The following is a 132,578-nucleotide window of genomic DNA, read 5'->3' as shown; positions in this document are numbered from 1 at the left end:
TATGTCTATCTATCTATGCATGATATATGCTTGATATATATAATTTATAACATGAAAAAGGTGGTTAAAATTTTTGCATTCTAGACCATGTTTTGGGGTAACCTGCCATTCTATTATGGGAGTCAAAATAATTTTAATTCTTTTTTTTTTAATACCAAATATATGGAAAAATAAGAGTACATTCTGAATTCATACAAGTATAAAAAGATTTTTTCATCATATAGACAAATTCTGATTAATTCTTTATGCGTTATTCATAGAACTGTCATTGATTTTAACAGTATGTAACAAATTTGATTTTGATCACTTTAGGGTAGGATAAGCATCCTTCAAGTAGGATGAGTTTTCTTAAGAAAAATTTTCTTTCCAAGTTAAAGAGTTTTATGAGCAAAGTAGGCGTGAGGAAAATACATGCTGCAAAGAAGCTTATTAAGTCCATTAGTGCAGCATGCAAATACCATAATGTAAAGCACTAAAAATTGTGGAAGGTGATTGTATCAGGTGTGAGTATTAAGGAATGTTCAGCTTACATACGGACTGTTTAATAAAATGTTAGGACCAAAATGAGACTGTTTGTAGATAGGTACAGCTCACTGCAGTCAACAGAATTATATCTACCTGAATTTCTTCTTTAGAGTTCTGGAATTTGCAAATTGTGACAGTTATGCTTAGGGTGATGGTACATGAATTGGGAGGACTACTCACTCAACAACTGCAACTAAGCTAGTGAAGAGGAAATGCGAAGATCCAAGCATTGACAAAGCAAAGGTTAAAAGGAAGGGTGGCTTGAATGACATGGAAGGATTTGTGTTTCATTAGAGCATTTGGAAGAATCAGACTTCTGGACAAAGCAAATTTAAAATTATGTTTAGAATAAAAGATAAGATGCAAGCAGAAGTTTTTAAGTAGACCTGGTAAAGAAAGAAAAAAATTCTAGTTCTCTGTTTTAATAGATCTATCTATTGAGAAAAAGTGGAGCATTGTTTAGTAATGATAACAGAAAAATTTGAAGATAAAACATTACTCACCTTGATTTATTGCTGCTATTAGGTAATCTGTTCCGCATCTGAATATAATTATTTCAGACTGGATAAATACACTTTATATGTGTATTTGTGAGTGTATTTATATTTCTTGATATAAAACACAAGGACATATGCATGTACATACTTAGTGTGTATCAGAAAAAATGAAGTCTTGCATGATGTTGACTGTTTTGTGTAGGAGTTTTCAGTATATGTGCAAAGATTCTTGAATTATAACATTAAACAAGTATATCATGAAGTAAATAGTAAATTATTTTCCCTTACCTTTGAAAGTATGTGTGTGTGTCGTGTATATATATGAATGACTAAATCTCTGTCATGTGAAATTCTTAAATTATGTACCTTTTAACAGGATACCAGTCTAGTTCATTTGAGAACAGTTGGTTTGAGGCAGAAATTACTGTGTGAAGATTTTTGGCCTTGTTTCATGTGTAAAGGTGTTGTGCCATGACAGTGTGAGCAAAAATATGTGAGATCATTGCAGGTGATAGGAAATGGAGAAAAATTAAGTTTGATGTTTCAAGAAAGCCTAGAAAAATGTCACCGCAAGAAAAATCAACAAATGTAAGTACAATTACTTTAACTTAGATTTACAGAAGCCTAACATCTGTGACCACAATGTAAACTGATTTGAAGCCTTATCTGCTTGGTGTGACATCAGCACAAGTTTGGGTAATGCCAGTGTATAAAGCAAGTATATTGGCCTTCAAAAAAATAAAAATTTGAAAACTGGACAGGTAAAAATGTCTCTAAAAAGCAAAGTGAGAAAGACATAAGACATTTTTCACTGATTGTCTTGTTGGTCAGTGCTTTTTATGTCTTTAAAGATTGCACGTATTATAAATTATGTTCATTGTTCAATGTATTGCCTTATTAATTAGGACTTTCCATGAGCCGCAACAAAAAAGGCCATTAATCGCAATTAAGCTTTTTTCTTTGCTTTCAGGAAGGCTGCCTGCAAGTTAAGACTGACATTTGTGCTTGTGGGCATAGGGCCAGACTGACCACTAGATTGTACGTGATGAACTCTTTATTTCCATTACTTTGAGTTTTTTATGGTTCCTTGTTGCATTGTCTGGCTATGAGCATCCTTGGAAGAAAGGGCCCTTACTGATGGTCTCTTTCAGCTAATCCACTCTTCTGCCACACGTGCAGCACTGGCAATCACTAAATGCACTAGCACGGCTCTTGATTATCTCAAGGAGTACGGCTTCACTGGGCAATGGGGTGAGATCTCCACATGCTGGGTTTGACAGTAGTGAACCAAAGAACCATAGCTGTTTTGATTACAGCAGGATTTCCTGTTTGTGGAAAAAACTCTTACTAATTCATTGTGACTATGACTTTAATAATTTGTTGGTTTAATTTGCTGATAGGTATGCTGCTGCAATAATTTGGTGCGTTCACTTATCTCAGTCACACTTTTAAAAAGTATATTACTTGTACCTGATTATGTTATGTTTCATGGCTGTTATATTACTTTATGCTGTTTTGTATCATCATGGCCCTTCAATTATTCTACATATTTTTCAAGAAGAGGAGTTTTTTTTCCCACTACAAAAGTACCAATCTTAGCTTCCCTGCTGTACATACCCCATATTAGTGAGTAATTTTTACTGTTTTCACTCAGTCCTAGTGAAATGTAATTGTTCTGTAGGTATAAATTAATTACCAGCTCTACCTTACAGTATAATGCAATGCATACTCTTTTGTCTTCCCAAGGATATGAGGCCTGTCTTTTTGCAAGATATGATGAGAAGTCACAAATTACTAATTTGTGACCGGGCTCCCTAGCAGTGAGAATTGTAATTGCCATCAGACAGCTCCCTCTGCTTACTTGAGTACACGCAGACCAATTGCAGCATTAGAGCTAGCGTTGCAGTTGAAAGAAAACCCAACAAAATTTCTTCCTTTTGAGTCAACATTACTTTAAAAAGAGCTACTAAGCCAGTAATTGCTACAATTTGCCTTTCCCAAAAGCCTAATCTTAGGTGTTGGGGTTTTTTTTTCTTCCAGAAATTCTGTGACTGTAATGTAAATAATTATGCTTAGCTATTGTTGAACAACTTCAGAACTCATGTTGATTTTCTACACATAATGCTGCTGTAATTGTACAATTACTAGTGTGCTGGAAGCGGTCCAGAGGTGGAATGGAGGTTCTCAGGGGAATTTGAAGACTCTTTCATTTACTCTGTAGCTGAGTCCAGAGCTGTTTCCATTAAACTGACAAAGTGGTCAAAAGGCGTTGGAATGGGCTGCCCAGGGAGGCGGTGGAGTCCCCATCCCTGGAGGTGTTTAAGAGTAGGGTCGACTTAGCGCTGAGGGATATGGTGTAGTTGGGAACTGTTAATATTGGGTTGATGGTTGGACTGGATGATCTTCAAGGTCTTTTCCAACCTAGACAATTCTGTGATTCTGTGAAGGAATTGAAATCACTGGATTATACCATAGACACTTGGTTGGATACCCAGAAAAATGTACATGACTTGAATTTACAACAAGAACGCCTCTTCCCCTCTCACCTTTTAGCAAAACCAATTAATTAAAAGAGCTTCAACACACAAATGACCCTTACTTGGGAGCATGTCCTCAGTTAGGGGTTTATGTAGTGAACTACTAATTCATCAGTCTACCTACCTAGTTTCTAAATGAGCATAATTCATATACAAGTGTACATCTCTAGGCTTACAAAAACAAATTATTCTTCACTTACAGGACATCCATAGAATTTTAGAAGTAAATAATGCTTTGTACATCCATCTTCCCAGCATTGTATATTGCTCATCCTTCCAATGAATGGATCAACAGATCCTTTCAAATATGTGTGTATAAGAGAGAGTGTAGAGGAAAAGCTTCTCTGCTAGGCTACCAAACCAGTCTTTCACACTTATCTTTGAATGGAAGAGTAGATTGGGAGTTTGTCCTAAAACAAGAAAACAAAACTAAATCAGACACCCTGACTTTGGTGGTGTTCTCAGGTGCAAATGAAAGGGGGAAGAGAGATAAAATGATCCGTGGTGGTACACCAGAGAGTCACACAGGGCCAATTTCAAAACAGTAAAACTGCCTAGCAGGCAAAAAGCAAATATATAACACAGTTCAAGCTGAATAATTTACAAAGTAGTAAAACATCAGAAGAAGCCAAGAAATAATTTGATAACAGAATCGACACTGAGTGACACTCATTGCATATAGTTTGAAATAGATACCAGTTTACAGTATGTTGTTTTGTAGGAATACTTTTATATTGAAATGTATATGTGAATATCTACCTGTCACTGACTGCTTATTTATATCATTTTAAATGAACAAGATTTTTCTAGTGGTAATATTTTTTCATTACATCCATAGGCACAAGAAGAACTTTATACCGTCTACATCACTCAGCAAAGGGTGTAAAAAGGAATTGTGTAGAGAGGGAAACCTTCCTTCTACCCACTTTGTTTACTTATGTTTAGCTATCTTAAATCAAGTTAATTTTTCTAATGGTGTGAATGGCTATCAAATTATGTGTTGGTTTCCTAGGCTAAAGAATGCAGGTTTCATTACTAAAATCATTTGAAATGGAAAGGGCAAAGCAAAACATTGGAAAATATACTGTGTAGAAAACTGTTGCAATGACTTGTAGAACCAAGTAATGTGAGATAACAGATTATTCTATCTCTACTTGCTTTGAGTCTGATGTGCTCTCTGAAATGTAGATGCAACAATCTGGGCAGCTGTTCAGCAGTTATGCAAGGAATACCAAGGATTTAGAAAAATGGAGGCCCATTTCCCTATTATACTATAAAATCAGGCTTTTATGCCTAGTTGTGAATGGGAGATGAGATCTGGGAGGTTCTTGTCTACCAAAAGCAAACCACACTCACACTTTCACTTTTTTTTTTTTTTTAAATAAATCAACTGCTATTTGAAAACCTTTTATATAGCAAGTTATACAGAATCTTCTCATGGAGGACTCTGTGTGTGTATATACATATATGTCTCTGTGTCAGACCTCATATCTTGATTAGTTATTCTGTAAGAAGTAAAGAAAACAATATAAAATAATAGATCTAAAACATACACATATAAAAATATATAAAGTGTTAGAAAGATTTTAGCCATCATTTGGTTTTGCTTTCTTTTGTTATACACTACACACCACAAATAATTTTTAAACTATCTTATAAATTAAAGATCTTTATCATGTAACTCATAGTTATCCATGCTCTATAAGCCACATAGTAATTGTACTAGAATTATGAGTCTGTATTATTTGTAGGTCTCTGGACTCAGTAACATTTTAGAAGGTGCAGCTGTTGAATTGCTTTTAACTGGTTGAGTAATGGTTGCAATTGTTTTGCAGTTGACTGTAATTCCTGGGATTTAGTGGGATTTCTATTTAAAAAAACCCACCACCAAAACAGGAAACCATCAACAAATTGCATTCTTAATTTATGCAGTCAGGTTGTAATCTGTTGATGGCTCTCTGACAGATGAACACCTAACAGCATAAATAAGGAGGTAGTTTAGAACCTAACATTAAAAAAACCCCAAAGTAGTGACTTCACCCTGATGTAATTCTATTGAATTTTAGTGAAATTACACAAAGGAAAATTAGGGCCACATTTAATGGGCTAGAACCAGGTGTACTGCTCTAGTTCCACAAGGAAGGTGGCTATAGTAGAATAAATAGACTGGTTCAGGGAAGAATGAGGCCGGGGTGACCACAGGAGATGCTCTGCATCCCTTTTGTCAGTTTGCATCTGGGTTTCCAGCTACCACTGCAGGTTCATATTTCATGGGTGAACATCCAACAACTTTAACCTGCCAAACTTTGCTGCTGTGGTACGGCTGCACATAATGGTATAAGGATGGTGGGCACTGTACTTCCTCTGTGAATGAACTGGGTATCTTGTCCAAACCCCCTACTCAAACGGGGCCAGGCAGAGCAGGTTGCCCAGGACCATGTCCAGATTGCTTTTGAATATCTCCAAGGATGATGAATGAGAACGAACCTGATCTCTGGTGTCTCCTATTTTCCTTTTGTACGTGATGGAGAAGCCTTAGCACATAGGTGGAAGTGGGAGTAGATTATTTCACTTGGGGTTGGGAAGGACAGCTGGTTAGTAAAGTCTTAAATAGAAATCTACAAAAACCTAAAACAACTACAACAAAAAACCCAGGCAAACAAGCAGAGACACAGTAGAAAGGGAGGGGCCAAAATTAAATATTTCCATCCCCTTACCAGAAATCAGAAGAGTCAAACTTCAAGATTTAGCTCTATTAATGATTTATATTTATTTGACCTGAACAAGTATAATATTAAACATGCTGGAAATATCTCACAGGTGACAAAGTATTGGCAATTTACAATGGAGAAATAAAACTATTCCCTGCAATTATCTTGACATTTTTGATGGGTGTTAACCATTAGAAAACTTTTATACTGAGTCAGGAGTTTCTCTAAGAACAGAGAAAATAATAAAGGGCTAGGGAGATGGGGTCCTCTGTGGCTGATGTGCTTGGACTACTTCATGAATGACGGGTATTGACTAAGGCAGTCCTTTAAAACTGTGTTGCTGTTTTTAAAGTTGTTGGGTTTTTGTTGTGTTTCAACAGCTTTGCTAACACTTTGCACTAAACACTTCACAAATCATAACTTTTTAAGGGAACTAGAAACTAACCTGTATTTTTTTGAACTGAGTGGGATTTTTCTAAACTGCCACCCACATTACAGTAATTATTTAAAAGCTCTGATATTGCTGTTTCTCATTATGATAGAATTAGGTTAATGAGTTGTGTATTAAAAAAAAAAAAAACAACAAAAAACCAAACAACTGTAACAAATCAGAACCACTTTTCCAAGATGTCTGTGTAACTTTGCATTCTGGCTGCATTTTGCATTGATTAGATTTGGAAACTGTTGCTTTCCAGTTCTGATATTCCCAGCTAAGTCTCTGCATGAGGGACATTGTAAAGCCTGAGCAAAAGGGGTAGCCAGTTTTACCAGGGAGGATGCAAGGAGAAAAAACAGAGTAAACCTGAAATGAGCTAGAAAACCTCTACAAATCTTACATTGTATATTTTAACAGAAAAAGATGGCTAATACAAAATGGAGATTTGTAATGGAAACAGTCCCACTGCCTTTGATATTTTAATATGAAAAAATGCAACTCCCAAGTTTGCGTACAGCCCCCAGTCAGTAGATTTTGTGTCTCCTACTGGGCTTTCAGTAGTCATTGAAGAGAAGCAGTAGATGGAGAGAGGGCAATTGGAGAGAAGGCCAGGGGAGAAAATGGTGCACACGGGCGTCTGGGTGAGGACAGAGCTCATATCAAGACCTGGATCTGAGAATTGCTCCCAGGTAGGCCTGTGACTGTAAGCCTGTGACTCCTTCAGCTCCTGCTGGATCAGGGCCTTAGCCTGCAATTTATGACTCTTGCAGCACTCTTTGTTCCTTTTCTAAGCAGTCCTGTGACTTCCATCAAAACCAGTGGGTAAACTGCCTTTCCTCTGCTCGTTTCCTGGCTGCAGCAATTTCCTCTGTGCTTCTGTTTGTTAGACTCTTTATGGTGACTGCATTTTTTTCCCCTTCATGCTGACTTAAGTAGGAAAAAAATCCCAAATGATCATCTGTACTCAATTTTCTTTAGCCATTTAACTCTTTCTATCCTTGATGTTGCTTTGCAACATCTTTCTTAGCAGCTTCTCAGCCCAAATCCCTGTTCCAGCAGGGCTTGGGCTTAGGACAACATTCAAGTTTGTGATGGGATTTAAAAGCCATGTGGAACATCCCATAGTTCACTGGGTCTGACACCATATCAAGACAAGATGCTCAAAGAAATACACTTGGTAGGTGGTGTCTGTCATCCTGAAAACAGCTAAAACATCTTCCAGAAACATCTTTGAAAGTTCTAGTTAATGCTTTGTTCATCCAGTTCTCTCTAACACATGGCAAAATGCTGCCCCTTGTAAAGTGGGAAGGAAGAATCCCTCTAATGGTTAAGATTCAATGATTGTTATGAATGGTGCCACATTCTTCACAGTGTGTTATAACATAAAAGCTAGTCCCTGCATTGAGAGGTACTCTGGTCCCCGCAGGACTCAAGCCCCCTGGCTCTGATCTGCCCAGCACAGCAAGAGAGCCAGTGGCAGTGGGAATAAAGGGGCAGCTCCAGAAACTGTCTGGGTTTTCCCAGCTGGTACATTACACTAAATCACCAGTCCTGTCGATTTTATTGACACCTGCAAGTCTCATCTCAAAATAAATAAAACATATTTCAGCACATCCCAGTGGGACCCACCTGGGCCCACCAGATCCTATTTCCCAAACTTTGTGCTTGCTGGGAAAAGCATTTGAACAGGTGGCATTAGCGAAGACCATTGAATCATTCTTGTCAGCAGCACAGAAAAGCATTATTGTTCTGTGTCAATTGGCTTTCAGTGCGGTGATTTCAGATGACAAACTGCTCATTTGATTCTGAAGTTCAACACATGGGTGACATCCTCTGCTGCTGCCTTCGGGACGCTGCAGAACGCAGAGAGAGCTCCATCTGCCTGCAGTGAAATGGAAAACCGCATAAAATAGATGCCTATCCAGGGACGGTGCATCTTGCCATGAGCTATACTTCAGTTTAACATACCTAGGTAGCTGTGGAAGTAACTTCTGACACGTTTTCTCTTTCTAAAACTCGTTGGTTTTGCTACTTCACCCTGAAAGTCCTGTAGCATTTCCTCTTTGGAAATGGTGCCCAGAGCACTCAGACAGCAAAGGAAGGATTAACCTCAGCTCCAGCATCTAGCTGCTCTCATTAGTAGCTCATGTGAGAGGACACAAGGTCAGATTTTGGGGGAGAAAGGTAGGATACTGCATTGGGATGACACTACTTTATGGCTAGGTTCTTATGATCTGATTATATCCCAAGCTTTCACTCTCTCTTCTTAACCAATTTTGTTTGTTCCCTCCAGTGACAACTCATTAAGAGAAAGGTCCTCACTAGCTACAGCATAATGCCATTAAGTAGCATTCTTACTAGAGTTTTAAGGTGGTTATTTGAGGAATTGCCAGAACACAGGATTGCCACTGCGAGGGCATATACGTTACCGGTTTGATTGTATTCAAACTTCCAAATCTAATCTCAAAATAAAGTATGTTCACAAGGTCCTAGCAGAGGCATCCTGCTGTCTCCATGATGTAATAAATAACAGCAAAAGCCTAGATCCTTCTTTTCCTCAAAAAATATATTTCCTTGTTGTGAAAGATAAAAGAATCCTTCTCCCTGAGGCTTGAAGGAAAAGAAGTTATCAGCTCTTGAGGCAGAAGAAAATAAATCACAAAAGACTTCTCAGGGCAAGAAAAGATAAAGGCAAGGGAGTTGAATGTTCGTTGTTTGTTTTTTGTTTTTTTTTTTTTTCTGAAGGGGGGATTAAAAATAGCTTAAGAAATACACAGTTGTGGAAGGTTTCATAGAACGTCAGGGATGAAAGCAACTCAGAATATAACAAAGACTAAAAAGATCCTTTCCTTAGGCTAAAGGAGATTGCTTTGTCTGAGCTAGCAATGTATTGTTTCAAGCATGGCAGGAAAAAGGCTAATGGTGTTTAGTTTGTAGCTGTCCAGAAGATGGAGGAATGTGCCCTTCTGTGACTAATGAATGCTCGTAGGAGAGCTGTGAGCCATCAGAGAGCTGGAGCTCTGTGAGCAGGGAAGAGGAGTATTGTCAACAACATGTGTAGCCTATGGGGTCAGATCATCCCTGTGTCAGAGTCTGAGTGCAGTATTTGTCCTGTTTATCTCAAATTCCCCATGACAACATTTGTTTTATTCCTTCTTTGTGTAAAGAGGGACCTTCTAGGACCTTTGTATTTCTTCTTCTCTCACAGTATTTACCTGTCACAGGCAAAACAAAGTGGCAGAAGCCCAGTAATAGCACATCTGTAACACACGACAGCATTTATAGACTGACTGGTTTCAGAAGGTCGCTGTTCTTTCTGTATTTAGGGATATGGAAGAAAATGCCAGGGCTTCTGGGACAGGCAACTCTCTGGTAATTGTGCCTTGGTACATAGGCAGTTCCTGTTTCTTATGGCTTTTAGAACTGCTCCTGTACTCTGACAGCCAAATCTATGAAGGCCAAAGCTATGAAATGAAATATTGGGGATGAAACCATCATAGGGATTTCTTTTATTCCTGATACTCAAGAATTATATTTGGCATTTCTGCCTGATCAAGTCTGACAAGCCAAGTGTAATTTCTTTTCTTAATGTTCAGCGTATTTGCAATAACTCTGTAAGGCCTATAGAAAAGGTCTGAACTTTCTGCCAAGAAGGGCCATGTTTTCAACCTTTGTGGCAGGTACAATAAATGCAGCACTATTCAGGATGGGACACTAAAGGATTTAATATATGATCCATTTTTAAGTACAGGTCTTTTTAGCATAAGCCTTTCTCTAGTACTGCTTTCTTCCAGGAGAGTCTTCATCAACAGCTGTTCTAAACACCCCTCAGCAGAACCTGGCAGTTTGATAATACAGTCAAGCTGTACATTTGCTTTTCTGTCTTACTGCTGTTTTATCTTAAAGCATAAAATCTGAGTTGGGAAACTCAGAAGTAGGCTTTTTTTTTGGTTATGTATACCGATGTCTGTCATTTATGTTTCATTCTGAACTCTAGATAAGGGCTCTAGAAGCAAAATGTAGCTGACTTCTTAATTTAAGATAAAATATTTTAAAGTGCTTTATAGACCTATAGCTGAAATAGTACATATCACTGTACAAAGTACTGGACACCCAAGATAGTGCAGAAGGGATTCTGTGAGCAAAAACATTTATCTTGTTTGATTTATTATGTTTAAGAAAACAGGATTTAACACATCCTTGGTAAATAAAAAGGGTTGCAGCAGCAAATCCTTGACTATCACCCAAGTCTCTTACTGTAAGCAATTTCTAAAACTCCAGATTTTAGGCTAACCACTTGGGTCAAAAATGACTGACAATGCATGTAAGTATCATGTAATGAAGTGGTTGGAAATTACTTAATTTATCCTCCATTATGAAGCCTTTTTCTGCAGCATCCCTAACTACAGTACTCCCAAAGCCAGCTGCTATCTACAGCTGAATAGTAGCAGGCCTATTAAGCCTCTTAAATACTTGCATTCTAATTCCTAAATTGGGTGGCCAGAACCTTAGTCTGTGCAACTGCTTCTATAATTAAGATTCTATCAGTGTTTCTATTATGAATCCTGTTTTCAGCCCAATATAATTTAAAGAGGCTTCTTTTCTTTTTTAACAGTGAAGGAAACCTATTGTCTGTGATTTCATGTACATTGTGTTATTTCCCAGTTAATAATCAAGCGAATCTCTGGAACATTCTAACATTTGTCACTAACTCTGTGCCCTCTCTTAAGAATTCACCAATGCACCTTTTATTATGAATACATGTATTTAGAGGTTATTCCCCGCTGTGGTGCCTGCTCTTAATCATAAAATCTGTAAAAATGCTTAACACTATCCTTCAGGCCAGAAATCAGGGTCTGATGGCGATATGAAATGGGACAACAAGCCAGAGGAAGGACTGCTTACCAGTGTGTAACTGAATCAGAGCTACTGGGAAGCTTTGGGAAGACAGGCAGAGTTAACCCGTATTACAGCCAAGTCAATCACTTCTATGGGTTAAAGCAATGAAAGCTTAATTTCCCGTGTTCTATTAATAGCATCTCCACAAATTAGTTTTGCTGTTTCTGGTTTCTGAAACAAAAGCCTTGATTCTGGTCTCAACTCACTTGGGGAAGAGGGCTGTAGATTACCTTCACAATCCCTCTCCCTCTGATCTGTTGATGGCATCTGCAGTCCTCAGTGCAAATTGCAGCAACCAAAGGAGCTGTTCCTGATAATAACCAGAGCATGACAACATTTCTAATCCATGCCCATGCTAGGAGCTCTGGGGGAGGAGCAGAGAGCAATTCTGACAGCTATCTGCCACCTGAGCATTCCCCTCACAGAGGTGCAGTGTGCTAGGTCTGATCCTGCTGACACTGTGGCCCTTCTCTCCCACTGACATAAGGAAGCTTCTGCATGTCGCAATATTATCAAGTTAGAGTTTTCAGTTGAAGGCTTATTAGCTCCAGCTCATTCTCTGCTGGATACAAGTCACTCCTAATTATCTCACTGAAACTGCTTCCCCTCCCTTGTGCATTAGTGTAAATCAGTGATAATGCAATGAAAATTGGTAGATTTTTATAGTGGTAAAAAATGTCAAGTGGTCGAGACAAGGCTTTCTGAATTTCCCGTGGTCTTTTTGTGCCTTGTGGAGCACAAGGGGAGAACCAGCCCCACAGCATTTTCCCTGGGAAGACTAGCCTGAGAGCAACCTGCCCAGCTAGTGACTTCCTCCCTTGCATTTCGTCCCCTTTTCAGCTGCATAGCAACTAATGGCCATAAAAACAGCTTTACAAAAGCCCCACTTTACTCCTGTATTTAATTAACTTTTAGAGCATCAGACCATAGTATTTAATCACAGACTGCTGAGTTTCCGGGGTTATTTGGTCTGAGGCTCACTAATGTTTGGCTTCCATTCAAAGTGCTTCACTGTTAACTTCTCTTCACATTTCAGACATGGTCTGGTCTTTTCACAGCTGTTCCCAACAGCAGGTCAAGAACAGGTTCAGTCTCACACCTCTCACATTTGCACACATGCTGACCATTGCTACCTTACTTTTATTTATTAGATAACCTCAGCTCCAAAACACCTACTGCTCCTAAACTGAGACAGTGGCAAGCGTATGTGAGTACTCCTGCAGCCTAATGGATGGGTGTAAGGCGTCCATGTGTCAGCAGGCTTTTACCAGCCATTTGTGCAAGCTAGAGCTACTTTTTCTGTAGAGCTGAAGGATCTGTGCTTTATGCCTTCTTCTAATGCGAAGTTCTAAGTACTGAGGGTGCACAGCCACGTGCATGCCTTCCAAATAGCCATGGTTTGTTCCCTGCAGGCTTGCAAAGGAGATAAAATCTCCTTGGGCCCTGCTAACAGCAAAGTTGTTTTAGACACACATCAGACTCTTTATAGCTCCTTCCAACCCCAGTCCTGCTCTGCTGGGACTGGACTCAACAGTAGATATTCTGACCTGCAATTCCTCATCTTGGGCAATGCATTAAGATCAGGAATGAATGAGGTCATACATTGATTGGGGGATAAAAGATGTTACAACCAAGACCTATCTTATGACCTATCCTCTTCTCAGTCACTGGACACTGCTGCTCTATTTCTGCCTAAAACTATCTCCTTCAGTGTTTGGTTACTGGTACAATTCCTTTTTACTTTATCCACTGGAGAGGCAGGCCTTCCCACAACTCTGGCAGTATTCACTTAATTTAATTTTAAAGGCATCCATTAATTAAAATAATTCTGTTTCCTGATTCTTAATAATGCCTCAGAAGCTTTTGTTCTGGTGTATTTGTCTATGTTTGCGCTTAAGGCCATTTCTGCAATAAATCATCATTTTCTGCCTGTCTTAGCTGTTAAGTGATTTGGGTCAAACAGACTGATTTGTACACTGTATTTCAGTAGCTCCCCTCCTGCTACACATGCCTGGGTTTCTCTGTCCATCTTTATTCCTGTTTGCCCATCACTGACCATACAGAAGGGTTTAGGGAGGGGGGAAAAAAAAAAAAAAGCAGCTGCTTTTCTTCAGTAGTTGTATATCCTGCTCTGTGGAGGGATGCTGGCCCCCACTGAAAGCGTTTGCGACATGTTCTCTGCAAAGGGCAGAGTGACTGTTTCATCTATTGCAAACTGGATTTTAGCCAACAGCCGTAGCTGACAGTTTCAAGAAGGCCACTTCCCCATCCATCTTACTCAGGCAATTGCATGCAGGTCCAAACTAATAACTCATCATTTGCACATATATGCCTTCTACTTCATTATTTTATTAACATATTAGAAAGGCCTCGATTTATTTATTAAATTTATTATTATTCTTATCAAATGATGACATGTTGTTATCCAGGAAGATGCACTTTCTATCTCACAACTAATTATGCCAATTAAGTTTTCATGATTCTACCACAAAGCACAGCTCATTAACTTTAATTACATTTGAAATGCAGCTGCTGAGACACACACAGAAAGGAACAGGTAGGCTATATTTGTTAGTTAATATCTGCAAATTGAGTTTGTTGTCATTAGGTCTTAAGTGATACTTTCAGGCAATCTTGTTCCCCATTTCCCAGGTAAGTTTTGTGTCTTTTTCACCTAAGAGGGTTCTAAATGTTTCTTTTTCTTTACAGACTAGCCTTTTGCCATAGAACATTGAACCAAGTTCAAAGATATTTCCTCAGATAAATCTGGTGGTTTAGTTCAGCCCTTAATGGGAATCAATGGATGTCTGCAGAGAACATCTTTCTTCACTGAAGTGGAACCAGCCCAAAAAGAGTGACAGCATTTTGATGGAAAGCTGAGATACTGTGGTAAGGCAAATGTTCCTAAAAAAAGCATCTCAGGTCTTGCAGCAATGGATGTAGTTTATGTCTCCATAGAAGGGCTGGGTTCATATTTCTCTGAAAGGATTGACTTGAGTGATTAAGAAGAACAAAATATGGCTGCCCATTTCTGGGTTCACCACATGCAGGCATGAAACTTTTACAGATCTCCTGAGGAAGAGGGAAGTAGAATTTCTTTGGTTCTGTGAGAGTAAGATAAACTGACTACTGATGCAACGGTACTGACAGGCTCTCAGAGGGTGTAATGTCTGAGCAGGCTCATGGAGTTGCAAAATCTCTGTCACCTTGTTTCCCTACTAACACCTTTAGCAAACATGAAGAGCATTCCTCCTTTGATAACGTTTTACTCTTGCAACCACAGTCAGATGTAAGTTGTATTCTCTTTCACAAACAGCTGGATGCAATAGCTGCTACAAATTGTCAGGGTGCTTCTACCTCCTCTTTAGTCCCTCACACACCTCAAAGTGGTCACAGGAGCAGAATTCAGCCATAGAAGTGTTCCTGCCAGTGTCACGGGCTTTCTTCACCTTCTACTTTGTACATGGTGCTTTTGGCTTTGCCACTTACTGGGAACTGGATAATCAGAAGTTAAGCTCATAAAATCAGCACTGTACAATTTGGCCAGTCCCAGGTTTAATACTGTTTATGTGTTTAGAGGCCAGATAGGTGTGAAAGACTAGTATTCACTCAGGATTTTCGAGCACATATTCATCAAAATGTCAACTTTTCAATGGCAAAACAATGTTACTCTTTCTGGTGTTGGTGGACAGAAATATTGAGTTTGGGATAACAGGCACCTTTTTTCACAAAGAAATCAAAGTTCAGATCTTTTCTTTACAATCTTTAATGACATGGGAAAGGGCGTCTAAAGGGGTATTTTACAGTGTGTTTCACTGTGATGTAGGACTCACATTATAGTAAACTGCTGAGAGATAACTTTTTAAGGATGAGGTACGCAACATGCTGAAGTGAGGATTTAGTGTCTTCAATGAAGCACATGAACAATTATTACATCTGACCCAACATAAACTCTGAGTAGGAAATGCCTGCCATTAATGAAATGTTTATCAGCTCCAGAGCCACTCACCTCTTCATAATCTCTGGGGAAACAGGATTGTCACTGAAATTTACTGTGTGGTCTAAAAATGCTCTGGAATTTATGGGGCTTTGGCTAGGCAGAGAAGCAACCCATTGCAGTGTTGCTTGAGTTGTGGGTTTGGGTTTTTTTTTACACAGCAATAGTAATTCAAGGGTCTTCCAGTCCAAAGCAAGATAATGCAACTGAATATACCCTAGAGAAACCTTCATTAAATGAAGGTTTTCACCCATAGATTTGTTCTCAACAAAGGAGGGGCTGGCATCACAGAGCCTGTCAGCCAGGAGGACAACATCTGGCTAGCATCTGCCTCATGGGCACATAAAACCTACAAGCAATCCACAAAACTGATCACACCTACCTAGCAGCATAAGGAGAGGTGTCATACAGGAGCCAGTCTCCCAGAAGAGAGCAAAAGAATGACTGTGGATGGTAGTTTGCCACCAGCTATGGATCCTTTAGGAAGCTTTGGATAAAGAGTGGTGAACCACAGCTGCTCTCCCTGTATCACACTGTGTTATCCTGCGGTCTATCATGAACTTCTAATAACAAAAAAGAAATTAATATGGCTGGGATTTTCCTCCTGAATCTAAATGGCATGTGCCTGGAAGCATAAGATTTGCTTAAGCTGGTATAGTTTTTAGCCTTGTTTGTGTGACTTTATCAGCTCACTGTAACAAATGTTCTCTTACTGTATTAAGAGCACAGAAATTCTTGTAATAGTTTATTTATGTATTATTCAGTTTGCCTTCTTGCTTTGTATTGCTGCCTCTGGATATCCTAGAGTTGATTTCTTCTTGTAATGATGAGGAGAGACACTGTGTAGGGATGTAAGCACGCCAGAACTGGCCATGCCTGATGAGGGTGCCTGGAGAAACACTGGCTGTCTGGTCTGGTGGAAACACCTGGGCACAGCGAGGTGGCCAAGGGTGGGAAGGAGGTTGCCCATCTCTGCATGCAGCTCTGGGGTAAATCCCAAGCACAGTGCAGAGAGGCTTTTGATACTAATGAGTAAACAGCTATGATAATACAGAGCGAAATGAGTCCAAAAGAAGTGAGGTATGCTAATCTGAATTTCCTCTCTGTACTCAGCTGATCTTTAACACCGTGTTCCAGTTCACCAACAAATGCTGTTTCTGCATTACTGAAAATGACCGGTGAGGCAGCACTCCTTCAAGAGGTCACTTCTCTGGAGATCCGTAGTGCCAGAACCAGGAGGCACTGATTTGTGTGGGCAGGCTGTGCAAAAACTTCATCTGGCCTTCCAGGCACAAGGGACACTCTCAGAGAGAGATTGTCTAAACCTTATACTCATAACGCTCCCTGTTAAACCACCATCCACCTCCTCCAGCTATGCTGTGGCATCAGCTTGGCTCAGGGCTGGGTTTTGACGCTGGCCGTGGGGTGCATTTCACCGGCTGGCGGTTCTCACCGCAGAAACAAGCCGGAGAGCAGGTCTGTCTGCTGCATGTCACGACACACCACGCACCTGCAATGAGAATCCATCCCGTTATCTTGTCGATGTCTGCGAGGGGATGCATGCCCTGAAACAGGTTGATCCGAAGTGCTGCTCTTGGGCAGCATTTCCCGCCCAAGCTGTTCTGTACCGATCTCCTTTCACCTCAGCTCCAGCTAGAGGATTTCAATCCAGAGGATTTCAGAGATTTCCAATCCGGAGGATTTCAGGGGCGCCCGGCAATCCCGGCGCTGCTGCCTCACTTCGGAGCACCCGAGCAGCCCCGTCCCGGGGACAAGCGCAGCGTCCAGCGCCCGCCGGCATTTCAGTTTTGCCTTGAACTCCACAGAGCGCTGCAGGATCAGAGAAGCAGCAGAAGGTATGACCTGCCCCAGCTTGCCCTCTTTATGTCCTGTGCACCGTTTGCTATACATTGTGAATATAATTAACACTAACATACGTTAATTAACTCTTCCTGTCCAGCACTGCCGCCGTTTCCCGGCCCGGAAGCCCGGGCGGGCGGAGACGCGCCCCCTCCCCGCGTCTGGCGGCGCCGCTCTCAGCCGCCAGGGGGCGCCGCCGCGCCAGAGAAGAGCGGGAGGGCGGTGGTCCCTCGCGGCCACCGTACCACCCCGCCCCCCGGGAGCCGAGCCGGCGAGGTCTGGCCTAGGGCGGCCACCGTACGGCCTCCGCCTCCTCCCGGCGGCGCCCAGTAGGGGGCGCTGCGGTGCGGTCTCCCGGCATGCCCTGCGCGCGGCCTTCGCCCGCCCCTCCCGAGCCGGGCGGAAGCGGGGAGGGAGGGAGCGAGTGCCACGTCCCCGGCGCGCGGGGCTTTGTGCGGGGAACAGCGCCGCCGCCGCCCGCCCCCAGCTATGGGCGCCTCGCAGAGCGTCGAGATCCCCGGCGGGGGCACCGAGGGCTACCACGTCCTGCGGGTAAGGGCGGCGGGGAGGCGGGCGTGCGCCCCGGTGTCCGTTAGGCCGGCGGCGGCCCTTGGGCCCAGCGGCCTCTCCCTCCGTGGGTCCGCGCTCCGGCGGCCCGAGGGGCTCCCCAGGCCTCTCGGCGGGGAGGCGCTCGGGCAGCGGCGGCGGTTGGGACTCCCGGCGCCCGCGGCCGGGTCTCCGCCGCGGCTTGTGGCAGCGGTGAAGCTCGCGGCGGGGTGGGCGCTGCCGGCTCCCTTTGCCGGAGGAGCGGGGAGGCGGGCTGCCGCGCCGCGCGGGGCTCTCCGGGCGCCCCGCCAACAGGGCTTAGCTCCGCGCTGCCGCTGCCCGCGCCCTGTCCCGGCCCCGAGCCGCCTCTCCCCGGCTGGAGGGATCCCGGTGGCCCCGACTGTGCCGTCCGGTTGCACCGCCTGCGCTTCGGTTGTAAACAGGCCGGGAGGGACGGTGCGTGGGGGTGACGCTGCTTTCTGCGGAGGGTAAGGCTGCCTCTCCTCTAGAAATGCTGTTAGCACACCAGCTTGCACGCGTTCAAGCTGCTGCTTAACAGCTGCAGCCCTGACGGCTTTATCTTGATCATTGCACCGTGATCCAAACTGTAGCAGCTTCATTCCTCGACAGTAGTTTCAGGGGTGTTAGATCAAGGTATTTAAATGACAGGCGTCACACCTGCCTGAGCCGCATTCGCAGTGAGGGCAGTGTTGCTATTTTTCATAGTTACATAGGTTTTGTTCATGCTGTGGCCACAGAATTTTGGTTTTGTGTGCAACAAAATACTTTGGTAGACTGCATTAAAGGTCTTGTGAGCAGCCTTTTGGAAGTCCTTTCTGTAGCCTGTGTTTCCCGTTCGGTGAGCAGAACGGTGCCTGGGTTGTGTCCTTGAATCTGATGCAGTGGGTGATACAGTAACTTTGCCGGAGTTACTAATAGCCTCGCCCACGCCACCGCGCTTTGCCACCGTAGCCGGAGCGTGAGTACCCTTACTGTAGGCACCGAGCTGGGCTGTTTTTTTCTTGGCGTCGGACCTTCTCAGATCAGCTCTAGCTCAGATCAGCTAGCCCCATATTTTGCACATGTGAAAGAGCACAAGACCTCAGCTCATATGAATTAGTACTTCCTTACTTGGTCTAGCTTGCTAGCAGCAAGCTACAGCTACATGTAGAATACTGTGGTGAAAAAAGAACACAGATCGTTTGTCAGGTGTTAAAAAATGCTTGCTGTAATGCTTTTAAGAAGCAAATGTTGATGTTTTGATCAAATCTGAACATTCATGTGTTAAAATTTACATATAGGCTAAAGTCATAGGTGGTCTTTTGTTTCTCCCTTTTAATGTTACTAATATATAACAATCCAGTGTTTCTAATAAATGACAGCCCATTTCATCTTTCCCTTTCCTCCACAAAAAAACACTTTCGCAGTTTGGTAAAAGTGGCACACTTTTTTTTTTAGCATACTGTAGCGTAAATATCATGTGCTTTTTACATTTGAGGGTTGTAAAATCAGTAAGTACTCTGCAGTTAGAGTTTCAGTTGTGTCAGATTCATCAGTTCATACTGTTTGACTGACGCACGTTAGTAAACTGAGGTATATCTCTCTTATGAAGTATAATCTACTTATTTTTTCTTGTAATCTTGCTTGAATCTGGCACCTTTTGGTTGTAATGTTTTTGCTGTGACTTGAAGTGGCAGTGTTTGGTTGCCAGTCTTTGTAAATGTAGTTGGTAGGTGCACATTAAAAAAGTTGATTTCTGAGACTACAGCTGTATTGACATTAAATGCAGGAAAGGCCCTGCCTGTTGTCTTAAACAGACTGATGTCTCAATTTTTCACTGCCTTATCTTCATGCTGATATCTTTAGATGCCACAACAATGAGCAATTTTTTTTTCTGTGGACAGGCATCTTAAATGGCATCATGATCCCAGTCTAACAGGAATTAGGCTTATACTTATATGTAATTGGGAGTGTAGATTCAGAATAGAGAAAAATTCTGGTTTCACAGTTATAATTTGGAATGTTTACATTGATATGTGTGTGGCATAAAATTGACAAGAATTTTCTTTTACAGTTTTTCCAGTTTAATTTTCCAGTTGGTATTCTGTAGTAAATTTGTTACAGACAGGTGTCTTTGGCTCACACTGTTAGAGGAACTCTGCACAAACACTCTGTCTGCATGGACAGAGTCAGAACTCTGGTAGAACTCAGGGTCAAGCAATACTGCTGTTTTCTTCTGATTTATTCTCAAGTAGATTTTCTTTCTGAGCTCAGTATCTTAATCGGATAAATGAGAATGCTAAAAGGAAAACAGCAGTAGACTTTCAGTGTTACAGGTCTAATTCAGATAAGGTCAGATTTCTTTGGTAATGCCAAATTTCTGTCAATAGTATATAGTGGTCATTTTTAAGACTGCATTAGTTGTTGGAAAACTAGAGAAATGTCAGAAAATATTTTCAGTTATTGGAAGAATTTGTTTAGGTAGTGCAGATAAATGAAAAATATTTGTTAAAAGACCATGAAACAAATGAGTTAATGTTGTTCAGAATGACTGTAGGAGCCAAGTACAAGTTGCCAGAGGGATGAGCAAACTGAGACTGTTGCAAGTCACAGTGAGACTTTCAGACTGCATGTGCTGCCTCCCTACAAAACTGGTAGCAAGTCTCTTGCTCTGCTCACTTCAAACAGGAGCAGAAATATATACAGCAAGTGAACAATATCATCATTAATTTCTGACATAATTTTTGCTGCTCCTGCTAGTACTCAGTGCAAGATTGCTTTCATTGTGAGCTTTATGATCAGTACGCTTGTAACAGTGCACACTTGAGAGGAAAAGTTGCTGTGGGTTGCACTGTTGGGGTTTCTAGACATTGAAATGTAGCCTTTTTTAAGAGGGAGAGACAATTACAAACTGTTGCCCTAGTCTCTTAATAGATATACCTAATAATCAGTGATTTGTTTGAAACAATCCTTTGGAATACATTTTTATTCATTATATGTGCTTTTGCATGTAATGTGCTCGTAAATCATTCTTTTAACTAGTACCTCCCAGGCTGGTAGCATGCAATGCTCTTTAACCTCTAGAAATTTTCTCTGTTGTTTGTTTTTCTCCTCTATAAGTTTCCTTTAACATAAGTTGTGTGGCCGATTAGCGCAACTGTCTGACTCTGTGTATTGCTCAGTATGCATTTGTTTCTGCTCTTCAGAACAGAATGAAGGAAAAATTTGAATAACTTTCTTGTTCAGCAATGTGAAACTGCTATAGTTTGCCCAGGCTGATGTAATTGACAATTTCTTCAACTAATAGCTGATGTTACAACAACCCCATGCAACACTGCAGGCTTGGGGAAGAGTGGTTGGAAAGCCACCAGGCAGAAAATGACCTGGGGGTGTTGGTTGACAGCTGGCAGAATATGAGCCAGCAGTGTGCCCAGGTGGCCAAGAAGGCCAATGGCATCCTGGCTTGTATCAGAAATAGTGTGGCCAGCAGGACTAGGGAAGTGATCGACCCCCTGTACTTGGCACTGGTGAGGCCACACCTCAGATACAGTTTTGGGCCCCTCACTACAGGAAAGACATTGAGGTGCTGGAGCATGTCCAAAGAAGGGCAGTGAAGCTGGTGAAGGACAAGTGCTGTGAAGAGCAGCTGAGGGAAGTGGGGTTGTTTAGCCTGGAGAGAAGGAGGCTCAGGGGAGACCTTATTGCTCTCTGTAACGGCCTGAAAGGAGGTTACAGCAAGGTGGGTGTCACTGTCTTTTTCTCAAGTAACAAGTCATAGGATGAGAGGAAACAGCCTCAAGTTGTACCAGGGGAGGTTTGAATTGGATATTAGGAAAAATTTCTTCACTGAAAGGATTATCAAGTGTTGGAACAGGCTGCCCAGGGAAGTTGTCGGCGTGTAGATGTGGTGCTTAGGGACATGTAAACCATGGTGGATTTGGCAGTGCTAGGTTTGTGGTTGGACTTGATGATCCTAAAGGTCTTCTCCAACCTAAACTATTCTATGATTCTATGTAAGAATTTTTATTTGCAAGAGATTTGTATGCTACTGTGTTATGTGCTGTTCTCCCTAAAAGATACTGAACAGCAGTACCCAAAGTTTAGAATTATAATCTGAGTGCTTTGGTTCGTTGTAATAGAGATACAAACGTGTTGCCATAAAGAGATGACTTATTTTTTAAGGGAGGCTCACATTTTAAAAGCCTGGGTTAAATTCTCTGTGCTAAAATAAAATTTGATTCTACATATAGGGAATCTTATTTTCTTACAAAAAGCTTATAAAGCTTTTTCTCTTGAAAACTGGACGTTTAATAAGGAGATTCAGTATGGTTATACAGTGTAATGTGTTAGAATAACTGACAGAAATAAAATAGATTGTCAGACCTAACAGGAATTGCTTCTGCATGATACATAATAAAATTTTATCACCAATTACAGAACGGGTGGGAGAACTACAAACAAACTTCCAGCATTTTGTTGTTAATAAAGTAAATATTAGTAAGCATTTCTTATGTGGGGGGAAAAAAGCTTCAGAGCTTCTGCTCCTTGGAAGTTGTGTATTTAGTGCTTGAAGCTAAGCTTCTGAAAGTTTAAGTGGACACTAGTGTAAGTTATCTGATGTTTAGATGTCGTGAGAGCTGCCTTCTGCCTCTGAAAATCAGGGTTTCCATGCCTGATTCCATTTACTGTAGCACTGCTTACTTGGGGCTTAAATTTGTGACTGTTGTGTTGCTGAGCAGCCTTATTATAATGTGTAATGTACAAGATATACTGTGTAGGCATGGAGCGATAGTGTTGGGAAAGGTTTTCAGCAAAGAAAAATTTTATATATTTACCAAAAAATGTTTTAAGTAATACAGATTAAAATTAGAGTCTTGACCTTGAAACATTTTCCCTGTTTAATTCTTGACAGTGAATTAAAAGCAAAATAATTAATGTGTAGTCTATGTGCTCAGCATCCCTGCTGTTATCTTGGTGAGAAACTGAATTTCTGCAGCATTGTACAAGGCTGAAAAAGTCATACAGCCGTTTTCTGCCTTCTGACATTCAGCATTCTTGATAGAGGTTTTCTCTGCTTGCTCTTAAAAGCTGCAGTTCCACAGCTTCTCTGGGTAGTCTGTTCCACTGGTTTTCTCTGTTAGAAAGTCATGGCATTTACCCACAGGAGTCTATAACTTATATGTCTGAACTATCACCTGGTTTTGAGAGAATTAGGCTTCTCAAGCTGCCGTGACTGGTATCTTGCCTGCTGTGGCATCTGTTGTAAACGGTATTACTTGATTATTTCTCAGTCCTTATTCAATTACAAAGGCAAGTTACTGAATACCTTCTTGGGGCATACAGCAAAGCTGCATGAAGCCAGATTGCTCAGGAGGCCTAGAGTTTGTATATGTGGAATCTTTATTTCCATCATTAATAAGAAGATTTTTGTGCCCTTGTATTTTCTATGGTCCCTGCTTATCCTCTGTTGCTGTAGTTCCTGGGGGTGAACCATGGCCACAGAGCTTTGAGCAGAGAGCTGTGTTGTGCGTTTGGCACTGTGTGATGGTGATGAATTGTGCAGGTAGCTGGCTGAAAATGAGGTGGTGTGACACAAAAACTATATGGGGTCAGTGTGATTGTTGTTCAGGGCAGAGTATTTAGCTTCTTTAAGGAGGAGATGTTTCACGTGGAATGAACTCGGAACTTCTGTTTTGCATTTCTGGGACTGCCAGGCATAAAAATGCTTTTCTCTCAGTGATGTTGGGCCCAAACAAACTAGGGAAATAGGAAACTGTGACTGAACCTGTGCAGGGCAGCATGAGGAAATGTTATGACAGAAGGGATGCAGCTACGTGCTTCTGAGGTGTGTGTATGGTTGAAGCAACTGTAAGAGCTTGATTTCTTTTAGATACAGCTTCTGGATATTTTTTACATGCCCACTTAGAAACAAACCATGCAGAGATGTTCAGGATTGTGATGGATTTGGGGGAAGGTGTTCAACACCTGAAGATACTTTCTGCAGTTCCTTCATCAGCTTGGGGTAGACTATAAATAATTTACCTAGAATATCAAATCTATACATCCTAATGTCAGTGAGCTTGACATTGATGGATGCTGAACATATGTAATTTTCACTTATTGTAGGTGCCTCTTCTTATTTTAAAAGTTTACCTTGTTGAATACTGGTCACTGTTGGCTCACAGTGTTGAGGATATAATCTATCGGAGGTTGTGGGGAAGGGATATTGTGTCAGAGTGTATGGGTTTGGTTGTTTAGGTTTTTTAAGAAGTTAATTTGGAAATGGAGGAAAACCTGTGAATAAAGAGCGGACCATGTCAGGACTGCTTTTGCAGCTGTCCTACTGTGTGAATGAAGTCTGGCTTTTCATGGTTTCAAGGCCATGACATATATCCAGTCCTAACAATCTGATGTGCTATCTGAATAAATGTGTCAGTTTGCTGGATTTACTGATTTTTTTTTTAAATGATGAAGTTTAAAATTCTTGTTTTCCCAATAACTTCTGAAACCATCTCTTGATTTCATTTTGGTATAAAGCCTTTGTCAGGCTCATTAAAACCACAAAATTTAAGTTTTCGTACGTCACGTGCAATATGTGGTGGTAAGAGAGAGAGGCTATTAAAGTATTTTCACATCACCTCCCTAAACTAGAGGGAAGAACAACAAACAGCACAAGATCATCCTACATTTGCTACTAGAAAAACTGTATGTTTTGAATGACTTAATTACAGGAGAAACTTCAAGCCTGAGAACGCAATTATGGAACATGTTCATAGGAAACCAGAGTTCTTTAATTCTGCTTTCATGAAACTGGTCGTTTGGCCTTTCTTTGGCAGGAAGGTCTTGAGTACCCAACTTAGTAAGGAAATACTTTCTACATTTAAGAAAAATAATTCATATAGTGATTTTAGCCTCTCTGTGGCTCTTCTCATAAGCTAAAATTTCTGTTTGTGGAGGCTGTTCTGCGGTAGCTATCCGTTATTGAAAGTTTTAATATCTGAAGTTAAAAATGAGCTCTAGGGACAGTCCACTAATGTCAAGGCAACATTCACAATGTGCCTGAGAGTTTCTATGCAGAGGGTCTGCTACATGGAGCTTAGCTTGTACTTTTACCCTGTTACCTGGTGCCCAGCTTGCTATCTGATCTCTAGTTATTCTTGGTGAGAGGCATCTCGAACCAACAGATTAAGGAATATGGAGGCAGTAGTTTGGATCTAGTTAGCAGGACTGCAAGTTACTTTGGTGATTGAGAGCTGTGGTTCCATACAGTTAATATTTGGCAGAGAGGGAGAATATCTGTAACCCCTGTTGTAGGAAATTATTTCCAAGGAGCATGCAGGCATCTTGAAGACACACTTCTGCAGACACACTTCATGTTCTAGTTAGAAATTATAAATGTGGGGTTTGGGGATGTTATTGCTGCCTCAGTGATTTTTTTACTACTTTGGGATAATGCTGGTTTCATACTTTTTTGCTGCTTTTCAAATATTGGACAGCAATCGGTGTGTGTGATGTGACTCTGGAACTACTGATTCCAGAAGATTATTTTTTCTTTAATGAATGTTTAGGTTATGTGACACTGATGTTCTAAGCTTCTGGCATCTGTTACAGAAAGCTACCCACAAGTAATTTGAGTTTTTCCATGCTCTGATTTTGTGAATATGTTGGGCAGAGATAAATAGACTCTGAGGACTGGTTTAGTAGTAATCAAGCTTTTTTTTTTTCCATATTGGAATATTTTGTTCTAGATGAGTCATATTAAGAAAACTCAGTTCCTGCAGAATTAGACAGATTTGTACCGGTTCTGTCAGAATAACACATAATAAGAAACGACACTGTAAAGGGTAACACTTTTTAGATCTTTTTGAAAGATGAATGTAGCACATAAAACAAAAAGCCAGCGGGTAAAATGAATCAGCTTACAAATAAAGATAGTCTTTACTACAGAGGTTGTAGGAAAAATCTGATAACCATATTGGAATTACTTTTGTCTATCAGCAGTGCATGTAATAGTAAAAAACAACACTGGCAAAATGTCTTTCAGTTACTCCATTTGTAATTAAAAGCATACTTTAAGCTTCTGGGAGCAATGTGTATCTAATACTTACGCCATGTCCTAGTGGAGTGGTTGAATTATTTGAGCTGCCATGGCTGCAAAATTGCATGTGTCCTTTTTCTTCCAGCTTGTTGGCCCTCTATGTCTCAAGAGTGTCAACAGGTGATGTTTAATCATGAGATAACCCGTGCTTATGCAGATGTGACTCTCTTTTTCCTCTCGTAAGATAAAAAGCAACGTCCAACATTGGTACTTCTGTGGAAGGATACTGCTTTTTTAACCAACTTTTTCAGAATTCAGATTTTTTTTGTCCTTTGACCATAATCTCCTTTATTGAAATAAATATCAACAATTTATCTGCTGCAACTATTAAGCAGTGCTTGTCCCAGGGAGTGACTACTGTTGTGTCATTCCTCAATAATTTATAAATTACTGACTCTTTTTAACTGTTTTCTCTTTTTTTTTTTTAAAGGGAGGGATTTTTTTGTCAAAAAGATTGTATTTTAACATTTAAAAATCATACATACAAACAGCAGTTGCTTCTGGAACTGCAGTTTGCACGAGTAGAAATATAATTCCTACTCTATGAGTCAGCATTAGTACCCTTTTGGTGAATTCTTGTTTAACTTTGTTAGGTACAGGAAAACTCACCAGGATATAGAGCTGGATTGGAGCCATTCTTTGATTTCATTGTGTCCATCAATGGTTCAAGATTGGTAAGTGTATTCCTATTTTATAACTGAATGTAAACAATGTGTTGAGAATCTTATTTATATAGTGAGCCAACACATTTGTTTTATTCAAATATATATATAAAATATTTCTCCTTAGTTTAAAATGAGAAAGCCTAACTTCATCAGAAATTAATTTCCTTCACCCTGAGGTTACAATTCTATCAGAAATTTAGCTGGAGAATAAAGATGCAGACAGACATGCTCTCTGCAGAAATGAGTGCCAGCAGAAGATAGTACTACCTACTGATCCACCACTAGCTGCTTGTGTTACTGCCCCCCCAGTTCTGTCTGTAACTTGTGTGAGAACTTGCAAACTCATGTCAGTCAAAACAGGTTGATTGAAAGAACTGTTGTCAGAGATATTAGTGGGGCAGGAATCATGGGAGAAAATTTTCCAGCAGAGCTGTAGTGAGACAGCAAACCATCGTAACAGTGGAAAAGAACAGCTGTGGGTAAGGTCTTCCCACCAGTACCGCTGGATTCAAGAAAGCCTCTGAAAAGCTGCAAGGCTCACTGTATCACAGGTTTAATTAAAGTGCTTTCATGTATGGAAAGCATGACCTGTTACAGTGAAATCCCAGGTTTCGCTGGAGTTGTATTCTAGAATTGTGAAGGGACTGGGAGCTTGTTACAAAGTAGCTGTTGATACTATTCTGATAATGCACAGTGTTTATAGGACCTTTGAAATACAAAAGTGGTGCTATAGAACTGGATGCTTGCTGTTCTAAACACTAATCCAAGCTCTTGTTTGAACATTCACAGAATAAAGACAATGACACTCTCAAGGACCTGTTGAAAGCAAATGTTGAAAAACCTGTAAAAATGCTAGTGTACAGTAGCAAAACATTGGAACTGAGAGAAACATCAGTGACCCCCAGCAACATGTGGGGTGGACAGGGCCTGCTGGGTGTCAGCATTCGTTTCTGCAGCTTTGATGGGGCCAATGAAAATGTATGGCATGTTTTGGTACGTATGGACTTCCAAGTATTTCTCTTACTGTTGCTTACTATTAAACTTTTTATCTTTTTACTGAAAAGTAAGTATGGGGTACATAAACTATGAGATCAGATTGGTCTGTTTTCTCTTCACTGATTTTGGTTTTGGAAAGACTTTTGAACTAGACCTGTATGTCTATGAGTATGTTATCAAATCTTGTATTTAAATCCATGGTTTTATTACAAGGAGCTCTGAGTATTGTAAGGTATCAAAAGAGATTGTCATTTATCCACTGTTTCACTAGTTCAGTGGCTGTTCTACTAACTGTGTTGAAAACTTGACCTGTTTATCTGACTCAAAGCTTGTGTGCAGTGCATGTCTAACTTCTGTTACACCCTGACAGTTATATAGTGTTTTGTAACTTTCCATCTTAAAACTAGGAAGTGGAACCAAATTCTCCTGCTGCATTAGCTGGACTTAGACCTCATAGTGACTATATCATTGGAGCAGATACTGTCATGAATGAGGTAAGTATATAAAAATAAGATTTGGATTTTTTTTTAATTAAAAAAAAATTGTACCAGGGCAGTTTGAAACATCCTCAGTTCTGTTTGTTCAGTGCTAATGGAAGTAAGTTAATGCAAAGAGGAAGGAGCTCTGGCATGGTGCCTCTTCTTTGTGCTTGAATGCAATTCTGGAAATAAAAACTGCTCTTAAATATCTTCGTGAAGGTAGAAACTTTTTTGTACTCTAATATTAATATTTCAAATAGCAGATCTGAAATCTGGGTTTTACCACGTCTTCTAAGTTTCACTAGCAAAGCACACTTTAAAGTTGGCCTTGTGATAAAACAGCAGCACTGCAACAGCTGCAACATGTAGCAGTTACCAGGTTCTGTTACAGAAAGTTAGGACAAGGAAGATGATCATTCTAATGTCAAATGATAAAACAAGGACAAGAAAACCCTTATTTGTTTTTATCCTTTTGCAGTCTGAAGATCTCTTTTCTCTTATTGAAACTCATGAAGCAAAGCCATTAAAGCTTTATGTATACAACACAGATACAGATAATTGTCGGGAAGTGGTGATTACTCCAAATTCTGCCTGGGGTGGAGAAGGCAGGTAAGGAGACCATATGTTACAGGGGGATGGGGTGACTTTCTTATAGCACTAGCCTAAAGCTGCTTAAGCTTTCTACAAAGACAGAAGAACAACATCATTATATCAAAGGTGTTTCTGCTATAATAAATTATATATTTACTTGGCATTCAGATTTAGTTACTAATGGGGTGGGGGGGGTGTATTTACGCAATGAATTAGCTAGTGCAAAAATGGTTGCTTTCTGCATTAGGCTTCAAATAGTACTTAGGCTGTAGAATATTCTTAAAATAGTATGCAGTAGCCAGAACAGAGGACTGCAAGTAACAACTGTGAGTTGAATTCCAAGCTGTATACCTGATACAGCTGCTTGGTTTAAATAACAATGAAACTTATTTTGTGCTAAATGTTTATTGCTCATATTGATTATTTTGTCATAGAAAATGAGGCAACATTTTGATGGGGAGGGGAAAGTTGTACAGAATTGATGTTGAAACTTCTTGGTGTCTTGAGTCATTCATGCATTGCTTGCTATGGAGTCTGTAGTTGTAAAGTCACTTAACTGACTTCTAAATGTTCATATTTTAAAAGCCTAGGATGTGGCATTGGTTATGGATATTTGCATAGGATACCTACGCGCCCATTTGAAGAGGGAAAAAAAATTTCTCTCCCAGGACAGTTGCCTAGTGCATCTCTCAGTCCCCTCAAAGATGGCTTCACAGAGGTAAGTTGTAGTTGCTTCTTTGGCTTGGTAAAAATGAATTATGATGTTATATTGCTTTTCTGCTTCTATTGGTTCTTGTGGAAACAAACCGTAATGATACAACTTTCTTTTTTTCCTTTCCATAAGGTTCAGTTGTCATCAGTTAATCCCTCAGCCACATTACCCCCTGGGTCAGCTGGTCTCGAGCAGAGTCTTTCAGGACTTTCTATTAGTTCGCCCTCAACTACTGTCAGTAACGTTCTCAGCACAGGTTAGTATGGAAATAACTGATTTCTGAAATGCATGGGGTTTCTGACCTCTCTGCATTCACAGGTGTTCCTAGCAATTTAGTAGAAGGCAGAAGAGAATAACATTTTCCCCAAACTTTTCTCAACAACAAAGGCTAGAGTAGTGTAATTGTGCCCTACTTGCTCACAAAATAATTGCAAACAACTTCTATGAGAAATACAATGCGTATTTTTCTTCATCACTATTTTTCTTCATCAACATTTTATGTTTAAGGCCAATAGTAAAAAAATATTTATTTGTACTCCTTGAGGAAGGGAGCTGAAGTGTTGTATGCTTAAAATTAATGTTCTTTTCCTGTATACTGCACCAGGTGTTCCAACAGTTCCATTATTACCACCACAAGTCAGTCAGTCCCTTACCTCTGTGCCACCAGTTAACCCAGCAACTACATTACCAGGTGAGTAGGTTAAATTCCTTAAAACATATCTGAAACAAGAATTGTAAGGGAGCAAGGGAAGAGAGCTGTCTTTTCCACTGCTTTTTTGGGGGTGGGAGGGTATAATTTCATATAACATACACATTTCATGTTAAAGATCTCTGTACAACCTCTACAATGTTAAGAATCTTTTTTTTTTTTTTTTAGAGTATGTGCACAGCATGTCTGTAACACAGACAACTAAGTTGGTGTCCTGGTTTTGGCAGGGACAGAGTTAATTTTTCTTCTTAGTTGCTAGAACAGTGCTGTGCTTTGGATCCAGTATGGGATTTGGTATGAGAAGAATGTTGATAATACACTGATGGTCTTAGTTCTTGCCAAGAGATCCAGGACTTTCCAGCTCCCCATGTCCTGCCCATGTGCAGGTGTACAAGAAGCTGGGAGGGAGCACAGATGGAGCACTGGACACAAACTGACCAATGAATATTCCCTATCGTGTAATGTCGTGCTCAATATATAGACAGTCAGCAAGGAAGGGGGAGGTTTCTCTCTTGCTTCTGGGATTGTGGTTTTGGGATCTTGTGTTTTTCAGGATCATTAGCTGGGAACGGGCTGTGTATCAGTTGGTGGGTGGTGAGCAGTCATATTGTGCATTACCTGCTTGTACTTTTTATTACTGTTTTATATCAATTATTAAGCTGTTTTTATCTCAAACTATGGCAGTTGGCAACAATCTTTACAATCATTTACTTTTAGAGCCCCCTGCACAATAGATGCAGCATTCAGGATTTCTTATTAGCTTTCCTATTTGTAACATTTCCTGAGTTGATGTATAGTTACTGTCCATAGTTCATAAATTGTATGTTGCAAAATACTTTTGTAAATAACTTCACAGTTTCTGGTTTGTCCTTTGCATTCGGACATCATGACAGAAGAAAGATCTGAGAAGGCATGTCTTGCCTATTTTTTGCATTCCTTTTACATGTAAAACCTCCATTTTAGGAAACTCCTTTTTAATACTCAGCTTGATCATTCTTCCTAGTATAAATAGAGGGCTAACAATATAGAACTGTATGTTGCAGTTAATCTATCTGAATTTAGTGATTTAAACTGGTATAACAGAAGAGTCTGTCTACAAAGTGGTGTGCATTATTTCGTGATAATAATGAACATTTCAAGCAGTAGTGTTCCAGAATTATTCACAGTGGGTAAGGTGAGGATTGTGTAGGATATTGCCATGTAATTGGTGCACTGGTGCAGGACTCTACTGTGCATTCCAAAACACTGAAAGAGTTGTATTTCTAGTTGTATTTCTAATGTTATGTGACAAGTAGCTAAAGATGTGTCCAAAAGTTTTAAGTAATGCTTGGAGGTATGCTTTCTAACGTATTAAAAATACCTAGTAGAGCTAAGTGCATGCAAACCAGGGCACAGAACTTTAATCTTGTACTGCTTAGAGAAAATAGCAAACTACTAAGAAGTTCAGTTTCTGTTAATGTAGTCTTCTTCCCCTTTCCCAAAATCTGCACATACAAATTTTCCATTCACTTTGTTCTCTGAATAGTATTATTGATTTTTTGAAAGCTATTAGAATATTTCTTGCAATTTGCATGGTCATACTAGTGAAATGGTAAGTAATAAATATACAAGAGGTTTAAAATTTGAGTGAATTTGTGTGAAGTTCAGCTTTTTTCAGATTTTAAAAAGAGTTCAAACCCAAGTTGCTTGTAGCTGAGCTGAAAGCTCTTTGAGTCAGGTTATGTCAGCCTTTGTGGCTAATGAATTCACAGGTAGGTAAAGATGACTGGTTTTTAATCGAAATCTGTGTGCAGTGGCCTTGCTTTAAGACTTTTCTCCTCTCTGTCTTATTACTGTAGTATCAACAGTTTATTTCAGAAATAGCCTTCCCTGAGCTAAGCACAAAGTAGGAATAGAGCCCTTATCCCAGAAACGCAGCTCTTCTAAGACAGAAAATTCAGGAGTGGAAAGATGTTCCATAGCAAACACAGTGATGGAAGGGCATGTGTTGTGTTCATCATATGTTTCTCTTCTATTTTCAGTCCTTCCTGACTCTGAAAGTTACTTTGTCTTGCCTTTTCTATATATTTTTATGTTTAACTCTAGTTATGAACTAAGTAGAAAAGACTAATAATAGAGTAATCAATATTAGAGATCAGAAATACTATGTATTTTGTCCTATTATTATCTTCTGCCATTCAAATTAGGAATGAAGGGCTTCTGGTATAGTGCTGCGGTGAAATAACTACCTTTGTTAAAAGCTGAACTTGGAATGCAAACCTACTAATTTCCTTGAAATGAGATTCTGCTTTCCTCAAAAATCTGAAAGGTTGGGATCATGTATTTGCTAGTCCGGACTTCCTGCAATAGGTATCTATTTTCACTGTGCAACTCAAAAGCTGAAACTCGGGATGTGTTTGCATTCTTATATGTAAAGATTTATAATCAAGATGTAAAGCAATATAAAATAACTTTGTTATCAATAAGATCTCAGAAACAGTTAGGAAAAAACAATTTTAAGTTTTCAGCTGTAACTTTTCCACTCTTCTCTTAGGTCTGATGCCATTACCAGCAGGGCTTCCCAACCTGACTGATCTGTCCAAACTTAATTTACCTGCACCACACATTGTTCCAGAAATCATACAGCCTGGTATGTGCTTCTGCAAACTGAAACGCTCTAATAGTGGGTCTCTCCTTGACGATCCTTGACATTCTCATCTGGAAGAGGATAAATTGAATGCTTGTCTGAGATGGGAGTTGACGGTAGTACCCAGATTAGGTAGACAAGGAATATGTCTTTAGGTAAACTAATTCTAAACCTGTGTCTGTATTTAGTTGTTTGATCTCATATTACCTGATTTATGATCTCAAAAGTGATTGTGCCAAGAGTGAAAGTATATAGTTTTATGGGTAGAAGAAACTATGAGGTGTTTCCTTGTATGCTAGATGAGGAGATCGAAGCACCCTGACTGAATGCCAAAAGTACAAACTGATACTTGATTTATAGTTTTGAATAAAACAAAACTGCTGATGGTGGACATGGAGCAAGCAAAAAGAAACTGGAAGCTTATATAGAATAAGGTTCTTGTTAACTTCTTGTTTCTGGCAGTTTCAGTGAATGCCAGAAAAATCTAATCATCAGTATTAATGCATTAAATACCTAGTCCTCTGGGGAGGTAGAAACAAACTTGAGTTTATTCTGATTCTTCAATTCTGAAATCTGAAAAGTATCAGGCTTGAAACTAGCCTGCTGAGTCAGTGCTGCATGTATATCATGCTCATACTAAGTTCAAAAAGCTTCTTCCTCTCCAAGAGTAAATAGGAGATTAGAGAAGGTAAAAGCTTCAAGCAAAAGGAGAATCTCTCCAGATCTGTCTGTGGTATGCAGTAGCTCACTACCTTTTTTCTTTTCTTTCTTTTTTTGTTTTGTTTTCCAATTCTTAGGTTTGCCATCCCTTCCCTCCTTGCCGCCTCTGAATCTAATGGGAATAACACCTCTATCAATGCCACCCAAATGTGTTCCTTTGCTTCCTTTGGTCACAGAGGCATCTACAGTGCCTACAGATTTGCTTCCCTCCATTACTCAAGCCGGAAGCTTTTCCGTCAACCCTGGCACTACTGTAAATGTGGAACAGACCTCTACACTCACCTTGGATAGCGCTACCCCAACTTCTAAGGCAACTATTGTTGACAGATCAAGTGAATCCTCTATAGTTAATGAGAAAACATCTGGAGTCACAGATACACAAGCTTCTGAATCATAACTCCAGATCACTCTGTTGGATTGGCTTGGTATTTATTTAGCCATGGGATACATATTTGAAGAGCAAGCTGTCATTAATTTCATACTAGTTTGTACTTAATCTTTAGGAGTCCTGTAAATAATATGGAGGTATAATAAAAATAAAAGGGGATTTATAAAGTGTTTGTGGTGGGAGGGGAGGAAGAGTACTTGTATGTAACCAAAAAAAAGTCAAGATGGTAAATAGAATTCCACTGCCAAACTTGGAGGTATATGTTTTTAATATAGGCTGACAGCCTTAGCCTGCTAGGCCTGTCCTTGCTTATAATTAGCAATTTTTGCTTCTGATAGAAATGAAGCGGTTCTTGCGTGTGACATTTACGTACCATAGTTCTTGTTCTTTGCAAGTATCTTGTTACTACAGTGGGGATGAGAATGTTTAGTCTGAGTTGTAAATTTTAACACTGCAAAACTTCCACCTAAAAATATTTCTATTAAAGTTGCTGAGTGACCTTTAACTGACATCTCGTTATTCAGCTTGTACACAAATCTTTATTTTTAAGCTCTTGAGAGATGCTCAAGCCATGTTTTGTGACTGCTGCTGCGTTGTTTCATACGCCCACTGTAAAATGGCATTTGGAAGGGAATGCAGGAAATGTTAAATGTAGCACACAATTTGGGACTTCATGACTACTGTAAGACAAATTAATGGATTTAAGCATACATACAGCAATAAATTTCTGGAATTTTATCCTTTGTGTGACCAAATAGCACATTTATTTGTTTAATGCTTAAATTCTCATTTAACTGTTTTTAGCTCAGCTCTCTCTAGCACAGATCTGTGAAAGGGCTCCCCCCCAGAAGAATGGATCCAAGAGGGAATGCCAGACTTCTTAATGGCAGGCAGGATTAGCACTAGCGATTAGATCCGTTGCAGCAATGAGTCATGAAATCTGCCTGCATATGAGTCATACTTGACTTTTTAAATTGATGTTCAGGTTGAAAATTGTAGATTAACTGTAGATTATACACTTGTATAAACTGCTGTGTGTGCTGTACTCCAGGTGATAGCATTCACTCCTGGTATCAGGTACAATTGGTGTGGAAAACTCTTCTGTGCTACTTCAGTCCTTCTGTACTACTGGGATTTCATTTATATGTGTTTTCTACAAGCATGTGCAAACTTTAACCATATCATCAGCAGGCTGGAGCTAAAAGTCTGTCTCAACAGCTACTTAATCCCTTTTGGCAATGTAGTGTGCCTGATCACTGCTGGTCATAATGTCTCAAAGAATTAGCTCAAGTGGAAGCTTTATCCTAATACCTCTTGTCTGGGCTCCTCTTTATCACTTCAGTATTTGTTTTTCCTCTGCCCCACTACTGCACATTTCCTCATCATCTGTTGTGTCAAAAGCCTATGTCAAAGCCAGACTCCAAATATTTTTTTTTTTCACACTGTGAGCAGTTTCTTTTCTCAGCTGCTTGGAGTGTAAAATCCCTCTGCCTTGTTAAGTAGGGTGCCCACCGTTTCTCAGAATGTATTTTTATTGACCTCTGTAAATCTGGTGTCATATACCTCAGAACTAAACCTTGGCATGAGAAGAAGGATGTTCCCTCTTTTCTTTGCTATATACAGAGAAAGTATGTTAGTATTGAGCTTCATCAAACCTCACAGGTCTAAGTCTCTCCTGTAACTCCCTTACATGCTTCCACAGCTAGAATCCTCGTTATTATTGTTTTCCTTTTCTCACCCAAGAAGAGTAGAAATAGAAGTTTTGTTACATAGCAAATATAGAGCAATGGCTGATTGTAATCAGATGCCTTAAACTAGAATCCTCGGGTAGTTTTTTTTGTTCTTACAGTATGGCACAGTGTCCTTTGGAGTAACATCTGAAATTAGCTGTCATGTTTCTATGCTTTCCAACAGCAAGCTGCAAGCTTTTTTAGGTGTGCAGTTGTCTGTAGTAGCAGACAAAATAAGATGCTTACTCTGAAGTTGTACACTTCTGTTAGCTATTTCAAAGTCCCTTGTTGCTGACTTTATAGCTCCAGCTTTTTGATAGGTCTGAGTGTGGTGGAAGTAAGGCAGTGTTTAAGTGTAACCATCAGCAATTCTACTGAAAATAACATGACTTCAAATTTGGCAGTGATGCAGATTCTAAGCTGTAACCTCCCTGCTAAAAAGTCATAAACATTGAAAAGTCAAAAACTTAACACTTAAAATTGAAGCAAGGACCTTGAAGTCATACTGTTGTACTCTGTCCCTGTTTTTAATTCCCTCGACTAGATTTAATGAAACTGTACCTTAATCACTTCTGGCAAGGGTCTTTTAATTACTTATTTTTTCACAAAAAAGAAGAGAGTATAGAGGGATGCGGACTAAGACCTTGTTTCCCTGAGTTCATGTATTCAGCTGTTAATGAACAGTTACAAATAGGCATATTAAGTTTATTTAAAATACTGACACATGAAGTTCTTTAACAAGCACTGACAGCAGACAAGGAGACAGATGTACCATGAACATCCCCAGCCTTGCATCTAATTAAGAATGATTAACATGTATGTGACATACTGTAAAAGGAATAAGGTAATTTCCTGCTCCACCAAAGGCCACTCTGGGGGCAGTGGTGTTCAGTGGTACGTGTGTTTGTTGTGAGTGCAGGGCCGTCTCTACAGCTGAAGTGGCGCATTTTGCAGCTTGAGGTTCTGCTGCTGCTCCAGGAAGCAGCTGCCCAAGCTGCAAGGTTAAGGCAGGAGTGTGGACAAAGCGTTAACGGTGAACGTTTCATAGCTTTGGTGGGGTCATATAGTGGGCTGTTTCTGCGCCCCTGACAGCCATCTTTTAAATCAGTCCTGTCCAACGCTAGACCTCCCTCTCGCAATTGGAGCTCCAAGATTTGTTCTTGGGAAATAGCTGTTCAGGGCCACGAGATGGCGCTCAATAGTTTCTTGCTGCTGAATTTACAGGATTAGGCTCAGCAATGAGGGTGGTTGGTTCCCGCCCACCCCCCCCAGCAGCAACTGTAGTCAAATGGATGCCAGCTGGATGATGAATGATAATACTTTAAGGAATCGCAGATAACTAAAACCCACTGATTTGAAGGCAGAAATGGGCTGAGCTTAAGCTATTTCTAAATTCCAGAATTTTGCTGGCAGTTTGCTGACTTAAGCCATGCTAACCATGGGACAGGGTGAAAGTTTGTTTTGAAGAAAGCAGATCCTTACAGGCAGGGACTCGTTTGAGATACTGTAATGCTGACAAAGAGGCCTGGGTAATATTTCCAACCTCTCAGTGATGTAAGTGCTGATTATGGAATTAAGTTGAAGGGGGCAGGATAAGGATCAGTGATGTTTGATTGTGGCGCCCTGTCTTCCTCAGTTATACACAGGTTTTGTCTGTACTAGTCAAATAAATGTGTTCACAATTACTCCCTACCATGGAGGCCCCACTGGCACCAAGTTCAGATTCTTTGGTCCATCCCTTAGACTTAGACACCTAGAATCCATCTCATTTTAGATCTGAACCCTGTAATGGTAGGCGAGAATCAGTCTGCAAAAGCATCTATTCATTTGTGTTTGTAGTTTATAGCTAATGCATGCTTTGTAGTCCCACGCTGTCCATTCTTCATGGTAGTGCCAATGGTTTAATACATATTTGTGCAGCCCAGCACACAGTGTCTTGCACTATGCTGCACCTTCCTGTAGTAACTTTAGCTCAGAAAGTGAAAATCTTCAAACTGATTTGCCTGTAACTTCTGTGGTTGAAACTTTTTTTAGCTGTGCAATAATGGGGAGCCAGCGCCTACCATAGCACAGTTTTAAAGTGAAATACTTAAGGTGCAAGAACCAGTCTCAAAAAAACAAAACCAAACAACTCACTGCCCCAGACAAACAGAAAACTTCATTTAGCTCAGGTAAATCTTCAACAGTTCTGCCCTGCAGCCCTGGCAAAAGAGTTAAAGCATGGTAATCTGCCATTTTACAGAATACCTAAGAGATTTGCAGATGGGGGCTAGAGAGCTAGTAAGCTGAGCAAGGAACAAATACATCCTTTTCCAGAAGCCTCAATTCATGTCTATCCTTAGGCCTTGTGAATACGTTGCCAGGATGCAGCTAGCAAATCAGAATTTCACTTGGGTGAATGACTGGTGTTTCTGAGGAACAGACTTTGCACATAATTTCAGTTGCAAGTTAGTACCAAAGTGCTGGTTTTGTGTTATGACATACTTGGCATGTGAAATGGCATGAAGACTTAAAGTTCAAAGGCCGCAGACCTGGCATGTGGAGGAGACCTGCTCTGGCTGAGAAGGGTTAGGTGGGGTGCATGGTTTTGCTACCTTACAGCAGGAAAGTGCAGTCCCGTCTGTCCATGGGCCACATGCCTGCCTGTCTACAGCTCTTCCTTGCACCTGGAAAGGCAGAATTTTGCCCTAAGTGGAGACAGCAGAACTGCACTGACAAATAATTATGTTCTCAGCCTTGGAACTTCTACCCTATGGGATCAAAAGGTATGCTTCATCCTTAGTTGTGCAATGTAGTATTTTTATTCTCTCAGAAGTTTACTGTGTTAGGTTCACAGTTAATCTTTTAAAAGCTGCATTCCAGCATTGCTCAGCTCACCCAAAAGAGAGAGTTTCAGAGACCACAAAGGTCAGGCTCACCTTGGGCAACCCGTGGCAACAGTGAAAGCCACTTCTGGCAACAAAACAACCCAATTTAATAACAGTCCTCTTGTCTGAGAGCTGTTTACTTTGCCAGCAAGCAGTTGCTTATTCACGTGCTTTGTTCATGGCCCTTGGAGCTTAGGCGAGCTATGAAACCCCAACAGAAGCTAAAAAAAGAAACATGAGTGATGAACTCAAGCCACAAAACCTATAGTCAACACAGGCTTGCTAGTTATGTAAGAAAATCTTGCAATGGAAAATTATAATATTAGCAAAAGCAATGCAGAGCTATGAGCTTTACTTCTGACAAGGGGCGCTGGATGTAATGGCAATCACTGAGGGTTGACTTGCCTGGACCTTTTGATGTGCAGAAAGGACATGATAGTGCTGCCCAGATCCTGCTCCCTGAAGACATGTCTTCCCAGCCGTTGCAATTTATCAGCCAACATTGTCTGCTGGCAGCTTTCATGAACAAACGGCTCATTTCAGTGCCCTTACTCCTAAATGAACATTAGTCACAAATAACAAGTCTTCAGCCACCACCACTACATTCTCACCTGGTATAAGAGAAATAGCTTCCAGTTCTTTGCACTGGAAAGAAAGAGAGAGAGCATACAGTTCAGTAACTCAGACTTAGCAGCTACCATCTTGCCCTTATCCTTCAAGCTGATCTCCCCTGAAATTCTGGGTTTTGAGTCTTCAAAATAGCCTTCTTTAAAAGCAAACAAGATTTCAAACCTCCCATCCTGGCATTTCTAAGTACCCATTGTATGGAGTTGGAGCTGTGCACATACCACGTGCTTGGATTGGCACATACCATCATCAGACAGTGCTTAAACAATTTAAAGAAATAATCTGGAAACTAAAGCTAACACAGATAAGTAGTTCAATTTATTTAAGAAATGTTAAAACTTGGAAACAAAAGTTGAAGTTTTTATAAACAGCAGCTCAGTATTAACAGTTACTAGACATCAGTCAAGTTTTATCAGCTATGATGCTAAAAGCTAGAACTGTAAGAAAAGGTATGAGAAGCTATTTCTCAGCACTGTTTATGCCCTCAGGTGAGTTTGTTTTCACATGAAAGAGGCAACAGAACAAGCATGGTCCCAGGCACACTTAGTGGTGACACTATTAAGGCTCAGAAGTCTGACAATAGGAGATGGTTTTGTACATATAAACAGTACTTGGGTAAAATCCTCTTAGAGAGCAACTGCAACTGCTAAGAAAATAGAAACCAACTGGAAGTCTGTGTATTGCCAAATAACATGCTGGGCACTGGAAATGGCTGAATTTGTAAAACAATTACCTTTTGTTTCAAGGTTACATTTTTATTTGAAACATTTCTTACCCATCTTACCAGTGACACCTATTCAGAGAGAAGACAAAAACCACCCAAAACCCACACTTGCTCTCTGGGCACTAACTGTTTAATAATGAAAAGGAGCATACTGTTCCTAACCCTCTTCTTGACCATTTTCATTCCTAACTACAAAAAAAGTAACAAAAATAACATTCTTCTGGATTGCACTGTGCATCTGAATATTTTAACCTAAAAGTACACATCATAAAGGAGTAGGAAGACTTTGAGGAATTTGGGGTGAAATATCGAGAACTTTGAGGAACGGAACCAATTATTTTTCAAATGCTCCTTGGAAACAGCCATATGTCACTCATATGGAGGCATGCCGTGCACTGTTGGAATTCAGTATAAGCATAGTCTTCTCCAGAGTTGCAGAAGTACTTGCTTCAGCCTTGAATCCTGCCCTTGCAATGCCTACCTGTCAGCCCAACAACTCAACACCATCTCTCAATAAGGCCCCTTCTCTAAAGGACTTGCTGCCTCAGTGGCTGCTGCCATATCCCACACTATGGAGGTAATATTTCAGGATAAGGCCTGAAGGCATCTCAGATTCTTGTCCATTATATCACCTTCCTCCCCTTTTTCTCTCTTTGGCTTACTTCTCATGTCGTTTCTAGATGGGGTCTTGTAGTATCATTCAGAAAGGCTAGAAAGGGTTGCTAAAAACACAAGGAGATTTCTTGTGGTGTATAGGAAAGGTGATGCTGAAAGAGAGTTGTTAAAGGGCAGAAGCCAGATGGCTTTCTCCTTACTAATCACTGCATCTGACACTCTGCTTGGCTACTCCACAGAGCAGGGGGGTCCTACCGTCACCTCTTGCCTAGGATTCCTCATTTGCCATCCTCCCACGGGAAATGCCAATGCTTTTTGGACTACTTCTTGGCCCTTCCAAGAAAGGAGCAGAAGTCAGCACCCACATCCACTGCTGGTGAGCTCTGCACACCCTGGTGAACCAACCCCCTTCAGCCACAGCCTGTGCTCCACCTCAGAACATCTTTGTTTTTTCACCTCTGTGGCTTTGGTGGAAGACGCTCTCTGGCCTGAGGGGGGGCCTACTTTGCCTCAGTCTTTAGCAGTGAAACTGGCTGTTCCCTGGACACCCAGCCTCATGAGCTGGGAGATGGGGAGGGGAAGCAGATTGAGATCACCACAGTTGAAGAGGGGGTAGTCAGAGACCTGCTACACCACTTGGACGCACACAAGTCTGTGGGACCGGATGGGTTACACCCAAGGGTGCTGAAAGAGTTGGCAGATGTGCTCGCCAAGCCACTTTCCATGATTTACCTGAAGTCATGGCTATCTGGGGAGGTCCCATTGGACTGGAGGGTGGCAAATGTGACACCCATCTACAAGAAAGGCAGAAAGGAGGCTCCAGGAAACTATAGACCTGTCAGTCTGACCTCAGTGCCAGGGAAGGTCATGGAGCAGGTCATCTCGAGTGCCATTAAAAGTCATATAATGGACAACCAGGGGATCACGCCTAGTCAGCATGGGTTTATGAAAGGCAGGTCCTGCCTGACAAACCTGATCTCCTTCTATGACAAGATGACCCAACTATTGGATGAGGGAAAAGCTGTCGATATTATCTACCTGGATTTTCAAAAAGCATTTGACAGTTCCGCATAGGATTCTCATAGAAAAACTGGCTGCCCATGGCCTGGATGAGTGAACGGTCTGCTGGGTCAAGCACTGCCTGGCTGGATGGTCCCAGAGAGTGGTGGTCAATGGAGCTAAATCCAGCTGGTGGCCGGTCACAAGTGGTGTTCCTCAGGCCTCGGTGTTGGGACCATTTCTGTTCAACATCTTTATTGATGATCTTGATAAGGACATAGAGTGTATCATCAGTAAGTTCGCAGATGACACCAAGTTAAGCAGGAGTGTCGATCTGCATGAGGATAGGGAGGTTCTACAGAGAGACTTGGATAGATTGGATCAGTGGGCCAGCGTTAACGGGATGAGCTTCAACAAGGCCAAGTGCCAGGTCCTGCACTTGGGCCACAACAACCCCCTGCATCGCTACAGGCTTGGGGAGGTGTGGCTGGAGAGCTGTCTGGAAGAGAAGGATCTGGGGGTTCTAATTGACAAGCAGCTGAACATGAGCCAGCAGTGTGCCCAGGTGGCCAAGAAAGCCAACGGCATCCTGGCTTGTATTAGAAATAGTGTGACCAGCAGAAGCGGGGAGGTGATAGTCCCCCTGTACTCTGCACTGGTGAGGCCACACCTGGAGTATTGTGTCCAGTTTTGGGCACCTCAACACCAGAGAGATATCGAGGTGCTGGAGCGAGTGCAGAGGAGGGCAACGAAGCTGGTGAAGGGCCTGGAGAACAAATACTATGAGGAGAGATTGAAGGAGCTGGGACTGTTCAGTTTGAGGAGGAGAAGGCTGAGGGGAGACCTCATCACTCTCTACACCTACCTGAAAGGACATTGTAGAGAGGTTGGTGCTGGTCTCTTCTCACAGGTCATTAGCGATAGAACAAGAGGGAATGGCTTTAAACTGCAACAGGGGAGGTTTAGACTGGACACTAGGAAAAAATTTTTCACAGAAAGAGTGGTCAGACAGTGGAATAGGCTGCCCAGGGAGGTGGTGGAGTCACCATCCCTGGATGTGTTTAAGGGTCATTTAGATGAGATGTTGAGGGATATGATGTAGGGGAGAACTTGTAGAGTAGGGCTGATGGTTGGACTCGATGGTCCCAAGGGTCTTTTCCAACCTGAATGATTCTGTGATTCTATGGGTCAGCCAATAGGAGAGAGCGCCCGCAGACATTGCCCTGCGCCTGACACCTGAGACACCACATCCTGTCACTGTGAAGGCACAGCAGTAGTTTTCAAGAGGCAGGTTAGCCACAAGCAGCTTGCTTGCACTCACGTCTGTTGCCTGCTGGAGGAGAGGCACCGTTCTCTCTTCAAAAGGATTAAGAGTAATAGAAATCTGTTGTTATCGCATAGAGGACTGAACTTGAACAACCTCTATGACTGACTGTGATGCTGAGAATGGCTTATGAGCACAGTGCAGTTTCAAGTGAAAGGCCTTTCCTTCTAGCCCTATGTGCCATGCAAGGGAGGTATTGGCTGTTTAAACAGCAGGTGCACTTCACTAGAGGAGGGTGTTTGATGAGTCCTGTACATATCTCTTTATAAAGACTAGAAATGCGCTTTCTGAAAGAAAGACAGTATTTAAATTGATTAGGCAAATAATAAATAATGCCCTCAGCCTCTCGTCTGCAGCAGTCTCCAAGTGCTGGGCATATGGCACCTTTCCAGACCACATGACAGCCAATGAGGCAGAGCTGGTGACTATAATTTCACCCACCTTTGGCAGGAAATAAAACATCTGTTTAATCCTGACAGTGGGACTCCCCAGCAGTTAAGCTAAGATGGTTAAAAAGGAATATAATTAAAAATTATGTTTAAGGCAGCAGAAAGCAGTGATAGGCTTCAAATTTGATAAGACTTCAGTCACTGATACTTTGAGCACCGTGGGATGTATCATGGCCATAGCCAGTCAGGACCTCTGTTTCACAGCTCAACCAGAGAAAAATCCTGGTATTGAAAAAGGACATCTTTTCAGCTGGGCTCAAGGGACAAGTTGTTGTGGCTCTGGACTGCTCACAAGTAGAGCAGCTGTACTTGCTGCTGCTCTCAGTTCTTCTGGTTACCAATGGTGTTGCTCATTGCTATTCAACCGCAAGGCAGTGTGAAGTGCTTGAACACTTGGACTATTAATGTGAAAAAGCAGCATGAGCAGACTTGTCATTCTGTCAAATATATAAGCAGATGAAGATATTTTTTGGGGTGCAGAACAACTTCTAAAATGATCTGTTCCCCTGAAAAGTTAAAACCAGTATTATTGACTATGAATGAGGAGCCAGTGGGCTGACCGAATAGGCAGTGATGAAGGGGAAGGACAGCTGCAAGTCTCACCTCCTAGAACAGCATCAGAGCCCTCAGTGGTCAAAAGAGGCAGCCTCAAAAAGCAGGAGGGGTATTTACTGTGGGTGATATAGTCAGAACGGTCCAGTGAAACTGAGCAAAGGGAACTTTAGACCAAATGCTTGTAATAATTCCTATGTCTCAGATTAATCTGCATAACAGTCTTAGCAGGGAAATGTTCAAATCCCCTTCCAGAAATGGACAAAACAGTGTCTTGGGTTCAGCAACCCAAAGAATAAGCCTGTGCTGAATTACTGGAGCAAGATGAAAAACATATGCTGTTTTGTGGGATTCATCTCGCTCTACCCTCTTCACATCCAGCAGAGCCTGCTCACAGACACTGTAGTGCTCCTCTTTGAGCTGGTTTGGCTCAGTGGGTGGACAGGCATTTAGTTAGCGGTGGTCACTTTGGAGGGAGGAGGGTTTGGAGAATCTTTATTCTACAGGCAGTCACTGAGAACAGATTCCAGCTGGCTGCAAGCACTCCCACTAGGATGTGAAGCACAGTGAAGTCTTAAGTGAATGATGCTTCTGAGCACCCTTGTCAACCAGTAAGCACAAGAGCCCTGGCATCCATAGCAGCACTGAAAAGTAGAGTCATAGTCATTATTGTACCACGTCTTAGGAAACAGCTGATTTTGCTACAGTTTGCAGCAACAGATGTGGACTAAACCCTCCAAAAATTTGTAGCCATTTGAGGCAGTAGTACATAACAAAAAGGAGCCTGAGTCCAATCAAAGACACAACTGAAAAGCAAAATGCGACTTTGGTAAACTCAACTTTGCCTATTGCACCCACTTCTCTACTGGCTTTGACTAGGTCAAAAAAGATGTCCAGGCCCTGCTGCTGCAGGTAACTGTTGTCCTTTGCTTGGCAATAAAATCAGCTATTGGAGCAGAGCTGTGACAGAGTTTGCTGCTCTGGTTATGGGTTCAGAGCTACTAAGGCTGGGCAAGATCGTGACCATCTTCCACCCCGACCTGCCGCAGTATGCCCACCACAAAATATCACCAAGAGTTCCTGAGCAAGCCTCACGTTCCTGGATGAGTTGGAGCATATTTTGAGAAGGAATTCAAACCTCAGTTGATAGTGGTGGATTATATACCTACAACTATTAGAACTCTTACCGTGTTTTGTTTCCCTCACTGGAAGTAAGGGGTGAGCTTTTCTTCCCCATTATGGTCTTTCTAATACTGTGTGAAATGGCATTTTTTCAAGCATCACTGCAGAAAGAGTGCCTTGCTTGACTGTTGGCTACACATTCACAGGTGTCTTTGCTGTCAGTTATTGATGCTATCAAGAAAGCTACATCCCTTAAAAGGCTTCCAGCTGAATTTAAGCTCCAGGCCAGATACTTTCTCTCTGCAGGGTAACTTTTACCATCAAATCTCACTGGAACAAGAAGGCTTTAAAACTAGGAAAAAATGAATGAGGAAATCAGTGATACCAATTATACGCCAAATGAAGATAAGTCCCTCTGTCTCATTAGCACTGTTTAATTATGCTTGGATTTAAATTCTAAATATAGTTCGTAAGAATTCACAAGGGCAAGTGTTTGCTTCCACTGTTGTAATCCTCTCCATATCTAATACTTCTCTCTCCTATAAGAGCAACAGTTTTAAGGACCTGTCTGCTTGAGTCATAAATAAAGAAGATGCTGACACTTCATCCCTTAGAAGTGAAAAATGTTGCTTAAGCAACAGCTTATGTTTGGTATTTTCTTTGCTGTGAGAGTCCAGAGGTCTCAGGTGACTTCTCAGCTTCCTGTGCTGGGTCTGTGTGAACATGTGGAGAGAGGCCTTGATACAGGGTCCTATACTCTTAACAAGGCAGAAACAGTATATTTTCAATATGCATGGTGTATGTATTAATGTATGTATGTGTCTGTCTGTCTGTCTCTCTCCCTATAAATGCAAAACAGCAAAAGTTTACAAGATTTTGGTCTTATCTCCCCTGTCTCTGTCAAGCACTTGACTCAATCCATCCCTCGTTGGAATTCACTTTAACCTCTTTACCAGTTTATCACTATGAACCTGGTAACAAATATTATTTCTAACTACTTGACTCAGTCCAGTTAGTTACTAGTAGATTTCAGCAGGATTCTAGAAAGCCTCCCTATATCTGGGTCTTCTACCAAGAGGTTCAGCTGAGAAAGACAGGAGACCCACTCCCTGACTTCCTCGAGAAAATGCCCTCAGAGCTAGTTGTCTGTGCACCGAGAGGAAGCCTACTCTTAGATCAAGTACAATGTACCTGTCCAAAACATCAGTGGGGGAATCTTTCCAGTTTGAGAATGGTGGGATTTAAACAAGCATTTCTGTACCAGCCAGTGCTAAAAGGAGGGAATGAGGCAGTTTGACAGGGAGGAGAGAAGCAAATACCCTTTGTCCCTTCCAAGTCTGGTTAGAAATTCACAGTGTTAAGAAGCCCCATCTAAGAAGACAGAGATTTCCAAATCATCATCAGCATTTCTAACAGCACAGTGAGTGCAAACATGCTGCCTAGCATGGCACCAGTCTTTGTTAATCTTTTATCAGTGGTTTTGTTTGACTCAGAAAGACTATTAATTAATCTAACCACATATAAAAACTATTGATTGAGTGAGAATTTTACTGCCCTCAAAACTACAAGTTTATTGCACTTATGAACACATTTTACATTTGCATCCTGGATTAGTACGTATCTGCCAAGAACAGATGTAATTACTTAGTCACAGTGCGCAAAGGCATCTGATGCTCAGTGTAGGCTCAGCTTTGTGTGTCCAAAGGATAGTGAACATAGATGCAGTATCAGGTATGAACTTCAGATGCTTGAAGTCATGCATGACCTACAGGAATAATCACTTTCATGACTATGGGATATGGGATAATTAGAACATGAGGTTCTTCCTACATTAGTTTAGCCAGGGAACACTTAAAAAAGATGGTGGGTTTTTGTAACTCCTACTCTCTAGAGACAATTATGCACAAATGGCACTGAGTGATTAAGTGCTGGTAGCACCCAGATCACTGTAGTGGCTGCTGTGATTGTTGTTTCGTGGAAATTTTGATTCTTCTTAATCCCTCAGCAGACAGCACAGCCCAGTATGGGCTGTGTGCTACGTCTCTCCCATATGCTAAAAAAAAAAAAAAAGCATTGGCTTGCTTAAGTATTTGTGTGATGGCACAAAAGAAACACTAAACTAACCAGCTACCTGAAGGCCCCATGGGAAGTTGACTCGCAGGGGAACGTTTCCTACATCTCCTACTGGTGGCTTTGCCTGCTGCTGCAGAACATCTCCGTTGTTTGCTGTCTGGCAGGTGAGAGATAATCTCTCCTCACCCACCTTGCCCTCCTCTTAACACAACTGATTTTAGGCAGTGAATGCAGCTAGTATGCCACCCACAAGGGTAGGATTAATAGCTGTTGTGTGGAGGAATGCTCTTTGTTCCAAGCCCTGGCTGAAAAGTTTCCTCCCTGTCAAACCGAGCATAGACCCACAGACAGCACTGAAAGCAGACTCTAATCTCTGGCAGTTTAGAGGGGTGTAATGCAAACATGAAAGAACATAACTGCTGGATACAACTCATTGCTTTAATGAGAACATGCCCTTGGGGTTTATGACAAACAAATTCCAGTTGCTTTATTGCATTGTGTCTGAATTTCCCCCTGTCATTTCAGCTGGATACAGCACACTGTTGGATCATGCCTGGAGAGGAAGTTATTTGTGTAACTGTAGAGGGAAGGAGAAAATCTCTGGCAGGATGTCCACACAATGAAAATTTGAGAATACTGGTAGGGTAGACAGCCGATTGCCACCATTAAGAGAGGTGGTCCTCCTGAGGGAAAGCCAACGCACCAAAGCCCAGCTGTAAGGGTAAGCCTGCCTCTGGGGAAGCCCCTTTTCCTCCAGGGGCTCTAGAGTGAGCAGAGCCAGGCAGCAGGGCAGCCTGAGCTGAAAATGAAGACCTGTCCTGCACTAAACTAAGATGCTGACATTGAATGGTTTGGGTTGAAAGGGACCTTCAAGATCATAGACTTCCAACCCCCTGCCATGGGCAAGGACACCTTCCACTAGACCAGGTTGCTCAAAGCCCTGTTCAACCTGCACCCCCTGAGGGGGCAGCCACAGCTTCTCTGGGCAACCTGTGCCAGTGCCTCACCACCCTCACAGTAAAGAATTTATTCCTTATATCTAATCTAAATCTACCCTCTTTCAGTTTAAAACCATCACCTCTCATCCTATCCCTACACCCCCTGATAAAGTGTCCCTCCCCATCTTTTCTGTAGCCCCCTTTAAGTACTGGAAGGCCACTATAAGGTTTCCTTGGAGCCTTCTCTTCTCCAGGCTGAACACCCCCAACTCTCTCAGCCTGGCCTCACAGGGGAGGTGCTCCAGCCCCTGATACCTTTGTGGCCTCCTCTGGACCCACTCAAGCATGTCCGTGTCCTTCTTATGTTGGGGCCCCCAGAGCTGGACACAGTGCTCCAGGTGGGGTCTCACGAGAGTGGAGTGGAGGGAGAGAATTCCTTCCCTTGACCTGCTGGCCACACTTCTCTTGATGCAGCCCAGGATACGGTTGGCTTTCTGAGCTGCAAGTGCACATTGCTGGCTCATAGTCAGTTTTCCATCCACTACTACTCCCAAGTCCTTCTCCTCGGGGCTGCTCTCAACCCACTCATCGCGCAGCCTGTATTTGTGCATGGGAACGCCTTGACCCATGTGCAGAACCTTGCACTTGGCCTTGTTGAACTTCATGAGGTCTGCACTGTCCCACCTCTCCAGCCTGTCCAGGTCCCTCTGGATGGCATCTCCCTTCCCTCCAGCATGTCAACCTCACCACACAGCTTGGTGTCATCAGGTGTTTCCAGAAGTGTCTCTCCCCTGCTCCCCATGCTCACACCTGCTGCCCAATGCTGGTGCCTGCACCTGTGCAGCTGATCAGGGCCTTGGGTCAGCTCTCGGTCCTGGCTGAGAAGTAACCGAACCCAAAAGAGCACTGCATTTTCACCCAGGCCTGCCAGCTGATGAGAGCTAGCACACAGCTGCGTGCTCGTTGTTCTGGAGGCAAGGGAGGCTCTGGGTGCAAAGGGCTCAGGGGTGAGCCCTGGCTTAGCTTACACTGACAGCAAAAACCACATCTCTAGCTAGAAATGTAAAACCAAGTGGTATTAAATCCTGGGCCAAACCAAGAGCATCATAGCTCTCACATCTTTTGTGACTTTAGTCCAGTAGCTATAAAATAACATTTTTCTCTCCAGACACACAAATGAGCGCAAAACAATATTTTTAATTACTAAGACAGAAACTTCTAATGTACAACCACACCCTAATGGAATTAATTTATGTGAAACACTCAGATAATTTTCATATTAAATATTTGTCTTGGGTCAAAAATACAACAAAATCTTTAATAGTAAAAGGATATTTAATTGCCATAAAACACAACAGCCATCGTATTAGGATTAGTAACTACTACATTATACTTTTTAAGTGAAAAACTCTCTCGCAGATTATATATTGTAGTAACTATCACAATTTCTTTCACCATATTAGAAATTAGTTCAGAACTACCTCCTATCATTAATTCACCTTTATCAGCACAATGTCCTATGAATAATGCATTAGAAATTATAAGCAGTGACCATCACAAGTAAATGTGTGATGAAATTGATAAAATGATACTTTAAAAGACTTCTGAGTTGTGATTGTGTCATTTCAAATGACAAGAATGGCAGTAATAAGAGCAGAGAGAAGAGCTGAATTACAATATTTCCAGCCATTTTCAATTATAAATATATTCTGTGAATCTTGCTTCAAACTATTAAGTATCAATCAATGCATTTTATAGATTCAGCTTTGTAGTATTTGAGCACCTAAAAGTCAGAATTTCTTAATAACAGGGTAGAGCTTAACAAAAAATTGAGGAGACAAAATTCAGAATTGTTAGAGTTATGTTATTTTATAGATCCTTTTCTCAAACACTGCAACTCAATACTGCCGTGAACTCCAAACAGAAGTCAAGCTTCACTCCAGAAGCTTAGACTCTTATTTCAAGAATCTTGTTCCAAATCAGATGTATTGTATAAACCATTAAGTTTTCCTCCACCCTTTGTTACAAGCTATTCCTCCCTGTTTTACATAAGCTATAAGAGAAACAATTTTCTCTTAGTATTTGTTGAATCGATATCTAGCCAAGCACAGCCAAATGCTAGCAAATACTGATACTCCATGCCAATTTCTAGGAAAATTAATGTCATTAGTATTTAAATCCTCTGCCTGCAGGAGACGGAGAAGCCCTGGCTCAATATCCCAGAGGGATGAGCAGTCTTGACCACTCAGTCACAGCATCAGCTGCTCTGATACTGCCATGCCCAAACTCTGTGTCAAACTCTGCCAGTGTGAGGTGCAGGTAGGTATTTAGCAGTCTGAATACAGCACCTTGCTTTGCCATCTAGTGGGCGCTGGAAAACTGTCTGCTTCCTTCTTCCCTGGGCTGCTGGCAAGTATGTCTGATGCAGATCTCCAGCGGCAAGCAGAGTTTTGATGTACCTCCCTGATTTTGGTCTGAGGCCAATTTATGAGCAGCAAAGTGCTGCTTATCAAGTTGTGATGGTTCAGGTACCACTACTTTTCCCCTTGTGCCCTGGGCTTGCTTTCTGTATATCTGAATATGAAACACAATATAAAATTTTGCCACTTCCTATATAGCAGTTCACTTTATATCCACCCAGTGCATAGTGGCCGAGTCTGAAAGTGCTCTGGACATATAGCAACTTATCTAAGTGAGCACAGCTGAAGTATCATTTCAGTCAAACCATCCGTCTGGAGCCTCGTCTAGCTGACTCCTGCTTGCTTTTCCCCAATTTCAAATAGGCATGGCTCATATTGGTTTTTCTCCATGATCTCTGTGCCCCATCTGTGTTGCTCCTTAGCACAAAACTAGCAAAATCCTTTGCAACCTAAGTAATCCTTTGCAAAACCCGAAAGGAGAAAAACATGACCTAACTCACTGAATAAAAAAAGAGGCCTTCACATCACTGCCTGATGTTAACAGAGCACATCAAAGCATGCCCCAAAATAGAAGAGCTATCTCAATGTAATTCAGCTGAACTCCTCTCAGTGGTCTCTGAGATAAGGAGGAAAAAACCAGTCTTTACAGTTTTCACCATTATGACCATGTTTTATTTAATGTGTTACCTATATATTAAGGTTTTCATGTTACCAATATATTAAGGTATTAATATAAGTGGAAAAGGATGAGGTTCATTAAAAACACAGGAATTCTGACAGATGATAAAGGATGAGAGAGGAGTAATTCTTCTATTTTATCTGTACAGGTTTTGTTAATGACAGGGTGATAGGACAATAACCTTTATGATATGCTAATTTGTTAGATTGGAATGTGTTTGGGCTCAGTAATAAAACTGTCCTGACATCTGACAGCTCTAAGACAATTTATGAGATCAGGGTCAGCATCTGATACATCCTTATGTAACCCTACAAGCAACATGAGGATTTTGTGGTATCATAGAAATGTACGTGAATTGACATTTAACCAATGCAATAAGGTGCTCCAAATTCACTATGAGCAAGCGCTCATGTGTAGTTTGCCAACTAATCTGTAACTTACCTGGCTTTGCAATAGAAGGGCATGCAGGGAAGGTATTCCAGTGCTCAAATCAGTGATGAGAGCTCTGTCAGCTGCCAATGAGCCACAGCTGCAAGCCTGAAAAGAACCATTTGTACACTAGTTAGGGTGATTATTTTTGTCATGAAGAAAGTTTTCCATTATGCAAATGTACAAAGCTGTGCAACGACTCTTCATGTGGCTGTTTAGAAGGACAAAGCTAGGCGAATGAAAGAAGCTGCACCTTTTCACTGTCAGCCCCATGTATGTGACCATTTGGCAGGTCCTCTTTCTGTCATGCTTAGCCCAAGGTCAGATGAGGTAGAAGGTAGAAATCTGGGATCATGGGGGAACATGTTTTACGTCTCTGAATCCTTTAAGTCCTTGCTAGTCTCATCGGTTTTAGTGGAAACTGCTGTTCTACCAATGAAGGCAAGCAAAGATCTGTTGGACCTGCTCACACACACATACAGAGAAGCGCAGTTCTTGGTGCTCTGTCCTGCAGAGCTCTCACCAATGCTAATGGGGAGTCAGTTCCCTTTTTCAGCTTTCCTTCCAGGCCTGCTAAAGTCCTGAGTGTGTCCCAATGGGTTAAGACACAAGAAACCATCTCTCCTGTCTTTATCTTGCATTCACACCACTGAGAACTCTTTTCTGGAAGCATTAGTGGGATATGAATAGGAAGGATCTCATGTCGAAAAATACATCCCTGTGTATTCAAATAGTGTTTCTCAAGGCCCTGCACACATCACCCCACTATCACACTGATTCTTACAGGAATCTTTGCTACCCATCCAGTTGCTAACCATTGCATGTTTCAGGAATGCATCCTCTACACTTCATGGACTATGGCTGCATGGTCACACAGTGGAGCACTCCTGGACACAGCACCAGCCCAGCTATCCTAGAAGTTGCAAGACCAATGCCTGAGGGCTGGAAGATGCATATTTAAATCTCCTTCTGTACAGGTCCCAGTTCCAGTTATTCCATTGCAGTGAAAGTTGTGCAGACAATATATAAATTTAGGTTAAAAGGCATTTGGTCAATAAGAGAGACATATTGTCAGATCCTACCTAGGAGTACTACAATCTGAAATGATCATCTTTGCATATATAATATACAAGCCATAGACTTGTAGATGTGTGTGGCACTTTAGTGCCTTCAACTAGAATCATCAAGAAAATAAACCCTATGCTTGTATGTACAGCTAATGTATTTATCATAATATACTGTCTTTCATAAAGCTGCACACAACTGATTTTTTAATTATCATAGTTGTTTATTAGTGAACAACATTTAGAAGAAGCTGATTTGAGAGTGCATAAGACTACTTTCCTTCTGTCCTGAACCATTAATATTTCATAATTTCAACATCAAAAAACCCCTAGGATATTGATTCAGCAAGGTACTGACAGGCATTTCTAAGCACTGAAGCCGTGGATCATGCTTATGCCTCTTGAGCTATAGCTGCTCCCAGACCTTACTGAAGTCAATGACTCTGCTAAGGACCGTGCTACCAGTCTCGATGAAGGAAGCAATTACTCAACCCCTGTGTGTATCAATACTGAAAATAACAGGAAGCCAGAACCCCAGGCCACCTGCAAAAATGATCAAACCCTGTGTATGGGTAAACAGGTTTCCCAAGAGTAACAGCGAACACAGGGGTGATGTCCAGGGACTGCTTATGCTTTTTTTACACTGAAAGCATAATTGCCAAACTACAGAAACAGTACTGGGCTTGGGGCTCAGGGCTGAGGCTATGGCATTCTCTTCCCAGGAAGCACATTTGTTTCACTGAGCTGCAGAGTTGTGCTCTGCTGAATACCATGGCATTGCTTCCACACAAGAGCAAGAAAAGACCATATATTGCTTGGTGACCTGCTGGTAGCACATCCTCTGAGGATAGAGCAAATGTGATTTTGATCTCCAGAACTTTTTAAACAACGTCCCTGTGCATGTTTTAATGATGCACAGAAGAGGATACCCACAGATTTGCACAAGAGGATTCTGAAATTCAAACATCATGTAATTTCTTAATGATACCTGATTAGCTCTAGAGACACTAGATACAAAAGTAGATTTCTAGGGAAAGCATTTTTCCTTGATTTATGCAAAGAATTTCACTGGCTTGGAAAATATAGTGCAATGAAAAGATTGCAAGATGACTCAATTACTTAGAGCAAAATAGAAAAAAATAATTTCTTCGACAGCAAAAGTTTTCCTAACATTCTGTTAGGAGTTGAATATCTGAAATAAATAATGCAAGAACCTCACTTGTTCAGAGGGTAATAATCTTAACTCCAAAGGATACTCAAGAAGCATGCATGAAGTTAAAAATTAAATACACGGAGGCTGCACAGAAGGCAAGGCTCATGTACTACACATGGCAGGGAATTGTTCTTCATGCCATAGCACATAGGACTGGAAATAATAGGCTTAATAAGCAGCAAGAAAGAGAAGATGCTAGAAAAAACTGGAGTAGATTGCTAGGAAAAGCTGGGGTAGATTACTTGGATAAGTAACGCAGCCTCCACTGATGGGTATCTTTAAGATGATGTTGGACAAATTTGTCAGGATATAAGTTAACTTGAGCCAAACTTGGGTACTGGAAGAGACTAAAAAGTTTTTCAGGGACCCTTGCCTAGTAAGCATTGAGGATCAAGTAAAACCTGTTTTGTTTGTGGAAGGGGCACCTGGAAACACATTGGCCTCAGGTGGCAGGTATGTAATGCCAGGCCTGCAGGTTGGTGACTCAGGCAGAGCTCTGCTTATTAGACTCCTTTAAGCAATCTGTGGTCTCAGGGACATTAAATTGCTGGATTATTCATTATCTCTCTGAAAACCTTACTCAGTCCTCAACTCTACAATCCATGGCTGCCTGGAGCTGGTTATGCTCCAGGCCTCAGGAGAGGTATTTACACCCTGAAGCCCATGGCAGGATCGTGCTGGGACTGTGGAAATGATGGTGTCCTGGCGCCAGTGACATGGCAGCAGGCAGACATGGTGGGCTGGTGGGCACACAGTGAGACCATGACAGTGAAATACTGTCAGTCCATGCTGCCAGGCACCCCTCACCTGGGAAACTAGGGTCCTCCCTCTGACAGCAGTTGATAGGTAGAAAAAGAGTTTTAAAAAATACAACAGTCGTTGTGAGACTGAAGTGTTCTAGACACTGAAACTGGGAGCCTCTCTTACCACTCTGCCTCCAAATTTTGAGGCCGTCCCTGCCCTGACACCCTGCCCAGGCCTCCCACCAGGCTGGGCTCCCCTGTCCCCCTTCCCAACACAATGTTGCACTGCTGGGGAAGACCAGCAACTCCCAGTGGCTCTTTGAGAAGAAATAAACATCCTAGAGTCACCTCTCACCCTTCCTGGCAGCCCCCTTCTACCCAGCAGTATCCCTTGCCATTACAGCCCTCTAGAAAACATGGTGGCAGGTGAGGAGGGGACAGCTGCCACCACCTGCCCAGCCGGGGCCCCTCAGCTACTGCAGCTCCTCTGTGACATGACAGGAACAGCTTCAGCTCCAGCAGAGCTGAAATCCAGAGCAAGGCTGGAGAAGCAGCACTACTGAGGACCTGCACACCCTCTACAAACTGGATGTGCTGTGTCCTGCCTGGCCGGGAGAGCTATGGGATGGGTAGGACAGGCCTGGTCAGGCTGGTGGTCCTGCCTCAGACCTGTGGTTTCCTCACATTCAGGAAGACATCAAAGCTGGAGCAGGAGCACCCAGGATGCTTCAAACCCCAGGGTGTTTACCTTTCCAGGGCTTGCTCATTTTTAAGTCACCTGCTTAGGTTGTCATCGGCAGCCCCCAGCTCTCACACGGGGTCCCAGCAGCACAGAGCACCCCTCGGCAGCGGCTCGGCACCTCGTGCGCCCGTGACTCGCATATCGAGAGGGCTCCCGGCTTTGTGGGCTTTTGAAAGCCTCTCTTAATTATGCAGCGGTTTGCTCATAGCCATAGTGTGTGGGGTCAGTAGCACTTGGGCAGTCGGCCAGCGATGCAATGCCCTTCCAGTCTTCTTTCGAGTGTTAAAGGTCCTTTTTAGAAAATTAAAATATTAACTAGCCTACATGAAAACTGTATCTATCAACTAGCATAGACCAAGCTAAGGATGAATAATGTTCCACATTTAAATCTGATCAACTGCAGCACAAACATAAATAAAAGAAGTGCCAAAACATGATTTGTTTTCCAGAATCAAGCCAACCATCGTTAACAGTGACTGCAATGACCTGTAGCACTACAATCACAGTTAAAACTGCAGAACTTCTCTTACAGTCACCTCTGTTTCATACATAGTTTTTTTATTATACAGCAATGTAGTATTTTAGCATCTTCCAGTTAATGCAGAAATTTTAAAGTATTTATGAATTTAAAGGAAGCCTTTTATTTCCAAGGTTCATTAAAAACTGCCTGATGGAAGTTTAACTTCATTCCTTTTGTCTACCTGCTGCTAAAACAAGAGAGCTTAGAAAAATCCAGTGATGGAGGACATGTAATGTAATCAGTAAAATGTGCATGAAATACAGACTGAACAACTGATGCATGAATTACCTAGGAGTGGATCAGCATTCCTCCATGAGCAGCAGTAATTCAGACTTCTAGACTCAGCCTCAGGGGTACTTCTATCCCAAGCACAAACTGCTGGACCAAATACTAACTCAGATGTCATCTTGTGACCACAGAATGACTCCATGTGGAGTACAACGCTTTTATTAACAGCACTGTAAGGTGCTAGCACAAACACAACTGTGTATATTGGAGGTAAAAACCTTGCAACTTTGATTCAAAAGATGAGGTGGTGACTCTTCTTTCATGTATTTCTGTATGAAACTTTGTTTAAAGTGAGTATTTAGGTTTCAGAAATGTGTATTTGTAAAGCTGGAGTAAGTGCCATGTATTTAGCCACAGTAGCCTGTTCCCAGATGCTAACAACAGGAAAAACAAGTCTGTATGTAATCAGTGCAATGCATAAACCCCCTTATTATTAGGTAGCTGTAAAATTTCCAGCTACTTAAGTAGTTCTCTAATATATTGCCAAACTTCCCTTTACTAGGGGTAACCATAATACATTTGAGATAAATAAAAATACAGTTAACACAATCCTACATCTCTTCCTTAGGCAAAACATTCTTCGATTTAACTTCCGATATCAACACATGCAGAATAAGGAGGAATAAAATCTAATGTGAGCCTACAGCTATGGCACATTCTCCTTGAACCCTGTACTCGGTCTTGTGCTATAGAGGGTGAAAAGGATGCAGTCCCAGTACTCTGGTGCAGTATAAGGCAGAAAGACTCACTGTTTGAGTCTGTTTTTATTCTATGAGCTAATTTTATTCCACTGTTAAAGAATTCTAGAAGGACCCATTGGAATACTTAAAATTGTTTCGGTGAGGTCTATTCAGTGAAATGATGTTTTGGTTACTTCATTACAACAGATGTTTTAAGTTTCATGGAATTCTCCCCCTTCACCTCCAATGTTACTTAAATTTATTATTCTATTATTGGCCTTTTGTTTGTAATTAAAGAGAGTTTGCTTTAAATAGCTAAGTGTAGCTCAGTGATATGGTTAGCTGATTTGCTCTTTGTTGAAATGCAAAAACATGCAATGAAAACCTTGAAATTTCAACTGTCATTGTTTATTACTGTTTTGGCTACATTCTCTACAATTTCAGCAGCATCTTAAAGAGACAGTTAATGTTTCTTTATATACAATGAAAACAAAATGGCTTGCAACATCAGAAACAAGAGCAACAGTTTAACTGTACAATACTAAATGAAAACCTGTGGTAATACAGCCTCCTCCTTCTGCAACATGGACAAAATTACATATAGGTATTCAGCATCAAGAATGGGATAGTAAAAAGAATAGTGAATGGGAGAGAGATACACTGTTCTGAAAAGTAAGTTTCTACCATACAAGGCAGTTAGAAAATGTTTCATATTTTAAAATATCTGTACAAGCCACAAGAAACATTTCCTTGTTGATAGGAACTTCCAGAAATAGAGAATAACCATGAGCAACTTCTACATGTACTATCAATGCGCTCTGCAGGTTGAGAACGCAATAAACTGACTTAAAGAACTGTACTGTGTATTGCCAACACAGATCAGTTTTACATGCCTTGATTGTTAATGAATTACCTACTCTTAATCTCTCTATAACGTACAGTTGACTTGCACCTTAAGGAGGTCATTTGATTCTTTCGCAAAAGTAAAAGCAACATCGTTTAGCAGCAATTAAAAGCGCCTTGAGGGAGACTTAAAAAAAATACAATATCCAATTAGAAAAAGCCATACTTTAAACATTTGTACAGGAATAAGTTGCTGAAATTTAACTGAAAATGTGACATCTGTACAACAATTTACAATAGAGCTAGAAGGGAATTTATCATTATTCCTGCATAGAACATTATACATGACCTGTTTGCATTTGGTTTCATACTGTTGCTTGCTTTTATCAAAAGCCTGGCAAGTTTCACAAGTTTCAATACCACAGCAAGTATAGTATTTTTAGAAAACTGAGCAGATTTCAAAATTAGCAATCTATTTGAGAAGTAAGTACCAGGAATTCCATATCACCCTTCCAATCTAAATTCAGTGAAATACCACCACGTTTTTGGAGGTACAAGCCTGAGTTGCCAAATAAAATACTACAATTTTATCTGAGGAATCTGATACAGAACATATCTTTGACCATTTCACACTCTTTACTTTGGTTTCAAAAGATCAGTGTCTTGGGAAGATGGCAGTTTATTTAGTTTATAACCAGGCACGGAATTTTTCCTGTGTTTTCAAATTTGCTCACTACCCTTTTTTATTTAAATAATGAAAAACTACCCTTCATGTTAGAACTTTCCAGTATCAACCAAATGTACTTTAAGTATTAAAAAGATTATTTACAATGTTCCCCAGAAAAAACTAAAAACCTTTTCTTCAGTCTTAAACACAGTATACCTGTTAGTGTGTAACAGGCAGTGTCATCCTTCAACGTTTAAAGGTGTTTCTCAGAAGGGTACATTTATTCACAGTCCATGATCCATTCAAATCATACAAATGACACAATGTAGGAGGACTTCAGTCTGAAAACACAGTTATCAAACTTGTCTTGTGTAAAAACACTCATATGCTTTCAAGCTCAAGTCTGCATCTGGAAACTACACAAAGGTATCATGCCATTCCTCAGTTGGAGAAATTTCAGTATGAAATAATGCTTGAAGTAGGTGGTGTAGGGGATGCTGCTAGCCCAGTCATATGCAAGTTTCCTGAAGAATTTGATCTCCTCATATGAGGGAGAAGATAAGGATCATTAGCCAGCTGGTGGACATCAAATCTATCCTCTTTTCGGTATGCTAAACAGCGTCTGATAAAGGCCTAGAAAAGAAATGTAAAAAGTTACAATACCATTACAAATAATTACATCTGCTTACAAGTAAACATGCATGCCCTCCTGAATAAACTAGTTTCTAAACAAATTCTTCTTATTATGTAATTCAATTCAAATGACAGTGCAACATTTTACTACTGAGTCCAATGAAAAAATGTAATGTCACCACAGAAAAAAAAATTCATCAAAATAATTGGCTTCAAATAATCACACCTCAAATATGTATTTCTGTGCTTAGGAACTATACTTACAAGTAAAACATTAGCATCTCACACAATTAGAATTCTGCCTGTGTTATCCCTGAACAGCTTAGTAAAAACCAGGAGCAAATGTCAGAGGACTGAAAAAGTAGAAAAGAGTTCAACAGAGCTTCTAAAGCTGTTCAGCTGTGTGGTAGATGAAGAGTATATAGAAGATGCAGGGACAGAATTTTCAACGTTTTAGCTGACCTCTGAAACAGGCATTACCACATGTGCCATGACGGAATAGAGTAAAACGTGAAATCTGACAATATGTTCCAAAGGGATTAAATAACTAATAGACTATTTAAGAAACCACTACCTAGCTGGAACTCCTTTCCCAGAAAAAAATCAATCCCATCTACTTAAAAATATCTAATCAGTTGAAAAATTCTGTAGTTAGCTTCAGGACTGTTCTTGAGACACTATGTTATCCTATGTTTAGGTCCATATGACATATGCCAATCATTCTGTGCTCAAAGTTTCTGTCAAGTCTTATGTCTAGCATACACAGAACATTTGGTCTCCCGAGAGCTTGGGCTGCAACATTTAATGATAGAAAATCCTTATTATTGCTGCAGAACTGAGCAGCACATCATTACTTAATTTAGAACTTAATTTAAAAGAATTACATATCTTTTCTTTGATAAATCTGTTCAGCTGTTTGTTCTTTGCTCCAATTAAAAACTGGAGATTAAAGGAAAAAATCTGTGATACAAGTTCCAAAGAAACCTGCTAGAATTTACTTTTATCATTTACATATCCAGCATGAACAAGGTACAAAACAAAAATTGTGTACATCTGTTAATATATATTCACATGTTCTTGGACTTTATGGACTTTAATCAAATTCTTAACAATAAATCCTTCATAACAAATGAATTGTTAAGAGTTGCTTGCAAGATCCTCAGAGTAAGAGTTTGTGTGTAAAATGTTTGTAAAATACTTGATGCTTCTGTGGCACTGCAGACACATTACTGTGATGCAAAGGAGAACACTGCACAAAATCGGAAAAAGTGAAGAGGAGCAAAGGACAGTTACAGTCTGAAAACTAATTAACAATGCCATTTCAGGTTCCATATTTATTTCATCTCCATGCTTTCCAAATCAGAATTTCAGTTTACAAGCTGTTCTTTTCCAACTGCCAGGCCTATAAATCTGAAAGACAATTTGGATTCTACACAGTCATCATAAATGGTCTGAATTTACAAGTTAGTCTGAAATTGTTTTATAGCATTTCCACCAGAGAATAATTTCTCCCTCTCTCTTACAGCTATCGTGACAATGTTAATAAGAGTGGAGAACACTGAAAGTTTATTTCAGTCTTTCAAACAAACAAACAGAACGTGGAATGCACAGAGAATGTAAAATAAGTTGCCCATTCTCCATGCTGAACTGTCTACTCTTTCCCAACATCCTCTATGTAAAAACTACTAAAGACAAAGAAACACAAAGTTAAAAGACAGGGATATAAACTGTTAACATGTAATGACATCAGTTATATGATGCGTATTTGTCAACTGCATTCAAGGGACACAGTTTTCCCAAATGGGGGTGAAAAAATAAAACCAGCAAACAAAAACCTCAAACAAACAAAAGCCCGAGGACAAAATACAATTCTTCAACCGAATTTTAATAACCTTAACTGCAACTCGCTCACTAACACTACTTTTAGAAAGTATAACCAATGGAAATATACCATGAATCGTAACAGTAGGTTTATGTACTCAAAAGACTTATTATCTTGGGAAGTTACAGCCTCTAGAAATAGGTTTCCTTTCCCTTTAATCTTTAGAAGCTAAATTGCAATATTCCTAAATTTTTTGCAGCTTGTGTCACAAATCTAAGTATGTTTTGTTGAAACTTGAATGTATCACGTATCTACTATATCTTTCAAAAATTGGGACAATTTTACAAACAAGTAACACACATATTATATTTTCTTCCATATTCACAGAATTGGATTTGTGTTATGGACGATCACAGCAGCAATCGTTTGGGAAACCACCTTAATCTGTTTCTGAATAGCTAGTCTGTGGAGATGAGTTTGGTACTACAGATGTTTCAAAGTAAGAATTTTAAATACAGGAAACATTGCCATCCACACCTTTGTGGCTGATCAACTATTTTGGCAGTCTTATTTCCTGAATCAGCATCAACATATCTTACAGATTCTTAATCTTAAGAATTTATGTTTATAACTCAGCTTTGAGTTAATACACATCCTATGAACTTTCAAGGGGAAGACTGTTAGCAGGCATATCCTGCAGGTATTTGGTAATCAAATAGTTCTTCAAGCCAGTAAGGCTTCAGAGAATAACATTCACTATTTTCAGAAAGAGGTTGTTACTGTTAGCAGAAGTATTTCACAAGAACTTCTAGTGAGACAGCCTGAGTGAGACACATAAGGTCCTCTGGGAAAAAGTAAAACAGACAATTTTTGAGGCAGCCTACTTTAAAACTGCTTGCAAATTTCTGGAATACATATATATATATATATATAGTCTCACTTTGAAGTACATGATTTTGAGAAGTTCCAGAGTAACTTTGCTTAAATAAAATCATCAAAATGCTAGGTCTCCATTATGCTTTCCTATATGTTTAGTTACTACATTCCACAGCACTCTTAAATTAACAGAAATTTTACAGTTGCATCCTTTGTGATGAATGTTTTAACTGTTACTCAGAAATCATACAAAAAGTTACCTTGGCTTCATTGCTTACAACAGGTTTGACAGGGAACTGAACTTCTGTGGCTTTTAATATTGTATTTTCTTGTAAGATATCTTGCTGTGATTGATTGTGGCCAAATGGCTGAAAAATAAGCACATGATTTTCTTCATGAGAGTTATCCAAATACTTTGATTTCATAAATATTTATGCTATAGTAAGTTGTTGCAGTGTTAATACAAACTGCTAATCATTCTGTAAATAAAAAAGTTTCAGTCAAGATTTTCTACATTTCTTGCAATATCAATGCACACCACCAAAAAGCAGCACAAGTAATTTTCCACATGGATTCACATCTTTATAATTCACAGTCTACTGGAAACAGGCATGTACACTAAAACTCAGATTTTCAAACAACATTTTCCTTACCTTTCTACCATAAAGGCATTGGAAAAAGATTACTCCAACTGACCATACATCAACCTTATTAGAAATCTTTGGTGGCTCTTTGCCAACTACAAAACACTCTGGGGGCAAGTACCTGGAAAACAAAACATGCATCTCAGTGTCTGCAAGTAGATGTATGACATCACTAGAACCTGCTCAGATTATACAAACACTTCACATACACATCTCTGATCTTTTGACAACTGTACAGTTGCCTTACAATCCACATTCCAACACCTTGCACACCTGTCAAAACTGAGATTACAGTTTTTTTGTATAGTCAGTCAGTCAAAGAGACGGTCTATTTCATACAAGCACAAATACTAACATTCTTTACCTAAATCACTAATAATGACTTTTTTTTTTTTTTTTTTTCAGTTGGAGTCCTAGGTTAAATATGAACCTTCTCCATCTATCAGATAAAGAAAAGATGAAAGCCATAAAGGGCATTTTACAGCAAGGCCTGATTAGGAATCAAAGATAATGTACGTAAAGGGTCTTTATGTGATATCTAAGTTTTTAGTAAGAATGATGACATTAACCAGAGCGGTATATGGTAGACAAAGGTGATTGCTATTTCCATTCCTATAATCTGCAGGAAGCCATACTTAAAGAGCTGAAAGTTGAGGAAGTGTCTGTGCCATTCCTGAATTACAAAAGAACTGGTGAAATGGAACCTCCTTCAAAAACCAAACAAAACTTCCTAAACATATCAATATGTGGGAAAGTATTATTGACTGCAATATCTAAAATTGAAAACAGCATTAAGGGCTATTAGAGCAACTACAGACTATAGACATTCTTTTAAAAGAAATTTTGAAGAAATATTTGTGGAAATGGAAATAAGCAGAAAAATAAGATAAGAATGCAACACAAATGAATTTCATACAGAATCACAAATCTCTTCTGGAATACTCGTGTACAATTCTGATTACAACAATCAAGAAAAATGAGCTTTAAGTAATGCAAGTGCAAAGAAAGATACTAAAATGATCTGAAGAATGGAGAGCCTACAATTCAGGGAAAAAAAAAGCTATAAAAACACCAAGGAGCAAGTATTAGGAAGGGAAACAACCTACTTCAGGGAGGACAGTGTTGGCACAGGAACAAACAAGTATAAACTGGCCACAAATAAACACAGTCTGTAAATTAGAGGATTAGGTTTCTAATGATCAGAGAACTGAGGTTACGGAACATACTTCAAGTAAGATTACTGGGGACAAAACACTAACTAAATTTAATACAAACGTCTGTAAGTTTACAAAAGAGATTATGTGACCTAACTGCCGGGAAAGGCAGGTAACCAGACCCAGTGACTGAGGAAATCCCTTCCAGGACTATGCTGCTGACAGTTTGTGACATCTGCTCTGAACAGACTCGTGCCCCACCTCAAACTCACTCAAAGTTATTTCCCTCCTTAATGAAAATTCTGAGCTCTGAGAAAGTGTGAATTAGAAACACAGAGATTCATCGTGAACCTATAATGGTCACACAGACCTTTTTTGATCTCTTAGTTTACAGCACCACTAGTGCCTGCCACATTTTAGATGAAATTCAAAGGTCAATGTTTTTTGACATACATTCCTACAATAAAATATCTAAATTGGTGTTTAAATACATAAAGCATTAAGAAGAGTAGCAAAAGCCTACCACTTCTAAAATGCTTCAACTTGAATAATCATCTTTTCCCAGCATGTGCCTATTGGCATTTCTGCAAGAGTACGTGTGTTTTCTTTTCTAAAATATCTGAAGGAAAAGGCAAAAACTTTATTACGCACAACTTCTGAATATGGGAAAAGTTGCAGAGCAAATGGGAATGACACTGGCTTCTCTGTTTAGTTAAGTTTCAGCTCCTGACTCTGATCTTACTACAGGCAGAATAAGGAGAAAGCAAATAAATTCACAAGTGACAACCTGGCCAATATAGGCTTTCTATTCCACCCACCCTGACACAGCTACCATGCACCCAGGCTCAGAGAGCTACTGTGCCATGAAGAAGCTGCATCTTTAGAGAGCAAATTCTAGAAACAGCTCTTCTGTAAGCAATGAAATGCTTATTGTCATTCCTGTTCTGTAGGCAGCTCTGAAACTTCAGGTTTTTGGACAAGCATGAAAGTGCACACAGAAAACAAATCACAGCTGCTGAGCTGTCATTAACCTTTAGGATGGAAGAGTAAATACTCTTTTGTCCTAAGGACATTACCTGCTGGTAATCCCTGCTCTAAGATTTCCAAGGACTAAGCACCCACACTTAATCATCATAGCTCTGTCAAACGTCTTCAACCACCTGCAGCCAAAGATTAAACACCTGCTTCTTCAGGGAAACCAAGTTTCTAAATCATAGTGATCATCTCCACATTTTTAGATATATGTATAAAAATAAACAACACACACTCACACTCTCTGATCTTACTCGTTACATTACCATTCTAACATTTGGGAATATCAACATTCACAGTACTGCACAAAAATCTTTGTCATCCATGTTAGTATTTTTAATCCTAGCTTTCTCTCTCCAAATTGGCTTTATAAGAGAATATTTATGAAATCTGAACAACAACCCAGAGTCTAAACAGCAAAATCAAACCAGGCATTACCAGTAAGTTCCTGCTCCCTGTGAAGTTAAATCCATTCCATCCACACCGTAGCTATCATCATCCATTATTTTAGAGAGGCCAAAATCAGTAATTTTTATTTCTCCGCATGCTGTTCCATCTACAAGAAGGATATTACCTATCCAGGAAAAAAAAAAAATTACCTCAAAAAGCTAACAGAACACTTTATTTTCAAAACCAGGTTCATTTTTCAGGAACATCTAACTTCATGAGGGGTAAGTGACAACTTTACATCATCTTTATATCCCCAAGTCTAGAGTAACTTGACTATGACACATTTCAGTGCAGTCTCAGGACTCTCTCTCGAGATTATCATCATCGTCTGAAATGGCTCCCTCAACTGGGAGCTGGCTGGACAGTGAGGAAACACCAAAATGTAGTGAGGAAACACCAAAACACAGTAGTATCCCAATTACAATGAAGTTTCATGTTTTTCTGCCCAGAACAAATCCTACACTAGAGGTTTCAGGGCTTGTATATGCCACAAAATTATGCCAAGAAATTACTGCAATACTATGAATCTTATTCCCTGTGTTAAAGTTGTACAATAATTTCTTGATATAAAAGTTATTTGATGAAATTCCTCTGAGAACAAAAACTAATGAGACTAAGAATACATTCCATACAGTTCTGTAATGTGAGAGAAATCTATAAGAACAATTTATTACACAGCAGGAAGCAAACAGGCTGGCACCAAGAGTTACATTGTAAACCCCACACTTGGAAGTGTAGCAGAGTAAAATACATGAATACAAGCCTCATTCATGTAAGGTGGTAAAACAAAGGCCATGGAATCAGGACAGAATACATGGTTTATGACAACACTTATTAGTCATTGTAAAGAAAACTCCTGCAAAGTCCTGTTTTGAAGTGCTTATGCTGGGGTGCTCAAAGCAATTGGTTACTTATTTACATCCTTTATAGGCTAAGAAATAGATAAGGGAAAAATTATTTACACATTAGCATTCCACAATCAGACAGGATTGAGCCAACTAATGATCTTATCTGTTTTATATTGCTAAATGCCAAGGTATGTATCCATGTGCTATATGATTTTTTTTCTACAAATTCAAGTCAAAATAATACAAAGTAGAAGAGTTATGACTAATGTTTTTCCAAAGAAAAGACAGATGATTTTGGCAATGAAACTAGAAAAAGACACACTTTTTTCAGTTGTTTACAATAAGCCTGATATACAGAAGATAACTTCGGTATTTTCAGGCATGAATTACAAACAAAGTGAAGGATTAAAATAAAAAAAAGATGACATTTTTCAGTCATAACGTTCCTCATTTACCTGGTTTAAGATCATAGTGTATAATAGGGGGCTTGATCTCATTGAGATACCGTAGTGCATTTACTATTTGCATTACAATGGACCTAGCTTCCTTCTCTGACATCAATTTATGTTGCTTGAGATAGAAATCCAAGTCATTGCCTTCACAGTATTCTAACACCGTGCAAAACCTAGGGTAGAATTCAGAGAGACAAAATTAAATAACATATCAAACTGCACAATCAGAAATGGAGGTATGACAACCTAGTTTGATACTGGCAAGTTTAAGAACAGCTGCCTGAATATTAAACTATATGAATGAAATTGTTAATAGAACACATGGCATATCTATTAGCTTATGAAAACTGGCATCAGTAAGAACATTCATACTCACCAAAAGAGAAAATGCATCCATACTGACGAGGCATTAGGTTAAAAAAACCCCTTATTTATGTATGCATGTTTTTCAATAGAAAAATCTATTCACTATCCCTTAAGATGCGACACAATTTCATGCAAAGAGGTGCAGTCCAGTGACCATGGGTTACACTTATGCTAATGACTCCTAATGTCATTTAGTCTTGGAAACTTGCCTAAGCTACAACAGCCTTTCGGAGCTGCCCTGCAGCAGCCCTCACTCTGCCCAAAAACTTTTACAGCACTGCATATTCCTTTCACCTGCAGGACACCCTGTAGGGTTTGCTGGTCAGGTGTTGCAAAACACTGTTTTCATCACTTTATAGAAGGCCTGCAATCTTTAGCTGAGACAAAATTCTGCAACTAGTGTGTTTTGTTTTTAAGTTCCCTTAAGGAAACCCTAAACGCTTTGGCTGAAAGCAAGAACATACTATTTTTGTTCAAATACTCTTCATTCTGTTTATCTAATATACAGCACTAAAACCCTTGCCAAGTTCTAGAAAATGTATCATTTTATGTACTTACGTATCTGTATCCAGGGAGAAGTAGTCATATAGTTTAACTATCCGGGGGTGATCCAGTTCTTTGTGTATTCTATACTCTCTGCAGGCATGTCTAAAAGAAGATGGATACATTAACCTTCTACAATCAATAAAATGCTATTCAATTTAACATATGAAGCGTAAGTCATTAATATTTACTTGTGGTAGTTTTCTTTCTTTTCATCCCTCCAGCTTTTGTTAAGCTGGTGAATCTTCACAGCAGCATATCTTTGTTCATAAAGATCAAAAGCCTAAAAAAGAAACCCATAAATATGGGAAAGTTATAACTGAAGGTGATAAAAATAACACTCAAAAAAGAGAGGAAAAAAAAATTGGCATGTAATTCACAAGTCTACTGTAATGCTACCTCCCTCCATGGGTTAATGGAAGTTTGCTCAACCAGTGTTTAAAAAGTATACCACATTACAATCCTTCTGCCTATTCAGATGCCCTCCTTCCCACATGTACAAACGTACATAGATCAAACGTTAGTTTTAGCAGACCCAACACACTCTACCTTGTATACTTCACTGAAGCCACCTCGGCCAAGTAAATGGAGTAACAAATATCGTTCATTCAACGTGGGGTGATCTTTAAATCTCGAAAGAAAAAAAAAATTCATTTAATTCTATTTGAGGTAGACAAATAGTCTAAAATGTAAACCTCTTAATATTACTTCTCAAATGGAGCTTTCTTTCGACTAGCAATATATAATATGCTGAACAATATTACACCATGTGTAACCTTATGGCACAACTACACAACATGGCCAATTTCAGTACCTTTTGACTATTCAGTATACAAATGCTATCATAACACCATTGTCAAACTGCTCAATTTGGCAAACTTCCTGCTATTTTTCTCTATTTCTTTGAGGATAAGAAAAGCACCCTTAAATTTAAACATGTGATACAAGGGCTCTCTCTTCCTTGTGCCAAATTTTAGACAAGTCTCAAACTTCAGCTTTCTGGAACAGATGAGGAGGATATTCTTCCAATTTCGCATGAAACATGACCAGATTTGTTGTACATACCTGTCTCTTTTTAACAAAATGGATTTTATACAACACTAAGAAGTTAACAAATAACAAGCAGCAATATGGAGAAAACACTCAACACTATCTGCTCGTACTCTAATCAAAAGCAAGAAGAAAACACTCCTAAACACAAAATGATGCTGCAGGACAGAGAAAAGGACCACACTCTCTCCTGAAACATGCTTAAGACAAAATATATCCTTCCATCTAACCAGGGGGAAGGGAGGTGAATACTCATCACATTTTCTAGGGCAAAGATGAGACAACTATACCATGAATCTAGGGCCCACTGCCAATTTTACTCCACAGAAAACTTTAAGGAAGGGTTTAGGGCTAGTCTGCCAACAGGTCATCCCATCCTTCCATGTTCTCTACAGTTTTTGAGGTATGGTCATAGATAGTCATGCATTTGAGGGAAGATGCATATTCTTGCTTACTGTGCTCCTTTTAAACATAGAACTTTCCTTTTCCTATGAAAATACATATTTCAATGATAAAGACATTTTAAAAAATCATAAATAGTAAGTGATGCGCTCAGTGTGGAAGAAATAACAAATTTAGAGGTAGCATCATTAGGCGATTGATGTCATGTGACTAGCAGGCCAATTCTTTAAAAACACACTTGACAAATTTAGATTTCTTGGTCCTTCTATTACAAGTATTCTTATAGTAGGGCCAATCTTGTTAACCTTACAACCTTCTGTCTCCACTGCTGCTTTTGCTACTCCATGGGGATCTCTGTGGCTCAGAACCTGCACCTTGCAGGTAGCCCCAGCATCATGTGGGCTCTAAACTCAGACAGAGAAGCCCTAACCCACACTCTCACCTTGTCTTGTTATCCCAGTGCAGTTGTAAAGAACACATGCAGACATATAACTTCACCCATCTCTAAACTGGGCAATATTTCCTACTCTTCATTGTCAAGGCTGTAACCCCAAACAGGTGAGTTTGCTGTCTACTTTATGTGTGGGACACTTGAGGAGGACATACATGGGTAGAAGGGTGTAGAGGGCAATGTTGCTAGAAGAAGAAAGAGGGCTCAACTTTGCACCACAGCCGGAAGCTGAAAACCCAACAGGATTTGATTCAGGACCCAACAGCTGCTTCACTTCAGAATCCTCTCCCTTATCAAATGGCCAAGTGGCCAAGACAGCAGGGGTTACAGACCTAAACTACTTCTCAGTTGCTTCTGTCTTCTATATTATGAGTGTAAGCTGCAGCTTGGCCACTTGGTAAATACTCAAGTCTAAAGTCCCACAGAAACATGAACACACACACACACACACAGAGTTTAAAGCTTTTCCTTCTGTACCATAAAATGTGTCAACATTGACTGCAAAAAATGAGCAGTGAAGCTGCAGTATTCTGCTCGTCCATGTCCTGTAACTCCGTTTTCAATAGGGCCTGTAATTTGGACATTCTTTGCCCCACATACACAATATTTACACAGTCAAAGCCTCTCATTTTTCTGTGGCATTTATCCCTTCTTGTTGAAGGATCCTTTTTTTAAAAAAAAACTCCTTTAATGCAAACACTGAAGATTAAAAAAAGATTATAATTTAATCTACAAAGAACTGCTTGTTTATTTGTTGTAGGACATTTATTTTTAAAATAAAATATTCTGCCATTGAATTGTAAGCATCAACACTCATATCCAAAACACAACACCAGTTTAGCCATCAATTAGCATTATAGACACATGGTAACAAAAATTTTCTGTATTCCTGCAGAGTAGGTATGGGGACCATTAAAACAGTTAAGTACAATTTCACATCTTGTTGCTTTAATGTTTAAAAGTCTTAGTGTATATATAATTCTATTGTGTCTAAAAAATATAGAATAAAATAAAATCCTGAAGTCTTAAGCTACTGTTTCATAAACATTTACTAGTGCAAAAAGAAAGAAGCCTAGTCTCATCAACTCCTCCTTCCTGGCTGCTCATTCCACCCTTGCACTGCCCTCTCTCCTCATGGCAGCATAAGCATTTTTGCAACTGGGGCAAAGAACTAGACCAGGAAATAGATCTGGGGTTAGAATTAATCCAGAAAAAGAAACCACAGGAGCTGGTTTTAACTTGGATCAATTTCCAGCTTCTGTTCAGTAAAGAAAGGCCATTGCAAGCATATGAAAGTAAACAGGGCAAGGGCATAATGAAGCAGTCAGGGATAGGCAGAACCAGTTCAAGCTTAAAGTGCTGGTGAAACTGTAGTGTTAGTTTTTGTATTTGTCATCATGGAAAACAGACTATCTTTTTTAGTTATGTAATTATTACTTTCAAATCTACACAGTAATAGCTAATATTAAATAACAATTTAACATTATGATATTTTGTCATGCAAGCTGAAGTACAGGGTAACATTTAATATAATACAAAAGACTTTGCATTTGTCTTTTTCCTACTAGGTACCTAGTAGGAATGAAATGACAGTGCAATAAAACCAAAACTAATTGTAACTGCATCACAAAACTGCTGCTGTTGCTTCAAACCTCCCTGCCATTTTCTTGCATTATTGTTGGTTAAGTGAATTGCATTAGGCTCCCTTATAAGTATTTTTTTTTAGCCTAGTAATATGGTCTAGCAAGTTTTAGGTCACCTGCACTATAAACTGTGTATATATGTTATTTCTTGCATATTCAATAAAACCAGTAAGTTTACCAAATTATAAGTAATTCTATTTTTTCTGAAGTAAGCTGGTGTTTAAAGTAGATACATAAACAAAGAGAACCAAAGAAAAATTTATGAATAAGCCTCTCTGTAGGTAAAAAGTGATTTTAGAGCATTATTTTTAAAATAGACATGCAAAATTAAGACGGTAAGTCTCTTACTGTGAATTATCTTCATTATTTATTCTTTTCAGTTCTCTTATGTGAAGATTCCTAACTCTTTCCAAACGTTCAAGTTCTGCTTGTATTTCTGCTTCCTCCTGCAAATGAAAAGAATGGAATATAAAAGCTCATTTACTCCCCGTTTGAAAAGGATATTTTTACCCCTGCATCAATACTAGTGGTGATGGAGGAACATTACATTACAAAACCCTGCTGAACTAGAAGAAAGCACTGCTTTTCTCTTAAAGCCAGAAAAATTCAGAAAGATAAGGCAAAAGCCTGTTTCAAGGAACCTCTCTGTCCATGAACCCACAGGTAATGGGATGTTCACAGTTTTGTTCTGCACTGTAGGGATGCTATTTGAAATGAGAGGCAGCTGGGTTTTGTACCTCAGCCAAGGAGAGAAATTATCTGGGAAGCGGTCTGAAATTGATGTACAAAGAAGAAAACACTGAGATATGTGCAGTTATAGATTTTGTACAAACTGACAAATTAAGAAAAGACATTTAAAATATTTTGAGGCTGAAGTGCAAATCAAAAAAAGAATAAAAGAGTAAGTCATTACAGCAGAAATGTTCTTAAGTTGTTGATACAAGACACCAAAACAAGCTAATTTAAAAAGATTTTTCCATTTTATTTTATTAAAATTACAAACACAGAATGTGTATTGCCTAAGATTTTGAGTGCAATTTCAAAAGAAGCATGTCAGGTATGAGCACATTCTCTAAGTAATTTCAGCACTTAAAATTACCTCATCTTCAGGCTACATATTAGAGAACACTGAAATAGTTGTTTATTCAGATTCTCTAAAAAAGTAAAAAATTCATGATACCTAATTTGTGGAAATCTATGTATCTATACTTGAAGTGAAAAACGTACACTCATTGAAAGACACTGTAGAAAAGGTTATATCAGAGTTACTACCTCTAGAACTTGAAAGTATGGAATAAAGGGGAGAAAAAATTAGTCCATATCAGAAGCTCATAATTATGGAATTATTCCAGCTGAAAAGGAAAAAGAAGGCCTGGCATCTGGTATGTATTTTTTTAGTAGCATTGCCAGTGGAAGCAGTGCCCCACATCATCTCTTGTTATTTTGGCACAGCTTCTTGTACAGCCACATGGTGAACCAAACTGGAAAACTAATCAATCTTTTCTTTTTGAAAAAAAAACCAAAACAAAACACCCCTAAACAACAAAACAAACAAACAAAAAAACCCCGAAGAACAAACCTCACAAAAAGATACATACTTCACTTTTGAAATAAGCTAGATCAGCTCTCCAACCCAATTTATACTGTGACTGCACAACCTGGTGGTACTGGTAAAAGCAACAGGGCAACGAGTCATGGCACAAGGGAATGGAGGCAGAAGTCAGCAGAGGGAAGAGAAAATGCCATAAAGCTGGTGTTTCCAAACATTGTATATCATAAAACCACATCCTGAAACAACAACTGTATTTATATAATCTAAAACACACATTAAATGATCATATTTCCAATGAGTTGAGGAGTCCGGACCAGATGATTTCACTGGATATCCTGAATCCCTCCCCATAATCTAAGGAAAAACCTCATCCCAAAACAAGACACTAGATGAATGAACCTCCGTTCAGAAACCAAAAATCAAATTCTTAATTTAAAAGATGGACTAAATTAATACTAATCTGCTAGAAGATCTGGGTGGACCATTTGTTTTTCCTAACATGTATGTCAAGGGTTTTTTTTTTTCCTCCTGTTTATACAATGTTAAACTCTTTTTTACAAAAAATATTTAGATTCATCCTTGCAGTTCTCTGTTAAATACCCTGAAATGATATGCAGTTCCTCATAACCCAATAGTCCTTTATAAAAAATTCTAGCCCTTCTCCTCCACAAAAGGCCACACACTTATACACACACAATTGTTAGTGTTCTTCCCAAAGGCTGACACAAAAAAAAAAAAAAAAAAAAAAAAAATCCATCAGTTATGCTTCTTTTGGGCTTTTTTGTTCATATATTATGCAATTCAGTGGTTCTCAAAATGTGGTTCATAGGCCAGTGTTAGTCCAAAGAGAACTGGCTGGTTGCATTGTTTCCAGCTGTTATTTAGGACACTCAGGCTGTGAATACCTTTAAGCAAGAATGAACCAGCTTAGCTGCCTCAGGTCACTGCTATATAAAAGGAAGTGAGGAAACAAGAGCCTCTCTCCAGGACCAAAGCTGCTAGCTAGAAAAGAATTTCCTGGGGAGCAGAAGGAAAAGAAAACTGGTGGTGGCAGCATGTACAGGGCACCAAAAATAAGAGCACCAGGAAAGCATCTGGAGAGTGAAAAGGAAGAGGAGCAAAATAGCATATGCAGAAGGAAAGAAAAAAAACATAACGAGCAAAGAAGCACTAGGGAAGAAATATAGCCACGTAAAAAGATGATAACAACATTGTTTTTCTTAGTTAACGACAAAATCTGTATCACACATAAATATTAAAATGCAAGTATGTATTTTTATTTTTATTTTCAGATATATTCAAACATGATTTGCTAAGAAATAACATTTGTTTCTCCTCTGGCATTTAGTCAGGGAAGTCCCTTCTTATACAGAGTACCCCAGCATTGATGCTAGAGGTGAAAACAGAATTTGGGTATTAAACAACTTTAAAACAGCTTCCTTCATATGTCACTGGAAATTTCCATTAGACTTCAAAAAAGCTAAAGCATGGAAAAAACCTACAGAATTTCATGTGAAGCTGGTGCTACTTCTAAAGCATTAACAATGAAGAACTATGTGGGAACTCTACTTCACTAGTGCCAACAAGTTTATACACTGATTCCCTACCACAAGTACATTCTTGTCATATTCTTTAAAAACAGCATCAGTTTTCTCAAGGGGTCCAGTTCAGTTTATTATAGTAGGATTTATAACAGGTGACTTGTACATTTGAAGAGAACAGGCCTGAAACAGACTCTTAACAACATTTCAAGGAGAAAAACACTATGACCTGTTTTGACTGAGCATCTCAAGAACTACTGCTCAGCAGATAAAGGTACTTTCCTTCCAGAGTTGTGAGATATTTCTGCCTGCTTCAACTGTCATTCCTTTTCACTGGTTATTCCTCAAAAGCTTTTCTTGAATAAGCAATAGTTTGTTAATATCATAATTATCTCATTACACAGATTTATTAGAATGATGGGCTTCAAGAAAAAAGTACTGCTGTTTTTTTCAAAAGTCAAAACTGGAGTAAAATATCCAACTGCAAAAATATGTAAGATACAGAGAAAGATTTTACATAAAAGTAGGAAAATTATATTCTCTCTTGTGATAGGTAGCATGCTAACTGGTAACAACTGAAGTGGATACTGTAGATGATCAAAACATTATATTCTTCAGAAACGCAACGCTTTGTAAATTGGACCTTTATAAAAGTCAAAAACTAATGTAAAAAGCCCATATATCAAACTTGGCTGACTCCACTTCCTCAGCTCTGAAACACGAGCAGTATTGGTGGCATCATCACTGTTACCTCTGTTAGAAGGATTCAGGGAATCAGTACAGTGTTACATTACACTAGATGGACTCACTACTACTCCGCTGTACTCCCAGTGTTAATGTAAGTTGTACAAAAAGAAAAAAAAAAAGGAAAGCCACTATTAGGCATAAAATTGTACCGCACTTTTAGTATTACGTTTTCTAATCAGATAGCTCTCAACAAGACCTCTCCATACTTTGATAGTACTAGTTTTTATGGATTTGTGCATGGTAAAAAAAAAAAATTATCTTAGAAAAACAGACCATATACATACCTTTTTGAGATGTCCTAACCGAAGTTTGAAAATTTCTTCCTGTTCGTGATACTCTGCTAGAGTCAAACTGAAAAAACAGACCAAACATGTAATTATAGCTGTTATACAATGGTAAACAAAACAAGAACATTCTTACTTAAGCACTACAGAAAATACAGTATCTTATGTTAATTATTTACTAGGGCTACATTTTTGAACCATCTGAACATCTTGGTTTGTAATTTCAGGGTCAAAACATACTTACAAAATGCTTCTGTGTCTGGTATTCTGGAATACTACCTGCCTCTCCCACTGGACCATTTTTGTTCTCTCAGCCTGTTAAGATTATCTGGGTGCATCCTGAATCATATAATCATCCCAGTGTTTCAGTTGATGCTACTCCACTGCTTGGTTCTCAACTCTTAACACTTAACGAACCAAAGGATGGAGATCCAGAAACCAACTAGACAAGACTGACAACACTGTTTTTTTGAGCTGTGATTTAAAGAACGTAGTGCAAAACCATACATTCCAACTTCATTAACGCTACATTTTGCATGAGACCACAAATTCAGTTCTGAATTGGCATGCGACTCTTGCTTGTTCTCTTTTCATCTTCCTTTGAGAAAAGATTCCTGGCTACAATTCATTCAGTGGTCCCTCACTGCCTGTAGACTTGCTAAGACACAAAGTCAGTTATCACACAGAGGATCTAGACTGTTCATACGGATCAGTAACTAAGAAACCCGCGAAACGACTGCATGCAGTATCCAGCTGACAAATGAACAAAAAAGACATAGAAGACAAGCTACCAAAGAAAAGAAACTAAAGAGACTTCAAGTTGCAGAGAAGAAACCATACACATATGATGAAGGGGAACAGGGGATGGGGAAGGAGAAAAAAGTATGGCCTCCTTGAAAAGATTCGCACAATGGCAACAGATTGAGGAAATCTGCCTCTCCAAGAAAGGCAAAAGGTCCCTTAGTATCAGATTTTGAGACCAAGCATTTATATTGTTTTCCTGGCAGAATGTCCTCTAATTTTAGACAATTTACACTACATTTTACAAGAGGCATTAAAGCAAATGTGAAATGGGGTGGCTCAATAGCTAGAAAAGCTGGCAATGCATTCTCTCTATAGTCCAAACAACAGCAAGAAACTTAAGAAAACAATGCTCTAAATCCTGCTGTAATATGTCTGCTAGACGTATCAAAGAGAGCATTAAGGCCACACTAGACAACTCACAGTGGCATCCCTGACATTTTTTCAATACTTCTACTCAAACAGCAAACTACTTTAACACGGATTAAGTTCTCAATTAAAAAAGGCAAAGGATCAATGCCAATGTGTACGAGGTTGAGTATTATTCCCTCCAGATTATTGTCTGCAGTATAAATTACAGGTTTATGCATTTCCAGAAACACAGATAGTAAAGTCTGTGTTTCTCAGGAAGAAGAGTATTTTGGTGGCTTAGCAAAGCTGAACCACAAGTAAAACACACTAAAAATATGAATTTTATTATATGACCTTCCAGAATTTTCAGTGAACACCCAGAGCCCTAAAACCATAGATCCCCTGAAAAACTAACATAATATAGGAAATCTGGTCCTTTTTATGAAACCTCAGCTATCTACACAGTGTTATGACAAAGTGCCCAGACAGCTCTAGCAAGTAATGCCTTCCAAAAAGTTCTTAAATAGCCCTCTTGAGCACACAGCACAAGTTAGAGGTCATATTGAAAACATTAAGATTCGAAGTCACTCTTTCCATGTTTCCATGCTATATCCCAATAAACGACTGTTTTCCATTTTTCTATTTCCTTACAAATCTAACTCTATTAGAGGCACAGCATGATTCACAGCAATTTGAAACTGTCGTTACTGACCACCACATTTTGGAGGAAGGCATATAAAATGCTGAACTGTACAGACGTAGTCACTTTGGATTTTGTTCATTTATTTATGAAGAACAAAAGTTTATTCCTTCATATTCAGAAACATTTGTCTTTTTTTTTAGGAGTTTATTACTTTTTATCTATAAATATACTGTACTTTATATTCATATTAAAATAGCACACAACAAACAGCAGCAAAACAGTGACAGTGTGCGTGCTGTCTGTTTTCTGACTATAGGCCACCACCCTGCCACACAGGCTGAAAACACCCATCCTAGAGACTGCTTCCCACATGTATCCACCTACCGTCTTTTGCAGGGCAGAAGCATGCTCGAGGCATCTTCTGAAACAGAAGTCACCTAGGAGACACCATCATTTCCCACAGAAGGGGTTGCTCCTCCACCACCTGAGACACACAGGTCTCATCAGATGTGGTAGAAGAAACGTTGAAGAGCACAGAGGAGGGACATCGACCAGAAACAGGCTGCTGCCAACCACTAAATGAACTTAAATTAGACAGTCAAGCTTGAGGCTAATCTGAGGAGTGCTAGGGAAGAAGGGCAGCTGGGAGTAGGTTGCATGAATTAATCTGGTAACAGTCTGGTCCTGACCATGATCTTTTCTGCTCAAAATTACTGTGCCGTACTTTAACTGTCCACAGCCAAAGGAACTACCATACACATGCAATGAATTCCTGAAATTCCTAAAAAAGCACTGGACATATTCTGTGCATGTAGTGTAATCTAGCTGTAACGTGTAGGGCCATGGTGTGCCACCTTTACTTGTCGCTGGAAGAAAGTGGACAGCTTACCTGGCCTGGAAGGCTCGATTATCACCAATTTAACCATTTTTTTTTTTTTTTAAATTAGCAAAAATAGGCCTTCCAGTCATTTAAACAATGTTTTCATTGCCAAATTCAAAGGTTTTGATACAGTATGCATGGGTAGACATAACCATTCTTCTCTGCACTTCTTCCTCACAAGTTCAGACAAAACCTTCTTCTATGATCAAAACACTCTTACTAGTGGGTACAGACAAGACCAAAATAACCAGAAAGGTCACATGCTCCTTGGTTTTCATGATGATCAAGCCTGGCACATTTACAATCATCTCTCCTCCCACCTTTTCCTAGTTGAAAAATCATCCTGGATATATAGGCACAGCAGAATGCAGCCATGACCCCAAACAGCCATACACACATCCAATAGAAGTTTTTTGCTACAATTTCTGGAGCAACTCCTTTTTTGACCCAACCTTATTCTCACTCTAGTTCCTCGAATTTCTACAAGGATGGGCAGATACTGACCAAGTCAAAGCCTTCCATGAGGTCTTTTTGCCCATTGTTTCCATGTTTGCCTTAGAAAGAGACTGCCTCAGGAAAGGAGCTGTCTTTACTTGTCCTGTAAAGCCCAGACACATTGTTGGCACTTAAGCCTGAAAAAGTTTCTGAAAATATTTTTATTTGTTCCATACAGAACAGAATGCTCCCTGTAAATGATGCATTTGTTCAGCTACAGTAACAAAATCTGCCAGCTCCCTCTGCTCTCCTATTACAAATCTCATGCAGGGACAAAGATGCATGCAGACTCCCATGGAGGAACTGTGAAGCAGAGGAAGAGGTGACTGGGAGTTGACTACAACTGACACAGCTGAAGCTGCACCGGAAGGACTATGTCACCTAAACTATCAAAATTGAAATTACTTTTTAGTTTTGGTTTGGGCCACCAAAAGGGGAAGAATGATGGAAAACCAAGACAGTGTTTAGACTCATCTGTTGCATGCTATTTAAACACCAAACCCACCATTCACTCACAGGACACTGGCAGATGGCCACTTCTACACTAATAACTTCAGTGCAAAAATTTTGCTTTTAAATTTGTATCACAGACCATAGTATATTCAGCTAAACTAAAACAATGCCCTTATTAAGAATGCCTCAGGCAACACCTTCAATCCATTTCAAAATAGTTAACACCTGTTTTCTGAATTGACTTCAGTAATACTATTTGTTACAAAGCTATAGAACCATTTTGTCTTGTCAGTACCTGCAAACACGGCAGTGGTGGAGACACTTGTTGCTAACAACTGCTATCAAGTTGTTTGTTTAAAAAAGATCTGCCTAATCACTTGCATATATGTTGTACTGATTTACTATGGGTTTAGTTAATTTAACTCAAGTAGCCCTGCATTTCCCTATGCCTCATATAAACAGAACATCTTCCATTTGGCTATACTAATTAAGATCATTACTTTCAAAGTAAGCAGGAACAGTGATAAGTACAATGTAATAGAGGGGAATCACATACAGCAGATGACACATTTACTCTAAAATGGAAGTGCACAATTAATAATTGTTTCCCCAAGATCCACAAAACATATTTAATTCTGTACTGAGAATCAGAGAGGAGTCAACATGTAATACTACAAACATGTAATACTACGATACAAAACTATAACAAATCCTAAATACAAACATTAAACCACTTTTCAAGTAAAGGCCTAAGATTCGCATGACGAGGCTTAATGATTCTGTGATCTCAGGACACATTACAGACCTTCTCAAAGGTCTGAAACAAAATCTGTAAGCTTATCATATAGGCAAGCAATCTTGTATGTAGATTATATAATGAATAAATTAGGATACTTAAAGGCACAACAGTTTGATTCAATAACAGCTTACATTTATGCTAGCATTAGATACAAAAGGGCAATTCTGATTGTTCTCTTGGCAATTCCATAACCAGCAAGCATTTTCATGTGCCATTTATAATGTAACTGGTTAAGCCAAATGAAATGAAAATCTGAAAAGTTTTTAGTCATTTGGAAATTATTTAAAACCTGGTAACATCAAAAAATATTCAGAAGGTTATTATCAGGAATTCATCTTGTCCTATTTAACAATCAGAGTGTATGTCTTCTGTATTTTTTTCCCAAATGTATATTTTATCACCTCCTAAAGCAGCAATAATGGAAACTTAACATGAATGAAGACATGGCCAAAAGCTGGCAAATTAAAAGTTCTGTAATTTTTCATGTCTTTTCCATTACTTAAATGTTACTTTCAATAACAAGAGATACTACATTCAAACAAAATGGTATTTTTAACATGATGGTAATCTTTACCGTACTACTCAGAAGTATTAATTATGTTCTAAGAAGAAGAAACGTAGGCACAAAGTATGACTAAAGAATCAATTTGAGCAGTGACTCTTCAGCTCTCTACCAAAATACACGAGTAACACTAATCAAGATTTACTTACATCAGCCTTACTACTGTATTTTCATGATACTTTTGTTACAGCCGAACAATTTCAACAACATGAACTTTAAGAATGATGCATTACGCAAAACATATGCAGCTGTCTTCAAAGTGATGGTCCAAACGTATGTATTTTGCAGATCTAAGCAGAGTGATCTATTTACCCCCCAAGGTATAAATTACTACCTCCACAAGTGAGAGGTGACAACACATGTAGCCTACTTCTGCAAAGTAACACATATTAATTTGTTAGTCTTTTTAACCCTAGTTATTTACTTTTTATTTAATTGACTAGGAACAGATACACTATCAGCTGCAGCCTCTTAGCATCAAGGGCAATAACTAGTATCTCCAAGCACCAACTTCTTGAAATACTCAAATGTCAAGAACACATCTGTCTGCGCTTTGAATTATACCATTTCTGTCTGCAGAAAAAATGTCACTTGAAAAATGAAGAATTCTTTGATAGTTCTCAATTTTTATATTTAAATGACAAAAAATTTCAACACTGTCAATATGTGAAATGGGATCAGTAACTTCTGACAGTTGCTCTCAGGATCTAACATTCAGAAAAGGAAAAAAAATATATTTTTTCTGTTTGTTTTTAGACACGTCTTCCAATCCTAAAGGCTGACAAAAGCTTCTCTTGTCAGCTAAAGACTGTTATATGAAAAATGAAATTATCTCTTAACTGAAGGAGAGGCTCCTAAACCAATGTGGACCGAGAAAAGTTCAATAGGTATCAGTGACATTACAAGAGTAGGAAACCAGAATAAAGACTCCTCTAGATCAGGAATACAGAAGGAACATTGCATAAACACAGAATGGGCTTTTCTCTGGTGACTTTACCAAAAATAAATTGGGCAATTGTATGACATCTTCATAGGCAGTGGTGCAAATTTCCCTAACATCAGCAAGTCGTCAGTGAGAATATAGCTGCTGAATATACTGAGTGTCTTTTTATGCTGTTATTTGAATAGAACTCACAGAGACAATATCTGAGAATTTATGTAAAAGACTGATTGAAATGTTAAACTTACAGCTGTGGTAAATTGGGTCTAACAAAGGGATCGTTTTCTGCCCCATTCACAGCTTTATTTTTCCTCTGCTTGGGTTCAGAATTGGCAGATGGTGCCTGAGAATTATTTGTAGTTGGAGGCTTTCGCTTGGCCAGGAGCTTTCTTTGCCTTTCAATGTCTTCCCTTTGTTGATTCACCCATTCTTGCTGCCTGTAAACCCCAAAGAAAGCTTTATTAAAGTTTCATAATGTTGCATTTTTTAAAGAACTATATTTTTAACTGATAAAGCATTAAGGAATTTTAAGAAAACTTACTGCACATGTGAAAATGTTTCCTAGGAAAAAGAACAACAATGTTCTTCATGAGGTGGAAAAATTTTGCTAAAGTTTTGGCACAATTTAGTTTTGAAATATGTGGTGTGGGGTTTTTTGTTTTGGTTTTGAAGTGTTACATGATTTCTGCATTAGGAAAAGAAAAAAATGCACCTGAGTTGGTGGATACCTTCTTTTATACCATCAAAAGAAATGTAACAAAGTCAATAAAAAGTACTTGATTTTTATAGGCCAAATACTGAATTTGATCTGACCATTCCCAAATAAATCATCAGTTTGGCTGTATGGCAATTACTGCTTTTATACAAAACACTTATACAGATTGTTTTTAAGATTGTCTTAAAAAAACAACGCCCTAGGCAATCACATAATACTAAGACTACATACTGCCCTTCAAAAACTAAAGTCTTGGTGAACTGCTTCTCTCTCTCCTTCCTCCCACCCCCCCAAAGACTGAATCAGACTTGTTACCAAAGAACACCTTTTGAGGCATTGTATAATTATTTTACCATCAACACTGATTGATGGGTCTCCCAGAGCCCTTTTCCTTGGTCCCATCTCTGCTGAAATACCTGCTGCAGAAGCTCCTTTCCAGGTGGCTGCTTTCCCCCATCCACTTGCACTAAACCCTATCTGAAGCTGTCAGATTTGTCACTCCTACTTCATGGCACTGAGGAGCTGGATGCCTGAAAAAGCTGCTACAGTGATGGATGTACAGGCAGCACTTATGTGACCAATGAGAACTTCACAGACCTCATCTGTCCCAATGATCACCAGAGATACACGGTTAGCTGCTTGAAAAATCACTGATTTAGTTTTATAGGTCTTTCTACCAGCTGAGCTGAATAATTACATGTTGCTCATTTAGTACATTCATGCTTTTCTAAGGATAGTTAAAATCAAGTGAAACCAAACTGTCCCTTCAAAGACACTCAGCCTTAGTATTCTCTCATTTGATTAACGGAGTTCTGTACTGTATTCTCAGTCTTCAAAAGTCAAAGCAAAATACAACATATGAAAAGCTGCTCCAATCCTAGAACCTTAGTAATAAAAAAATCCACTAGAGGGAACTAACAATTAGTGAGAATTTTAAGAACATAGCATTGACTAACTTCACAAGATTTTGAAATGCAAAGCCATCTGTCCACTGTTCAGTAAATGAAGCACCATGACGAACTGTTGTAAAATGCCCCAGGCGTAATCTGTCTTGCATGCTCTTCTCTCTGCTTGCCAGCTTTTCCTGTGTGCTCTAAGAAAACAAAACAACAACAAAAAAAATCATATTTAGTAATACTAAAGTGTTCAAAAAGTCAGTAAAACACTTACGTTTTTTTCCTCCAACAACTTTCTAAGGGAGGGATAAAAGGCGAGTACATGAAAATATCTTGTATTACATTTATTCTAATTTCTGCAAAACTCAAACATCTGCAGTTGTCAAAACTGGGACTAATGACAATTTGTGCAAAAAAAATTTCTGAGTTTGACTCAGTTTTCCTATGAAGTTTGCTGTCCTTCATAATTAACAAAACATTTTATTTGTAAATACAGCAAAACTGATAAAGTAGCAGCATCATACAGGCATATAATTAAGATTATGTCTTATGTATGTGCCTATGATACTAAACGAGCCTGCTTAGATATCAGAAAGAGTGCACCTACTTAAGCCTGGAAACTCCCTTGACAGAGCATCTATGCTACTGCTTGTACCAAACTGACTGAGCTCAGAAATCTCTACGTGGGACTGCACTGCAGTTAGACTTAACTGCAATCAGATATTCACTTGCAGTAATAGAAGCAGATGCCTTTCTCAGAATCAGTCACCACTACCACAAGCATCCTTGGGATGTATGTGATAAACAACTACCTAGTCTGTTTCAGCACAAGAGCTGCACTGAACACTGCTGATGGACAGAAACTTCTTCAATAGCTACAAATGCTTGCTTTTTGAGAAATGCCTATGGTGCAAAATCAAACACATACATAAACAGATTGAGAAGTTGACAGAATTAAGGATCTTCGTGCAAACAGACTTCTAGACTGAAGAGGAGGCCTGCATGGCCTTTCATGAAAAATGGCCTATATGATACTCTCAGTCTGAAGGTGCCCACCTAGCATCATGCTGAACAGATCCAATATATCTTTTCCCTGCATTCCCCTCATGCTGGAACTTAAAAAGGACTGCAAGAATTTATTTATGGCATGCTAGTGAGGAAACTTTCCCTAATCCTCTAACAGATCAGTTTGTGCCCTTGGATCTGATAGCAGCAGCTAGTGTTAGGGAAGAGACTTGACTGTTTAAACTTTTTTCTACTCTAATTTGTAATTAGCTGATTTTCTACTAACTTCTTGTTAGATTTTTTCAAAAAATAAGGTTATTTTAAAGAAGAGGGAAAGAAACAAGCTACCCTTGTCTTTTAAGAAATTGGTGCTAGTTTAAATTATCATTAAATTCAAAATAAATATTTCATAGTAATATGAAGGTATATGGTCATCTTCATTTCCTTGTTTTCATTAATACTGAGATAACATAGCATTTTATCATTTTACATCAAAAATTATCTCAGACACTTCCATAAAGAGACTTTATCCTTCTCTTCTCCACAACAGATTATGTTCAGAAATTTTTTCATCCACTGTAATCTTATTCTTAAAGTTTGTCCAGAAAATTTGCCACATACCAAATTCTTAACTTTTATGCTTTGCTATATCTGAATTACTCATGATGGAAAACTCCCCCTTAAATTAAAAAAGGCACATCTGAAAGAGGATCAACATTTTATTTTTCCTATTCAGGTTTATAAGAACACTTACTGCCAGATAGAGATATGCATATGAAGTTTCAGTCTCAGAGACTAATGTGAAAAAATTAAAGTGAAAATGAAGGGATCATAATAGAGTTCTACAGCACTCTCAGTTTTTATCACAAAGATTTTAAAAGCAGTATACCTACCTTTTCAATTAGAAGCTTCTTGCTCATTGAAATACATTTATTTAACCTTTCTTTATATTTTTCAAGTAGCTTTTGTTGTTCATCTATTTGTCTTCTAAGATCACAGTTAGCCTAATAAATAAATATATACAAAATATGAAAAGATATATCTAAACACTAATTTTTTTAATCAGCCGTCACAGAAAATAAAGGTATCTACCTTCACATTACTGAAGTAAGGAACATGCATAAATGTGCATATATAGTAAAAAAAAAAATCTCATTTCAGAGTCCTATCCCAATCTGTAGATGGGTACTTTGCTTCCTTTATTTCCTTTACACTGAACTGCATTCTGTATTACAGAGCATTCAGCATATAAATAATATATAAAAGCATTATACCAATGACTTTTCCAGTCCTTCAGTTTAAACTGGAAGTTTAATTTTAGCTCCAGATCTTTTGTATCTGATTGCTGAAGTCATGTGGAATTCTAATGTCTAATTTAGAAGGAAACAAAAAATCCACAATTAGAAAAGTTTCAATTATGTGAGTAGGAAGTTTAACAAGTTCCCTATGTTCCAATTACATTTACACTATTACCTTAAAAAAAGCACAGCAATATTATTTTGTTTAAAACTAAGTGTGGGGGGTTTTTTAAACAAAGTTTTAGGTTTGTTTATTCTGTACTGTTGAACATGTGCTAGAACAGTCTACATGTACAATTTTATAATGTATGATTGCACAGGTTAATATGTACTTGTCCACATAAAAACACTAAACAGACTTGTGAATACAGGGGTTTTTGTTTAATTTTTGTATATATCACCTCTCCAACAATTCTTTCAAGAGCACAAGCATTGAGATTTTTTTTTCTGAAAACAGGTCTTAGACCACAGTATAGCATAGGTTTCTTATTAAAAGTAGTTAGTTATTACCTATAATAATTTGTCACAATCACCTCCGTTCTGAAACTGCCAACAGTTGTCCTACTGACAACTACTATTCACAATTAGAAAAAAACCCCACCTGTTATGTGAAATTATATTATGAATTTAAGGAATTAATCAACTGCCTGCAAATCAGCATCAGCTTTTTTTGTACCTTCAGAAAGTCTATAAACATACTTAATAATTAGAAGCTGTAGCACAGAAGCAGAAAAAAACCCCTTATGCATTTCATTTTATAGACTTCTTGGATTTGCAGAAAAAAAATAATTTACAAAAATTAAAAAGTTGTCTCACCTTTTAATTTAGGTAACTCCAGGGTAATTTTCAAAAACTAGGATTATTCAAGTATTTATAATATTTGCCTCAGATTCACTGCCTGTTGATCTGAATAAGTATCTTTACCCCATGTCTGACACTTACCCTGAGTAAGTCATCTATACGACCTTCTTTCTTTTCCAAGTCTTGATTTTTATTACTTTCTAGTGCAGCTAATTTCAGCATTGTGAGATCAGTCTAAAAAGAACATTTTGAAATATTTATCGTTTCCTTTAACAATTACTGCATTATTTTTCTCATGTTTGTAACTTCGAGAAATAAACTACTTTAAAACATTCAACAAGACAAGCACATCTTATTTTCATATGTTTTGAGAGTGACATGGAAGGTTCTTATTCAAAACTGCTTTCCCTCTTCACAAGGATGATTGTGAACAGTTGCAACAAATCACTAACAGTGTTAAAAGATTTCATCACTAATTGAAAATTGTTCACAAAAAAGCATATGGAACCATATAACCATGTCAGCTAATTACTTTAAATTCTCTGTATTTGGTCAACAGGTGAAGTAACCCTGTTCTAACTTGTGAAAGATAAAGCATCACATCAGAAATAGCAGAGAGGACAAAACAGTTGCTTTTGGCTTTTAAAAGTCATGACAGAACAATATCTTGATCATTTTGATTACCATCTCATTTTTCTTCTTCAATGTCATATTTTAAATGCAATATGACAACAGCAGCTGTCACTTCAAATACTGGCTGAAAGAGCAGCCTCTACTAATATCACACAACAACTAAAATCTTGAGCAAAAGCCTACCAATGACATGGTCATCTAGCTACTCATGAAGTACAATGTTCAAAGCAGAGCAAGTGCAGAATACAAAACTAATCAGAGAGATTTAAATTATGAGCTGCTGAACTTAACAGAAAAATGCCTTGGCAGATTGTAAAAAGCAAAGCTTCTGAAAGCCTTTAAGAGTTGAGAAGAAGTTGAAAAACAAATAAACAAACATATCTATCCAGCTTTTTTACAGTCTGAAGTGATACAGGATAGCTCTACTCCAAAACAGTTACCTGTGTAATTTTAAAAGATAACTGCTTTGGTTGCGTGATAGGGTGGTCCCCAAAAGCTAATGAAGTAGGAGAAGGACTATTCTGTCGAACCTGGAATGCATGAAAACAAAGGATTTTAGATACAACTGTAATATTCAATTATGAACATAGCCTTGTGTACAACTCTTAGCAGGAAAATCATATAGAATAGCGAAATAAGGTATCTTTATTAAAGAAGATACTACCTGGAGCACTGCATTGAGAGCTATCACTATGCTGTTATATATCACCTGCAGTTTAGAGAGGATGCGATATATTCTCTGAGAATACTAAGATTCACTTTTGGGAAACAGACTGAAAGATTAAAGACAATACAAGCCTGACATAAGGTGATGTCAGTCTTACACAGACTTATTTTTCTGATTCTAAGCTTTCACAACTCAAAAATAATGCGAGTTATTTTTGGAGTAGTTATTTCCCATAGGGGAACCAGAAAGTGGAAGCTAGTGCAGATCAGAACACAAATCCTGTTAATGAAACTTCCCTAAACCCACTAGCTTGTGTGAATGAGACCATTTTCAAGCCAGTTTCCACAATCCATATTACGCTCCATACCGTTAGTAAGACTAAGAGGATGCCTGAAGTTGAAAGTACATGGAATAAAAGCTGAGGTCTACCAGCAAAGAAAACAAATCCTTTCTGTAACTGGCAGAATGTGTTTGGCCATTTAGAATCACATGTGTGTATGTTTAACACTGAAATTGTGCATATGAGGAGGAAAAAAATTTATTAGCATGATTAACGAAGAGAATTTAAAAGGACACAGGCAAATTAGGTGTCAATTATTGAAAACCTTCTGATTTATCAAAACCAGCTCTTTTAAAGTCCCAAGTTAGGGGTTCAGTTTCCTCATAAGAAACAAAAATCCTCCTCTTTTTAGTGTGAGACTTGTGAATAGCTGTCATTAGAATGTTTTAACATTTATTCAACTTTTTACATAATTACTTTGCATTTTAAAATGTTTTAGGAAAAAACATCTCAGTGTTAACAGAAAAAGTTTTAATATTTAACTTGATCCTTTTTTTTTTTTTTTTTTAAAGTTGAAAGAATGACTTCCCAGGATTCCCTCCTTTGAAAAGTCTTCACTTGAATATAGATTCTTTTCAGTTATGCTACTTTTAGACGATGAAAATATCTCCAGAAGTTATGAAGTTCACAGACTTACAGAAGAAGGAGCGGAATGTGAATTCTGAGGAGATCGGATTGCAGGAGGCACGCCTCGCACTGGACTAGAGCCGTTTCCACCTTGGTACTGTAGAGAAGGTATGGCCCTCCAATTAGTCAATCTTCTTATCAAAATACATTACACATCTACTGAACGATACAGCTCATCTGTACACAGAAGTTGTAAATCAGGCTCTATTACTATTATTAGCCATTTAAACAAACGCGTGAAAGAAAATGGGTTTTGTATTTTAGCTCAGGCTGCACCAAGGGACCACTGCATCTCTACTTCAAGGTTTAATACTTACATAAAGAAAAAAAAAAAAAGTATTCTCTCAAGAGGCCTGTCCATTACAAGCAAAAAATTTGTAACGTCCCAAAAAAACTAAAAAGTAAATTTTACAAACACACAAAAACCTTACCTCAAAATAGTCACTGATCTTGTGACCACGTCCCCCAATATTCTTTCCTGAAACAAATACATTAATACATTAGAATTGATTAAACAAATTACTTATAGATGTGTCTTACTTTTTCAGCTATACAGTAATTACAGCAAAGTCTTATCACTTGTTAATTGGTTTTCTTTGATGTGCTAATATGTGATCTATGTAGATAATTAAGGGATTGGCCACAACAAAGAGATTTGCATATTCCATTCACTGAGAAATCAGAAATTAAGTCACATTTTAATTCCTAAACGAGATTAGTGCAGATTTAGCAGTAAACCTAGACCTATTCTAGATAACAGGAAACTCATCTCTCATCCTTCAGATCAAACCTTTAGTTCTAAGTCCCTCCCCTTTTCAAGCACTATCTCAAAGTTCACCCTCTTCCAAAATATCAAATTAACCAAGTCCATAACTTCACATGCTCCAGGTGAGTTATTGTGCCCAAATGTTCAGCCCAAGGATTTCCCTAAGTGCCAATAACAGTGTGGGCATGGAGAATGACAAGTATTTCCGTTGCTTCCAACCTGATGATGAATCGGCTAAGTCACAGGGTTAACTAGGGAGATAAATAGAGCAGAATGAGAGAGTAGAATTTCTTTTATCTTAATCAGTATTGAGACTTCAGGAGCACCAATATAACTTAATATTTCTGCAACATGAGCACCTGACCCATATGAGGCATTCCAGAGATTGTACCAATGCCTTACCCAATGGCAAAAATGCTTTCTTCTATTCAGCCCTAAGATGACTGATAAATCTTAAGAGTGTATTTGTCTCTTGTACAGGTCAGACTATCTGTTACGAGACATCTTGAAAATAAATCACTGTTCAAAGCTTTTTTTCTAATAGAAATAAATTTCTGTGATAGATTAGATCATTACCCATAAGTCCAAAAATGTAATGCTGGACTTTTTAGCAAAGATTTTCAAGCTTTTCTATTGCTTCAGCCCTGAAGAATTCTTTCTAGTCCAATATGCCTATATATTTGCACTGCTGCATAACTTTGTGTCACTAAGAAATACCATGAAGAAATGTTTGGCAGCCGTTTTTGTGTCAAAACTTTTAACAGAAATATTTAGATAAAATAATTCAAAGACCTAGCACACAGCTAACTCCTTCAGTAGCTACCCAGTTAGCGTACTTACCACTGCTACTGCCCTCTAGCCAGTTCTTTACCTACTCTATAATTCTGCTACTGATTTCTATCTTCATGCTTAATTCTCATATACTGCTTTATCAAATTAGAATTTGCTTTCATCCAGATAAATGAGAGACTGTATTCCTTTTCAGTATAGAAAAATCTATTCTATGTCATGTTACAGAACTCTGCACTGAAAAAATACATCAAATTATTTTGGCACAGCCAATTTTGAGTAGATTAACACTGATTTTATCCCACTTTCCAGTTACCTCCTTGTTCTAAACAGTACTTTTCTTCAGCATTTATGGATTATTTTGCATAGCACGAAGTCAAAATCCTAGGTATGCAATATACAAGAGATGGATCTCTTGTTCCTTTCTTTTCAATACAATAGCAGTATTTGCTGTGCTTCAACTGTACTCCAATATGCTGCCATTTCCTAGGCCAGTTCCTAGAGAACACTACAGTGCATACTATTCAGTTTCACTGCTGCTGACAGTAAAATAGTAATTAGAAGAAGTTATAATCATGTTGTCTAAGTCAGAAAGTTACTAAAATTTCTATAATCTCCAATTTCAATTCTCATTGGTAGTACAAAGGATAGGCTACTAGAACAATGGAAATAGAAAATTTCATTCAAGTTCTTTGAACAAAGCAGGTCTCTATGAAGCAATACTTACAAAGAAATTAATTCTAGTCAAACTACATAATTCTTCTCCTAATAGCATGTTGCATCATGAAGACTTCCAGATATGGAGCCCACTGATATGTATCTAAAGTGACATTTCCTAGCTCAGACAGAAACAAAAAAAAGCTAATACAGATGTTATCAAAACTATTCCTCTCCCCTTTTGATGAATTTTTGTCTTGAGGTTAAATTTCCACCATTCCTCCCCCAAAAGTCACATTAAAGAGAGGAATGACAAAATCTATGCTTTGTAAATATTAAACCGAAAATTAGTCTCATCCCAATTTCCCATCCCTCTAGACAACGACACTGTACACTAACCCATAGAAAAGGAAGAATAAAATTCAATTTTGAAATATACCTGAAGAACAAGGAATCAGATGTTCTAAGCTGTAATCCCTTTTCCCCCTTACCTACTGAAACAAAATGCAAACCACAAAAGTATTTTGGATGAGAAGAGCTGCTACAAATCTCAAAAAGTATAGAGTTGTATCACAGCTGCAAGTTACACAGACAGTAGCACATGATTCTTATGGGTAATTACCAGACCAGTCCAGGTTTTACTTGCCCATCCCTTCCAGTGACAAATGATGTGGGGGGCAGGACAAAACATAATTTATTATCAAAAATGCAACACCTGTCTTATGCAAGCAAAACCACAGAATTTTTAAGGCTAACAGTCAAAACTTTGTGTATTATAATTTGATTAAACACATGCAATAACTATCTAATTAATTTACATTTTAGTTTACCTTGGCTGCTTTCACTTTGAGTGTCTGCTTTTCTTTTTCTTCCTCTGGAAGGTTCTGACTGTTTCTTCTCTGGAGTCTACAAACAACAAAAAGAACACAATCCAACAGTAGCTCTATTTGTTTGTATTATTGCTATATTGTTGTGAAATAAATTTAAATCCTCATTCATAAAACATGATTTCAGAATTCAGCAGGGATGTAATTTCAGATCGTAGTTAAAGTAGATAATATGATCCTTGATCAATCAGATAAATACAAGCTAGAAAAGATATTTAAGAAAGTGAGAAATAATTCTTAAATAATTTCCCAAAAGGCAATTCTACATATTAATTGTTAAGCAATTATACCATTTCATCCATTCTGGGGTTTATGAACACCCAATTTGATTTCACTTATGGCTATATTTTACCAACATCTTCATATTATAGTTGTGGGTGTTTTAAAGCTTAGTACTTAGTGAAATAAGCTGATTCTTGATGATGTTTTCTACACATTGCCACAGTATAAACACAAAAGTTCTAGTGCTTCAATAGGAAGCCAATAATGTTATGCATTTTCAGAAGTTCATAAGTCATCTCCAAACTAATATAAACTGTAGATTTCTAGAAGAATCTGGAAAGAAAGAAAGGGGAGAGGGGAGGGAGAGGGGAGGGAGAGGGGAGGGAGAGGGGAGGGAGAGGGGAGGGAGAGGGGAGGGAGAGGGGAGGGAGAGGGGAGGGAGAGGGGAGGGAGAGGGGAGGGAGAGGATAGCAATTGCTCAAAATTTGAATATCTATCCACTTGGAAAGTGTTGTCATCCCCTCCCCATATCTGTATCTCAAGAAAGTCAAAGAAAAACATCAATGATAAGTGAAAAAATACAGATCTGTTAAAAATTTATTCCAGAAATATTATATATAGTTGCCTAGAAACTACAATCAGCATGTACAACACAGATAACAAGAAAGGGCTGTGATCAGTAGCATCTCTAACTTATATCTGCTGTCCCCTGATCTGAGGATTCAACCCAGTTAGTCTCCCCACTGTAAGTTAAATTCTACAAGCTGCTTTGGTTCAAGAAAAAAGATACTGCAGCTGTGTGTGTATTCAGCCTCCAAGCAACCTCATACCAGTAACTAGAGAATGCACCAACGCCATTACATGAACTCTGTTTTACAATCAAGAAATCAATGGTCCCTTGTATCTCCAACCAAATTTGAGATCAGTGATAAGATGCTTCATTTTTTTAATGATACCATCATTTTATCATTTCACCGTATTTCTCACTTCGTGCTCCAAATATTCTTTCTCAACTCAGCAAATCACATCAAAATTCAAATTTCAGCCCATCACTAAAAGTATTTCAAGTATGTTTCAGTTCCAAATTCTTCACGTGGGTATCTTCAAATATAAACTTACTACAAATATCCTAAAGCATTTATTTTGGCAAAGAACCACTTTAAATTACTGGTGATCCACAGAAAATTATCAGTCCATAAAAGAACAGTCAGGACAAGAAAGGTCTTCCTTATCTGTACTATGTACTTTTTAGAAGCTTTAGCTCTGTGGATAGCTTCATAAAAACACCTTTGTAAGATTTACAGTTGTAACTGTTGTATTATTAGGCTACAAATTAAGTTCAAATTACATACATTGTTTTTTAAATAAACTCTTCCAACCAAAATCTGCATCTTTTGCAGTGCTATTGTACATTAGCAAACTGTACAACACAGACTCCTGGAAATGAAGTTATCTTAAGACTGTATGATTCTAAAAGCAGAAAGCATAGCTTAGAAATATTACTGTAATAATTTGCAATTACTGCCAGGTAAATAGGTAACATTAAGCTATCTTTCCACAAAACTAAATTGAAACCATTTAACCAAACATTTTCATGTTATTCTTATTTCCCATCTTTCAATTTTGCAGTTATCATTCTAATGTAGTCAGTTTTACCTACCATATCAAGCAAAAAAAGTTGTTTAATAGCTAATTAATGACTAAACATTTAAGATTTCCCCCAATAAAATTAGTTTCCAACTGCAGTGACTGGTGTCTTCTATTTAAAAACCAGACATTTAAAGGTTTATAGTTTTAAAACTGAAACTCAAATAATTCATAAATGTCTATTTCCTTAATCTCTTCTGATTTCTTTCAGTGTTTAATTTAACCTTCCAAACTAAAAAGTATTAGCACACTAATGAGGTTATTAATGAGGTTACCCAACAAGGTCATGTTCACCTTTTCTAAGTATAAAATTCACATGGTAATGTACAGCATACCTCAATCATTAGAAAATGTTCTCCAAAATCCTTTCTAATGAATGGAATCATACGAATTACAAGAACCTGAAGACTAATGGGGCCGAGGAGTATCCTCCTGATAAACGAAGAATGAAGCTGCTTTCAGTCACTTCAGAAGGATTTACATACAGCCAAGATTTAGATTAAAATCCCACTATTTCATAAGCAAGACAAAATAGACTTTAAGCTATCCAAAGTTAGATTGTAAAGCTGTATTGAAGTTACCCACAGCTTGGCATATTAGCAGAGCTTGTAAAGCTGTATTGAAGTTACCCACAGCTTGGCATATTAGCAGAGCCTCGTACATCATGGTCTTGATCCCAGTTTACCCCTCGATTTTAATGTGCTTTCCCTGAGTCTTCTCTTCACATTTATAGTTTTAAATCTTGGCTCTTCACATCCCCTTTTATAAAATAAACAGTAAGTACCAATTCTCAACTAGTTAATCTCCATTAAAAAAACCTCAGAGAAGTATTTTTATATATTTTATGTATAGTTAAGTATTTTCTACCATTACTCTAGAACTGATAACAGCATTACTTAGGACATTATTTTTGTATAGGAAGAAAAATAAAAATGTGTAATAAAATCAAAGTTTTAATTTTTGTCTCTCAGCACTTAAATCTTCAGTATGCTTAATAGTTATGACATTTTAGTTGTTAATATTTTTCATATGCGTAATGAATGAGTTGATAGTTTTCCGCAATTATTTTCTTCTAAATCCTACCCTCCTCCCAAAGCTTTACAACTACAGCAAAAAATACAGCAGTGCTGTTTTCCTCTGCAACACATTATAAATTCCAATTAGATCAAACCTTTAGTTAATTCTGAAACTACATTTATAACGAGGGTTCTGTATTACTGAGAACTGCGGCAACTGAACAGCTACAAACAAGCAGAGCAAAACATTTAAATAACTAATCAAACTGGACAAATCAAGCCACAGACAAAGCTGTCCTCCTTTAACTGTTTCATTATCTACATAGAAAATACCTGTTATAAACAGAAGAATGTATTTGTAACCAAAACAAGGAGTAACGTACTTTAAAGAGGAATGGTGGGGAAGGCAAAAATATTGGAGGACTACCGGAAGCACTTGTTCACAACCTGAGGTAGTCAGTTAGGATTTATCTTAACTACAAGTAGCTAATACACACTCGAATTAAGACCTATGTACCACAGCAACAAAGCATTTAACAAAATAAAAAATAATGTACATATTTAAAAAGAAACGGGAATACAGGTGTGGATATTAAGATCAAACATCCAGCTAATGTTTATTGCTCACAACGCTAAATTGAATTCAGAATAAAGCCTGGTTTCAAGTTATTCTGCAGATCAAAGTTTAACTCTGAAGTACCTCAATTAAAACTATTATTCAGATAAACTGCCCCTCTTTGTACATCCATCAGACAGGAAAAAAAAAAAAAAGACTACAGTTCTAATAGCTGTATTTTCTGCAGTCCTGTGTGCAAAAAGTAAAAAAGAAAAAATTCACACCAGAAAAACAAAAAGGGGGGTGTGTGGGGGAAGCCTGCCTTATTTTGAAAACTAAGTGTGAAAGACTTTCTTTTAATGTGCCACTTAGTGATGAAAGCACAGAATGATGACATGAATGTACCATCACCATTTGATTACAACCTGACATTCTTGCTAGAAATGAATTTCAATGATTCTGAGATTTGCATTTTTACTTTTTTTTCCCTCCCAAAATCTACTGTAACACAATGGTTCTCTCTCAACCTCAAATGATGGCACTGCTTCTCGTCTGAGTAAGTTTTTAATATTTCTACACTACCATCCACAAGAGGAATTTCCTATTATTACAAAAACTTCATTGTCACACCAATAAAAAAAACCCCCCCACACAAAAAATCCCACCTGTTTGCAATATTAAGAACTAAAGTGTACTTTTCATGGGATTACAGCATATAAGTAAGCAGATGTTATTTGAAGAAAGAAAATCTAAAAACTTATTAACATATTTGCTATAACAATTTTAATTTAAGCGAATACAACCAACAGCTTCTGAAAATGGGTCAAGAAATCATATTTAGTTATTCAATGTCATTAAGACTCATCTTTCAGAAAACAAAAGAAACCTGGAGCACTGTGCACTGAAGATCTGTGCAGGCACTTTTTAGAAAAAAAAGTCTATTTCTACCTTAGAATCCAAATTTTCGAATATTTTTTAAAAAACATAATAAATTCTCCCAGAACCATGGCTTGAGGTTAAAACACTGCAGAGACTGAAGATATGGGTTGAACTTTCAAACTTCCACGCCTTGGAAAAACACTGCCTCCATACTTCATGTATACAACTGTAAAATAATGTTTTTCTCCACCAAAAAGCTATTACACGTATAGTCAGTGTTCTGAGATAACTCAACTACTCACAGACGTGTTTTTCTGTCAAGGAATTGCAATAATGCATCATAACCTTCAAGCTACTGCAGCACATTTCCATTCCCACACCCACATCGGAACTGCATCACTGCAACACTGCCCAAAGTATTTCTACAAAAAGCCATGAGAAAAACAACAGGCAGACAGATTCTTCTGGTTAAGAAAAGGGTCTATATGCAACTGAAATGAAACTCCAGCTGGGAAAGGCAAGGGGAAAAAAAACATAGCAGAGCCTTTTTCAAAGAGGAAAACATGGAATCACACATACAGAACATTTATTTATAAGGTATCAGTCTTGGGAACTAACTAAATTCACTTGCTGGTCAGCCCAGCATAAAAGCAAACATCAGACAGTGTCTCATAGTGACTGAGTGAATGAACAATTAGGCCCCAAAATAAAGCTTTTACAAGTAAGAATAACATCAAAAGCAACTCTTTTGGAATAACTCGAAATAACTCTTCCGGCAAGACATGTGCTCAAACACATGTCTAGCGTGGGCTAGAAATACACTCTTGCTTACAATAGGTATAATCTTATTACAGAATCACAGAATCATTCAGGTTGGAAAAGACCCTTGGGACCATCGAGTCCAACCATCAGCCCTACTCTACAAAGTTCTCCCCTACACCATATCCCTCAACATCTCATCTAAATGACCCTTAAACACATCCAGGGATGGTGACTCCACCACCTCCCTGGGCAGCCTATTCCACTGTCTGACCACTCTTTCTGTGAAAATTTTTTTCCTAATGTCCAGTCTAAACCTCCCCTGTTGCAGTTTAAAGCCATTCCCTCTTGTTCTATCGCTAATGACCTGTGAGAAGAGACCAGCACCAACCTCTCTACAATGTCCTTTCAGGTAGGTGTAGAGAGTGATGAGGTCTCCCCTCAGCCTTCTCCTCCTCAAACTGAACAGTCCCAGCTCCTTCAATCTCTCCTCATAGTATTTGTTCTCCAGGCCCTTCACCAGCTTCGTTGCCCTCCTCTGCACTCGCTCCAGCACCTCCATATCTCTCTTGTATTGAGGTGCCCAAAACTGGACACAATACTCCAGGTGTGGCCTCACCAGTGCAGAGTACAGGGGGACTATCTCCTCCCCGCTTCTGCTGGTCACACTATTTCTAGTACAAGCCAGGATGCCGTTGGCTTTCTTGGCCACCTGGGCACACTGCTGGCTCATGTTCAGCTGCTTGTCAGTTAGAACCCCCAGATCCTTCTCTTCCAGACAGCTCTCCAGCCACACCTCCCCAAGCCTGTAGCGATGCAGGGGGTTGTTGTGGCCCAAGTGCAGGACCTGGCACTTGGCCTTGTTGAAGCTCATCCCGTTAACGTTGGCCCACTGATCCAATCTATCCAAGTCTCTCTGTAGAACCTCCCTATCCTCATGCAGATCGACACTCCTGCTTAACTTGGTGTCATCTGCGAACTTACTGATGATACACTCTATGTCCTTATCAAGATCATCAATAAAGATGTTGAACAGAAATGGTCCCAACACCGAGGCCTGAGGAACACCACCTGTGACCGGCCACCAGCTGGATTTAGCTCCATTGACCACCACTCTCTGGGACAGTCCCTCCAGCCAGTGCTTGACCCAGCAGACCGTTCGCTCATCCAGGCCACGGGCAGCCAGTTTTTCTATGACAATCCTATGCGGAACTGTGTCAAATGCTTTTTGAAAATCCAGGTAGATAATATCGACAGCTTTTCCCTCATCCAATAGTTGGGTCATCTTGTCATAGAAGGAGATCAGGTTTGTCAGGCAGGACCTGCCTTTCATAAACCCATGCTGACTAGGCCTGATCTCCTGGTTGTCCATTATATGACTTTTAATGCACTCAAGATGACCTGCTCCATGACCTTCCCTGGCACTGAGGTCAGACTGACAGGTCTATAGTTTCCTGGAGCCTCCTTTCTGCCTCTCTTGTAGATGGGTGTTACATTTGTCACCCTCCAGTCCAATGGGACCTCCCCAGTTAGCCATGATTTCAGGTAAATCATGGAAAGCGGCTTGGCGAGCACATCTGCCAACTCTTTCAGCACCCTTATTGATACAATCTGTGATGTACACAGGCAAAAGTGTTGGAGAGACTCACCAACCCCCAAAATAGGTAAAGAGTAAGAGCTGCATTTAGTGCAACTATATCAGTGCTGGTCACTAAGAGGAAAATCTTCTACTTCAGGGAAGTATGTACTCTGCACATGAAAACCTAGTAAGAGTATGAATCCTTTTTTGGATTATGAAGTGGTACTAGGTAAGAAAATACAGTGACAACTGCAGCTTTTACAAATGCAGATGACAGCTACTGTCTGACCTTGGAATAAATCTGTATTTTTAAAGAAAACACAACAAACTAGTTTCTAGAGTATTTTCAAAGATGCAATCAAAGACTGCACCTAGTCAAAGTTTATCTTTGCGGATTAAAACCTTATTACTTATTTAACAAAAGACAGCAAAATGTCTTAAGCATTTTCCGCTCCAATAGCTGCATGTATCCTCACAGCACGACTATATAGATAATAAAGAAGCAGCAGCTAGTTTCAGGACCAAAACTCCAAAGAAACTTTTATGAAGTCATGTCTCCTCCTACAAGAGACAGTATCTTTTAGTAATGTATTCTTCTTCCTACCTAGCTGTGTATTTTGCATTTTACTTTGAAAGTTTCTATATAAAGTAAAGCAAAGTAGAATATAAAATTACAACTTGTTAGCATTACAATTTTGAGGTAATAATGAATCTGCCCCATATACTTACCTCTGATTCTTTATCACTTAAAGATCCCAAGCTTCCGAAGCTGTGATTTGAACTTTCGTTATTTGTTGAGGCCTACCAAGACAAATAAAATGCTAGACATTATATACAGATTTATAAAACAGTTAACCCACTATTATCACTCACAATTATAACAGTTTATAACATTTCATGCTTGTAACAAAAAATTTATTAACTATAGAGCAATTGACTTGCAAGGGGGTAAGTCTGACAGGATCGTGTTTTGACAGGGCACAGTGAATTCTGTACTTTGATTTGTTTTTAAGCCAGGTAAAACCCTAGAATATTCAAAAATGTTTCAGCCTTATTTGGGAATAGCAAGATATAGAAAAACCCTACCAAATGATTCCACAGAATAGGCTTGAAAAGCCAGTATTGCTGAAAGTGCTGGAGACTACTGAAAATTTTCATTTTTTGAAGAAAAAGAGGGTTTAATTTTCTCCAAGATGGATACTAGGCTATTGCAGAGATTATTTTTTTAATCCATTCAATGACAGAAAATTATGATCTATTGACAATATTATTCTACATTCTTATAACAAATCATTTCCCTCAAAATAACAAATTTAAACTAGTGAGGAAAAAAAAGGATAAAAACTGTGAAATCGCCTCAAGTTACAATATTTATTTAGAAATTTTCTAAGGCTGATTTATTCATAGATCTTTTGAACACAGAATGGCAACAAGGACATTTTATTAAAAGAGTCTGTTCCACATTCACATAACAAAAAATGCCAACATCAGTTGAGCTTCTTTTTATTAAAAGAAAGAAAATCTTATACCATTGGATTATTCTCTTCCATATAGGAAGGCAGAACAAATACTCTGAAGTGAAAACAACTAGTTCCAATCCAAACACTCAGCTTGCTTCAAAGCACTAAATTCCAGCACTGTATCAGTTTGCAGGATAATACTGATCTGTGATATCTTCTGACTAATGAGATAATCTCTGAATTAAAATTTCTGGAGAAATGATAACTAAAACCACAACATTTCCATGTGTGTTGCCCTCCCAGGCAGTATCCAGTACAGAAATGCCTATATGTAGTTCTTCCTTGAGATGTCTCAGTATCTGGTCATTGGAATCAGCTAAGACAATGAACTCAGTAACCTATATTTGTATTTCCACCCTTGCTGACTGAAAAAGCTTGAAGATGATAGGTTTTTTTCCCCTGAACGATTCCAGAACTCTTCAGCAAAACAGCTGATGAGGGGAGGCTTTCAATATACTAGTCCCAATAAAAAAGCGTCCATCTCAATTTAATTAATAGAAGAACAATGACCTAGAATGTTTCCAAAAATAACCAGTAAGTGCAGGTGCAACCTCTGTATTGTCTTACTAGGTTAGAAAAATGAGAATTTGGTAAGTATCGATTTGGCTATGTACATGAAGAGGCAGTTTTGTCATTTTTGCCTTCAAAGTGAAAACAGACCAATGGAGATCATATTTATACATTAACATTTATTTTATATATATATTTATATAGTAACATTTTCCCAGTTACCTCTGCACATTAGATCAAAAAGGTCTTATCAGGTTTTTCAATAAAAACCAGGTAAGCCTCTCTCAACATCCCTCACCAAGACTAAAGACTATATTGGGAAAAAAAAAAAAACAACAACATATGCCAAGCAGCCCAGATCAGCTACTACACTTCATGTTATCTGCTCGGATATGCTGAACAGTCAGAAATAAAAGAAATACAAACAAAACTGATATAATTGCCATTTTACTGATGGTGGGATAAATCACAGGACTAGATACTGGTATTCCCCTCTTCCTTCCTGACTCCCAAAACCAAACAAAAAGTAAGCAGGAGAAAGAAGAGATATTGCACTGTATACTGAAGATAATTTGTGGAATATTTCTGGTCAAAGCTAAGAAGAACAGTGTCTTATGTGAGGATCTGCATCAATCAGAAGACAGTGGTAGTAGTACCTTCTGCAAACAATTATCAAAGCATTTGATAGTATTAAAAAGCCACTTTATCCAGCTATCCATTTGGAAAACCAACTGGATGAGATACAATTACCTTTTCGAACAGATCTTGGAATGCATCATGGACAAGAAATGTATGTTTTACATGCTAGAGTGAAAAAGGAAATCAGCTGTTGTTTTTTTTTTCCTGGCTACTTTGGATGAACAAACTGAGAACCTGAAAGTGAAATGTTATTTGGCTAAAAGTGAGATCAGGTGAACAACAGACAACAATAAAAGACTTGAACAGATTTATGAAAACCGTAAGCAGTAACTCACAAGGGATCAAAGTTTAAAGAAAAGGAACCTCAAGAAGCTTGATAATTACTTTTAAAGAAAATGTATTACACACATGGCAGTAGACAGATTCTGAGGAAGAAAGACTGACACTAAGGCAAGGGACCAACACAGCCATATCAAAAACTAATAGAAGATCTTATAAACACACTAAAAGTTAAAAGAAGGTACAGATCTAGTTATGAAAAAGGACGAACAGTCATTTGAATTATGAGCAATTACCTGATCAATTATAATGAGATAATAAATTAGGGGAGTAGTACTAGAGAACCCAAGGAAGAAAGAAACAAAGTTGGGCCAGAATTACTGGGTCCATCTCTATCTAATTTTAATCATAAGATACGGCAAGTATATATTTTTGCAGTCAGAAGGCAATTAAATTTAAAAGAGAAAACAACAGTGCATCAACCACACTGTGTCAATCTAACCTGATTACTTTCCCTGACCATTTAACTCACTTCTTAGTTAAGATGGTAGAAGAATTATGTCACCTTTTTTACAGCTTTGTGAGTTCCTTCATGTCACTCTCAAAGCAAATTAAGAAGATATGATGCAAGATCACTATGCACTGATTTCAATTCTGTATAGTTTGTTAATAGTCATCAACACATCACACATCTCCAGAAATTTCATCAACATCTGCTATCAGGTAGTATTTTGTTCTGTAATCTAGATAACTAAAAATGTAATGGTAATTAAAATGTGGAATAGGAAGTGAAAAATACTAATCAAATTTGTGTAAAATACTTAAAATAGAGGACACTGCAAACACTTTGGAAACAGAATCCAGAAGTACTTTGGTCATGGGGGAAATGTGCCTAAAAAAATTACCTTTTTAACATCAGTTTATTAAATACTACACTCAGTGAAGAACATTCAAATGCACAAATACAAAACGGAGTACTTCTGGCTAGGCAATAGTATTGCAGAAACCAGTCTTGGAAGTAGAAGCTAGTAACTTGAACAGAATTTGTAATAAAGGCAAATTTATTCTGTCAATGTATCAACTGAGGGGTAATATATGACATATGGAAAGTAATTAAGCCCCGCTATTCAACGTTTATAAGGTTTTTCCTCAAGTGCTTCATCCTGGTTTAGATACTAACAGACAGACTGCAGAAAGTCTACAACGAAAGTAGGTAAAATTGATTCATCTGGAAAAGTTGAAATAATTTGGCTTTATTAATCTGCTTATATTAATCTTCAAACAAGTTTAATCTTAAAAACAGAGGTCACACCAGACTCCCTGTGTCTATGTCAAGCTGAACTGCAAGCAGCTGGCTATCTGCAGAAAGGACAACTTCGCTTAAATACTGGCAAAACCTTCCATCTCTGATCACATGTGCACTACACCAAAACAGTAAGAGAGCCTGTATAAGCCCATTCTTTGGTGTTTTTAAGAACAATCCAATGTCCATGTCACAGATAGGATAGTTTATCCTGAACCTTTCTCAAAGCAAAATAACAGACTAACAAGGATTTTCTTAAGATCCTCTTCCAACTCATACTTCAGGTAAATCACATAGGCCATATACAAATGAGACAGTGCGAGATAAATTAGTATTTCAAAGATGGTAGATCTGGATGACTGCTCTTAGAACTTACTTTAGCTCCAACACTGCAACTTCCAGTACTCCCAGTGCTGCCACTTACTACTCCTGTAAATCGTGCCTCTAACAATTCTTGTCTTCTTGGGTCCAGGCTATGAAGCTCATCCATTGCTCCTAAAAAAGATAAATAAATTAATTATATTCCCTAATATTTGCAGTGGAATATTTTACAAACAAGCCAAACATACCACTGGCCTATACAAAGAAAGGATTTATACCCTCAACTTGACAATGATTCACCATCTGTTTCCTAATAATGAATGCACTCAATGAATTCCAGAAATTCTGGGGAAAGTTCTGTGTATCAGAATATTCTTGTCAATTTTAGTGAAAATTAGAACCTGTTAGAAGGCGTCTAAGAGACATGGAGTCTACAGTGTGCAATACACCAATCAGGCAATTATTTCTAGATTAAAAAATAGCTGACAGGACTAAAATATTTTCCAGCATAAAATCTCCCAATTTCTGCAATCCCCTAGCTTTCCATATTATTTAAATTGTTTAGGCTATTAACATCCAAGACAAATCAGTAAGAATCATAGGAAAAAAATGAAAATCAGAAGGTAGACCACAGTCCCCAACACATGCAAGGGAATGCAGGGTTATATGGAGGTTCAAAGGGAGAGAAGCAAGGAGCAGGATCAGCAATAGGAAAGGAGCCAGGAGTAACACCGACCTTGCACAGGTGGTGCCTCCGACAGAGCCCTGCTAAATGGGGTAAAGCAGTGCTGCTGGCATCAGCAGGGAAAGTAAGGTAGAAGGAAATGGAGGAACAAAAGGAGTTTCTGATGAGCTCAGCCTACATGAGTAGGCTGCAACATGATGTGCAGCTTTCTAATTTGTATTTAAATCACTTACGGCTGTTTAATGAGTCTGAAAGATGATCTAGACAAATACTCTTCTGTATTTACACAAACTGCATTCTTTGTTTTTATCTTTTCAACTACTTGAACATTCAGTTTATCTTCAATTGGAAACATTTCAGTTGCTTTATTCTGAATAAGATATTTAATGCTGAAGTCTTTATACACTATTTTAATAGCACATCCCTCAAGTACCATATACAGCCTCATTTCTTTCAACTAAGACACAATTCCACAAGTTCGTGCTTTTCAGTCCCACAGGACAACACAGCAGTTCAGAAAGGACTGCAAGTAATAACTATGTATATTCAAATGGTGCTATGAAAAAAAGCTTTTGGAATATCCTTTTTATGAAAACTACAGTTTGCAAAGTGTAAGTGTTCCTATGAACTTCTACCCATCAGCTAAGCATCATGACAACAAAGGCATCAGCGTAGCTTTCCTCACCATTAATAAGACATGAGAAACTTTCTTATACGATTCTCGGGTATCTCACAAACCTTTAACATTCAAGAGTGAGACAGACCTTTCTGTACCACACATTTTGGCCACTCCTGGCCATGCAGCTAACCCTTCTGGTAGCAAAAACCCTGGCTCTGCTATTTGGCCAATTCAAGCTGTCCTTGCTCCCACAAGGCGGCAGATGATGGTGAACACAGTGTCAGTGCTCCTTTACCACAGAGCCTGGTACCCAGAGCTCCTCTATGGAAAAAACCCACACCAAGAGAAAAACGGTTGGGAAGGAAACATTTGGAAAATATGTGGTTGGCAGAGCCTTCTTTTGAAAAATCAAGCCACAAGTGGCAGGTTGCGGATACTGCATTTTGTTTCTGGAGGTGGGGGACTTTACCCAAATGCAGCTACATACGGAGCTGGAGGTCTCTTCTTCCAGTAATGCAGAGGAATTACCCAGTTTGAAACTGCAGCTGGCTTATTATCAGCAGTTGCAATGCCACTTCTGAACTTGCCTAGTTGTAATTCCTTCAATTTCTACATATTTTAGATTGTAAGCTCTCCGGGGTGAAGATTGTTTTACTATGCATATGTGCAGTACAGAACAATCAGGAATCCTCTTTAAACTCTTGCTTCCTAAAATGTGCTTGTGTACTGCTTCCAAGAGTTTCAAAAACAAATCATACACTTCTCATATGCACAATTTACACATTGTGCAATAAGGGGTTTTTTTTTAAAAAAAAAGAGCAGATGTGTACAGCATACCTTTCCTAGTATGTACGTAATCTATACCTTAATGGGAAAGTATTGCTCTGAAAAAGCATAAGAAACTAATCACATCAGATTTGTCAGGCGAGTTTAAATGATTATCATTTTGCTTTGTAACAGTAGAAGTGTTTAAGTGTATGCCACTCCAAAAAAACCAATATTAGTTTACTAAAGTAACCCATTTAATGAAGCAGGACTAGCACTATTTTGATTTACTAGCCTACTTGATAGTCACTGCCCACAAAGTTTACTCAAAATAACTGACATAATTCTAGCAATTACAAACTACGCATATATTACAGAAACAGATACTACCATACCCTATATTGTTTATTTTATGAAATACAGGAAAGCAATAATCACTGTGGATAGCTAAGGTTCATTCAAAGTGCTGCAGGGTAAATTTGCTACTGCAGGTCTCATGCACTGTATCTAGATACTAATGCACTAAATAGCTCAGCACCCCTGGGTTACCTTACCAGTCAGAATGGTAGTCCACAGCACAGATGAAATACAAGCCTTCATTTTTTTTTTCCTGCTCAGATTTTAGAGCCTACATACGCTAATGAATGCACTGTATTCTCTTCATTATTTCTGCTGGAGTGGTTTGTTGTTGTTATGTTCAGGGGGTTTGGTTTAGTTTTTGTTATTGTTGTTAAACATCCAGAACCAAAAAAGCATAACACACTCCGACATCCTTGTGATCTGAAGGACAAGACAGAAAAACTGGATTCAAACCTTCTTCCAACACAGAGAAAATCCTAGGAAGATCTACTAAACTGCCTTCCTTGTTCATGCTGTAATTTAAAATACACCATTCAGTTCCAGATACACAGCTGTCTTTTCAAGAACACACAGTTCTGTACAATCCTTCAGTTCTCAGCACAAGTTACCTACTTTTAAAGGTACTTAGCTTTAAGGCACTTCATGTAAGGGACAAAAAGTACAATTTTTTTAAACACCAAACTTCATAAATGCTCCTGCTCACAGAACACCTTGCTGCCCACAAGATCGACATAACTCACAGTTTTGAAAATATACCCAGACTTCTTACTTGAACTAACGTCATTCCTGCCCCTGAAAGACAACTCACTAACTCAAAGAACACACAATCATGTTACAAAAGTACTTACAGCGTATTTACAATGACACTAAAAGAAAGAAACTGACATTGTTACCACCCACTGCCATTCAAACTTCTATTATCTTCCAAAAAGAACACCTGAAAGATTACCCGAAACTCACAGAAGAGCCCTAAAAAACTACTTTTCTTTATTTCTTGTAACTGCTAGATTTTTGAATGCTTCTTCTAGCAATGTTTATTAAAAGTTACCAACACTACCCAGCTGTTCTACTTTTTGGGAGTGGTGGTATCTTCCATATTAATTTATCTTTCAGAACCATATACAGCCTCTCCTCTAAAAACTAAGATAAAAATACAGATTTCTTGTCCTGAAAAGGACACTTTTTGAAAGAACTGTTTTGAATAGAACTCCAAACTCCTCTGAGAATTTGTTAAGCAATGGGTTATGTCAAAAGTCAAAGTTATAAATTCAGAGAAGCAATTTATAAGCTTTTTCTGGCATTTGGTATAATTAATTATACCATATTCTACCTTAGCAAACAGAGATGTTAGGAATCAGAGAATTCTCCATGGTAGTTTGAATTTTTCAGAACTGGTGACCAGAAAATAATAATGTGCAACTACACCTGTACCCCAAAGGTCCCACACCTCCAAATATACAAATACTTGCAAAAGATACTGTTATTTAATCAAAATACTTGCTCATACCTCAGTAAAACTGAGATTTTAGGAGAAAAAGTTTAGCAGATTGTTGCAACTGCAAGTCTTCACCTCATAAAGCTGGAACACTGGCTAGACTACAGAGCAGTGTTGCAGACCCAAACACAAAGGCTTGACAGATCAGATATATTTTTCTTTTCCACTAAATATGGAATCAAGCTCCAAGACTCATTCTTTATCTTCAATTCTCTTATTACGCTGAATGGACTCTTGTTATCTGGCAATCAACTACAGCTTCGAGATGAAGAAAGATCAACAGCTTCACATATTGTCAGTTTTCTACAATGAAGATAAAGTTCATTATGCAGAAGCTAGATTCTTCTTAGAATCCTCCAGATTAGACTGAGGTCTCCTTCTCCTGAATTCAAGGCCAGCACAAACCACCCTTCACTTCAATGAAAGGCATACTGGTTTGGTCTAGTTTATTTAACAGATTTATATGCATACAGCTTTTAATGCCAAAGCAAAGTACTTCAACATGGAGACCCATCTATTGAGGAGAAAAAGACAGCTCAACAATAGCCCAAATATAAATCAAATTTCCTGATGTGCTACTAGTTAGGCAACACACATGGTATGAGAATTATGTCCGACATATTTTTAGGAACACTTCACATTAACACTTATAATATTACCACCATATAGTGTCTTCACTGACAGCAGCATCCTTTAGATCAGTAAATCTAACAAATATCCAGCTAAAAGAGCAAGAGATGGGAAAAGAATTAAAAGGAAAAAAGTACACATTTCAAATGGCAAAAAAACCAGCCTGGAAAGCACCTTCCCCACTGCCCCTCCCTCTTTTAATCAAAATTCCTTTAAAGGTATCAAGCAGTCTTTGAAGTTATGAACATCAGACTTTTAAGCATGGTAACCATTCCAAGTATAGAAACCACTGTTTAACAGCATTGCAATGTAATCCCTGAAGTCCTTAAGTACTGTTTATTTCTATTTGGAATATCCTAAATATGTATTTATCCCATTATGTTGATGCTCTAATAATTTAACTTCGTAACAATTCAGTATGACAGCTCTTGTCATTCTAGAATACACATGTACCAGCAGATAAAAGGAAAGCTTTAAAATACCAAATGCAAAGCAGACTACAGAAAATTACTAAAAATACAGATTTTAAAATCCTTAAGCAGTCTCCTAAAAAGAAAAAAAAAAAAAAAGGCCAAAAAACTACTTTTCTTCTTTCACCCACATGAAGATGCATCTTGTCTCTGCATCCACATGTATTATCTTTTAAGCGTGCTAATCTCTTGTCTCACTTGGGGAAAAACAAACACAAAACCAAACCAACCAAACCATGCACTCAACTTCATTCTTCTCCCTTACCTTTCTGAAACTCTGGACTTTCCTTACTGCAGCACCAAAGTTGGTGCTGCAGCACCAACCAGAAAGTTTTAATTCTCCAGGAAAATATGGTAATGAAGCTAACATTTCTGTCTCCAAGAAAACAAGCTATTTGGTAACAAACTATTTTGTAGTTAGGTAAAACTAGCAAGTCATTGACATGTTGATCAAGGTCTCTTCCTATTAATAGTAAAACTTTCTATTTATTACAGCTTATACTTTATATATGTTTCAGTACCCTATAAAGCCAATGGGGAATAAAGCAACTCAAAACAAGTTGTCAGTGAAGGCACGTACAGAGCTCTAAAATACAAGTGTAAAGTGAAAAAGCACTGCAAACCAAAACACAGTAAGACATCAAACTGTAAGAGTGAATACAAATTTCTTGATTTTTAGATTGGAAAAAATTACACCTGTTCCATTCAAAATAGAACATTTGGGCTGCAAGATTGAGAAATGAATTAAAAAAAAAAAACCAACACAAAGTTGACCTGTGTCGCTAAACCATGTCTTGAATAGTCTTTCTTCCACAGCATGTTTTGGGGAATCACAGAAAACAGAAATGGAAACAAGCCTTGAAAACTACTAATGTGCTAAAACAAGTTGAGATGCTAGGATGATGGCATGAAGCCAAGCAGCAGTAATTTGAGAAGAGTTCAATTCCAAGGTAACAGCAAAAACACAGCCTGCCCTTAGCAGAAGGCTTTGAAGTGCATCACTGTTCCACGTGAATCACAATCCCGAGGCCACAGTCATTCAGTACTGTGGCCTCAGAAGTCAAGAAGGTCCCACTCAACCTAAATCAGTACTCAATAGGGCAGACAGCAAGATAGAATCTCTGAGATTTAAAGTAAAACAAACAAAAAAAATCCCAAAACTGTATTTACCTCCTAACAATAGCTACATAACCAAAGCCTAGAGGACACTGTTTACCAAGGCCCCAGGGTTCCAGCTCTTCCAAAAAACTTAACAGAATAACACCAGCTACAGATTACCCATGACAAAGCTTAACATGGAAATCTAGAAATGCGTATAAACACTGGCTTTCCAATGAAGAGGATTTAACTTTTTACAGAGGACTATGTAGCTACTATAACCTCTGAACAACAGGTAACATGAAAAAGGTCAGGGTACTACATTCGAGTTGAAAAACCTTCGCTGTAGCTAAAGTCAAACAGCAGCAGTAGATACAATAGAAAAAGGGAAAAACACATCCTACTGATCAAGTGAAACTAGCTGTTTGAAAAGATCTTAAGTGAGAAGAAATTCCTCATGAGAGAGACACATATTTAAGCCCAGGGTCAGGAAAGAACAGAATCCATTTAATTAATTGAGAGTCATTTAAATGCACAGTGAAAAGGTAACAGTTCTTAATACCTGAGGCAGTTAACACTGAAGCACACAACACAGAAAAAGTAGTAGAAAACCAGTATTTCTCACTGACGTTATCTTCTCCATTTAGGCACTTCTGTTTCCTAACAAATACACCCCCTACCACTGCTAAGGTGCTCAGGTGAACTTAAAGTGCTTTTCTTAATAATCTAAAGAAAGTTTTTATTCCACAAACTGATCCTCTTAAATGAGAAAGCCTGTGTCCAAAAGAATGGGCAGAGGGATGCCACCAAGCAAAAGGTGACTACTGCTTATGGGAGGCTGGGGAGTAAAAGAAAGGAGGGAAAAAGCTGGATAATTAGCAGTCAGATAGATCAGGCTTTAGTCTACATAAAACCTGTGGGAGGGAAATAAAGTAACTAGCAAATGTTGGCCTAAAAAAAGCACAACTATGGTAAATCTAACAAATTATAAGGAAAAAAATCTTCCCCATAAACATCAGAAGACAGCAGTTTTTGACAAATATAAAATTCGTGTCTGCTGATTACAGTTGTATGATTGTTGGATGCAAAATTGTTAAAATACAAAGTAGAGAAAATAAGGTTTTTCTGACGGGGAGAAAAAAAAACCCCAAACACAATAACTTCTGACCAATCTCCCATGAACTACAAAGTTGACAAGGAAGTGCACTTTGCATAGGTTGTTGGGTTACCTGGACCCTACCATTCAACATTAATTCTTCTGGTGCTGAAAGAACAGGAAAATATTCCGTGTGTCCCTTCTCTCCCCAAAATGCAGTCTACTTCTTTTTGGAAGTCTTTTTCAAAGATTTTTTGAAAGGACCATAGCTCACTTTTTAAAAATGCTGTTTGAACGTTGTTTATTTCACTTTTCCTAACAGTTCAACAGTCCAGAAATTTGATCTAAAACAAAGAAAACTTTGGCTGCTGGATAGATAATTTTCTGCAAATCGTTCTACAACAGAAATCAATTATTTAACGCTAAAAAAATTGTAATGATCTTTAGACTTCATCTCTGTGCTGCCAGTTTTTGGATTTCATTCGTCTGGCCAACAACCTGTAAAGGAAAAATGAATTACAGAGAAATATGTTCCTGAGGGAACCTCTGCTAATGCCTTGAAGAAAGACTTATGAAAAAAACCACTTGGGCCGACTCCAGATCAGCTAGGAAACATTTGTGGGTAACAATTTAAGAATGTTTAATTCTTCTCCCCACCTTTCAGCTGGGCACCCTATTCTAAAGATCCCTTGTCCATTATGTGTCTCATCAGATGGCTGTAGCCAGCAGAGACAGAATGAATTTACAAGTTGCCTACCGATGCCTTTATCTGGCCACAAACCCACAACATATACTCATGCGTGTGGGTATATGCCACAAGGATGGCAACTCAGAATGGCTCATCCAGAGCTTAGGGAGTGATTCATACAACAGAGAGGACAATAGCTCCCAAAGGGTCTATTCTGTTGTAATTTGGGCTGAACCAGGCATGCAACTATGTCCAAGGCAAGCCAGTGATGCCTCATTTCTGATGAGTCCCTCTACCAATTCTACCCCTTGGAAGTACAGCTGAATTGCCTGAAAGCCACACATGGCTCAAAAGCAATGCACCGGCCTCCTGAAGCAATGAAGAGCTCTTATTTCTGAGTGGCAGCATTTTCCCTACATATTGCTTATAAATAATTGCACTTGCCTTCAACACCACAGACAACAAACCTATTGCACAGGTGTAAACACAATGTGTTTGAGGTGCAGCACAGTACCTAAGATAAGCACTAATGTAGGCAACCGAAAGATCTGAAAGCAAAAACCCAACTGACTGAGCACCTTTTAAAATTACATCCCAAACCAGAAAAAAGATAACGTGCATGCCTATGACAGTTTTCAAGACTGAAGTCTGTCTAACAATTAATGGTGCTGATGGGTCTGAAAGCTACTGAAGCTTTTTTGCAATATTCACTGAAACAACGGCATGCTGTGTCTCATACCAATCCTGCTCACTATTCAGAAAAGGAGACAACATTTAGTTTTATTTGGCATGTGAATCCTTGTAACGGGTCGGTTTTTAGCCAGACTTCTCTTTATGCTAGCTCTTCCTGAAGGAATTATTCACAGATCAAATTCTTCCTATCCTGCTCCGGAAATTATTATGCCATTATTTTTGCAGTGGGTTTTTTTTCCCCTATTAATGATAGGAGTTGGCAAATACAGAATAATTAATAAAGACAACATAAGATACGGCATAGAACATTCAACATGGCACCTACCTATTCACTTCCCAAACTTCTAATATAACTCCATGTGCACCATGTACAGGAAGCGTTAGCATAGCAAATACCGCTATGAGCAACAGAACCACGGCAAGGTCCTTCCTGAGTCTGTTGAATAATATTTAGCATGAGGAACGAAGGTAAAAAGGACAACTGAAAGAACATGCAGTACATTACCAGTATCTTGAAAGCTGCTTATCTTGGAATTGCCACACCACAACAGCAGTCAGGAGGCTCATTTTGAAAACTGGTTATCACTGTATTTTCTCCTCTCCTCTGCACACCTTAACTAGACAAAAACTGAATTCAACAGATCAGTTCATGGGCGTAGTAACAGAAACATCTGCTGTGCCCAAGAGCAGAACAGACTACTTGGAAAAAGAATTCCCCACATCCAAAATCCCTACCCATGTCCAGTTATCCCTTCTAGGCTCTTAAAAACAAGTTAGGTTTGACCAGAGTTGAGTTAGGTAAGACCAGAATGTACTTCCTACGTCAAAATCCCAAACTGCAAGAGTCTTCCCCATCGTGAGAGCCCTCCTATATCAATCAAACAGAAAAGCCACTACAAAAACTACTCCACAGAAAAGGAGTAATATCCCTTCTGGAAATGTCCTACTTTAAAAGGCTTATTCTGAACTCATACAAGTAAGAGCTTAAAAAAATTGCTAAAAACAGATTTCCCAAGTTGTTGGCTACAATACCATATGCAGAATGAGCCTGACAAAGTCAACACTTCGAACATACACAAACTAAATGGGTGATATCCTGAACATGTTTGTTACAAGGAATTGCATCCATTTCTTTGAAACTTGTCACTTTGTAATCCCAAGTGTCCTATTTTCCTGCTTTTTCAAAAACCTGGATTACTCACTTGCAATTGTTCTCTAAATTATTCTGAACTGCCAAGAGCAGCCAAAGAGCAGGTTCTGATATAGCAGAAGGATTTTGGTGGCTCTTCAATACCACCAACTTCTACCATTTAATAGTGAAGTGGCAGAGCCAGAGTGTTTCAAAGAAACAAGCAGGTTTGTTAACATAGTCTTCACTGACCATTTTGCACTCCTCACAGCTAAAGACAGTGATACCTGTGAGAAGGAAGACAGAGAAGCAGGCTTATTGACTAGTTCAATCTCACTGTCTGAAGTACTGCTCTAAGTATTTAGTCCATTTAGAACAAATGTATAGATACTGAAAAATAAATGCATCTTCAGTAAAACTCTTTTTTTAATGATAGCATCTGATGTGAACATCTGCTACAGTGACGGAATAATCAGAGATACAAAGCACTCATTTAAAGTGCTTTTAATAAAGTTTGTTCAAGACAACTGTCAGTTTTGGCAGGAACTGGGTAACCAACTAATACATCCTCCTGATGTTTCTTGTCGTCTCTGATTACTATAGTCTGTGCCTGCATAAACGTGACACTAACCTCTCTAAAGTCTCCTGTAAAGCCTTAAACAATCACATCTAGGTTCCATGCAGCATTCTCCTGGAAAGGGAAGATTCCTTACACAGTTGTAGGGTCAAAAGCAGTAACTTTTATTTCTTCAGAGTTAAGAACAATGTTCTGGTTAAGGAAAAACTACACTAAATGCAATGCTTTATGATTGCATGCTACTAAGTGAGAAGAAAGATTAGAAGAAAATAGGATGGCACCCTTTTGGGTTGCTTTAGCCTACTGGAGATCCTTGGTCAATCAAAAGTAAAGAAATCCTTGTTAAGTGTCCCATAGGGCAGTATCGGTGTTGCTGTATTGCACTGTACTACTATGATCAATAAACAAATATACAATACACAGACAAGAAGTTTATGCTTCCAATCCCCCTATAAGGTAAGAAAAGGCTATTTATATTTTACAGAAAGCACCTAAGGTATTGGCCAAAGTTACACAAGACATCTGTGGCAGGAACACTAAAAGACTGCCTACCTAGGCAACAAACATCTGCCTTGAACACATTATGTCAAGAGATAAAAACTAATAGTCTGGGCTGCACACACGCAGGTGACGTGCTGCCTATCTCTACCAGTGTCCTTTTCATCTCTACGTAGAGGAATCTGTAGCAGTTTCTGTGCTTTCAGACAGCTCTGTAAAAGGTATCTAAACAGAAAGAGAGAAGCAGAATTTGCCCATTTCAGCTTCATTTGCTGCAAAACCAGACGCTCCCTGTCCCCTTGAGGAAGAGGCTGCGAGCAAGTAGAAGCACATTGCAAGTTCATGGGTCGCTTGTTGGTGATGCAGACTAACAGGTCACAAGATAACATCAGTTTTACGATACACTCAAAAATTGCATCACACTCTGAACAAAAGCTCACTACTTTCCATTCCTCTATCTATTTCTATGCTGGAAAGGACAAAAAGCCTGGAGCAGTCCTGAAGAAGAAACATCTATCTAGAGAAATACCAGAAAGTACAGCAAATTTCATTCGCTGCATTCAGTTATAAGGAAACAAACCTGGAGCTCTAAATGCCGGAGTCCACGAAATGGCTGTTCTGCAAGAATTTAAAATGGCACAGGCCTTCTCCACATATCAAAAATAAACAGTAGTTTCTGCTATCTAAGGAAGGAGTGAAAAGGAAGTTAAAAGTAGAGGTCACCTACTGAGCAGGAAGAGAGCAAGCAATGCCCCTTCCCACAAGGTTTTTGGTTCTCATCCTCATGCCTCAGAAAAAGTAAACCATGAAGGAACAAATATAAATTGTGCACCTTTTGCCCAGATAAATTTTTCTGGAAGTTACCTGTAGGGTAGAAAGGCAGTCCAAAAACTCCCAACAATTTCATAGAATAAATTTATCTTATTTTTCTGAGTTATAATACCAGTCATTTGGTATTTGAAAGCTGTATTTGTGTCAATAGGAGTGTGTTTCAGTTATTAATTCCCTGAACTTCCTAATCTTCTTACTTCTGTAGCTCCTACTGCCACTTCTGCCCTCATGATCTTCCAAATCTCCCCAGCGCAGACAGTCTACTGGCCCTGGAGGCTGAGGCAAGTGCTCTGCTCCCTGGAGCACACAGGACATAACGAACTGTCAATCACAGTACCTAACTCTTGCTACAAATAAGAAATTTAAAAAATCCTAAGTCTTTCCAAATACGTTAATCTATTTCACTCAACATTGTGATCAACTAGAACTTCAACCCCCATACACTTATACAAAAGAGGCCACAGTTTAACATCAAACATGCAAAAAAGCTTATTATACTTCTAAGTTAGATTAAACTGGGACAGTAAATTCACCTCTAACTGTAACCACAAGACTCATGAACTCTTTTGGCTTTTGAACTACACCATTTTAAGGAACAAAAAAGTTATTAACCTCAAATAACACTGCCAATTTTCTCCTTTCAAAATACCTATATGGTGCACACAGCATAGAAAATACTAAAAATTGAATCAAAAAAATTACATTAAGAGATTCAGACTGCACAATCACAAGCTTTGTGAAAAACCACCGTATCACCAGGCAGCTCATGCAGTGGGGACCCTGCACCCCCCGAGCTGAGTAGGGTGATGCTACCTGGGAGATGACTCATTATTTTTCTCCTGTCGGCACCCTGTCTAGAGGCTAGGTGGTGCTTAAAGAATCAGGCAAAGAATCCTTAGGTTTTTGTGGTTTTTTGTTTTTTTTTTTTTTTTAAATTCATAACCCAACCATCAGTCTCTGAAGTGACAAGACAATCCAAACTTCGCTGAATAGGGGAAGAAACTCATTTCCTCAAAGTCCCTTGTAGAGAAGAACCTCTCAGAATGCAGCTCTAAATAGGTAAATTACACACACATAAAGCTGACATGTTAATAACTACACCTACATTTTCCTAGGACCCTGCAGCATTGCTCCCATTCTACAGATAGGGAAAAAAATGAGACTTGTATGAAATCACACATGAATCAGTGAAAAAATCAAGTTTAAGGCTAAGGGGAAAATATTTTAAACTTTGTACTTCTCACAGCACAGCTACAAAGCCTGTTGATATCAATAGCATACATTAAATTCAGTTGCAACTTTGTGTACTGAACATTTTTAAAAATTCAGCACCCACCCAGTTCACAGACAAAGAAACATCCTATGTAATCATCTGTCAAAAATTCGGTTTTAGTGTTGCTCAGCATTATCATTAAAGAAATCTGCATTACAGCCATTTATCCTATCCAGTGCTCATCATCTAATTTTAAACCAGCTTTATTTTCTGCTATATTATCACTTTCACTCAAGTTTTAGAAGAAAGAAGGGATTCTTATTCCTTTCAACACAGTCCCTTCCTGAGAACTGTCCATCTTGCAGGGTCAGTGAAGAACAGGCTTCATGGAACAAAGTCTGTGATCACGTGAATAAAATTTCCAAACATTAATACAGTTAAAGCTCTGAGGGCACCAAGAAATTAGGAAAGAGCAAAGTTATAAATCTCTGATATTGCAAATTGGGGAAAAAAATATTTTCAGGTATACATTCAAAACATATTTCAAGACACCAGTAAAATTACTTACGTGCAATTAACATCATCTACCATGTAGAAGCACCCAAATACTCAGCTGCATAGTACTTGTTGCCCTACAAAACTAACCACATTTCTTCCTAGTTAAAGGACAAGGATGCTACACAGGCTTCTGTGAACCACTGTGGCCATAATTCAAGCAAAACCAAGTGTGATCCAAGTTCTCTTCCCCAACTGACAGGAGATAAAGCAGGACTTCTTCCCACCAGAGGGAGGGGAGGACCATGAAATTCCTTGGATAGCTGAAGCAGGCTTCCTGGAGCCTACTTCCTACAGCCAATTTGACAGAGACATAACAGCCAGTGCTACCGGAGGGCAGCAACACACCTTGCCAATGGCTGACAAACTGGGATGCGTTTCACCTGGCGTACATTTAACACGACTGCTTCCACACTCCTGACTTTCGGGGTAACTAGACATCAAGCTAACCACATGGGAAATTTTAAAGACACTGAGTAAATCTATCAACAAATCTGTGATGGCCTTAGAGAGGATCCAGAACCAAGCCAGGCTTATTTCCATCAGTTAGTAAAGGCAGACAGTCCAAATGAGACCAGTGCCTGTACAGTCAGAAAAGGCTAAAGCCCTGATGAGTCTCCAGATGCACAGGGGTGCCTGCCACATGCACCACACTCCCTCCCCCAGCCCGCTGCTTTAGCAGGCTATCTCAGTGACGAAAAGACAACTGAAATGTAAGAACCAGTAAAAGCAACTGAATAAAAACACATCAGGAAGGAGAAAGTTTCACCAACAGCAGTTCCTAGGGAGAAAAAAAAAGGTTGAGTGGCCGTCCCCCTTGCCCTGCCTGTACCCAGCGGGAGCTGCCACGGCCGAGGCACACTATGCGCCCCCAGAGGCAGCATCCGCGGCTGTTGCAGATACTGCATTGCCACAGTTAATATGCACACGTGATAAAGTCTACACACAGGAAAACTTCTAAATATAAGGTGGCAAATACAAATGACAGTACACCATGCAGGTTTTTATAACTGTTAGAAAAAAATCTGTTTAATCTCTAATGAAACCCTTTTACATCCCTAACAGCTAGTCACACTACCTTATTTTGGTAGTTATCTGAATCACTAATTCACTATTTTAATTTACTGCTTTCACACAAAAAAATATTGTTCTGTAACTACTATATGCTAGCACAGTTATTTACCAAATGAGAGAGCTCATACTAAAAATATCTTATTTTGCCAGAAATAAACTCTTCCACTCAGTATCTTTGGATCAATCACACAACAAACCCAATAGAACCAGTGACTCAATGGATGTAACAAAAAGCAACTGTAATGACCTGTCCACTTAAACCTAAGAAGTATGAAGAATTTCCATTATTAAAGACAGAAAAAATACTAAGAAAATCTACTATTTCCCAAAAATCCCTCATTTGGACCTTTATCCACAACCATCTTAAAACTGGACTTCACCTTTTCTCAAGTGGTAACTGGGGGTCCAGCAGCATTTTGACACGCCAGATAAACCAACATTCCTCTCTAGTCTTTCTAGACACCGGCGCCTGCAGCCACGCCCTCCTGACTGTACAAAGCATTCACCATTGCTGCCGGCACTACAGCGGGAGAGGACCCGTGTGGTGATGCACCACAAGACACGAGAGGAGAGGCTCCCAGCTACATCCTTGCAAAACCGTGTCACCAAGCACACCTCCAGCTGAGCGTGGGCGATCAACACTTGAACATCCAGAAGGTTCCTGCTTCTACCGCATCAACCCGCTCCCTTCATCAACGACTACCCTCCCCTCCAGCAAAATCAACAGCATGCACAAATGAAAGCCGAGCAGGGGGACTGTGATTTGAAGAAAACTACAGTTTAGAGAAGCACAGGGGAAGCAGAGGAGCAGGACGAGACTGGAGGTCACCCTTGTGGCCCAGCACCAGTCAGGAAGGGAAACCAGCGGTGGGAGGAGGCAGGCCAAGGGACCTGGTGTAGGAGAGAGCACACACCCCACGCGGAGAGCCAGAGGGATGGTGGCATAGCGCCAAATTCTGCAACTTCTGACAGTCACTGGTACTGCCTCATCGCTTGCTTCCCTTAGAAAGATGGGATTTCAAAGTCACAAGAACAGCAACAACAAAAAAGTAAAAATAGCGGGTTCTTTCTCTCTTTTTTTGTAAGAACAAACTTGAAGAAAAAGAGAGATTTAAGGAAAACAGCAGGAAGGTGGTGTCAGACGCTGGCAGAGACTGGTGCCTGTTGTTTGCACTTCTCTAGAAGAGAAAAACAAGTGAAAGGCTCGGAGAGAACAGCACGTTGCGATTTAGCCAGGAGAACAAATCAGGTCAACTTTCAATCACACGACGTGGGGGGGGGGAAATCACTATTAAGGTCATTTACTGGAATTACTTTGTTGTCATAGCTTCAATATTCCACTCCCAAATTATATGTTGCAAGTATAACAAATAGGGAAAAAAATACAAGAAATATAATATTAATATCTAACCTAATACACAACCAGATTCTGATTTGTGAACTCTACATGTTCTGTTCTGTTTAAAAGCAAACAGCAACATAAAAAAGCTAAAACTCAAGACATGGGAAAACTAGCATGATTAATCTAGCAGCCAACTTTTGTATCATCTGCAATACTCATCAGCAGGTTTAACAAAATTACGTATCTGAAAAAATGAAACAAGTTTTTAAGAAGTATGTAATAAGAGACAACAGGAATTTACAACATTTTTACTAAAAAGCAGATTAAGTTTTTGTGTAAACTTATATTGTTTATGAGACTGCTATGGGGGATGGGGGTCCTAACAACATTAGTATTCCTAATGACTAAACAGACAGCTCATCATGACTTCACACACACATTTTGTGTATATATAAAAGTGTGTACATGCATGAATTATAAAACTGCCTCTTTCTTAATACTAACCACTTGGATGTTCTGGACGTAACAGCATGTTTCAAGCAAGGGGCTGAAAAAAAAAAAAAAAAATCTATGGATGCACAACACAAAATACCATCTAACAAGGAAGCAAAGACCATATTTGTCTTCCATAGTTTGAATACTGGTGTTACCCCTCTCAGGCATTATTAGTATCACAATCATTTAATAATACAATTTAATTAGAAAGAGGTAATAAGCAATCTGATTATATAAATAGAGGTATATTAAATAGGCAATGAACTTCACAAAAAGCAATCACATACTGAGGCAATAACATGCACAGCAAAAAGTGGGTTTTGTATATCATTCAAAAATTCTAAACCTGCATCTTTAGGAATTAGTTCTATTTGTATCCTGTAGTAACTTTTAAAATATGAAAATCCCACTCTTCATAATGGCCCTTCATAATACTAAATACAAAGGTACTGTAGCAAGAACTACTCCATTCAAAGTTAAAGCTTGTAGAAAACTTGCAAGGTAGCCTTTTACCATAGTTCAGTAGTGAATAAAACTACTGAAACTGAAATGCAACACTAATAAAGTTTCTAAAACATATATCAAAGACACAGCAACCACTCCCAAACAGCCAGTTCAAGGAATAACCGATCTGCAAAAGAAACAAAAAACCAAATAAAAAACCTAGTGACTCATACTGATAAACCTACTCTTAATAAAACACCACTACCACAACTAAAACAAACAAAAAGTTAATTTATGAAGATAATCACACCACTTAGATGATCACCGCCACTCTTCTCGCCGCAGTGTAAGTTCTCACTTCGCTGGTGAAGGGAACACATGGTGGGGAAAAGGGCTGGGAAAGGGAAGCAGGACACTTTCCTGGATATTCCTTAGCAATAATAAAGGACTTTTACTTTGAAAAGTTTTAAAATTTCTGATACATCTTTTAATACAACTTTTAACAGAACTGTTAAAAACAGATCATTCCCCATCAAGACTAAAAGAATTGGCCAATAAATTAAGACCTGCAGCGTAATACCTACAAAATGCTTTCCTACATAAACTAACATAGTATTTGTAAAAGATAAAAAACCAAAGCTATTTCAAAGTTACTCTATTTCTCACCATACAAACAACATATTTATTAAGAGAACTGGTTTCACTACGATCTTGTATGTGCAAATACAGCTGGTCTTCACAATGATATCCCTTAGAAAAATTCAAAGCTTGCTGTAAGTCACCAGTGTCTACCAAAAATAATTTGTCCTTTCTAAACAAATAAACATATTTTATATCATAATTCTGTATATATTAAAAATACATGTTTCTACTGGTGTTAAAGAGAATATCAATAATGTGTGGATTTTGTTTTCAACTGCTTTACAATGAAAATATCAACTTATTAAAGGACACTACTTCTCTCATCAGTTTTACTAGGAATAAGCTAAGAAACAGCAAAGACCATAACCTCCATGAGGGCCAAAATAACTAGAAAGAGGGTACATTAGGGCACAAAAATTACAATGGGAAAAAAAAAAAAAGCATTGGCTGAAGTACAGATGCAAAATTTAGGACAAAACTGTGGAACCTGTAAGAATGCAGCATTACCAGAAAAAACAATACTTAATAAAGAAGTGCAGTGTACAGGCCTGATTAGCCCAAGACACAGGAGTGAAAGAAGGAAGTATTAGAAATACTACTTGTAGCATCATCTCAGTTTGTCTCCATAGAATGAAGAGGTCTGAGAGTTCAGTGGTGGGGAAATGGAAAACACCATAATAAATAAAAATTTGCAAACCAGAAGCTACAGCTGCAGGACACAGTGCTTGATGCATCTATATGCTCTGAGCTCAAGGCAGAGTCATAAAATTAAATATCTAAAAGGCTGGGTGTATGTGACATCATACAATGGATTCTTCTAAAAGCATCAAGACTTCCTGTTATTCCTCAAAAATATATTTTTATTCCTTTTCTCTTATAGGTATAGCTGTCTTAGAAGCCCAAAGAAAGGGAATCCAGTACTTGCCAGTCTCCAAGTAATTATGGTCAGGCTTCATTTCCTGTAAAAGGCACTCTGGAGTTTCTTACCACTATCCTTATCTCTTAAAATCTGAAGTGCAGAGTGCTTTGTTCTTAAGGACGTTATTTAAAAAGCACCATGGCCTTTAAGTTTCCACCCACTTAAAAATGTGAAGATACGATGAGGCAACATACATTACTTAATGTTCCTGCTGCCACCCCTCAGAAGTGGTGGTGATCCCAGGCAATACCGACCTTCTCTGTAACGTTTAGCTGACGTACAAACTCCAGTAAATTAAGTTTCCCATTCCAAAGCGACCAGATTCCCGTTACAGTTGTGTAATCATCCAACAACCTCTCTCTTTCCCTCTAAATCCTTGGAAGACACTTGTCGGCCTCAGAGCCTCTCTGGGTAAAACTAAAAAGGCCTTTTGAGCACAGGGTGGATAATTTTTCTTATTTGCATATTTTAAAAATATGCTCCAGCGTTAAATGTTTAAGCTAAACTCGGAACAATAAGAATCTATGGTGAGGTTTGAAGTTTATGATCTATTAAATTCATACAAGGGAAAAATACATTCAAACAACATAAACTTTAATGCTCTGCTGGCAGCCAAACCATCACATTGCCGGAAGCTGCCAGCGAGCCACCCGTATGGGAGCTCTGAAGCCCTCAACTGGTTTTTGCCAGCAACCGCTTCTGCCATTTTCGTTTGGTTCAACCACTTCAACACTTGGTTCATTCAGAACTGCTAAAGAGCAACTGACAACTTGGAAAGCAGGAAAGCCTGACTTTCGTTTCCGAATGATGAACAGGAAGGAACGGTGAGTGGATTTGATCTATTAACTCTGAATCTCGCAATGCGCGATGACCAGAAACAACCGATTCATTTCACAAACTACAGTCAATTCTACTTAATCTGGTTAAATGCAAAACACATTGGATATATTTGTTTCTTCTTATGTATCTAGCACAATTAGGATTCACTTTATTTAGCTAATAAAGTTAGCTAAAAGCATCTAAGCTACATAACTACTTAAATAAATGCATATAGATGCGTACCCTCCTGCCTAGCAAGAGGTATGATCAAATTAGACCAATTAGAATCAACTTTTCTTTAGGAAAAATAATTAAGCACAAATGCAAAATAAAATTAAAAACAATTATTTAATCAGGATTTCCTGCTCACTGATTTAAGTCATGATTAAAATTAGTAATATAATCACTCTGATTTCAGTCTATCCCTCCAGCATGGACCCACCCTCAAAGGCTCGCACAGCCCCAGCCTTCCCCCCATCAATCTTCAGCACATGCAACCTCACTTAAGCCCTTCTGCACCCCTCTTCTGGGACTAAGTTTGACTGAGGTCGATTAAAGCTTACAAGTATTCGTGTTCCCACCACCTACTGCATCCTCCCCAGGGAGAGGCTGGTTGCCGGGATTCTTCTGCTGGCATATCCTGGTGCTTTGCTCAGGAACGAAAGAAAGGAGTAAGACCTCCAGAGAGGTGGTGTCCGGGAAGGAAGCAGACACTTAGTTTCTATCCCCAACAGCGCATTTCGATAAGGATGGAGTCAAGATGAAGGGAAACGTGGGATCCAAAACACCTTCTGATGCTCACTAACCCTTCTCTACTGCTACTGAACTCAATCCTTAAGTACTGAACATTATCTTCAGCAACCATTACAAGTTTTCCACTTGCAAGCCCACCCGAGAAGCTGGGTTATATTATGGCGGCCAGCTTCTGCTTAACCACTCTTCAGCGATCACAACCGGAGCACCAGCATTCTCAACAGAAACCCTGACCACGCTTCTTCCTCTACCCACCTTCACCCCCACTCAGAGCAATTTGGCAAACCAAATTTCCCTTCTCCTCTTTTACAGTTGAAAGACACCAAGCCAAACAGAAAGAAGTTCATAAACTTCATAAAGACAAAGCTTTTCTCCCCCCTCATGTGCTTTTATGTTTTAGGGGAGCTACAGTTCAGGAAATACTCTACTGCATAAACACAATTTACTAACTTCAACATTTTCTTGTATAAAAAAACTCAGCATGGGGGCAAGAACTTTAGTATGGGAGTAATCTGGACTGGGAGCAAGTATTACTTCAAAACACAACCTTGTATCAAGAACGCAGAAAGCATAAAGGATTATTTAAGCTTGTCATAGTTCCATAATCTCCATTCTTCAGGTAGCAAAAATCTATAGATCTAACTTTGACTGTGATGCACATATATACAGTAGCCTTTCCCAGGAGTCCCAACAGTATTTTGCAATCATTTAGGATTACCAGGCTCTAAGAAAATCCAAAGAAATGTCAAGACTAATTGCAGACCAGAGCTATTACTAAGAAGCAAGTTTACTTCAGCTTGCTGAAGAAAAAAATGTACTTGCTGAAAGAAAAAGCAAGCAAGAAAAAAGTATGGGAAAAAAACAATGAGAGAAATAACAAGCTTTTTATTTGAATGGAGATAATAATAAATAAATACAGCCTGTCCTGAAAGATACTGATTCTCTCTCTATTTAAAATGGAATAAGTTAATGGGAAATTCCATTCTAGGCAAGTTAAAACAGAATTAAAACAAAACAATCACCCAAGTACTAATATGCTCTATTCTCTGTAGCACTTGCCTTTTAGAAAACCAGATTCAAACAAGGGCCTGTATTTAAAAAAAAAAAAAAAAAAAAAAAAAAAAGTCATCTTTTCCCATTTCTCATTTGGGCATGCTATAAAATCTCATAAGAATCTGGCAAAAGCATCAGCTCACTATGAGAAACACACCTGCAACAAAACCAGCAATAGTATCACAAGCTGGAATCTATGCGTATCAGTGGGACAACATGAAGTCTTACACAATACCTGCTCATGCTACAGCCAGCCTAAATAATCTTTTATGATTGCTGTGCTCATCCTAAGTAAAAATAGATCATCTTTAAATGTGAAGTGTTCCTATTCTTCTCTGCTCCCACATAAACCAGCCAAATCCATAACATTCTCAATCTACAGTTGAACGATAAAAAAACCCCAAACTTACTGAGAACTTGCTGATTAGGCAAATAAAACACTTGAGTTTTTACACTAAAAGCAAACAACAGAAAAAAATAACCCCGGAAGTTTTATTAGGATCACGTAGCTTTCATGTTCATGTACTGTATGTATCATATGTGACACAACCTGGCATCTAGACACATTTTCTAGACTAGAAACTTAAAGGGGAAATAAATTGTACTTTTATGCTCAGACAAACAACTACCACCACATTTTAGGTAACAATAAATACAAATAATACACATTTATCAAATTTTTAAAAAGTCACCAATTAAATTTGCTACACCTACATTAGTTCTTCAAAGAGTGTCAAATACATGTCATGAGTTTGTTTACAATTTTGTCATCATATGTTAACTGGGGCTCAAATTTGAAAACTGAAATTCACATTACTGTCATGCTAATTCAAAGTTGTATTTGGCATTCTGTTTTGCTTTTAGTAAAGTGTTCGAACCCAACGGCACACAAAAAAATAACTTGCAAAGCATCATGCTTGATTACCAGACACCGTGGCACTACCCCCAACCTCAAAAGAGAAGCTATTCCAAGACACTCATCTGTATCTCCCAAAATCTCTTCTGTCTCTCTGCCTCATCAGCAATGGCCTGAACATCCCCCATTTACAAAACAGCCTTTTCCAGCTATGTGCTTCTGGTCTTTTTAGTTACATGCATAAAGCAGTCAAAAGTCAACAAATTTCAAACATGAAGTTGCGTGACTGCAATTACGTGAGCTGTGGCACAAGATTTAGCCACACAATCACATACTGTATGTAAAATAATACTGCATAACAGTCCTCCTAAATTCCTGATAGCATCTACTGCAGGGCTGTTGAATAAGTGACCACATATCCCACACATAAGTTATTGGCATATAAAACAGTTGACAGAACTACAGACATTTACAAGCTATACTGAAATGCAATAAAAGACAGTCCTGGTACAATAATAAAAGTGTACAGATGCAACTGGATTCAAGTCCACACCAGTCCTTTCATTTTAAAGCCTTAAAACATAAATTCAAATCTATACAGCTAAGCCATGACGCCCCTGTAAGTCAAGATATGGAAGATAACATCCAATTAAAAATGTTGCTGCAATGTCTGTCATAGTGCATTTCAAAAAAGATTATTTTCTTTAATTTCACCTGTATTTCCCAAGTAGTTCCTTTTTGATACTGACAAGGCATTGCATTTTTTAAAAAAATATAACTTTGTGCGATAGTTACATATGCCAGAGCTTTTCTTCTTGCTTTCTCCATATTAGAGCTTCAGAGAATAATTTTAGGACTTCCTAAATCAGGGTGCTGGGGTTTCTGTTCGTAATAAATCAGAACCTTTAAAAGATCATATGAGAGATCATTTTCTGATCATATGAGAGATGTGGGCTCATGCCAAACTTTCACACTGAATCACAGGTAAGGTCGGATGAACCACAGCACATGTGGTGCACTCAGTGAAGGCGTGGGCATCCGAAGGCAACATGGGCATAACTGTCACAGAAGCCAACCAAAGGGATTTGAATCCACAAATGACAAGTCCAGGACGGGCCACAAGCTCAGGCCAAGCGCAGAATGTACCACATCTGGAAATATTACCCATTCAAAAACACCATGGGCATTAGCAGCGATGTAGCTCTGATCCAGTACAGGATCCAGCAGCCCCGTGCACTGCTCCAAAGCTCATAACCTCTGTTAACATCACACGGGATCACAAGTTCAGAATGAGTGAGAGCTCAAACTCCTATAAATACACTGCACTGCAAATACTGCACGCTTATTAATGTGATCTGATATAATTCTTTCACATATATAGGACAGTGTCTATGAACATACTGACGTGTTTATATTTCAGGGTCCATTGCTTTCAGGCAAGATACTTCATTATAAAACATACGTATATAAAGTAAGGTGTGCTGATAACATCCCACGAGCATGAATGCAAAATATAAACCCAAGCGTGGCTGGTGGCTTATGCCGATTTTCAAACTACCTAGTGAGGATATACAATTATCACAACCCAGGAAAACCGTGCAAATACAGTACAATGTAGTACCAAGCAAACACCAGGGGTTTGATTACGCTGTAACCCCTGAATCTGTACTAGAGGATGTCAATTACAGCACCCAGAAAAATCCAATAGCATGAGTCATAAGAAAGAAAAAAGTAAAAAGTATCACCGTCATCACATTAAAAATTAATTTCACAAAAATATTTTTCCTTGTCTAAATAGAGGTACTCAAGGAACACAGTTTTTCTTCAAAATAAATAGTTAAGTTGTGCTGCATAATAATTTCAGGCTTGTATACTGTGCATCTGAAATACATCTAAAAATAGCGCATGTATACACTCTACATAAATATTATATGCACGCATATTCATAACAAGTGTTGCAACACTGAGAAAACCTACTCTTGATAAACTTAAACTATGTATTTGGCCGATGGTTGTTGTTTTTCTATGAGCTTCGGTTTCCCAGAGAAGACGAGCACAAAATGCCTGCCACTTTACTCAGCATCTTTAACATATACCATAATTCCTTTCCAGGTATTTTCTAGAGCATTTCATGTCAATCTACCTGCAGGAGCGTGTGCAAAAGTGACACAGAGTGATCCAAGTCTGACAACTACTGGCATGGAAAATGGAGAAACATGGACTGCGTTATACGTTTTCAGGATGTCGAATCCCTGTTACCAAGTCCTTACATCGCTTATCAACCAAAAAAAAAAAAAAAAAAAAAAAAAGGCAAGCAAGCAGATACAGGAAGACCTGAAAAACAAAGACTCCCCGTTTTCACTATTATTTCTATTTTAAGTTAGCAAGTTTCCTGCTTGGGTGATGACGGTTTCCAGACGCTACAAGAAATGCTAGATGGTATTCATTAAACTGGAGTAAATCAAGTAAAATTATACAACTGCTTGGTATGCAAGTATCCGTGTATAAAAGTTCTCCTCCGCCACTAACCGGCGTTCAGCAAGTAGTTATTTTAGCTAAAAGCACCGAGCAATTCACTAGCTGTATAACTGCTACATCTTGTGGCAATACATTTCAACGCAAGGAGGAAAACCAGACAATACCCGAAAGGGAATCGCGAAGGGACTTGTTTGCTCATAACCTTCATACAGATATTCCCTGCAAACACCCACAACACCCTGCTGTCGCTGTCGGTGTAACACAAGAGGGGAGGAGCAGGGGAGGGAGGAGAAAAATATTATCATCTAAGGCGTGATGGAGGACAGGAGAAAGTTGCAGTCATTCCGTGGTGGCCGTAAGGCGCCCTGTCACTTCTGGCCGTAAAACCGGCCGCCCCCGAGGGCGCCTTCCCCACGGGGACGAACCCTCCGGTGTCGGCCCCTCTCTCCTCCCCACCTCCATGATGCCAAAAGTGCCCGACTCCCTCCATCCAGCAACAACGGCCGCATCCTCCGGCGCAGCACTTTTACTTTGCCGCCGGCGGAGGGGAACCGATTTCGGGGAGGCGGCGGCAGGCGGTCGCCCGAGGAGAGGCGAGCGGCGGCGGGCGGGCGGCCCGGGAGCGGAGGGAGCGCGGCCGATCCCCCCCCCCTCCGCGGCGCGGCGGCAGGGGGGGAACAACGAGGCGCCGCCGTGCTGACGAGCGGCGGCGGGAGGCGCGGGCGGCGCGGCCCCGCTCGCCCCGCGCCCCAGGCTCCCCTCGCCGCCACCGGGCCCAGCGCTGACCCCGCGCCGCCGCCGCCGCTCCGGGGGCACCAGCCTCTCCCGCCGCCGCTCCCCGCCAGCCCGGGACCGGCCTCCGGCGGCGGCTGCCGGGCCCCTCCCCGAGGGCCGGGCCCCCCGCGCAGCCCCGCGGCGCGCTGGTTACCTTCCTTGGGCGGCTTGCCGAGCGGCGCGCCGTGGAGCTGGGAGGCCGCCGCCGCGGAGCAGCCCTGCAGGCTCGGTGGGGACGTGGAGAGCCGGGACCAAGATGGCGGCCCCTCCAAACTTCCACTGCTACTTTGGACACTCATCAAGCTACTTTCCTGGAGCCCGGCAGCCGCCGGGGGCGGCGGGGGAGGCGGCGCGGCGGGGGGACACCCAGCGCCGCGCTCATGGCCGGGGGGCCGGCCCGACACCGGCGCGGGGAGGCCGCCGGCGGGGAGCGGGCTCCGGAGGCAGGCGGGGCGCGAGAGAGACGGGGCGCGGGGCCAGCGCAACCTGCCCGCACCTCTGCACTGCGTCGCCGCCGCCGCCGAGCAGCCGCCTGTGTCTGAGGCTAACCTTCCCCGCCGCCGCCGCCACCGCCGCCGCCGCCGCCGGGGAGGGGAGGGGAGGGCGCAGGCGGGGAGGGGTCATGCGCAAACAGGATCGCGAGCCGAGCGAGCGCCGCGCTCCGCCGGCGCCCAGCGGCGCCCAGCCCCGCCGAGGCCGCCCAGGGGCAGCGGGCGGGGAGCGGCACCCCCGCGCACCCCCCTGCCCCGCCGCCCCCGCCGCGCAGCCTGGGCACGCGGCCGGCCCCGGCCCCCGCGGCCGCTCCCTGCCCCCGCGGCCGCTCCCGGCCTCTGCCCTGGGCCGGCCCGCAGCCGCCCGCCGGCTGACCACCACCACCCCCCACCCCCTACGCGCGCCCGTCCCACGGCGGGAACCTCCCTCCGCGCCCCCGCCCCGGCGCGCACCTTCCGCGCCGCGGGCAGCGCTCCACCGGCCGCCGCGGCGGGGCCGGAGGTGGCTCCCCCGAGGCCCCGGCGCTTCCTTCCGTCCAGGTCTCCTGGGCGGCCCGGTCCGCTCGAGCCGGGGCCCCCGCGCCGGCCACCGCGCCTTCCCCCGCGCCTCGCCGCCACGGCCATGGCGGCGGGGCGCGGGGGAAGGCGCGGCGGCGGGGGCGGGAGCGGAGCCCGTACGCGCCGCTGCCGGGGCCGGGGCCGCGCCACCCGGCAGCACCCCGGCGTGGGACCGCGCGGGGCGAGCCCAGCCCGCTGCGGCGGTAAGTACGGGCCGGAGCAGCGGGGCTGAAGCGGCACTTCCCGGCACGGTCCGGGTGAGCGCTGGTTTTGCAGCTGTTCCCCCCGGGGCGCACAGGGGTATGCCGGATTGCGGCTGTTTTGCCGAACAGGACGGTGTGGCGGTGGAGACGCGGGGGACCCGAGGGAAGCTGCTGTCCTCAGGGAGAAGGTGTTGCTCGCAGCTGTAACCCACCTCGCTGCTCAGCAGCTCCCACCAGAGGATCCGAAACTCGGCCAGGAGCCATGTGCCAAGGCCCTGCCTCACCCCACGGGCCGAGGCTCCCGGCCGGGCACCAGCCCTGACCTCTGCGTCTTTCGAAACGTGCCCCTCTGCCTTGAGTTAGACTAAAGTGCAGACGTAGCAGAATTCAAACCCAATTTTCAGTTTTTCCTTCCTTAAAACCAACAGTCTTCAGCAAGAATGCGAGATACATGGCAAAGTTCTGGACAAAGCCGTTTAATTTATGAGTGCAACTTAGGTATGACAATGACTTTGATTACTTAAAAAAATACTATGGTTTGCAGATACATTGCATTCTGTATATATAAAGAAGTATATTCATCAGCCAGGCACGGCGCTTATTTTGTGGTTGCTGCACAGCGACATCCTGGCCATCCACTAACCTACTTTCCCCTCTATTTGAGAATGGCAGGAATAGATTACTAATGCTGGGTTGCAGATCTGTGCACAACACAGATATTACCAATTCTGCCTCTTCCTTATAAAGTGACATCTGTCAAATTATCTAAGATCTACACCTCCCACAAGTACAAAGCATAGCTGCAAGTTTCTTAGCAATTTGGTATTAACTTGAAGTAAAAATTAGTATGTTTACTTGCTAAATAAGTCTGTTCCAGGACGTATATTTAGTAACAGCTATACATTTTTTTTGGCAGAGAGAAGTGATCTGATACTTCAACCAAAACTTATTTAAGGACTTGATCTCAGAGAAGACTTCTCAGACTTTACCTAAGCAAATTACACCAGGAAATTGCTAGTACTTAGGCATGAAGTAAACCAGCGCTAGTTCACTCTGCAATATTAATATTTAGCAGCTGGCATAGAAACTATTTACAAGGTTAAAAACAAAACATACTCGTAATCCCACAATCCATACGATAGCATAAGTGAACGTGCAACCTCATTTCCTGGTAAGTATATCCTGCTGCAGTATGCTGCTTTTAAAATCTGCCAAGAAGCAGTAAGTTAAAGAAATTCAGTAGCTTTGTTTATACTCATTTGCATCCACTTAATACAAACCCCTGCTACCCTTACAAAAACCTATATAAACAAGCATTCTTTCTGCCACTTTTGCTTACAAACTGTTGCCTACAAGTCATTCCACTGATATGGTTGGGGCTCCTTGTTTAAATAAAGCATCAGTCGCTTTGACTAGGGTAACAGGAGATGAAGAGGAAGATCCCATTCATTACATCTTCTCTCAGACATGCAGTTTAAATATCATAAAAACACCAAGATGTCTTTTAAACTGTCATAAGTTATGAAAAGTAATCAGACCTATGCAGTATCTTGTCACATGTTAGAAGGCACTTCGCACACGTAGGACGGTGCCTTAAAAGCACCTGGCTTGCCAGCTGATCATACATTGAAATGCACAGCTGGGTTACCATAACTATGTAGTCTCTGGTGAGGTCTACCAAGAAAGCTCACCCCCGGCTCGACGTTCCCCAGTGCCAGTCCCAGTTACAGATACATATATCCAAATAGACTAAGGGGTAACACTAACATTTATTAAGAATGAATACATGGAAAATTAGAAAGAATAGTAAAGTAAAACGGTTAGCAGCAATGCAAGAGTACAGGGTTCCATACTTAAGATCCTTATGGCAAGCAAGAAGGGAATCCCCGGGACAGATGGTAGGGTGGAAGCTTCTATGCAGAAAGTGTCCCCAAAGCATCTGACAATTTTGGGGTCTTTGTACCCAATTTTTATACTCTCTGGGGAGAGATGTCATAATCATCACTCTTGTGCACGGAGATCTGGTAATCATCACACACTTAGACAGTTGTGGGGTTTTTGTTCATGGGGGGGTGGTTTATACAAGTTGTGGTTTTGTTGTCTTACACAGCTACATGGCTGTGATCAATTTCATATATGGATTAATTTACATAATTGTGGCTCATTTGTAACACTCAGCTAGCCCTTTAGCTCTGTTATAACCTTGATATAACAGGAGGGTTGTATGACTGTGGCTTCTGTCCTCTAGGAGGTAACACCGAGCTAGCTCCCCAGCTCTGTGTAACCGTCGACCTGTATCAAGAGTCACAATCATGGACAAGTTTTAGCAACAGTAATGTCCAGGTTTAAGGCCTGGTGCAGGCCAAAGCCTACTGTCATCCTATATCACTGAGGAACCAGGAGGGAGTGGGCACGTACTGCAGGACTCCCCACTAGAGCACTCATTAAACAGCACCTGCTGCTTGGCAGAAATGGGTACCTGCTGCAAAATACAGGAAAGCAGAGTGTGAATTCTATAGATCATCTCCAGATGAGACTATATAACTTTAAAAATACATGGAGCTGGTATATTTCCCCTCTGCAGTTCGTAGAAAACCTACTTTCTTAATGTGTTAGAGCTGACACTGATTTGAAGGTAACCCCTTCCTTGTGAAGCCACATTGCTTCAGTGTTACCAGTTATCGTATCACAGCAGGAGCATCTTCATTAATACCTTTTAGAAATTTCCAAACATACTCTAAAAGACTTCCCTTGTTACACAGCATCATAAATGTACATACTGCTCTTCCTTGAATGCCCTGCCTTCATTTTGCAGTAAAACTTTATGGTCCGGTGGCCAGATGGATAACCTCTCTCTCACCATGGTGAGCAGTCAGCTCAGTGTCACCGACCCAGAATGTTCAAAACTAAATCCAACTCAAATAGTACCGAATAAATATTAGTCATTCTTTTGAAAAAATACCATAAATATTAGATTTTTCTCTTCTAGTTCTAAGGAGCAGAATAGTCTGATATCAAGGTTTCTTATATCAACACTGCATATCATCATCAGGAGTAACTTGAGGTAGTAGATATGGGGAAATCCCTTTCAGGGATTGTACTGAATAATGAAGAAAGTGCCACATACCTACCTACAAGGGAAAGCTTGACTCTAGGTGAAGTCCAAGAAAGCTCATTTAGTTTTGCTAACTGCTAAGGAAGAGGACCTCAAAATTCAGATCAGAACAGAGAGGAGTGAAATGCCTATGTGCTATTTTTCCCATAAGAATGTGTCAAATGGGGGTTAGCAAGATTTATCACCATTGAATCAAGGACACCTGAAGAACAGAATAATGAAATTTCATTATTCCAAAGATTAAAAAGCCAAGCAACAAAAATCCTGAAAAACATTAAAATTGTGAGAGTTTTCAACTTTGCCACAGGAGTTATTTGTGCAAGAAACTTTTATCACAGTAAGTTCACAAGCTGCTCCTAAATCTTTAGAAAAGTAAGAGAAGTTAACTGCCAGACAGCGAAGGAAAGGGCTTAAAGAAAAGAATTGATAGGCTGCATAGTGAAAATAAGGATGATTACAGCAGGAGCGAGTTTCTGGAGACATCTGCATTTTATCTATAAAGGTAACCATACATTCAGGTCAAAGGTCAATTTCAAAACCTTTACATACACCATTTACAGAACAGAGACATCCCAGATGTTCTTGAGCGAATTGATTGCGGGATCAATTACAGGGAAATTATAGTTTCTCCCCTATTCCGAGACCTTCACTTTGGTTCTCACAGGCACCAAATAATTTTGGTGTCCTCATGAAAAATATGTACTCTGTTAACATCAAATAATACATGTTCTTCATAACTGGGTATGTCTTACCTCTTTTCCCCACCAAAATCAATTTGATATTTGTTGGCTTAGGTTTCATGCAAGCAGCAGATACTGTAATACCCGGGACTAGTGACTGATCTGGTCAGGTAATCAATTATATGAATAACGTATGTTTACATATAGGTTATAAATAAGATCATTTTAAAATTATGTCTATAATTAGAAGGAAGGCCTCAAGTTCATGGGATGATTGGAAGAAGTAGAGGTAGAAGGGGAACTTGATTTAGCAGGCTTGTACTTCTAGGAATGAAGGTCAAGAGTTTCCAGAATTATGATAAATTACAACATCCCTGGGAAAGTATTAAACTGTATTATGATTCCAAATTTAAATCAGTCTCTTTCAGCTAGAGATCAGGAAAATATCAGGAATC

The 132,578-nt window shown here is 39.5% G+C and overlaps 2 protein-coding genes across 6 annotated transcripts; one reads left to right on the top strand and one right to left on the bottom strand.

The window, feature by feature from the left end:
* Positions 1–17,838: 17,838 nt before the first annotated feature.
* GORASP2 (golgi reassembly stacking protein 2) lies at positions 17,839–34,731 on the top strand. The gene is made up of 10 exons (XM_074873247.1): positions 17,839–18,014; positions 26,700–26,780; positions 27,561–27,764; positions 28,175–28,261; positions 28,725–28,855; positions 29,423–29,555; positions 29,682–29,805; positions 30,154–30,240; positions 32,792–32,887; positions 33,682–34,731. The coding sequence occupies exons 1-10, from the start codon at positions 17,952–17,954 to the stop codon at positions 33,999–34,001; spliced, it is 1,326 nt and encodes a 441-aa protein (XP_074729348.1). The 5' UTR covers positions 17,839–17,951; the 3' UTR covers positions 34,002–34,731.
* Positions 34,732–57,176: 22,445 nt separating this feature from the next.
* TLK1 (tousled like kinase 1) lies at positions 57,177–128,208 on the bottom strand. 5 transcript variants are annotated; one of them, XM_074873242.1, is made up of 21 exons: positions 128,021–128,208; positions 102,081–102,199; positions 98,183–98,254; positions 90,739–90,814; positions 88,128–88,174; positions 87,707–87,793; positions 86,503–86,592; positions 85,571–85,663; positions 84,224–84,334; positions 82,386–82,522; positions 80,963–81,151; positions 74,791–74,857; positions 71,015–71,112; positions 67,670–67,751; positions 67,312–67,403; positions 67,136–67,225; positions 66,215–66,384; positions 64,900–65,035; positions 62,285–62,396; positions 61,892–61,999; positions 57,177–58,933 (listed from the first exon to the last, which is right to left on the bottom strand). In XM_074873242.1, exons 2-21 carry the CDS (start codon positions 102,192–102,194, stop codon positions 58,757–58,759), a joined length of 2,148 nt encoding a protein of 715 aa, XP_074729343.1. In that variant the 5' UTR covers positions 102,195–102,199; positions 128,021–128,208; the 3' UTR covers positions 57,177–58,756. The 5 variants fall into 5 exon arrangements, with proteins under 5 accessions (XP_074729343.1, XP_074729346.1, XP_074729345.1 ...); XM_074873245.1 differs by lacking the exon at positions 128,021–128,208 and adding an exon at positions 127,231–127,656; XM_074873244.1 differs by lacking the exon at positions 128,021–128,208 and adding an exon at positions 127,573–127,592.
* Between the last annotated feature and the right edge of the window lie 4,370 nt (positions 128,209–132,578).

The sequence above is a fragment of the Strix uralensis genome, chromosome 6, assembly GCF_047716275.1.
Source record: "Strix uralensis isolate ZFMK-TIS-50842 chromosome 6, bStrUra1, whole genome shotgun sequence".
NCBI classification, from domain to species: domain Eukaryota; kingdom Metazoa; phylum Chordata; class Aves; order Strigiformes; family Strigidae; genus Strix; species Strix uralensis.
This window is presented reverse-complemented; position numbering and strand designations above follow the sequence as displayed.

What these genes read in the sequence shown, in the direction of transcription:
- TLK1 (XM_074873245.1), bottom strand. Translation starts at nt 127,375, where the DNA reads ATGAGTGTCCAAAGTAGCAGTGGAAGTTTGGAGGGGCCGCCATCTTGG. An exon ending in GTATAGATGACTTACTCAGG is followed by an intron (nt 84,335 to 85,570) that starts GTAAGTGTCAGA and finishes TTTATTTATTAG; the next exon opens with GCTAACTGTGATCTTAGAAG. An exon ending in AATGCCTTTATGGTAGAAAG is followed by an intron (nt 62,000 to 62,284) that starts GTAAGGAAAATG and finishes CTTATTTTTCAG; the next exon opens with CCATTTGGCCACAATCAATC.
- GORASP2 (XM_074873247.1), top strand. Translation starts at nt 17,952, where the DNA reads ATGGGCGCCTCGCAGAGCGTCGAGATCCCCGGCGGGGGCACCGAGGGC. An exon ending in GCCTGGGGTGGAGAAGGCAG is followed by an intron (nt 28,856 to 29,422) that starts GTAAGGAGACCA and finishes ATATTTTAAAAG; the next exon opens with CCTAGGATGTGGCATTGGTT. An exon ending in TCAAAGATGGCTTCACAGAG is followed by an intron (nt 29,556 to 29,681) that starts GTAAGTTGTAGT and finishes CCTTTCCATAAG; the next exon opens with GTTCAGTTGTCATCAGTTAA.